The following is a 144179-nucleotide window of genomic DNA, read 5'->3' on the forward strand; positions in this document are numbered from 1 at the left end:
CGCCCATACTATGCCCACGTGATGGTTAGTGCTATCAAGCCAAAGGCCCCTCGGATCAAATATCCAAATCGTAGTGGATTAGGAACGCGCGATAACAAGCAGAGACTCACGATCGATGTGACCCCGTCGCCCCGTCTCGAGTACTTGCGGCAAGGGCTAAGAATGCCCGGCCACGCCTCGTAAGTATCTCGCGGGCACCTTCTAGGTCAACCCGACTCCACATCACTCGCTATTAAGCTCGCGCGGGTACCCCTTAGGGTCGACCCGTCTTTAGTAACATGGCTCAGTGTAAAGTCATAGTAACCATAGTAACTGTGTGTCTAACACCAAAGGGAAAACCCGAGGAATCACCCCCGGAGAATTCCACTCGATGTTATCATCAAGGTGAACATAAGAGGATCCACCCTCGAGGTTCACACTTGAGGGGTTGCACAACAGAGCCGTAACGGAAGTGGTTAAGGAGGAAATCACCCTCGATGACCTCGACCGTATAGCTACACTACAGAGATCTCATCAGGAGTGATGTAAGAGGTTCCACCCTCGGCACTCGATGGCAACTCTGCAAAGTTATACAACTATGGGGGTGATGTGCGGTGTCGGGGCCTGGACGTCGATCACGTTGATCGAGTCATCGAACATAAAGCGAGGCAACTGGGACAAGATGAGGGTCACTGATGGATCTCTAACCAACCTATACTAAGCAGTTTAGGATAAGCAGGTAAGGTATGAAAGCAGGTAACAAAAACAGGCTATGCATCAGAGTAGGATCATACATAAATCAGTAGCAGTTCTAATGCAAGCATGAGAGGGAAAGAAATGGGCGATATCGGAATGCTCAAGGGGGGGGGTTTGCTTGCCTGGTTGCTCGGGCGAGAAGAAGGGGTCGTCGTCGACGTAGTCGATCACTGGGGCAACATCGGTCTCGGGGTCTACAGGAGAGAAGAGGGGGAAGAAACAGTAAATATAAAGCAACATAGCAGCACAAAGCATAACATGGCAATAAGATGTGCCGGGTGTGACCTAACGCGGTAGGAGGTGATACCGGCGAAGGGGGGGAAACATCCGGGAAAGTATCCCCAATGTTTCGCGTTTTCGGACAAATGAACCGGAGGGGGAAACTTGCGTGTTCGCTATGCTAGGGATGCATGGCGGATGAACGGGTTGCGTATCCAGATTTGTCTCGTCGTTCTGAGCAACTTTCATGTACAAAGTTTTTCCATCTAAGCTATGGTTTATTTTATATGAATTTCCAAAGTTTAAACAATATTCTGAAATTATTAGTAATTCGAAAAAGGTGAAATTGCTATGTGCACCCAGCAGAGTGCACACAGCAGGGCCACCAAAGGCTGACAGTGGGCCCCTGATGAGTTGACCCAGTCAACGTTGGACTGGTCAAAGGGGGAATAGTGCAAGGTAGGACCTAGCTGTCATTGTCCAAATTTTAGTTAGATAATTTTAACCATTTTAGTTAGACAATGCGGCCCGATCGTCATTGACAGAAGGTTAATTAAAAGAGGCCAGTTTAATTAACTAATTATTTTAATTAGTGGGGGGGGGGTTAGCGCTAATCTTAGCATGGGGGCCTACTGGACAGGGGCGTTGGCCAGTGCAGGGGCCATGCAGGCGCACTTTCAGCAGGTGACGACGAGGCCATGATCGAGCGGCAGACGAGGGTGGGCGAAGCCGACGTGGGGCAGGGGGCGGCCGCCGGTGAGCGTGGCAGGGAGTGAGCAGCCGCAGCGGACGGCTGTGGTGCGGCGCCGCGGGCCTGTGCGGCAACAACAGCAGCGCGGAGCAGTGTAGGGGCGACAACAGGGGCCGACGACAGCGGCAGGAGGCGCAGACGGTGCGAGCGGCCGCGGACATAGTTAGGCGCGGTGACACGCGTGAGGTGCGAGCGACGACGACCACGATGTCTCGGGACGAGGGGGAACAGGGGAAGCGGGGCGCGTGAGCTCACCCCCGGTGTCGGGGAACGATGCGGCGAGGCCTGGGGAGGTCCGGCAAGGCGGAACGACGGCGGGGCGAGGTGGCGGCGACGGCGAACGGCGTTGGCGTCGGGGCGTCGTTGGGGAGGAGGTCCAGGACGGGGAGGCACTTGGCGGGGAGGCGGTCCGGCGAGGGGGGGGGGGTTCCGAGCGGCGGCAGGGCAGTCCGGCGAGTGGCGGCGTCGTCAGGTTAGGGTAGCGCCGGCGACGGGTGGTGTTGGGGCGCCGGCGTCGGGTGGCGGCGACGGCGGAGCCGCTCCCCTCCCGATCCACGCAGGATCGAGCAGATGAGAGTTGGGGGAGAGGGGGTCGGCGATGAGGGGAAACGAACGGGGCAGCGTCATCGCCGCATCGGGGAGGAAGGGTCCCGATCCAGATCAGGATCGGGTGAGGAGGAGAGTGGGGAAACGGGGGAGTGGGATAGGATTTATGGTTGGGTAGTGGGGGTTATGGGGAAGCAGGGAGAGGTGGGCCGGCCTGGTTCGGGAGGCCAGCTGGGCCGATTGGCCCCCATTGGGCCAGGGGGTTGCTCTCTCTCTCTCTCTCTCTCTCTCTCTCTCCCTTTTCCTTTTCTTTTAGTTTTCCTTTTTTTCAGAAGCTTTTGCATTTTCTTTTTAGCCAATAATGACTTTGAAAAATTGTGCCACTGGCCAAAACAATTTCAAAGAATTAAAGTGCACTGCCACAAAAAGGTTGGGAGGCATTTGGAATAGTTGCCAATTTTATAACTTAAAAAGGGCATTTAATTTATTGCTTAGGTCACTGTTTTAAGTAGTTTAGGCCACTCAAACCCTTTGCAAAAATGTTGGTTCACCACCAATATTAGTTGTGGAATATTTGGCACATGATGAACATTTTTGTTTTCATGTTTGAGAAATTTGAATTTTTGACATTAATGTGAAAAAGAGATTTGGACTGGAATAGAATCAAAGTGAGATTAGCAATAGTAACCATGATGACAAGGCATCATTTAAAGGTGATTACTGTAGCATGATTCTCGGGGTGTTACAATGGCAGTGATTGAAGAACTCTGTTAATGACACTATCATCAGGAAGATTAACTCCCAGTTGAGTCAAGTGGTTGTGGTACCCAGATATTCTAAGTATATGTTCACTGACAGAACTATTCTCCTCCATCTTGTAGCTGTAGAACTTATTGGAGACTTCATATCTCTCAATCCGGGCATTTGCTTGAAATATTAACTTCAACTCCTGGAACATCTCATATGCTCCATGTGAAGGAAATATGCCCTAGAGGCAATAATAAAGTTATTATTTATTTCCTTATTTCATGATAAATGTTTATTATTCATGCTAGAATTGTATTAACCGGAAACATAATACATGTGTGAATACATAGACAAACATAGTGTCACTAGTATGCCTCTACTTGACTAGCTCGTTAATCAAAGATGGTTAAGTTTCCTAACCATAGACATAAGTTGTCATTTGATTTACGAGATCACATCATTAGGAGAATGATGTGATTGACTTGACCCGTTCCGTTAGCTTAGCACTTGATCGTTTAGTATGTTGCTATTGCTTTCTTCATGACTTATACATGTTCCTATGACTATGAGATTATGCAACTCCCGTTTATCGGAGGAACACTTTGTGTGCTACCAAACGTCACAACGTAACTGGGTGATTATAAAGGTTCTCTACAAGTGTCTCTGAAGGTACTTGTTGGGTTGGCGTATTTCGAGATTAGGATTTGTCACTCCGATTGTCGGAGAGGTATCTCTCGGCCCACTCGGTAATACACATCACTCAAGCCTTGCAAGCATAGTAACTAATGAGTTAGTTGTAGGATGATGTATTACGAAACGAGTAAAGAGACCTGCCGGTAACGAGATTGAACTCGGTATTGAGATACCGACAATCGAATGTCGGGCAAGTAACATACCGATGACAAAGGGAACAACGTATGTTATTATTCAGTTTGACCGATGAAGATCTTCGTAGAATATGTAGGAGCCAATATGAGCATCCAGGTTCCGCTATTGGTTATTGACCCGAGACGTGTCTCGGTCATGTCTACATAGTTCTCGAACCCGTAGGGTCCGCACGCTTAAAGTTCGATGACGGTTATATTATGAGTTTATGTGTTTTGATGTACCGAAGGTAGTTTGGAGTCCCGGATGTGATCACAGACATGATGAGGAGTCTCGAAATGGTCGATACATGAAGATTGATATATTGGACGACTATATTCGGACACCAGAATTGTTCCGGGGGTTATCGAATATATACCGGAGTACCAGGGGGTTACCTGTAATGCCCACGATGTGGCTATATCTCCCACGTGTGGGAGCACGACTTAGAGGCATAACCGCATTGTAAGCAATGTCGCAAGAGGGGTAATTATTACACATCCCATGTACTGAATAAGGAAAGAGGTACATAGTTGGCTTACAATCGCCATGTCACACAATGCATAAATAACATTACATTCATCCAGATACAATCAAGGTCCGACTACGGAACCAAAATAAAGATAACCCCAAAAGCAACAAAGTCCCCGATCGCCCCAACTGGGCTCCACTACTGATCGTCTGGAAAAGAAACGTAGTAACGTCCTGAGTCCTCATCGAACTCCCACTTGAGCTCAGTTGAATCTCCTGGAGCGGTATCATCGGTCCCTACATCTGGTTTTGAAGGAATCTGTGAGTCACGGGGACTCAACAATCTCACACCCTCACGATCAAGACTATTTAAGCTTATAGGTAGGGTAAAGGTATGAGGTGGAGCTGCAGCAAGCACTAGCATATATGGTGGCTAACTTACGCAAATGAGAGCGAGAAGAGAAGGCAAAGGCACGATCGATAAACTATGATCAAGAAGTGATCCTAGAACAACCTACTTTCAAGCATAACACGAGGCCGTGTTCTCTTCCCGGACTCCGCCGAAAAGAGACCATCACAGTCACACACTCTGTTGATTCATTTTAATTAAGTTAAGTTTCAGGTTTTCTACAATCGGACATTAACAAATTCCCATCTGCCCATAACCGCGGGCACGGCTTTCGAAAGTTCAAATCCCTCCAGGGGTGTCCCAACTTAGCCCATCACAAGCTCTCACGATCAACGAAGGATATTCCTTCTCCCAGGACAACCCGATCAGACTCGGAATCCCGGTTACAAGACATCTCGACAATGGTAAAACTAAACCAGCAAAACCGCCCGAATGTGCCGACAAATCCCGATCGGAGCTGCACATATCTCGTTCTCAGGGCACACTCGGATGAGACATCCTACGAGTAAAACCAACCCTCAAGTTGCCCCGAGGTGGCCCCGCAGTCTATTCAGTTCGGACCAACACTCAAAGAAGCACTGGCCCAGGGGGTTTAAAATAAAGATGACCCTCGAGTCCGCGGAACCCAAGGGAAAAGAGGCTAGGTGGCGAATGGTAAAACCAAGGTTGGGCTTTGCTGGGGGAGTTTTAGTCAAGGCGAACTGTCAAGGGGTTCCCATTATAACCCAACCGTGTAAGGAACGCAAAATCAAGGAACATAACACCAGTATGATGGAAACTAGGGTGGCAAGAGTGGAACAAAACACCAGGCATAAGGCCGAGCCTTCCACCCTTTACCAACTGTATATATGCATTAAAATAGAGAAGATATAAAAATGATATCCCAACAAATAAACATGTTCCAACAAGGAACAAACTCCAATCTTCACCTACAACTAACAACGCTATAAGAGGGGCTGAGCAAAGCGGTAACATAGCCAAACAACGGTTTGGTAGGACAAGGTGGGTTAGAGGTTTGACATGGCAATATGGGAGGCATGATAAGCAAGTGGTAGGTATCATAGCATAGGCATAGCAAAAGAGCGAGCATCTAGCAAGCAAAGATAGAAGTGATTTCGAGGGTATGGTCATCTTACCTGCAAAGTTCTCCGAGTTGACGTTAGCTTGATCCTCGTAAGCGTACTCAACTGGTTCCTCGATCATGTACTCGTCTCCTGGCTCTACCCAAGCAAGAACACAAGCAAAGGGAGACACAATCAACCACGGTGCAATGCACAAGCAACATGATGCAAAACATGGCATGATATGCGGGATGTGATATGTGATGCATATGCATGATTCGGAAAGGAAAGATTGAACCTGGCCTCAACTTAGAAAAGCAAGAGTGCCACTGGACAATTGAGTTGATTTCGTTCGAAATCGATATAAAGATCACCGGAATCGGATGCACGGTTTGCAAATGGCAAGCAAAACAATAATGGCACAAAGCTGCGATTAACAGCACAAGGCCATCTAAATGTATCAAGAACGACAAGCTACTGCACTCTAACCTAACAAAAAATCACATGGAAGTGATCCACTCAAGATGCTTGACAAAAGATGAACACTGAGCTACGGCTAATTCACTCAATAGCAGGTTCAAACAAGCATGGAAAAAGTGCAAAAGATATCAGGTTACAGACTTAGTGAAAATAACAACATGCTGGGAATTTAATATCAGGGAGCAATGTTTAGAGCAAGATAACAACATTCTACAGGAACATATCATGGCAAAGCAAGGCATGGCATGAAGCTACTCAAAGCATACAACAAAAGTCCATTACTGGCCATAAGCCAAAAGGGATCAGAAACTACAATGACAACCATGTGAACATAGCAACTTTCGTTAACAGATTCAGACTTAGTAGAAAACATGAACATGGCAAAACAGATTCACGTAGGCATGTTTACAAGCTCGATGCACTCACCACAAAGCATGGCATGACAAACTAAGCATACACCCAGCAAGTAAACATGTCATAGAAGCTAAACATGGCAAGAACAACCTCATAGCATGCAATGATCAACTACAACAACCTCGGCAAAATTGCTTAACATGTAAACAATCTGCCAGGAACATTTTATAGCAAAAGTAGAGCTCGATTGAGTCAAGCTAGGGTGCTCCATAAATGCAAACAAAGACATGGATGGATAGAGCACAACAACATCTACAAAACATCCTTACTAAACATGCTCAAAATAGGCATGGATAAGTCTGTAGCAACATGAATACATGGCATAAAAATATAATCAGGGAAAAGACTTAGAAGATTTCTAAGTCCCTGAAATCAGCTACATTACGAGAGCTACTTTGCATGCTTGTGCTAGTCACCACAAAGATCACAAAAATACATGGCATACACCCCTGTAAATATGGCATGGCATACATCAAAACACATGTAGGGCTCAAGTTCATAGGAGGCACACATTAATCATGGCAAAAATGATAAATGTCCAATCTCTGCTAAGAATCTGAAACTAACATTACATAGCACTCTTGCAACAACATTTAGGGCATTAAGATGAACTCAAATGAACATGGTGCAATGGGATGAAATGAAGTACTCATCGAGACGAACAATTTGATATGCTACACGCCCAAAACAGAGCCACGGATGCAGAGTTATGATGCGATGAAGAATGCAAAAAAATACCTGACCTAGGGCAAAATGTCAACCGGCTAGGGTTTTCCAGATCTGGATCGCACGCAATCCGAGGATGGCCGGGGCTTCGCCGGAGACGGGGCGATGGCGGCCGAAGTCATTGAAGCGGTGGACGAACTTGGGGATGGCCGGATCCGGCCGGGAGGTGGAGGACGGAGAGGCCGGCGAGGTCGGCGGCGGTGAGGCGATGTGGCGGCGGGGCGGCGAGGTGCGTGCGGCGACCGCCGGCGACGAGATGGAGCGGGGCGGCACGGGGCGGCGGTCGCCGACGCCGGCGAGGAGGAGGCGGGCGACGCGGCGAGGGAGGAAGGCGCGGGCGGCGCGCAGGCTCGGAGGTCCGGGCGCGGGCTCTCCGGGCCGCGACGGGTGGCGGCGGCGCTTGACACATGTCAGATCAAGAGTGGGCGCGCGGCGGCGGCGGACTTGTCCATTGGCGGGTTTTTGTCCGGCGGCGGAGAGGGAGCGGGGCTAGGGTTAGGGATCCGGAATTTCGGGGAGGAGATGCCTTTTTATAGGTAGAGGGAGCTAGGAGGCTCCAAATTGAGCACGGTTTACGGCCACGCGATCGTGATCGAACGACCGAGATGATGGAAGGGGTTTAGGTGGGTTTTGGGCCACTTTGGAGAGGTGTTGGGCTGCAACACACACGAGGCCTTTTCGGTCCCTCAGTTAACCGTTGGAGTATCAAACGAAGTCCAAATGTGACGAAACTTGACAGGCAGTCTACCGGTAGTAAACCAAGGCCGCTTGGCAAGTCTCGGTCCAATCCGAGAACGTTTAACACCCGCACGCGAAAAGAGGTAAAAGGGGACACTGGAGGACATAGGAGCACCGGAATGCAAAACGGACAACGGGGAAAATGCTCGGATGCATGAGACGAACACATATGCAAATGCAATGCACATGATGACATGATATGAGATGCATGACAAAGACAAAAGCAACACGAAGACAAAACCCGACAATGAGGAAATATCATAACTTAGTGCCGGAAATGGCAAGAGTTGGAATACAAATATGGTAGGTTACATACGGGGCGTTACAACACTCCACCACTACGAAAGGATCTCGTCCCCAGATCTAGGACTGGAAAAACTCCGGATATTCAGAATGGAGGTGGTCCTCGCGTTCCCAGGTGGCTTCACGGTCAGAATGATGTGACCACTTGACTTTCAGGAATTTGATAGACTTGTTGCGAGTGTTGCGCTCAGTTTCTTCAAGAATAGCAACGGGATGCTCATGATAAGACAGGTCTTCTCAGAGATCAATCTCTTCAAAGTTGATGGTGCGGTCAGGAGTCTTGAAACACTTGCGGAGTTGAGACACGTGAAACATGTCGTGCATGTTTGCAAAGTTGGATGGAAGCTCAAGTTGATAGGCGAGATCGCCTCTTTTGCCAATGATCTTGAAAGGACCCACGTATCTAGGGGCAAGCTTCCCTTTGATACTGAAGCGATGAGTACCTTTCATTGGAGAGACGTGGAGGTAGACATGGTCTCCGATCTCGAAAGCCAAGTCACGATGCTTGCTATCATAGTAACTCTTCTGGTGCGATTGCGCGGCTTTGAGATTTTCACGAATGACTTTGCACATTTCTTCAGCCTTTATGATCAAGTCATTGCCAAGAAGTTGGCGTTCACCAGTCTCTGACCAGTTAAGAGGAGTACGGCACTTCCTGCCATAGAGAATCTCGAATGGGGCCTTGCCTGCACTCGCTTGGAAGCTATTGTTGTAGGAGAACTCGACATATGGAAGACAATCTTCCCATTTCATACCGAAAGAAATGACACAAAGGCCTGAGCATATCTTCAAGAATTTGATTGACCCTCTCGACTTGGCCACTAGTTTGAGGATGAAAGGCTGTGCTGAAGCGAATGTTGGTGCCCATGGCCTTTTGAAAAGAATCCCAGAACTTAGAGGTAAAGATGCTACCACGATCTGGAGATATCAACCGCGGAATGCCATGCAGAGAGACAATCCTGGAGGTATATAGCTCTGCCAACTGAGCTGTTGTGGTAGATTCTTTAATAGGAAGAAAATGAGCCACTTTGGTGAGCTTGTCAATGACAACAAAGATAGCATCATTGCCACGCTTGGACTTGGGAAATCCAGTCACGAAGTCCATCTCAATATGGTCAAACTTCCATTCTGGAATGGCAAGAGGTTGGAGGATACCAGCTGGTCATTGGTGTTCTGCTTTCACTCTTCTGCAGACATCACATTCATTCACGAACTGAGCAATCTCGTGCTTCATTCGAGTCCACCAATACGACTGCTTGAGGTCATGGTACATCTTTGTACTTCCAGGGTGAATAGAGAGGAGTGAATAGTGAGCTTCGTTCATAATGACTTTACAAAGGTCACCTTTAGGAACAACAATGCGATCCTCAAAGAAAAGAGTATCCTTGTCATCAAGACGATATCACTTGTACTTGGGTTGACTCTTGGCAATCCCAATTTTCACCTTCCTCACCATAGCATCAAGAAGTTGAGCCACACGAATCTGATCTTCCAAAGTAGGAGAGACTTGAGGTTGGCAAGGAATCCTTGAGGAACAACTTGGAGATTAAGTTTGCGGAAAGCTTCACAAAGCTGTGGTTGGTAGGGCTTGATAATCAGACTGTTGTAGTAAGCCTTCCTGCTCAATGCGTCAGCAATTACATTGGTCTTGCCTGGAGTATATTCAATACTCGGATTATACTCTTGAATCATTTCGACCCAACGAGTCTGCCTGAGGTTGAGGTTGGGCTGAGTGAAGATGTACTTGAGACTCTTATGATTAGTGAAGATGTCCACTTTTCTTCCCAATAAGAGATGTCTCCATGTTAAAAGAGCATGAACAACTGCCGCCAACTCGAGGTCATGAGTGGGGTAGTTCTTTTCGTTGGGCTTCAACTGGCGAGAGGTATAGGCCACAACTTTCTTCTCTTGCATCAACACTGCACCGAGACCTTGAAGGGAAGCATCACAGAAGACCTCGAACAGTTTGGATTCATCAGGAGGAGTCAGAACTGGAGCAGTGACTAACTTCTCTTTCAGGGTGTTGAAAGCGATGTCACATTCAGGCGACCAGACATACTTCACATGCTTGTGGAGAAGGTTGGATAGAGGCTTCGTGATCTTTGAGAAGTTCTCAACGAACCTTCGACAATAGCTTGCGAGCCCAAGGAAGCTGCGGAGTTGCTTCACATTCTGAGGTGGTTCCCAATTCACAATTGCAGACACCTTCTCAGGATTAACAGCTATGCCCTTGGCGGAGATGATATGCCCAAGGTAGAGAACCTCATCGAGCCAAAACTCGGACATTGAAAACTTCGCATAGAACTGATGTTCTCTGAGTTTGTCCAGCACCAATCTCAAGTGCTTGGCATGATCCTCCTTGTTCTTGGAAAAGACCAAAATTTCATCGAGGTAGACCAAGACGAAGTCATTTGTGTAGGCGTTGAAGATGAAATTCATCATGCGAGAGAAAGTTGGAGGGGCGTTGACAAGGCCGAAAGACATGACAGTGTATTCATATGAACCATAGCTTGTTCTGAATGTTGTCTTGGGGATATCTTCTTCACGAATGCGAATCTGATGATAACCCATATGGAGGTCAAGCTTGGAGAATACTTGAGCACCTTTGAGTTGTTCGAAAAGCTCATTGATGTTGGGAACTGGGTACTTGTTCTTTATAGTCTTCTTGTTCAATGGATGGTAGTCGACACAAAGTCGGTCCGTTCCATCCTTTTTCTTGACAAAAAGAACACCACAACCCCATGGAGAAGAACTTGGTCGGATGAGACCCATACGCTCTTGAATATCGAGTTGCTTCTTCAGCTCCTTCAACTCTTCAGGTCCAAGCTTGTAAGGACGTTTGCACACAGGTTCCGTGCCAGGCTCAAGATCGATGACGAATTCAACTAGCCGGTGAGGAGGCATTCCTGGAAGCTCTTCTGGAAAGACGTCTTGATATTCGCAAATGACTGGAATCTGAGAGATGGCATCCAACTCGCCCTTCTCGTTTAGAGAAAACAGTCGGATGGTATCATCACGAGCGGCAAAGACGATTATGTAACACCCCGGATGTGATTTACCTAATATGTAATCCAACTCTTGCCGTTTCCGGCGTTAAGTTATTTTATTTTCTCGGATTCGGGTTTGTTTCTTCGTGTGTTGTTATCGTTGTCATGCATCTCATATCATGTCATTATGTGCATTGCATTTGCATACGTGTTCGTCTCATGCATTCGAGCATTTTCCCCGTTGTCCGTTTTGCATTCCGGCGCTCTGTTCTCCTCCGGTGGTCATTTCTACCTTTCTTTCGTGTGTGGGGGTTAAACATTTCCGGATTGGACCGAGACTTGCCAAGCGGCCTTGGTTTGCTACCGGTAGACCGCCTGTCAAGTTTCGTACCATTTGGACTTCGTTTGATGCTCCAACGGTTAACCGAGGGACCGAAAAGGCCTCGTGTGTGTTGCAGCCCAACACCCCTCCAATTTGGCCCAAAACCCACCAAAACCCTCTCCATCATCTAGAGCGTTCGATCACGATCGCGTGGCCGAAAACTGCACCTCATTTGGACTCTCCTAGCTCCTCCTATGCCTATTTAAAGACCCCTCCGAAATTCTTCTTCTTCTTCCCCCCGAAACCCTAGAAAACCAGATCCGCCGCCACCGGACATGTCCGCCGCGCCAGACATTTCGTCCGCCACCGCCCCCGGCCACTAGCAGCGTGCCACGTGTCCGCCGTCACCTGCCGCTGCCGCGGCCCGCGCGGCCCACGGGGAGCCCGCCCCGGGCCAGATCGGGCCCGAGCGCCCCGCGCGCCTAGCGCCGCCCGCGCGCCTTCGCCCCGCCGCCTCCTTCCTCCGGGCCGGCGGCCGCCGCCCGCGCGCTGCCTCATCACCGGCCGCCGCCACCAGACCTCGCCACCGCCACAGGAGCTCGCCGGAGCCGCCTCCCCGCGCCTCCTCGCCTCCCCGCCGCAGGATCCGGTCGGGAGAGGCCCGATCTACCTCTCCCTCGCCACCCCGCCGCTCCACCGAGCTCGCCGGAGCCGCTGTGAGCTCGCCGGACTTGCCTCGGGCCGCGTGCACACCGAACCCTAGATCTGGATCCAATCCATTCGGTTGACTTTTCCCTCTCTCCCCTAATTATTTTGCTATGTTCGTCGCATCGTAACTCCGCATCCGTAGCTCCGTTTTGGGCATATAGCATATCAAAATGTTCGTCTGAGAGAGCACATCATTTCATCTCATTGCATCATTTTCATTTGAGTTCATCTTGATGCCCTAAATGCTGTTGGAAGAATGCTATTTGAGATAATTGTCAGATCTACTGCTCCAATTAGATATTTGTCATTTTTGCCATGATTATTGTGTGCATGATATGCCCCTGAGCTCTACATGTGTTTTGTTATATGTTTTGCCATCTATCCAGAGGTGCAACCCATGTATTTTTATGATGTGTGTGGTGACTAGCACAAGCTTGCAAAGTGGTGCATTCGTTAATGCTGTTTTCAGGGACTTAGAAATTCCACTAAGTCCTTGATCTGTTTATCTCAATATGCCATATGTTCATGTTATTTCCTAGTGATCCGTGCCTCTTTTGAGGATGATCAGTAAGGATGTTTTGTTAATCTTGTAGTGCTCTATCCATCCATGTCTTTGTTTGAAATTATGGAGCACCCTAGCTTGAGTCAATCGAACTCTACTTTTGCTATTTCGTGAATCTGGGCAGATTGTCTACTTGTTAGCGATTTTGCCGAGGATGTTGTAGTTGATCCGTGCATGCTATGCTATTATTTTTGCCATGTCTAGCTTGTATAATGTGTATTCTTGATGGGTGTATGCTTAGATTGTCATGACATGCTCTGTAGTGAGTGCATCGAGCTCGTAAACATGCCTACTTGATATCTGATTTTGCATGCTCCAGTTTTTCACTAAGTCTGTGATCTGATTATGTTTTTGCCATGTTCACATGCTTGCAAATGTATTTTCTGATCCCTTTTGGCTCAAGGTCACTAAGGGACTTTTGTTAATCTCTTTGAGTAGCTCCATGCCATGATTTACCTTGCCATGTTCAGTACCTGTAGCATATAGTTTTCATGCTCCAAAGTGTGCTACCTGATCTGAAATTCCAGACAAGTGTTAATTTCACTAAGTCTGAATCTGTTTACCAAATGCATTTTTTCCATGCTTGTTTGAACCTGTTAATGGATGAATTGGCCGTAGCTCAGTGTTCATCTTTTGTTTAGCATCATGAATGGATCCCTGCCATATTTTTTTTGCCATGTTTGGGTGCTGTAGCATGTTCATCTTGTTGCATTTAGATGGCTACTTGCTGTATATCGCAGACCGGTGCCATATTTGAATTGCTTGCCATTTCCAAACCGTGACTCCGATTCCGGAGTTCTTTATATTGTTTTCAAGCGATATCATCCCAGCTTTCCAGTGGCACACTTGGATTTCCATGTTGAGGCCAGGTTCATTCAGTCCTTGTCAAATCTTGCATATGCATCACATATCGCATCCCGCATAGCATACCATGTTTGCATCCTGTTGTTTGAGCTTTGCACGTGGTTGATTGTGTCCTTGTTGCTTTTTTGTCTTTTTTGGGTAGAGCCGGGAGACGAGTTCGCTAATGAGGAGCCCGTTGAGTTTGCTTTCGAGGATCCAGTCAACTCTGACAACTTTGCAGGCAAGATGATCATACCCTCGAAATCACTTCTATCTTTGCTTTGCTAGATGCTCTCTCTTTTGCTATGCCTATGCTACGATGCCTACCACTTGCTTATCATGCCTCCCAAATTGCCATGTCAAACCTCTAACCCACCATGTCCTAGCAAACCGTTGATTGGCTATGTTACCGCTTTGCTCAGCCCCTCTTATAGCGTTGCTAGTTGTAGGTGAAGATTGGAGACCGTTCCTTGTTGGAACATTATTTACTTGTTGGGATATCATGATATTATCTTGTTATCTTAATGCATCTATACACTTGGTAAAGGGTGGAAGGCTCGGCCTCTCGCCTAGTGTTTTGTTCCACTCTTGCCGCCCTAGTTTCCGTCATATCGGTGTTATGTTCCCGGATTTTTGCGTTCCTTACGCGGTTGGGTGATAATGGGAACCCCTTGATAGTTCGCCTTGATTAAAGCTTTTCCAGCAATGCCCAATCTTGGTTTTACCATTTGCCACCTAGCCTCTTTTTCCCTCGGGTTTCCGGAGCTCGAGGGTCATCTTATTTAAACCCCCCCGGGCTAGTGCTCCTCTGAGTGTTGGTCCGACTGAGCTGCCTGCGGGGCCACTCGGGGCAACTTGTGGGTTGGTTTTACTCGTAGCTAGTCTCATCTGAGTGTGCCCTGAGAATGAGATATGTGCAGCTCCTATCGGGATTTGTCGGCACATTCGGGCGGTGTTGCTGGATTTGTTTTAACTTGTCGAAGTGTCTTGTAGAACTGGGATACCGAGTCTGATCGGAATGTCTCGGGAGAAGGTCTATTCCTTCGTTGACCGTGAGAGCTTGTCATGGGCTAAGTTGGGACTCCCCTGCAAGGATTTGAACTTTCGAAAGCCGTGCCCGCGGTTATGGAAGATGGGAATTTGTTAATGTCCGGTTGTAGATAACTTGAACCTTAACTTAATTAAAATGAATCAACTGTGTGAGTTACCGTGATGGTCTCTTCTCGGCGGAGTCCGGGAAGTGAACACGGTGTTGGAGTAATGCTTGCCGCAGGTTGCTCTCTAGTTACTCGTTCGCGCTTTGCCTTTCTCTTCTCGCTCTCTTTTGCGAATAGGTTAGCCACCATATATGCTAGTCGCTTGCTGCAGCTCCACATATTTACCTTGCCTTACCTATAAGCTTAAATAGTCTTGATCGCGAGGGTGCGAGATTGCTGAGTCCCTGTGGCTCACAGATTACTTCCAAACCAAATGCAGGGCCTGATGACTCCGTTCCAGATGACGCGCTTGAGCTCAAGTGGGAGTTCGACGAGGACTCACGCCGTTACTATGTGTCTTTCCCTGATGATCAGTAGTGCTGCCCAGTTGGGGCGATCGGGACCGTGTCGCATGTTGGGTTGTTCTTTTATTTTGGCGCCGTAGTCGGGCCATGAGTGTTTGAATGATGTAATGCTATTTATGTACTTTGATTGACGTGGCGAGTGTAAGCCAACTATGTATCTCCCCTTTTATTATCTATATTACATGGGATGTTGTGAAGATTGCCTAACTTGCGACATTGCTTTCAATGCGGTTATGCCTCTAAGTCGTGCCTGGACACGTAGGAGATATAGCCGCATCGAGGGCGTTACAGATTACATCCTCAGACGAATGTGTCAATTGAATCTGCCTGGCAGCACAATCAAGGTGAGCCTTGTTCTTAGAAAGCCAGTCCATTCCGAGAATAAGATCAATATTTGAGTTACCAAGGACCACTGGAGAGGACAGAAACTTATAGTCGCCCAACGTGATAGATACATCGGGAGCAACCAAACTAGAAGTCATAAGCTTTCCGAGAGAAACAACTTGCATGACTTTAGGCAAAACCTCTGTGTCAACATTGTGCTTCGATGCAAAAGGGAATGACAAGAAAGAACGCGATGCACCAGTATCAAAAAGAACTCTTGCAGGAATATCGTTAACAGGAAGGTTACCCATGATCACATCTGACGAGTCCTCTTCCTGAGCTGCGTTCATCATGTTGACCTTTGCAAACTTGGGATTATGCTTGACCACTGCAGTGCTAGCTGATCTCACAGGAGGGGGAGGAGGAAGATGCCTCTGATTGAAGCATTTGTTGGCATAGTGACCCTTCTGCTGACACTTGTTGCACGTGACCTCTGAAAGCGGATGGTGATACGAAGCACTTGATCTTGGAGCATGAGACGAAGTCTTGTTCTGAAAGCCTGGGTTGGGTGGGTGGGAAGATCCATTGCCACCTTTGCTCTTCTGCTGATAAGGCTGACGGAATGGAGGAGGAGGAGGCAACCAATACTTTTGCTACTTAGTTACCACTTGAGTTGAGGAAGAAGGAGTTGCATCCCTGACTCTCTTCTTGGAAGCATCGCACTTGAGTTGAGCAGTCTCTTGTTTCAGTGCCATGTTGTAAAACTCATCATACTTCTACGGCTCAAAAAGCACGAGAGCTAGTTGAAGATCTTCTCTGAGGCCACCTCTGAACTAATAAATCATGCTCTTCTCGTCAGGGACGTCTTGCTTAGCGAAACGAGTGAGCTTCTGGAACATGATGTTATACTGGTAAACAGACAAGCTGCCTTGCTTCAGATTGCAGAACTCCTCACGCTTGCTCTCAACAACACTCTGAGGAATGTGGTGAGCTTTGAAGTCTTGACGGAATTCATCCCAGGTAATCACACGACCTCCTCTGGAATCTTTGTACTGCTGATACCACTCTGCAGCTTGGTCTTTGAGTTGGAATGAGGCAAACTTGACAAAGTCCTCAGGCCTGACGTTGCTGCACTCGAAATGGTTGCAGATATCCACGAGCCAATCATTAGTGTCTGTTGCCTCGACACAGTTACTGAAGGTCTTTGGCTGATTTGCGAGGAACTGGTTGAGTGTAGCAAACTGATTCTGATTGTTGCCATGGCCTTGGTTCCCTTGGTTGCGCTCTTGCAAGAGTTGCATAAGCATCTGCATGTTGGCATTGGTCGCAGCCATTACAACTTGCCATGCCTCCGGAGGTGGAGGTGGTGGCGGCGGTTCAGGATTCTGACGCGTTGGAGGAGCCATCCTGAAGAGGGTGACATCCGTTAGCATCATGACAGCCATATATTCAAGCTGAATCAAATGGATCAAAATTGCAACATATAGTCTTAACATTCGAACAAGAATGAACGAATGCATTCCAATTGAAATGGTCACACTTCCATAAATTGAGAAGCCACTTTGATAGAGGTAGATGAATAAAACAACAAGGTACGGACAAGACCAAATACTTGGTGAGGATTACCCAATCAAAAACCAAATATTCGCGGAAGAAATACTAGAGCTACATGAATTCCCACCTATGAAACTCCCAAAATTTTCCCGGTTATGCAATCAGGTGTTGGGGATACAGGGGAAGCATAATATCTCACCCAAAGCTAGCAAATCCTATATCCAGCTGTATCCATCCTTCAACACATAACCAAGAAACCTTCAGAAATCATTTACCTCAACCTTCGAAAAGCATCCGTTATACGAGTTATGGCAATACTCCCGAACTCCCGCCCCAGTACTGGGTGGCGTCGAGGTTATCTCACCAACAACTGCATAAAAGAGATTTTCGATGTCGGCGGAACTCAGGTATTCCAGAATTGCAATGATAAAATTGTGACGACAACACCTCGGAGCTCAACTCCCCGGGACACTGCCACAACCCCTAAATGTCAGGAGGCACCAAGAACAATGTTCTCGTCACAAATCCATCGGAACGATTCCAAGAAACCCGCATGATCCTAAAATTTTTTAGTGAAATTTGAGAAGAGAAGAGTCAAAACTCTACGTCAGGATGCCTCACCAGAGCGACAAAGGGATTGAGGAGTAAAAAGAATCCTACTCTCCGATATATATAATCCTAAATGACTCAAAACATTTTTCTAGACTCAACAACGCCAGCGATTCGATCAAGCAGGGGGCTCCTAAGTCGGGGAAGGCTCTGATACCAACTTGTAACGCCCATGATGCGGCTATATCTTCCACGTGTCGGAGCATGACTTAGAGGCATAACCGCATTGTAAGCAATGTCATAAGAGGGGTAATCATTACACATCCCATGTACTGAATAAGGAAAGAGGTACATAGTTGGCTTACAATCGCCACGTCACACAATGCATAAAAAACATTACATTCATCCAGATACAATCAAGGTCTGACTACGGAACCAAAATAAAGATAACCCCAAAAGCAACAAAGTCCCCGATCGCCCCAACTGGGCTCCACTACTGATCGTCTGGAAAAGAAACGTAGTAACGTCCTGAGTCCTCATCAAACTCCCACTTGAGCTCAGTGAATCTCTTGGAGCGGTATCATCGGTCCCTGCATCTGGTTTTGAAGGAATCTGCGAGTCACGGGGACTCAGCAATCTCACACCCTTGCGATCAAGACTATTTAAGCTTATAGGTAGGGTAAAGGTATGAGGTGGAGCTGCAGCAAGCACTAGCATATATGGTGGCTAACTTACGCAAATGAGAGCGAGAAGAGAAGGCAAAGGCACGATCGATAAACTATGATCAAGAAGTGATCCTAGAACAACCTACGTTCAAGCATAACACGAGGTCGTGTTCTCTTCCCGGACTCTGCCGAAAAGAGACCATCACGGTCACACAGTCTGTTGATTCATTTTAATTAAGTTAATTTTCAGGTTTTCTACAACCAGACATTAACAAATTCCCATCTGCCCATAACCGCGGGCACGTCTTTCGAAAGTTCAAATCCCTACAGGGGTGTCCCAACTTAGCCCATCACAAGCTCTCATGGTCAATGGAGGATATTCCTTCTCCCAGGACAACCCGATCAGACTCGGAATCCCAGTTACAAGACATCTCGACAATGGTAAAACTAAACCAGCAAAACCGCCCGAATGTGCCGACAAATCCCGATCGGAGCTGCACATATCTCGTTCTCAGGGCACACTCGGATGAGACATCCTACGAGTAAAACCAATCCTCAAGTTGCCCCGAGGTGGCCCCGCAGTCTACTCGGTTCGGACCAACACTCAGAGGAGCACTGGCCCAGGGGGGTTTAAAATAAAGATGACCCTCGAGTCCGCGGAACCCAAGGGAAAAGAGGCTAGGTGGCGAATGGTAAAACCAAGGTTGGGCTTTGCTGGGGGAGTTTTAGTCAAGGCGAACTGTCAAGGGGTTCCCATTATAACCCAACCGTGTAAGGAACGCAAAATCAAGGAACATAACACCGGTATGACGGAAACTAGGGTGGCAAGAGTGGAACAAAACACCAGGCATAAGGCCGAGCCTTCCACTCTTTACCAACTGTATATATGCATTAAAATAGACAAGATATAAAAATGATATCCCAACAAATAAACATGTTCCAACAAGGAACAAACTCCAATCTTCACCTGCAACTAACAACGCTATAAGAGGGGCTGAGAAAAGCGGTAACATAGCCAAACAACGGTTTGGTAGGACAAGGTGGGTTAGAGGTTTGACATGGCAATATGGGAGGCATGATAAGCAAGTGGTAGGTATCATAGCATAGGCATAGCAAAAGAGCGAGCATCTAGCAAGCAAAGATAGAAGTGATTTCGAGGGTATGGTCATCTTGCCTGCAAAGTTCTCCGAGTTGACGTTAGCTTGATCCTCGTAAGCGTACTCAACTGGTTCCTCGATCATGTACTCATCTCCCGGCTCTACCCAAGCAAGAACACAAGCAAAGGGAGACACAATCAACCACGGTGCAATGCACAAGCAACATGATGCAAAACATGGCATGATATGCGGGATGTGATATGTGATGCATATGCATGATTCGGAAAGGAAAGATTGAACCTGGCCTCAACTTAGAAAACCAAGAGTGCCACTGGACAGATGAGTTTATTTCGGTCGAAATCGATATAAAGATCACCGGAATCGGATGCACGGTTTGCAAATGGCAAGCAAAACAATAATGGCACAAAGCTGTGATTAACATCACGAGGCCATCTAAATGCATCAAGAACAACAAGCTACTGCACTCTAACCTAACAACAAATCACATGGCAGTGATCCACTCAAGATGCTTGACAAAAGATGAACACTGAGCTACGGCTAATTCACTCAATAGAAGGTTCAAACAAGCATGGCAAAAGTGCAAAAGATATTAGGTTACAGACTTAGTGAAAATAACAACATGCCGGGAATTTAACATCAGGGAGCAATGTTTAGAGAAAGATAACAACATGCTACAGGAACATATCATGGCAAAGCAAGGCATGGCATGAAGCTACTCAAAGCATACAACAAAAGTCCCTTACTGACCATAAGCCAAAAGGGATTAGAAACTACAATGACAACCATGTGAACATAGCAACTTTCGTTAACAGATTCAGACTTTGTAGAAAGCTGGAACATGGCATAACAGATTCACATAGGCATGTTTACGAGCTCGATGCACTCACCACAAAGCATGGCATGACAAACTAAGCATGCGCCCAGCAAGTAAACATGGCAAGAACAGCCTCATAGCATGCAAGGATCAACTACAACAACCTAGGCAAAATTGCTTAACATGTAAACAATCTGCCAGGAACATTTTATAGCAAAAGTAGAGCTCGATTGAGTCAAGCTAGGGTGCTCCATAAATGTAAACAAAGACATGGATGGATAGAGCACAACAACATCTACAAAACATCCTTACTGAACATGCTCAAAAGAGGCATGGATAAGTCTGTAGCAACATGAATACATGGCATAAAAATATAATCAGGGAAAAGACTTAGAAGATTTCTAAGTCCCTGAAATCAGCTACATTACGAGAGCTACTTTGCATGCTTGTGCTAGTCACCACAAAGATCACAAAAATACATGGCATACACCCCTGTAAATATGGCATGGCATACATCAAAACACATGTAGGGCTCAAGTTCATAGGAGGCACACATTAATCATGGCAAAAATGATAAATGTCCAATCTCTGCTAAGAATCTGAAACTAACATTACATAGCACTCTTGCAACAACATTTAGGGCATTAAGATGAACTCAAATGAACATGGTGCAATGGGATGAAATGAAGTACTCGTCGAGACGAACAATTTGATATGCTACACGCCCAAAACGGAGCCACGGATGCAGAGTTATGATGCGATGAAGAATGCAAAAAAATACCTGACCTAGGGCAAAACGTCAACCGGCTAGGGTTTTCCAGATCTGGATCACACGCAATCCGAGGATGGCCGGGGCTTTGCCGGAGACGGGGCGACGGCGGCCGGACTTGGGGATGGCCGGATCCGGCCGGGAGGTGGAGGACGGAGAGGCCGGCGAGGTCGGGCGGCGGCGAGGCGATGTGGCGGCAGGAAGGCGAGGTGCGTGCGGCGACCGCCGGCGACGAGGCGGAGCGGGGCGGCGTTCGCCGACGTCGGCGAGGAGGAGGCGGGCGGCGCGGCGAGGGAGGAAGGCGCGGGCGGCGTGCGGGCTCGGAGGGCCGGACGCGGGCTCTCCAGGCCGCGGCGGGTGGCAGCGGCGCTTGACACGTGTCAGCGCAGGAGTGGGCACGCGGCGGCGGCGGACATGTCCGTCAGTGGGTTTTCGTCCAACGGCGGAGAGGGAGCGGGGCTAGGGTTAGGGATCCGGAATTTCGGGGAGGAGATGCCTTTTTATAGGTAGAGGGAGCTAGGAGGCTCCAAATTGAGCACGGTTTGAGGCCACGCGATCGTGATCGAACGAATGAGATGATGGAAGGGGTTTAGGTGGGTTTTGGGCCATTTTGGAGAGGTGTTGGGCTGCAACACACACGAGGCCTTTTCGGTCCCTTGGTTAACCGTTGGAGTATCAAACGAAGTCCAAATGGCACGAAACTTGACAGGCGGTCTACCGGTAGTAAACCAAGGCCGCTTGGCAAGTCTCGGTCCAATCCGAGAACGTTTAACACCCGCACGCGAAAAGAGGTAAAAGGGGACACCGGAGGACATAGGAGCGCCGGAATGCAAAACGGACAACGGGGAAAATGCTCGGATGCATGAGACCAACACGTATGCAAATGCGATGCACATGATGATATGATATGAGATGCATGACAAAGACAAAAGCAACACAAAGACAAAACCTGACAACGAGGAAATATCATAACTTAGTGCCGGAAATGGCAAGAGTTGGAATACAAACATGGTAGGTTACATACGGGGCGTTACATTACCGGAATCCCCCGGGGGTTATTGGGCCTCATGGGCCCAAGTAGTGGAAAAGGAGAGGCGGCAGGAGGTGGCGCACGGCCCCCCTTGCCCCAATCCGAATTGGGAAAGGGAAGGGGGCGGCGGCCCCCCTTCTCCTTCCTTCTCTCCACCTCCTCCTTTCCCCCTTCTCCTAGTTGGAATAGGAAAGGGGGGCAAAACCTACTTGGAGTAGGATTGCCCCCCCTTGGGCGCACCTCCTCCCCTTGGCCGGCCCCTCCTCCTATCCCCTTTATATACAGAGGAGGGGGGCACCCCATAGGGACAACAATTGATCTCTTGGATCTTTTAGCCATGTGCGGTGCCCCCCTCCACCATAATCCACCTCGGTCATATCATAGCGGTGCTTAGGCAAAGCCCTGCGTCGGTAGAACATCATCATCGTCACCACGCCATCGTGCTGATGGATCTCTCCCTCAAAGCTCGGCTAGATCAGAGTTCGAGGGACATCATCGAGTTGAACGTGTGCAGAACTTGGAGGTACCGTGTGTTCGGTGCTTGATCGGTCGGATCGTGAAGACGTACAACTACATCAACCGCGTTGTGCTAACGCTTCCGCTTTCGGTCTATGAGGGTACGTGGACACTCTCTCCCCTCTCGTTGCTATGCATCACCATGATCTTGCATGTGCGTAGGATTTTTTTTGAAATTACTACGTTCCCCAATAGTGGTATCCGATCCAGGTTTTATGCGTTGATGTTATATGCACGAGTAGAACACAAGTGAGTTGTGGGCGATACAAGTCATACTGCTTACCAGCATGTCATACTTTGGTTCGGCGGTATTGTTGGATGAAGTGGCCCGGACCGACATTACGCATACGCTTACGCGAGACTGGTTCTACCGACGTGCTTTGCACATAGGTGGCTGGCGGGTGTCAGTTTCTCCAACTTTAGTTGAACTGAGTGTGGCTACGCCCGGTCCTTGAGAAGGTTAAAACATCACTAACTTGACGAACTATTGTTGTGGTTTTGATGTGTAGGTAAGAACGGTTCCTGCTCAGCCCGTAGCAGCCACGTAAAACTTGCAACAACAAAGTAGAGGACGCCTAACTTGTTTTTGCAGGGCATGTTGTGATGTGATATGGTCAAGGCATGATGCTATATTTTATTGTATGAGATGATCATGTTTTTTAACCGAGTTATCGGCAACTGGCAGGAGCCATATGGTTGTCGCTTTATTGTATGCAATGCAATCGCCATGTAATGCTTTACTTTATCACTAAGCGGTAGCGATAGTCGTAGAAGCATAAATTGGCGAGATGACAATGATGCTACGATGGAGATCAAAGTGTCGCGCCGGTGACAATGGTGTTCATGATGTGCTTCGGAGATGAAGATCACAAGCACTAAGATAATGATGGCCATATCATATCACTTATATTGATTGCATGTGATGTTTATATTTTATGCATCTTATCTTGATTGATTGACGGTAGCATTATAAGATGATCTCTCACTAAATTATCAAGGTATAAGTGTTCTCCTTGAGTATGCACCATTGTGAAAGTTCTTCGTGCTGAGACACCACGTGATGATCGGGTGTGATAGGCTCTATGTTCAAATACAACGGGTGCAAAACAGTTGCACACGCGGAATACTCAGGTTAAACTTGACGAGCCTAGCATATGAAGATATGGCCTCGGAACACTGAGACCGAAAGGTCGAGCGTGAATCATATAGTAGATATGATCAACATAGTGATGTTCACCATTGAAACTACTCCATCTCACGTGATGATCGGACATGGTTTAGTTGATTTGGATCACGTGATCACTCAGATGATTAGAGGGATGTATATCTAAGTGGGAGTTCTTAACTAATATGATTAATTGAACTTTAATTTATCATGAACTTAGTCATGATAGTATTAGTATATCTATGTTGTAGATCAATAGCTCGCGTTTAGCTGCCCTGTTTTATTTTTGATATGTTCCTAGAGAAAACTAAGTTGAAAAATGTTAGTAGCAATGATGCGGATTGGATCCGTGATCTGAGGATTATCCTCATTGATGCACAGAAGAATTATGTCCTTGATGCACCGCTAGGTGACAGACCTATTGCAGGAGCAGATGCAGACGTCATGAACGTTTAGCTAGCTCAATATGATGACTACTTGATAGTTTAGTGCACCATGCTTAACAGCTTAGAATCGGGACTTCAAAGACGTTTTGAACGTAATGGATCATATGAGATGTTCTAGGAGTTGAAGTTAATATTTCAAGCAAATACCCGAGTTGAGAGATATGAAGTCGCCAACAAGTTCTATAGCTAAAAGATGGAGGAGAATAGCTCAAGCAGTGAGCATGTGCTCAGATTGTCTGGGTACTTGTAACGCCCCGAGACCGATGTGCCAGGTGTCTTCCAGTTATTCGCTGTTGTTGCCTTGTCTTTTTCTTGCGTGTCATGCATTTCATATCATGTCATCATGTGCATCGCATTTGCATACATGTTTATCTCATGCATCCGAGAATTTTCCCCGTTGTCCATTTTGCATTCCGGCGCTCCTATGTCCTCCGGTGTCTCCTTTCGCCTCTTTTCGTGTGCGGGTGTTAAACGTTCTTGGATTGGACCGAGACTTGCCAAGCGGACTTGGCTTACTACCGGTAGACCGCCTGTCAAGTTTCATGCCATTTGGACTTCGTTTGATACTCCAACGGTTAACCGAGGAACCGTAAAGGCCTCGTGTGTGTTGCAGCCCAACACCCCTCCAAAGTGGCCCAAAACCCACCTAAACCCCCTCCATCATCTCGGTCATTCGATCACGATCGTGTGGCCGAAAACCGCACCTCATTTGGACTCTCCTAGCTCCCTCTACCTATAAATATGTGCTCTCCTCCGAAATTTTTGTGCAGATGAAACCCTAGCTCCTTCCACCTCGCGCCACCGGACAAAATTTCCCACGCTGGACATGTCCGTGCCGCCGCGCCGGACCAATCCCACCTCGCCACGTCATCGCCGCCGGCGTCTCTCTCCTCCCCTCCGCGCCAGGCCCGCCGGGCCCAGATCGGGCCCGCGGGGCCCATCCCGTCGACGCCGCACCCACGCGCCACCCGAGGCACGCGCCGCCCGGCCACCACATCGCCGCTCCGCCACGGAGGCGCTGCTCCGGCCTCGCCTCCACCGCCGCCCTTCACCGGCGCAGGCTCGCCAAGCCGCCCGGCTGGCCGACGTCCGCCTCGCCGCTCCGCCAGGCGCTCCGCCGGCGCCGCGCCGCCCGTCCCCATCGCGCGCCTCGCCGGCGCACCCTGCTCCTCCCACCGGAGACCCTCGTCACCAGAGTTGCGCCGCTCGCCGGAGTTGTCATCGCCGGATCTCGGCAAGGTGGATCAGATCCACCGGGAGCTCAACCAAACACCTCCCTCCGTCCCGGATCTCGTCATCCCGGTCCGCTCCGTCCCGTTGACTTTCTCGGAGAGGTTGATTTTCCCCAAGTCCCAGTAATTTTGAGCATACTTCATCGCATCATAACTTTGCACCCGTGGCTCCATTTTGGGCGTGTAGCATATCAAATTGTTCGCCTCGACGAGCACTTCATTTCATTCCATTGCACCATGTTCTTTTGAGTTCATCTTGATGCCCTAAATGCTATTGCAAGAGTGCTATGTGATGTTAGTTTTAGATTCTTATCAGTAATTGGACATTTGTCATTTTTGCCATGTTTAATGTGTGCCTCCTATGGACTTGAGGCCTACATGAGTTTTGAAGTATGCCATGCCATCTTTACAGGGGTGTACGCCATGTATTTTTGTGATCTATGTGGTGACTAGCACAAGCATGCAAAGTAGCTCTCGTAATGTTGCTGATTTCAGGGACTTAGAAATCTTCTAAGTCTTTGCCCTGTCAATATTTTTATTGCCATGTCTTCATGTTGCTACAGAGTGATACATGCCTCTTTTGAGCATGATCATTAAGGATGTTTTGTAGATATTGTTATGCTCTATCCATCCATGTCTTTGTTTACAATTATGGAGCTCCCTAGCTTGACTCAATCGAGCTCTACTTTTGCTATAAAATGTTCCTGGCAGAATGTTTACGTGTTAAGCATTTTTGCCGAGGTTGTTGTAGTTGGTCCATGCATGCTATGTTGTTGTTCTTGCCATGTTTAGCTTCTATGCCATGTCTACTTGCTGGGTGTATGTTTAGTTTGTCATATAATGCCTTGTGGTGAGTGCATCGAGCTCGTAAACATGCCTACTTAATATCTGTTTTGCCATGTTCCAGTTTTCTACTAAGTCTGAACCTCTTAACGTTAATTGCTATGTTCACATGGTTGCCATTGTATTTTCTGATCCCTTTTGGCTTATGGTTAGTAAGGGACTTTTGTTATATGCTTTGAGTAGTTTCATGCCATGCCTTGCTTTGCCATGATATGTTCCTGTAACATGTTGTAATCTTGCTCTAAACATTGCTTCCTGATGTTAAATTCCTGACATGTGGTTATTCTCGCAAAGTCTGTGAACCTGATATCTTTTGCACTTTTGCCATGCTTGTTTGAACCTGCTATTGATTGAATTAGCCGTAGCTCAGTGTTCATCTTTTGTCAAGCATCTTAAGTGGATCACTGCCATGTGCTTTGTTGCTATGTTAGAGTGTAGTAGCTTGTTGTTCTTGATGCATCTAGATGGCCTCGTGCTGTTAATCGCAGCTTTGTGCCATTATTGTTTTGCTTGCCATTCGCAAACCGTGCATCCGATTCCGGTGATCTTTATATCGATTTCGACCAAAATCAACTCATCTTTCAAGCGACACTCTTGGTTTTTCCAAGTTGAGGTCAGGTTCAATCTTTCCCTTTCGAAGCAAGCATATGCATTGCATATCACATCCCGCATATCATGCCATGTTTTGCATCATGTTGTTTGTGCATTGCACGTGGTTGATTGTGGTTCCCTTTGTTTGTGTTCTTGCTTTGGGTAGAGCTAGGAGACGAGTTCGTGTTCGAGGTACCCGTTGAGTTCGCCTACGAGGTACAAGCTTTCGTCTTCTCGGAGAACTTTGCAGGCAAGATGACCATACCCTCGAAATCACTTCTATTTTTGCTTGCTAGTTGCTCTCTCTATTGCTATGCCTATGCTGCGATACCTACCACTTTCTATATCATGCCTCCCATATTTCCATGAGCCTCTAACCCACCTTATCCTAGCAAACCGTTGTTTGGCTATGTTACCGCTTTGCTCAACCCCTCTTATAGCGTTGTTAGTTGCAGGAGAAGATTGGGGTTTGTTCCATGTTGCAACATGGATATTTGTTGGGATATCACAATATCTCTTATTTAATTAATGCATCTATATACTTGGTAAAGGGTGGAAGCTCGGCCTTATACCTGGTGTTTTGTTCCACTCTTGCCGCCCTAGTTTTCGTCATACCGTTGTTATGTTCCTTGATTTTGTGTTCCTTACACAGCCGGGTTATAATGGGAACCCCTTGATAGTTCGCCTTGAATAAAACTCCTCCAGCAAGTCCCAACCTTGGTTTTACCATTTGCACTAACAACCTAGCCTTTTCCCTTGGGTTTCCGGAGCCCGAGGGTCATGTTTATTTAACCCCCCCGGGGCCAGTGTTCCTCTGAGTGTTGGTCCGAACTGAGCTGCCCGCGGGGCCACCTCAGGGAAACTTGAGGGTTGGTTTTACTCGTAGCTAGTCTCATCCGAGTGTGCCCTAAGAACGATATATGTGCAGCTCATATCGGGATTTGTCGGCACATTCGGGCGGCTTTGCTGGTCTAGTTTTACCATTGTCGAGATGTCTTGTAACCTGGATTCCGAGTCTAATCGGGTCTTCCTGGGAGAAGGAATATCCTTCGTTGACCGTGAGAGCTTGTGATGGGCTAAGTTGGGACACCCCTACAGGGATTTGAACTTTCTTAATCCGTGCCCGCGGTTATGGGCAGATGGGAATTTGTTAATGTCCGGTTGTAGAGAACTTGACACTTAACTTAATTAAAATGCATCAACCGCGTGTGTAGCCGTGATGGTCTCTTTCCGGCGGAGTTCGGGAAGTGAACATGGTGTTGGAGTTGTGCTTGAACGTAAGTATTCTAGGATCACTTCTTGATCATAGATTCTCGATCGTGCTTTGCCTTCTCTCCTCGCTCTCATTTGCGTATGTTAGCCACCATATATGCTAGTGCTTGCTGCAGCTCCACCTCATACCTTTTTCCCTACCCATAAGCTTAAATAGTCTTGATCGCGAGGGTGTGAGATTGCTGAGTCCCTGTGACTCACAGATTACTTCCAAAACCAATTTGCAGGTGCCGTTGATACCATGCAGGTGACGCAACCGAGCTCAAGGAGGAGCTCGATGAAGATCATGTTCATTATGTTGTTTCCGTTTCCAGTTGATCAGTAGTGGAGCCCAGTTGGGGCAATCAGGGATCTGTAGCATTAGGGGTGGTCTTCTTTTATTTTGGTTCCGTAGTCGGACCCTGATTGTATCTGGATGATGTAATGCTTTATTTATGTTATTGTGTGAAGTGGCGATTGTAAGCCAACTATGTACCTCTTTCTTATTCAGTACATGGGATGTGTAAAGATTACCCCTCTTGCGACATTTTCTTCAATGCGGTTATGCCTCTAAGTTGTGCTTCGACACGTGGGAGATATAGCCGCATCGAGGGTGTTACAAGTTGGTATCAGAGCCTTCCCCGACTTAGGAGCCCCCTGCTTGATCGAATCGTTGGCATTGTTGAGTTTAGAACAAAATCTTTTGAGTCTTATAGGATTATATATATCGGAGAGTAGGATTCTTTTTACTCCTCAGTACCTTCATCGCTCTTGGGAGGCATCCTGACGTAGAGTTTTGACTATTGTCTTCTCAAATTTCACAAAAAAAAATTAGGATCACGCGGGTATCTTGGAATCGTTCTGATGGTTTTGTGACAAGAACATTGTTCTTGGTGCCTCCTGACATTTAGGGGTTGTGGCAGTGTCCCAGGGAGTTGAGCTCTGAGGTGTTGTCGTCACAATTTTATCGTTGCAGTTCTGGAATACCTGAGTTTCGCCGACATCGAAAATCTTTTTTATGCAGTTGTTGGTGAGATAACCTCGACGCCACCCAGTACTGGGGCGGGAGTTCGGGAGTATTGCCATAACTCGTATAACGGATGCTTTTCGAAGGTTGAGGTAAATGATTTCCGAAGGTTTCTTGGCTATGTGTTGAAGGATGGATACAACTGGATGTAGGATTTGTTAGCTTTTGGTTAGATATTATGCTTCCCCTGTATCCCCAACACCTGATTGCATAACTGGAAAGTTTCAGGAGTTTATAAGTGGGAATTCAAGTAGCTCCTAGGATATCTTTCCGACAGAGGTATGATATGGAATTGGGGTTCAACGTCTAGTGGTTCGCCTATCCACGGTTGGTTTTATAGTGGTGTCGTTGTGTCTTAAAGAGTCCTTGGCTATGCTGACTCAGGGATGCTTCGTATGTCATGTACACTGCCTTGTACATGATGGTGCTGTACGATCGAGCCCGTGTGGGCCCCACCACGAAAACTTCAGACGAAATCTCTATCATATGTTTCTTCCGGCTTATTCTGCAAGCCAATCCTTTGTTTTGCTTTTCAGTTGTGGTATTCGAGTTGCTTCGAAGTAAAATGTTGATTCCATACCTTTCCCAAGCAGTGTTCTCATATATCTATGTGGATGCTAATCCTTCTTGATCATCGAGATTGTCATGTCAATCCTTTTCAACCGGCGTTTTTCCCTTCAAGCGGATCCGATCTTTTTCAACATCCGCAAGATCAACTCAAGTTCTTCTCAACGTTGTTTGTTTCATCCGTCCTAAGTTGTCTTTGTTTTCCCGTCCTCCCACCCTTTTTCTTCAAGGACTCGGATTTCTTAATCAAGTATCCTTTTTATTCATGTGAAGTCTCTTCATCCTTTTCTTCCAAGTTTCGATCCGGTGTTTTGTCATGAAGATACTAACGGAGCTTCTAGTTATCATTCTTCTTTCTCTTTTCTTCTCCGGTGGATCCAATTCAAGCTTTGTTGATCATATCCTTTTTCCTCGTTTCAAATACCTTCTTATGCCGGTGCACCTCATATTCATTCATTTCTCGCTATTCAAATGTTCTGGAGTGCTCAAGGTATCTCAGAAGATGCAAGTTTCCATTCTCAATTCGCTCAAATTCTTTTGAGGAGGTTATATCATTCAAGCCGTTTAATTCAACCGGTGCAATCTCTCTTTTAAAGTGTTCAACGGTGTTTCTCTTGAGTGGGCACCTAACCCATAGGTCTTTTTCTAGGATCTTACCTAACTCTTCTATTTTTCCTGGAGCTATCCTAAATTCTTTTCAAAGTTTGACGTAAGAATGAATTTTTCATCAGTCAAATGCTTTTCTCCAAGATCTGTCAAATTCTTTTCACCGTTGGCTCAACCTTTCTATTCATTCTCCCGGAGTGTCTCATCAATTGTCATGGTGGTTCTCATCGTCATTCTAAACATTGGAAGACCAAAGAAGAGTTTCTCTTAAATCTTGCTCCATTCTCTTCAAGATTCGTGATTCTAGCTTGATGCCATACTCTCATAATTGTGTTGATTGTGAGAATTCTTTTCATCTTTCCGGAGCAATTCATGAGTCTTTTCAGTTTGATTCTCCGAAGCCCATCATCTCAGATTTATTCATTCTCGACTTTCAGCTATCATTCTCCAAATCTTATCGGTGCTTCATTCAAGTTTTCTCTAATCATCTCGGAATCTCTTCGTTCACTGGCATCTAAATTCTCTCAAGTATCTTCATTCGTTTTCCAATTATTCCCTGAGATTTGTGCCTTTGCTACTTTCATTTTTAATTCTTACGGTGGTTCGTTCAAGAGTTCTCTTCATTCCTTATCATATCAATTCATTCGTTCTTTCAATCCTACCGGTGGTTCGTTGAAGACTTTCTCAAGTTTGCGTTATATCTCTCTCAATCTTTTCTACGAGAATAAGTTGTATGCCAAATCCGTTGTTTGTCATCAATTTAATTGGTGAAGGATACACATAATGTAATTCTTATTCTTGTGTCATTCTTATGTTAATCCCTTCTTCTGGAGTTTGTTCACGATGGTTAAATTCTCGGTTCGAGATGCTTTATATTTTCTTCCCGGAGTTCCAAGCTCTCTCAATTATATTATCACGGAGATCCATCTAAATCATTACAAGGTTTCACCTTGTGTTTTCAACTTCTCTTTCCTTTCATGTGATCATCCTTTTGTTACCGGAGTTCTTCATGAAGGTTCTACATGATGGTTCATCAAGGATTTAATTCATTCTCGAAGTGTTCATTGAGATTCTTTTTAGAGGAGCTCAAGCATTCTTCATCTTGTAATTCGGAGTGCAATTCTTTCTTCCGAATAATTGGAGGAGGTATTATGTCATTCTTGATGATTTCCCTTCGTGCTTCGTGATTCACAAGTTATCAAGAATGAGATATTTTAAACCCATCAACCTCTTCGTTGGAGTTATCTTGTGTCATGTTTCACCTAAAGCCTTCCCTAAGGATTGTTGCTATCTATGGTGCTCATAAATGATCCAAGATCTTCATTTATCCTTCCGGTGAAATAAGTTTCTCGTCTTCTTGTTTATATCAATCCAATCTATCGTTTCTGTTAGTGGCAGAATTTCACCTCATAGTTTTGAGATGTTTTCCTTAAGCCCACAACAAGCTTATCCTTTTTCGTTGTTGTTAATCCAACAACTCCGTTCTAGCATTTGTTGTAAGCATGCTCTCTCAAGATCTCGTTCCCCTCCGTCCATTCCATTCCATTCTTTCATTTCTCCCGGAGACTTTGTGATGTTGCTCTTTTCAGTCATCATCTCGAATTGTGAAGATCATGATCTTTTCTTGGTTTATCCATTTAACCAGAGTGTTGTGTCCTCTGCTCAAGTTGTTTCATCTTATCAAGTCTTGCATCTCTTTTCAACCGGAGTGCTACATGAATTGGTCCTTCCTTGTTCCTCTTTACTAATGGGGTGTTTTCAACTTCGTTCATCTTCGTTGTATTCTTTTCTCAAAGTTGTCCAACCTTCCAAGGTTCCTTGGTTTCACTCGTTTGCCAAAGAAGAAACTTAGTTATACCTCTTCTCTTTCTCCTCTGTTTTTTCCTCCGGTGTCATTCTAGATCTCGGGACGAGATCCTCTCGTAGTGGTGGAGTGTTGTAACGCCCCGATACCGATGTGCCAGGTGTCTTCCAGTTATTCGTTGTTGTTGCCTTGTCTTTTGCTTGCGTGTCATGCATTTCATATCATGTCATCATGTGCATCGCATTTGCATACATGTTCGTCTCATGCATCCGAGCATTTTCCCCGTTGTCCGTTTTGCATTCCGGCGCTCCTATGTCCTCCGGCGTCTCCTTTTGCCTCTTTTCGTGTGTGTGTGTTAAACGTTATTGGATTGGACCGAGACTTGCCAAGCGGACTTGGTTTACTACCGGTAGACCGCCTGTCAAGTTTCGTGCCATTTGGACTTCGTTTGATACTCCAACGGTTAACCGAGGAACCGTAAAGGCCTCGTGTGTGTTGCAGCCCAACACCCCTCCAAAGTGGCCCAAAACCCACCTAAACCCCCTCCATCATCTCGGTCGTTCGATCACGACCGCGTGGCCGAAAACCGCACCTCATTTGGACTCTCCTAGCTCCCTCGACCTATAAATATGTGCTCTCCTCCGAAATTTCCGTGCAGATGAAACCCTAGCTCCTTCCACCTCGCGCCACCGGACAAAATTTCCCACGCCGGACATGTCCGCGCCGCCGCGCCGGACCAATCCCACCTCGCCACATCACCGCCGCCGGCGTCTCTCTCCTCCCCTCCGCGCCAGGCCCGCCGGGCCCGGATCGGGCCCGCGAGGCCCATCCCGTCGACGCTGCGCCCGCGCGCCATGATGACCCACAAGTATAGGGGATCTATCATAGTCCTTTCGATAAGTAAGAGTGTCGAACCCAACGAGGAGCAGAAGGAAATGATAAGCGGTTTTTAGCAAGGTATTCTCTGCAAGTACTGAAATAAGTGGTAATAGATAGTTTTGTAATAAGGTAAATTGTAACGAGCAACAAGTGACAAAAGTAAATAAAGTGCAGCAAGGTGGCCCAATCCTTTTTGTAGCAAAGGACAAGCCGGAACAAACTCTTATAATAGGAAAAGCGCTCCTGAGGACACATGGGAATATCGTCAAGCTAGTTTTCATCACGTTCATATGATTCACGTTTGATACTTTGATAATTTGATATGTGGGTGGACCGGTGCTTGGGTGCTGTTCTTACTTGAACAAGCATCCCACTTATGATTAACCTCTATTGCAAGCATCCGCAACTACAACAAAAGTATTAAGGTAAACCTAACCATAGCATGAAACATATGGATCCAAATCAGCCCCTTACGAAGCAACGCATAAACTAGGGTTTAAGCTTCTATCACTCTAGCAACCCATCATCTACTTATTACTTCCCAATGCCTTCCTCTAGGCCCAAATAGTGGTGAAGTGTTATGTAGTCGACGTTCACATAACACCACTAGAGGCTAGACAACATACATCTTATCAAAATATCAAACGAATACCAAACTCACATGACTACTAATAGCAAGACTTCTCCCTTGTCCCCGGGAAAGAACGTAATTACTCACAAAGCATATTCATGTTCATAATCAGAGGGGTAATAATATGCATATAGGATCTGAACATATGATCTTCCACCAATTAAACCAACTAGTATCAACTACAAGGAGTAATCAACACTACTAGCAACCTACTAGCACCAATCCCGGACTTTGAGACAAGAATTGGATGCAAGAGATGAACTAGGGTTAGGAGATGAGATGGTGCTGGTGAAGATGTTGATGGACATTGCCCTCTCCCGATGAGAGGAGCGTTGGTGATGACTATGGTGATGATTTCCCCCTCTCGGAGGGAAGTTTCCCCGGCAGAACAGCTCTGCCGGAGCTCTAGATTGGTTCTGCCTCGTGGCGGCGGAGTCTCGTCCCGAAAGGTTGCTTCCTATTTTTTTTCTCATCGAAAGACTTCATATAGGAGAATATGGACATCGGAGACCCACCAGGGGGCCCACGAGGTAGGGGGGCGCGCCCTAGGGGGGGCGCCCCCACCCTCGTGAGCAGGGTGTGGGCCCCTTGGCCTTCATCTTTGGCGAGGACTTTTCTTTATTTATTTTAAGACGTTCCATGGAGTTTCAGGACTTTTGGAGTTGCACAGAATAGGTCTCTAATATTTGCTCCTTTTCCATCCCAGAATTCCAGCTGCCGGCATTCTCCCTCTTTATGTAAACCTTGTAAAATAAGAGAGAATAGCCATAAGTATTGTGACATAAAGTGAAATAACAGTCCATAATGCGACAAATATCGATATAAAAGCATGATGCAAAATGGACGTATCAACTCCCCCAAGCTTAGACCTCGCTTGTCCTCAACCGAAAAGCCGATAACAATAAATATGTCCTCATGTTTAGAGGTAGAGGCGTTGATAAAAATAAAATACGGACATGAAGGCATCATGATTATTCTCGTAACAACAACATATATAGATTTTGTCATATGATTACTTATATTCAAGTGATGATCTATTCACAATGCAAAATTATAAATCATAAACCTTATTGGGCTCCGACAAACTATAATCTCAGTCATTGAAGCAATTGCAATTTATCATAACATCGGAAAGAGTCTATGTCAAAGCTAAAAAGCAAGTCCACATACTCAACTATCATCTAGTCCTTCATGATTGCTAACACTCACGCAATACTTGTGGTTACGGAGTTTTAGTCGGACACAGAGAAAGATAGGGGCTTATAGTTTTTCCCCACAACCTTTTACCTCAAGGGCAATGTCAACAATAATGGTTCATGCTCCCCTACATCCAATTAGATATATATATATATATATATATATATATATATCATGTTCTTTCCAACATGCTGAGCTTGCCAAAGGATAAAATGAAAAAGAAAAGGTGAAGATCACCATGACTCTTGCATAAGGTAGAAGATAATAATAAAGGATAGGCCCTTCGCAGAGGGAAGCAGAGGTTGCCATGCGCTTTTATGGTTGGATGCACAAAATCTCAATGCGAAAGAACGTCACTTTATATTGCCCCTTGTGATGTGAACCTTTATTATGCAGTCTGTCGCTTTTATTACTTTCACATCACAAGATCGTATAAAGCTTATTTCTCCCACACCAATCAATCATACATATTTAGAGAAATTTTTATTGCTTTGCACCGATGACAACTTACTTGAAGGATCTTACTCAATCCATAGGTAGATATGGTGGACTCTCATGGCAAAACTGGTTTAAGGGTATTTGGAAGCACAAGTAGTATCTCTACTTAGTGCTGAGAATTTGGCTAGCATGAGGGGGAAAGGCAAGCTCAACAAGTTAGAGGATCCATGACAACATACTTTATCTCAGATATAAGAAAGACATAACTCATTACGTTGTCTTCCTTGTCCAACATCAACTCTTTAGCATGTCATATTTTAATGAGTTCTTCCAATCATAAAAGATGTCAATGATAATATATCTATATGTGAAACCTCTCTTTCCTTATTACTTCCTATTAATTGCAACAATGACCAAAGCTATGTCTGCCAACTCCCAACAACTTTAATCATCATACTCTTTCTATGTGAAGTCATTACTCTCAATAAGATCAATATGAACTTGTTGTTTCTTTTTATTCTTTTTCTCTTTTCTCTTATTCACCCAAGATCATGGCAAAATAATCAGGCCCTTAACTCAACACTAATCTTTATTATATATAGCTCACGGACTCGATTACAAAGAGATATCATAAAGCAAAACTCAAAACTAGATCATGCCATAAACTTTATTCTACTAGATCTAGATACTACTAATAGGATCGAACTAAGAAAAACGGTAAAGATAGGAGATGTGATTGTGATATGATACCAAGGCACCTCCCCCAAGCTTGGCAGTTGCCAAGGGGAGTGCCCATACCCATGTGATTATATCTCCTTGGTCGGTGAAGAAGGTGGTGGTGATGGATAATCGCACATCGAGCGTAAGAGGTCCTCCAGTTTGCGGATAATGCCCTTGAGTGCGACAATATGATCCTTCAAAAAAATATTTTCTTGTGTGAGATACTTATTCTGTATACGAGCTAACTCAATCATCTTGAAAGCTTCGATCTCAGTTGGGGTAAGAAGGTTATGATCAAGTTGAAGGATGTCTTTTGCTGCCGGAGCTTGATCCTCCATGGCCTTCTTGATCCTTTCATCCTTGTTGACCTTCGTGGGTTCTTCCCCCTTCAGATCTATCCTCATTAGCCAAGCATCCTTGTCACCATTGTTGGAGGAGGGGGACGACATGATGCGTGGCCTTGAAAACCCTGACAGAAAACAGCTCGAAACAAGAACATAGGAGATTTGCGTGATACGGGAGTCAAAGCCTTCGGGAGAATATATAATGAATTTTTACCAACCAAAATACGTATCGTACAAGAAAACAAAGTCCGGAAGGCACACGAGGTGCTCACGAGGTAGGGGGGCACGCCCAGAGGGGTAGGGCGCGCCCACCACCCTCGTGTCCTTCCCGGACTGCTACTTATTTTTCTATTTTTCTAAATATTCCAAAACGGAGAAATATTGCCTTAGAAATTGTTTTGGAGTCGGTTTACTTACTGTACCACATACCTATTCCCTTTCAGAGTCTGAAACGTTCCGGAAAGTGTCCCTTATGTATTCCTCCGGGGTTACGGTTTCAATAATATTGGTTTCAGCATTTATGGGATTACCTGAGATATAATGTTTGATTCTTTGACCGTTTACCACCTTCGGATTTGTGCCTTCGAAGTTGTTGATTTTTATTGCACCGAAACGATAGACCTCCTCGATAACATAGGGGCCTTCCCATTTAGAGAGAAGTTTTCCTGCAAAAAATCTTAATCGAGAGTTGTATAGCAATACATAATCACCTACATACACGCTTTTGTATCCTTTTGTCATGCCATCTTTTAACTTTTTCTTTAAATAACTTGGCATTTTCATATGCTTGGGTTCTCCATTCATCAAGTGAGCTAATATCAAATAACCTCTTCTCACCGGCAAGTTTGAAATCATAGTTGAGCTCCTTAATAGCCCAATATGCCTTATGTTCTAGTTCGAGAGGTAAGTGACATGCTTTTCCATATACCATTTTATATGGAGACATACCCATAGGATTTTTGTATGCAGTTCTATATGCCCATAATGCATCATCAAGTTTCTTGGACCAATTCTTTCTAGACCTATTAACAGTCTTTTGCAAAATTAATTTGAGCTCTCTATTGCTCAACTCTACTTGACCACTAGACTGTGGGTGATAAGGAGATGCAATTCTATGATTAACATCATATTTAGCAAGCATTTTACGGAAAGCACCATGAATAAAGTGTGAACCACCATCAGTCATTAAATATCTAGGGACACCAAACCTCGGAAAAATAACTTCCTTAAGCATTTTGATAGAAGTGTTATGATCAGCACTACTAGTTGGAATAGCTTCTACCCACTTAGTAACGTAATCAACAGCAACTAAAATATGTGTATATCCATTAGAGGCAGGAAAAGGTCCCATATAATCAAAGCCCCAAACATCAAACGGTTCAATAACAAGAGAATAATTCATAGGCATTTCTTGACATCTACTAATATTACCAATTCTTTGACATTCATCACATGACAAGACAAACTTACGGGCATCCTTGAAGAGAGTAGGCCAATAAAAACCAGATTGCAATACCTTATGTGCAGTTCTATCTCTAGCGTGGTGTCCTCTATAAGACTCGGAATGACACTTGCGTAGGATCTGTTCCTGTTCATGCTCAGGTACACAACGTCTAATAACACCATCTACTCCTTCTTTATAAAGATGTGGGTCATCCCAAAAGTAATGTCTCAAGTCATAGAAGAATTTTTTCTTTTGCTGGTATGTGAAGCTAGGTGGTATAAACTTAGCAACAATATAATTAGCATAGTCAGCATACCATGGAGTACTACGAGAAGTACTTATAACATTTAATTATTCATCAGGAAAGTCATCACTAATAGGTAGTGGGTCATCAAGAATATTTTCTAACCTAGATAAGTTGTCTGCAACGGGGTTCTCAGCTCCCTTTTTATCAACAATATGCAAATCAAATTCTTGTAACAAGAGAACCCATCTAATAAGTCTAGGTTTAGCATCTTTCTTTTCCATAAGGTATTTAATAGCAGCATGATCAGTGTGAATAGTTACTTTAGAATCAACAATATAAGGTCTGAACTTATCACAAGCAAATACAACTGCTAAAAGCTCTTTTTCAGTAGTAGCATAATTTCTTTGAGCATTGTCTAGAGTCTTACTAGCATAATGAATAACATTTAATTTCTTATCAACTCTTTGCCCTAGAACAGCACCTACAGCATAATCACTAGCATCACACATAATTTCAAAGGGTAAATTCCAATCAGGTGGCTGAACAATAGGTGCAGAGACTAATGCTTTCTTAAGTATTTCAAATGCTTCTACACAATCATCATCAAAGACAAATGGTATATATTTTTGCAATAAATTAGTCAGAGGCCGAGAAATTTTTGAGAAGTCCTTAATGAACCACCTATAAAATCCGGCGTGACCAAGGAAACTTCTTATACCTTTGATGTCCTTGGGACATGGCATCTTTTCAATAGCATCAACCTTGGCTTTATCAACTTCAATACCTCTTTCAGAAACTTTGTGCCCCAAAACAATACCTTCATTAACCATAAAGTGGCACTTTTCCCAATTCAGGGCAAGATTAGTTTCTTCACATCTCTGCAATAGTCGATCAAGATTGCTCAAGCAATCATCAAAAGAGGAACCATAGACGGAAAAGTCGTCCATGAAAACCTCGCAAATCTTTTCACAAAAGTCAGAGAAAATAGCCATCATGCATCTTTGAAAGGTAGCAGGTGCATTACATAGACCAAAAGGCATACGTCTATAAGCAAAAGTACCAAAAGGGCAAGTAAAAGTAGTCTTTGATTGATCTTTAGTCGACACAGGTATTTGAGAGAAACCAGAATAACCATCTAGAAAGCAATAATGTGTGTGTTTGCATAATCTTTCTAGCATTTGATCAATAAAAGGTAAGGGGTAATGATCTTTCTTAGTAGCTTTATTTAATTTGCGGAAATCAATTACCATCCTATAACCTATGATAATTCTTTGTGGAATCAATTCATCTTTATCATTAGGAACAACAGTAATACCTCCCTTCTTAGGGACACAATGGACAGGACTTACCCACTCACTATGAGCAACGGGATAAATTATACCTGCCTCCAGAAGCTTGAGTATTTCTTTTCTTACCACTTCTTTCATTTTAGGATTCAGACGTCGTTGAGGATCACGTACTGGTTTGGCATCTGCTTCCAAAGTTATTTTATGTTGACATAGAGTGGGACTAATGCCCTTAAGATCATCAAGAGTATATCCAATAGCAGCACGATGCTTCTTCAGAGTTTTCAATAATCTTTCTTCTTCATGCTCTGAAAGGTTAGCACTAATAATAACACGATATATCTTCTTTTCATCAAGATAAGCATATTTAAGATTATCAGGAAAAGGTTTAAGCTCAAACACGGGATCACCCTTGGGTGGAGGAGGATCCCCTAAGATTTCAACAGGCAAGTTGTGATGCAGAATAGGTTCCTGTTTAAAGAATACATCATCTATTTCCCTTCTTTCATTCATGAACATATCATTTTCATGGTCTAGCAAATAGTGTTCTAAAGGATCACTAGGAGGTACGACAATAGAAGCAAGACCAATAATTTCATCCTTACTAGGTAATTCTTCCTCACAATGTTGTTTACTAAATTTAGAGAAATTAAACTCATGAACCATATCATCCAAACCAACAGTAACAATATTCTTAGTGCAGTCTATGGTAGCATTGACAGTATTTAAGAAGGGTCTACCAAATATAATGGGACAAAAGCTATCTTGTGGAGAAGTAAGAACAAGAAAATCAGCAGGATATTAAGTTTTCCCACACAAGACTTCAACATCTCTAACAATTCCAATTGGTGCAATAGTATCTCTATTAGCAAGTTTAATAGTAACATCAATATCTTCTAACTCAACAGGTGCAATTTCATTCTTAATTTCTTTGTATAAGTCATGAGGTATAACACTAGCACTAGCACCCATATCACATAAGCCATGATAACAATGATCTCCTATTTTAACAAAATAACAGGCATGCCTACCACAAGTCTATGTTTATCTTTATCACATGGTTTAGCAATTCTAGCAGTTTCACCTTCGAACTAAATAACATGCCCATCAATATTATCAGACAAGAGATCTTTAACAATAGCAATATTAGGTTCTACTTTAACTTGCTCAGGAGGTGTATAAGTTCTAATATTGCTTTTACGAACAACAGTTGAAGCTTTAGCATGATCCTTTATTCTAACAGGGAAAGGTGGTTTCTCAATATAAGAAGTAGGAACAATAGGATCATTATAAGTGACATTCTTTTCTTCAACTTTAATAGGTGCAGCTACTTTTACTTCTATGGTAGGATGATATTTAAACCACTTCTCCTTAGGGAGATCAACATAGGTAGCAAAAGATTCACAGAAAGAAGCTACTATCTCAGAGTCAAGTCCATATTTAGTGCTAAACTTACGGAAAATATCGGTATCCATAAAAGATTTAACACAATCAAACTTAGGTGTCATACCTGACTCCTTACCTTCATCGAGGTCCCAATCTTCAGAGTTCGTTTAATTCTATCCAATAAATTCCATCTGAATTCAATAGTCTTCATCATAAAAGAGCCAGCACAAGAAGTATCGAGCATGTTGTGATTGTTTTCAGAAAGCCGAGCATAAAAACTTTGCATAATTATTTCTCTCCGGAGCTCATGATTGGGGCATGAATATAACATTGTTTTAAGCCTCCCCCAAGCTTGAGCGATGCTTTCTCCTTCGCGAGGCCAGAAATTATATATATAATTTCGATCACGATGAACGAGATGCATAGGGTAATACTTTTGATGAAATTCCAGCTTCAATCTTTTATAGTCCCACGATCTCATATAATCACATAGCCTATACCATATCAATGCGTCTCCCTTCAAAGATAAAGGGAAGACCTTCTTCTTAGCAACATCATCGGGTATACCTGCAAGCTTAAATAATCCACAAACTTCATCCACATATATTAAGTGCTCATCAGGATGTTTTGTTCCATCTCCTGTAGAAGGATTAGCTAGCAGTTTTTCCATCATAGCCATAGGAAATTCAAAAGGAGTTTCATTAATAGGTTCAGTAGGTTGAGGAGAAACTCTTTGCTCTACTGGACAGGGTGAAGATACCCCGAACAAGCCCCTCAGAGAATTACTTTCCATAGTAACAAGTGACAGTAAATTTCAGCACACTATATAAATTTTTCCTTACCAAATTCCACTTACCAAAGGCGCTACACTCCCCGGAAACGGCGCCAGAAAAGAGTCTTGATGACCCACAAGTATAGGGGATCTATCTTAGTCCTTTCGATAAGTAAGAGTGTCGAACCCAATGAGGAGCAGAAGGAAATGATAAGCGGTTTTCAGCAAGGTATTCTCTGCAAGTACTGAAATAAGTGGTAACAGATAGTTTTGTAATAAGGTAAATTGTAATCAGCAACAAGTGACAAAAGTAAATAAAGTGCAGCAAGGTGGCCCAATCCTTTTTGTAGCAAAGGACAAGCCGGAACAAACTCTTATAATAGGAAAAGCGCTCCCGAGGACACATGGGAATATCGTCAAGCTAGTTTTCATCACGTTCATATGATTCGCGTTCGATACTTTGATAATTTGATATGTGGGTGGACCGGTGCTTGGGTGATGTTCTTACTTGAACAAGCATCCCACTTATGATTAACCTCTATTGCAAGCATCTGCAACTACAACAAAAGTATTAAGGTAAACCTAACCATAGCATGAAACATATGGATCCAAATCAGCCCCTTACGAAGCAACGCATAAACTAGGGTTTAAGCTTCTGTCACTCTAGCAACCCATCATCTACTTATTACTTCCCAATGCCTTCCTCTAGGCCCAAATAGTGGTGAAGTGTTATGTAGTCGACGTTCACATAACACCACTAGAGGCTAGACAACATACATCTTATCAAAATATCAAACGAATACCAAATTCACATGACTACTAATAGCAAGACTTCTCCCTTGTCCTAAGGAACGAACGTAATTACTCACAAAGCATATTCATGTTCATAATCAGAGGGGTAATAATATGCATATAGGATCTGAACATATGATCTTCCACCAATTAAACCAACTAGTATCAACTACAAGGAGTAATCAACACTACTAGCAACCTACTAGCACCAATCCCGGACTTTGAGACAAGAATTGGATGCAAGAGATGAACTAGGGTTAGGAGATGAGATGGTGCTGGTGAAGATGTTGATGGACATTGCCCTCTCCCGATGAGAGGAGCGTTGGTGATGACGGTGGTGATGATTTCCCCCTCCCGGAGGGAAGTTTCCCCGGCAGAACAGCTCTGCCGGAGCTGTAGATTGGTTCCGCCTCGGTTCCGCCTCGTGGCGGCGGAGTCTCGTCCCGAAAGGTTGCTTCTTATTTTTTCTCATCGAAAGACTTCATATAGGAGAAGATGGATTTCGGAGACCCACTAGGGGGCCCATGAGGTAGGGGGGCGCGCCCTAGGGGGGGAGCCCCCCACCCTCGTGAGTAGGGTGTGGGCCCCCTGGCCTTCATCTTTGGCGAGGATTTTTCTTTATTTATTTTAAGATGTTCCGTGGAGTTTCAGGACTTTTGGAGTTGCACAGAATAGGTATCTAATATTTGCTCCTTTTCCAGCCCAGAATTCCAGTTGCCGGCATTCTCCCTCTTTATGTAAACCTTGTAAAATAAGAGAGAATAGCCATAAGTATTGTGACATAAAGTGAAATAACAGTCCATAATGCGATAAATATCGATATAAAAGCATGATGCAAAATGGACGTATCACACCACCCGAGGCACGCGCCGCCCGGCCGCAACATCGCCGTCCACCGCGGAGGCGCTGCTCCGGCCTCGCCTCCACCGCCGCCCTTCGCCGGCGCAGGCTCGCAGCGTTGCCCGGCCGGCCGATGTCTGCCTCGCCGTTCCGCCAGGTGCTCCGCCGGCGCCATGCTGCCCGTCCCTGTCGCGCGCCTCGCCGGCGCGCCCCGCTCCTCCCGCCGGAGACCCTCATCATCGGAGTTGCGCCGCTCGCCGGAGTTGTCATCGCCGGATGCCTCATCGCCGGATCTCGGCAAGCTGGATCAGATCCACGGGAGCTCAACCAAACACCTCCCTCCGTCCCGGATCTTGTCATCCCGCACCGCTCCGTCCCGTTGACTTTCTCGAAGAGGTTGATTTTCCCTAAGTCCCGGTAATTTTGAGCATACTTCATCACATCATAACTTTGCACCCGTGGCTCCGTTTTGGGCGTGTAGCATATCAAATTGTTCGCCTCGACGAGCACTTCATTTCATTCCATTGCACCATGTTCTTTTGAGTTCATCTTGATTCCCTAAATGCTGTTGCAAGAGTGCTATGTGATGTTAGTTTTAGATTCTTATCAGTAATTGGACATTTGTCATTTTTGCCATGTTTAATGTGTGCCTCCTATGGACTTGAGCCCTACATGAGTTTTGAAGTATGCCATGCCATCTTTACAGGGGTGTATGCCATGTATTTTTGTGATCTATGTGGTGACTAGCACAAGCATGCAAGGTAGCTCTCGTAATGTTGCTGATTTCAGGGACTTAGAAATCTTCTAAGTCTTTGCCCTGTCAATATATTTATTGCCATGTCTTCATGTTGCTACATAGTGATCCATGCCTCTTTTGAGCATGATCAATAAGTATCTTGTGTAGATATTGTTATGCTCTATCCATCCATGTCTTTGTTTGCAATTATGGAGCTCCCTAGCTTGACTCAATCGAGCTCTACTTTTGCTATAAAATGTTCCTGGCAGAATGTTTACGTGTTAAGCATTTTTGCCGAGGTTGTTGTAGTTGGTCCATGCATGCTATGTTGTTGTTCTTGCCATGTTTAGCTTCTATGCCATGTCTACTTGCTGGGTGTATGTTTAGTTTGTCATGTAATGCCTTGTGGTGATTGCATCGAGCTCGTAAACATGCCTACTTAATATCTGTTTTGCCATTTTCCAGTTTTCTACTAAGTCTGAATCCGTTAACGTTAATTGCTATGTTCACATGGTTGCCATTGTATTTTCTGATCCCTTTTGGTTTATGGTCAGTAAGGGACTTTTGTTATATTCTTTGAGTAGTTTCATGCCATGCCTTGATTTTCCATGATATGTTCCTGTAGCATGTTGTAATCTTGCTCTAAACATTGCTTCCTGATGTTAAATTCCTGACATGTGGTTATTCTCACAAAGTCTGTGAACCTGATATCTTTTGCACTTTTGCCATGCTTGTTTGAACCTGCTATTGATTGAATTAGCCGTAGCTTAGTGTTCATCTTTTGTCAAGCATCTTGAGTGGATCATTGCCATGTGCTTTGTTGCTATGTTAGAGTGCAGTAGCTTGTTGTTCTTGATGCATCTAAATGGCCTCGTGCTGTTAATCGCAGCTTTGCGCCATTATTGTTTTGCTTGCCATTCGCAAACCGTGCATCCGATTCCGGTGATCTTTATATCGATTTCGACCAAAATCAACTCATCTTTCTAGCGGCACTCTTGGTTTTTCCAAGTTGAGGCCAGGTTCAATCTTTCCCTTTCGAAGCATGCATATGCATTGCATATCACATCCCGCATATCATGCCATGTTTTGCATCATGTTGTTTGTGCATTGCACGTGGTTGATTGTGGTTCCCTTTGTTTGTGTTCTTGATTTGGGTAGAGCCGGGAGATGAGTTCGTGTTCGAGGTACCCGTTGAGTTCGCCTACAAGGTACAAGCTTTCGTCTTCTCGGAGAACTTTGCAGGCAAGATGACCATACCCTCAAAATCACTTCTATCTTTGCTTGCTAGTTGCTCGCTCTATTGCTATGCCTATGCTGCGATACCTACCACTTGCTATATCATTCCTCACATATTGCCATGAGCCTCTAACCCACCTTATCCTAGCAAACCGTTGTTTGGCTATGTTACCGCTTTGCTCAGCCCCTCTTATAGCGTTGTTAGTTGCATGTGAAGATTGGAGTTTGTTCCATGTTGGAACATGGATATTTGTTGGGATATCACAATATCTCTTATTTAATTAATGCATCTATATAGTTTGTAAAGGGTGGAAGGCTCGTCCTTATGCCTGGTGTTTTGTTCCACTCTTGTCGCCCTAGTTTCCGTCATACCGGTGTTATGTTCCTTGATTTTGCATTCCTTACACAGTCGGGTTATAATGGGAACCCCTTGACAGTTCACCTTGAATAAAACTCCTCCAGCAAGGCCCAACCTTGGTTTTACCATTTGCACTAACAACCTAGCCTTTTCCCTTGGGTTTCGGGAGCCCGAGGGTCATCTTTATTTAACCCCCAGACCAATGCTCCTCTGAGTGTTGGTCTGAACTGAGCTGCCTGCGGGGCCACCTCAGGGAAACTTGAGGGTTGGTTTTACTCGTAGCTAGTCTCATCCGAGTGTGCCCTGAGAACGAGATATGTGCAGCTCTTATCAGGATTTGTCAGCACATTCGGGCGGCTTTGCTGGTTTAGTTTTACCATTGTCGAGATGTCTTGTAACCTGGATTCCGAGTCTGATCGGGTCTTCCTGGGAGAAGGAATATCCTTCGTTGACCGTGAGAGCTTGTGATGGGCTAAGTTGGGACACCCCTGCAGGGATTTGAACTTTCGAAAGCCGTGCACGCGGTTATGGGCGGATGGGAATTGGTTAATGTCTGGTTGTAGAGAACTTGACACTTAACTGAATTAAAATGCATTAGCCGCGTGTGTAGCCGTGATGGTCTCTTTCTGGCGGAGTTCGGGAAGTGAACACGGTGTTGGAGTTGTGCTTGAACGTAAGTAGTCTAGGATCACTTCTTGATCATAGATTCTCGACCGTGCTTTGCCTTCTCTCCTCGCTCTCATTTGCGTATGTTAGCCACCATATATGCTAGTGCTTGCTGCAGCTCCACCTCATACCTTTTTCCCTACCCATAAGCTTAAATAGTCTTGATCGCGAGGGTGTGAGATTGCTGAGTCCCCGTGACTCACAGATTACTTCCAAAACCAGTTTGCAGATGCCGTTGATACCATGCAGGGGACGCAACCGAGCTCAAGGAGGAGCTCGATGAAGATCGTGTTTGTTATGTTGTTTCCGTTTCTAGTTGATCAGTAGTGGAGCCCAGTTGGGGCGATCAGGGATCTGTAGCATTAGGGGTGGTCTTCTTTTATTTTGGTTCCATAGTCGGACCCTGATTGTATATGGATGATGTAATGCTTTATTTATGTTATTGTGTGAAGTGGCGATTGTAAGCCAACTATGTACCTCTTTCTTATTCAGTACATGGGATGTGTAAAGATTACCCCTCTTGCGACATTGCCTTCAATGCGGTTATGCCTCTAAGTCGTGCTTCGACACGTGGGAGATATAGCTGCATCGAGGGTGTTACAGTACTACAATTGCTTGAATCAAGTGGGAGTTAATCTTCCAGATAAGATAGTAATTGACAAAATTCTCTAGTCACTATCACCAAGTTACTAGAAATTTGTGATGAAGTATAATATGCAAGGGATAACGGAAACGATTCCCATGCTCTTCGTGATGCTGAAATCAATGAAGGTAGAAATCAAGAAAAGCATCAAGTGTTGATGGTTGAGAAGACCACTAGTTTCAAGAAAAGGGCAAAGGGAAGAAGGGGAACTTCAAGAAGAATGGCAAGCAAGTTGCTTCTCATGAGAAGAAGCCCAAGTCTAGGCCTAAGCCTAAGACTAAGTGCTTCTACTGCAAAGGAAATGGTCACTGGAAGTGGAACTGCCCTAGATACTTGGCAGATAAGAAGGATGGAAAAGTACACAAAGGTATATTGGATATACATGTTATTGATGTGTACTTTACTAGTGTTTATAGCAACCCCTCGGTATTTGATACTAGTTCAGTTGCTAAGAGTAGTAACTTGAAACGGGAGTTACAGAATAAACAGAGACTAGTTGAGGGTGAAGTGACGATGTGTGTTGGAAGTGGTTCCAAGATTGATATGATCATCATCGCACACTCCCTATACTTTCGGGATTAGTGTTGAACCTAAATAAGTGTTATTTGGTGTTTGCGTTGAGCATGAATATGATTTAATCATGTTTATTGCAATACGGTTATCCATTTAAGTTAGAGAATAATTGTTGTTCTGTTTACATGAATAAAACCTTCTATGGTCATACACCCAATGAAAATGGTTTGTTGGATCTCGATCGTAGTGACACACATATTCATAATATTGAAGCCAAAAGATGCAAAGTTAATAATGCTAGTGCAACTTATTTGTGGCACTGCCGTTTAGGTCATATTGGTGTAAAGCGCATGAAGAAACTCCATGATACGTCTCCGTCGTATCTACTTTTCCAAACACTTTTGCCCTTGTTTTGGACTCTAACTTGTATGATTTGAATGGAACTATCCCGGACTGACGCTGTTTTCAGCAGAATTACCATGGTGTTGTTTTATGTGCAGAAAACAAATATTCTCGGAATAACCTAAAACTCCACGGGAGGTCTTATAAAAAATAATAAAAAATCCTCGCCAAATATGAAGACTAGGGGGCCCACACCCTTCTCATGAGGGTGGGCCCCCCCTAGGGCGCACCCCCTACCTCGTGGGCCCCTTGGAGACCCTCCGACACCAACTCCAACTCTATATATTTGCTTTCGGAGAGAAAAAATCAGGGAGAAGAAATCATCGCGTTTTACGATACGGAGCCGCCGCCAAGCCCTAAAACCTCTCTGGAGTCCGTTCGGGGCTCCGGAGAGGGGGATTCGTCGCCGTCGTCATCATCAACCATCCTCCCATCACCAATTTCATGATGCTCACTGCCGTGCGTGAGTAATTCCGTCGTAGGCTTGCTGGACGGTGATGGGTTGGATGAGATTTATCATGTAATTGAGTTAGTTTTGTTAGGGTTTGATCCCTAGTGCCCACTATGTTCTGAGATTGATGTTGCTATGACTTTGCTATGCTTAATGCTTGTCACTAGGGCCTGAGTGCCATGATTTCAGATCTGAACCTATTATGTTTTCATGAATATATGTGAGTTCTTGATCCTATCTTGCAAGTCTATAGTCACCGACTATGTGTTATGATCCGGCAACCCCGAAGTGACAATAATCGGGACCACTCCCGGTGATGACCGTAGTTTGAGGAGTTCATGTATTCACTATGTGCTAATGCTTTATTCCGGTTCTCTATTAAAAGGAGGCCTTAATATCCCTAAGTTTCCAATAGGACCCCGTTGCCACGGGAGGGTAGGACAAAAGATGTCATGCAAGTTCTTTTCCATAAGCACGTATGACTATATACGAAATACATGCCTACATTTCATTGATGAATTGGAGCTAGTTCTATGTCACCCTATGTTATGACTGTTACATGATGAACCGCATCCGGCATAATTATCCATCACTGATCCGGTGCCTACGAGTTTTCCATATACTGGTTTACGCTTATTTACTTTCTCGCTGCTACTGTTACAATCAATACAAAATACCAAAAATATTACTTTTGCTGTCTTTACTTTTATTGCCACTACCACCACTATCATATTACTTTGCTACTAAACACTTTGCTGCAGATACTAAGTTTCCAGGTGTGGTTGAATTGACAACTCAGCTGCTAATACTTGAGAATATTCTTTGGCTCCCCTTGTGTCGAATCAATAAATTTGGGTTGAATACTCTACCCTCGAAAGATGTTGCGATCCCCTATACTTGTGGGTTATCAAGACAAATTTCTGGTGCCATTGCCGGGGAGCATAGCTCTATGCTTTGAGTCACTTGGGATTTATATCTGCTGGACACTATGAAGAACTTGAGAGATCCAAAAACCAAGATCTATCCCTCAACTACGAGGGGAGGTAAGGAACTGCCATCTAGCTCTGCACTTGATTCACCTTCTGTTATGAGTAAGTTTGCGACACCTACACCTGCTTCTGCTATTCGTTCTGATATGTCGCATGTTATTGATGATGCCACTTCTGCTATGCATGATACTTTTGATGAAACTGCTTCTATGCCTGATACTACTGTGCCCCTTAGTGAATTTCTTGATGAACAAATTGCTAGGGCTAGAGAAAAAGAAATTATTGAATCTGAATACGATGATGATAGTGATGATGAAAACATGCCTGTTATTCCTAAAGGTTATCTTTTCGATAAGGAATCTTCTGTTGCTATTTTCGCTTGCAAGGATAGATATGAGCTTAAGAGGTTATTAATTAAATGGAACAAAGAATCACTTAGAGATAGAATGAGACCTGACCCTGCTTTTGCTACTTCACCTATATGTGTTCCTGATAAAAATTATGAATTCTCTGTTGATCTTGATATAATTACTTTGGTTGAATCTGATCCGTTTTATGGCTATGAATCTCAAACTATTGTGGCACATCTTACTAAGTTAAGTGATATAGCTGCCCTGTTCACTAATAATGAGAGATCACGTTACCTCTATTTACTCAAAATATTTCCGTTCTCATTAAAGGGTGATGCTAAGATATGGTTTAATTCTCTTGATCCTGGTTGTGTGCGTAGTCCCCAGGATATGATTTATTACTTCTCTGCTAAATATTTCCCTGCTCATAAGAAACAAGGTGCTTTGAGGGAAATATACAACTTTGTGCAAATTAAAGAAGAGAGTCTCCCACAAGCTTGGGGGAGGCTTCTCAAGTTACTTAATGCTTTGCCTGATCATCCTCTTAAGAAACCTGAAATACTTGATATTCTTTTATAATGGACTAACCGATGCTTCCAGAGATTACCTGGATAGTTGTGCTGGTTCTCTTTTCAGGGAAAGAACACCAGATGAAGCTGAAATTCTATTGAATAATATGTTGACAAATGAAAATAATTGGGCACCTCCTGAGCCATCTCCTGAGCCAGCTCCCGAGCCAGCTCTTGCTCCAATTACTGAGCCTATTCCTAAACCAACTCCGAAGAAGAGAGGTATTCTATTTCTCAGTCCCGAAGATATGCAAGAGGCAAAGAAATCTATGAAAGAGAAAGATATTAAAGCTGAAGATGTTAAGAATTTACCTCCTATTCAAGAAATACATGGTCTTAATATACCACCTGTTGAAGAAACTTATGATCTCAATTATTTATTTGTCGAAGAACCTCCTGATCCCGATATCCCGACACAGGTAGTAAAGGTAAATTCTCTCTATAGATATGATAAAGCTGAAGTTCCTCCTACTAAAATTGCGAGTCAGTGCTTGGATGAGTTTGATAACTTTATGTTTAAGTAAGACGACTTCAATGCTTATTTTGGTAGACAATTAAAAGAAAATGCTTATATGATTAGACGCTTGGGTGATTATATGGCTGATATTAAAGGTGAACTTAAACTTATTAGCAAACATGCTTCTATGGTTACCACTCAAGTAGAACAAGTACTTAAAGCTCAAAAAGAAGTGCTTGATGAAATGAATAGTAAGAAAAATGATTATGCTGTTAGAGTGGCTACTGGAACTGGTAGAATGACTCAGGAACCTTTGTATCCTGAAGGCCACCCTAAGAGAATCGAGCAAGATTCTCAGAGAAATAATATTGATGTTCCTAGTTCTTCTAAAAAGAAGAAAAAGAAAAATGATAGAACTGTGCAAATTTCTAGTGAACCTATTGTTGAACCACCTGATAATCCAAATGATATATCTATGTCTCATGCTGAAACACAATCTGGTAATGAACATGAACCTAGTGAAAATATTAATGCTGATGTTCATGATGATGCTCAACCTAGTAATGGCAATGATGTAGAAATTGAACCTGCTGTTGATCTTGATAACCCACAATCAAAGAATCAACGTTATGATAGAAGAGACTTTGTTGCTAGGAAGCATGGTAAAGAAAGAGAACCTTGGGTTCAGAAACCCATGCCTTTTCCTCCTAAACCATCCAAGAAAAAGGATGATGAGGATTTTGAGCGCTTTGCTGAAATGATTAGGCCTATCTTTTTGCGTATGCGATTAACTGATGTGCTCAAAACAAATCCTTATGCTAAATATATGAAGGATATCATTACTAATAAAAGAAAGATACCGGAAGCTGAGATTTCCACAATGCTTGCTAATTATACTTTTAAGGGTGGAATACCAAAGAAACTTGGAGATCCCGGAGTACCTACTATACCTTGCTCCATTAAAAGAAATTATATTAAAACTGCTTTATGTGATCTTGGAGCCGGTGTTAGTGTTATGCCTCTCTCTTTATATCGTAGACTTCTTTATGCTGACACCTACTGAAATATCTTTGCAAATGGCTGATATATCAACTTCTATACCTGTCGGTATTTGTGAGGATGTGCCTGTTGTAGTTGCAAACATTACTATTTTAACGGACTTTGTTATTCTTGATATTCCCGAGGATGATAGTATGTCTATTATTCTTGGAAGACCTTTTCTTAATACTGCAGGGGCTGCTATTGATTGCAACAAAGGCAATGTCACTTTTCATGTTAATGGTAATGAGCATACGGTACACTTTCTGAGGAAACAACCTCAAGTTCATAGTATCAACTCCATTGGAAAATTACATCGATTATAATTGGAGGTTTTGAATTTCCTCTTCCTACTGTCAAGAAGAAATATGATATACTTATTATAGGGGATGTGCATATCCCCGTTGAGGTAACTTAGTGTTATTCGAAATTTCTCCGGTTTCATGATTATCGGAATGAGTTTGTTAACAAGACTTGATCAACCTTGTCAGTGGATTCTTTTTGATGAGCATGAGATGGATGAAACTAGAAGCACAAACTTCTGTACCCTCTTTATATTTTCTGTTATTTATATTAAATAAAGTAAAAATAGTATTTTTCTGTCTGTTATCTGATTATCCATGCAATATAAAAATATCCCAAAAATAAAAGTCCTCAGAATGCCATGCCAATTTAATATGATTTTTTCGGGAATATTTGAGGATTTACTGTGCAAAAATCACCGCGGGAGGAGCTGCCACCTGGCCACAAGGGTGGTGGGCGCGCCTCCCCTATAGGGCGCGCCCCCTGCCTCGTGGGCCCATGGTGGCCCTCCTCCACTTATCCCAGCACCCATCTTCTTCCTCTATCTCACACAAACCCAAAAAACCAACTCAAGCACGAGTTCCAACCACTTTTTCTGTGATTTTCGATCTCCTTGCTCAAAGCACCTCTTGCAAAACTGCTTGGGGAGATTGTTCCTTGGTATGTGACTCCTCCATTGGTCCAATTAGTTTTTGTTCTAGTGCTTTATTCTTTGCAAATTTGTGCTGCATAGGTGACCATGTTCTTGAGCTTGCATGTCAAATTTATATGGTTCCAAGTAGTTCTAATGCTTGATTTAGGCTCTAGGCACTTGTAGGTGTAGTTGCTATAAGTTTTATTGAAGTTGGTTTACTTTTATTTTGAAGTTACTAAAAATTTCAGAATTTGTTCAGAGATAAACAATATGTTTAGGAAGATGCTCCATGGTGGTTCCTCCAAGAAGCAAGGACCCAGGATTGCTATGCGCGATGCTGACGAGGATCCACCAAGAGACGCTCCGGTATGGCCTTGCGAATGGCCGTCAGAAAAATTTATGGACCGTGCGGGAATTAAAGAAGAATTCAAATCATATTTGCGCAATGCCGGTCTTGAGGATTTTGAGGTTGACAAATGCCCCCAGTATCATGATCTCACAAGTTCATTTGTGAGGAGGTTTGAGTATTCATCTTCGCGTAATTCTCCTTCAGTCATGTTTGATCTTTATGACAAATCTTATACCATGGACTTAGAGGATTTCACTTCTGCTTGTAAACTTCCATCATGGGGTAGTGTTAGGGATCCCCCTAAATCTGAATTTAGAAACTTTCTTGCTAGTATAACTGTGGGGGAATCTAGAGATATAACCCAGGCTACCATAGGGAGCATTCACTTTCCTGCTATACATTATTTTGCTCTCTTCATCGGTAGATGCATAAATGCTAAGGATGAAGCATGTCACATGTGTGTCCCTGATCTTAGCATTCTTAGGAGTGCTGTGTTAGGAGACCAATCTTATCATATGGGAGCCATTGTAGCTCGTAGGTTGCATCATAATAGACATAATGGAGATTTCTTTGGTGGAATTTTTGCAACCCGCTTAGCTCATTTTCTTGAGATAGACATTCGTGAGGGTGATACGGAGTTGCCTCCTACATATTTAGATTATGACTCTATGGCTTCACACCAGTTTGTCGAGAGGTCTGAATCACCTCTCTTATACCGCTTAATTTTTGATAAACGACGTGTTTTCTGTATTACTCTCCCTGCTCCTGCCTTCTTTGATTCACAGGCAAAAGGAAGATATGTTATTACCAGAGAGGAGGCAGAAGAGTACGAGAGGAGAGCGGAGGCAGCTCGACTCCACGCTGCAGCTCAGCAGGCGATAACCGCTGCACATCAGTATGATTCCAACTATTCCTCCTCATCACAGTACGACCCCAACAACTATTATTATGGATATCCGCCAGGCCAGCCGTGGCCATAGACCAACTTAGGCCAAAAGCCTAAGCTTGGGGGAGTACGTATTTCTCACCGACATTACATTTATGTTCACACGCACTCATTGCTAGATGTCGGTGCTCATACTTTTTCACTGTAATGTCCATTCTAGTTTATTTTCTTTTTCCTGCTTTCTTCTTGTGTGTTTAATAAACCTTAAGAAAAACCAAAAAAATTAGTAGTAGTTTATTGTTCTACTGTAGTAGTAATAATTAAAAAGAAAACCTAAAAGTATTTCCCGTTCTTGTTTTGCTTGTTGGGAGCTTTCCCGTGTAAATAGTTTTATTTCTTTTCTTTTCTTTGGGGGTCAGTAGGAGAAGACCATAATTAAATTGTTGAAGTGGCTCTTATATGCATTATTATTGAATTAACCAAAGAGCCCGTATTGCCTTGTCTTCTCCTGTTTATTGAATGCTCGCAGATTCCAGCTTAGTCCAATGCACATACACTCTTATTATTATTCGTACCGTTCGGTCGTGCAAGTGAAATGCAATTATGATGATATATGATGGACTGACTGAGATGAGAAAAGGTGGTATGAACTCGACCTCTTTTGTTTTTTAAATATGATGAGTCCCATGTTCTTGATTTAGCTTATTATGAATAAACATGTTTGCAATGACAATTAGAGATCAGAGTTACTTGTGCCATGCTTGATTAGCTATGAGTTATAATGATTTACCTTTTGTGCCAACATGCTATTGAGATGGTTATGATGTGGTATGATGGGGTGGTATCCTCCTTTGAATGATTTAAGTGACTTGACTTGGCACATGTTCACGCATGTAGTTGAAAACAAATCAACATAGCCTTCACGATATTTATGTTCATGGTGGATTATATCCTACTCATGCTTGCATCCAATATTTATTAATTTTAATGCATGTACATGGCTGTTGTCGCTCTCTAGTTGGTCGCTTCCCAGTCTTTTGCTAGCCTTCACCTGTACTAAGCGGGAATACTGCTTGTGCATCCAATCCCTTAAACCCCAAAGTTATTCCAGATGAGTCCACTATACCTTCCTATATGCGGTATCTACCTGCCGTTCCAAGTAAATTTGTATGTGCCAAACTCTAAACCTTCAAATAAACATTCTGTTTTGTATGCTCGAATAGCTCATGTATCAACAAAGGCTGTCCTTATCTTCCGTGTTAGGCGGGTTATTCTCAAGAGGAGTGGACTCCGCTCCTCACTCACGAGAAAATGGCTGGTCACCGGGATGCCCAGTCCTATGCTTTATGCAAACTAAATCAAAATTAATTGCTAACAAAACTCCCCCTGGGACCTGATGTATGTTGGAGGCACTCGTTGTTTCGAGCAAGCCATGGATTGATGCTTGTTGGTGGAGGGGGAGTATAAACTTTACCATTCTGTTTGGGAACCGCCTATAATGTGTTTAGCATGGAATATATCGCCATCTCTTAGTTGTTACGTTGACAATGAAAGTATACCACTCAAAATTCAATTTATCTCTATTTCAAAACCGATCTCTGGCACCTCTACAAATCCCTGCTTCCCTCTGCGAAGGGCCTATCCATTTACTTTTATGTTGAGTCATCACCCTCTTATTAAAAAGCACTAGCTGGAGAGCACAGCTGTCATTTGCATTCATCACTATTAATCTATGTTGGGTGTGATTATGATTGGATCTCTTTTACCATGAATTACAATGTCTAGTCAGTCCTTGATCTTTAAAGGTGCTCTGCATTTATGTTTTGTGGTCTCAGAAAGGGCTAGCGAGATACCATCTTGTTATATCATATTATGATTGTTTTGAGAAAGTGTTGTCATCCGAGATTTATTATTATGACTTGCTAGTTGATTATGCTATTGATATGAGTAATTATGAGACCTGAGAATTATTGCAAATGTGGTTAGTTATGATTTATGCTGAAAACTTGAATGCTGGCTTGACATAGTTACAACAACAAGAGCAAACAGAGTTTGTAAAAGTTTTTCTTTCTTTCTTTCAGTTTGTCAACTGAATTGCTTGAGGACAAGCAAGGGTTTAAGCTTGGGGGAGTTGATACATCTCCATCGTATCCACTTTTCCAAACACTTTTGCCCTTGTTTTGGACTCTAACTTGTATGGTTTGAATGGAACTAACCCGGACCGACGCTGTTTTCAGCAGAATTACCATGGTGTTGTTTTATGTGCAGAAAACAAATATTCTCGGAATGACCTGAAACTCCACGGGAGATCTTATAAAAAATAATAATAAATCCTCGCCAAATATGTAGACCAGGGGGCCCACAACCTTCTCACGAGGGTGGGGGGCGCCCCCCCTAGGGCGTGCCCCCTACCTCATGGGCCCCCTGGAGACCCTCCGACGCCAACTCCAACTCTATATATTTGCTTTCGGAGAGAAAAAAAATCAGGGAGAAGAAATCATCACGTATTACGATACGGAGCCGCCGCCAAGCCCTAAAACCTCTCGGGAGGGCTGATCTGGAGTCCGTACGGGGCTCCGGAGAGGGGGATTCGTCGTCACCGTCGTCATCATCAACCATCCTCCATCACCAATTTCATGATGCTCACCGCCGTGCGTGAGTAATTCCATCGTAGGCTTGCTGGACGGTGATGGGTTGGATGAGATTTATCATGTAATCGAGTTAGTTTTGTTAGGGTTTGATCCCTAGTGTCCACTATGTTCTGAGATTGATGTTGCTATGACTTTGCTATGCTTAATGCTTGTCACTAGGGCCCGAGTGCCATGATTTCAGATCTGAACCTATTATGTTTTCATGAATATATGCGAGTTCTTGATCCTATCTTGCAAGTCTATAGTCACCTACTATGTGTTATGATCCGGCATCCCCGAAGTGACAATAATCGGGACCACTCCCGGTGATGACTGTAGTTTGAGGAGTTCATGTATTCACTATGTGCTAATGCTTTGTTCCGGTTCTCTATTAAAAGGAGGCCTTAATATCCCTAAGTTTCCAATAGGACCCCGCTGCCACGGGAGGGTAGGACAAAACATGTCATGCAAGTTCTTTTCCATAAGCACGTATGACTATATACGGAATACATGCCTACATTTCATTGATGAATTGGAGCTAGTTCTGTGTCACCCTATGTTATGACTGTTACATGATGAACCGCATCCGGCATAATTATCCATCACTGATCCGGTGCCTACGAGTTTTCCATATACTGGTTTACGCTTATTTACTTTCTTGCTGCTACTGTTACAATCAATACAAAATACCAAAAATATTACTTTTGCTGTCTTTACTTTTGTTTCTGCTACCACCACTATCATATTACTTTGCTACTAAACACTTTGCTGTAGATACTAAGTTTCCAGGTGTGGTTGAATTGACAACTCAGCTGCTAATACTTGAGAATATTCTTTGGCTCCCCTTGTGTCGAACCAATAAATTTGGGTTGAATACTCTACCCTCGAAAGCTGTTGCGATCCCCTATACTTGTGGGTTATCACTCCATGTTGATGGGCTTTTGGAATCACTTGATTATGAATCATTTTGATGCTTGCGAACCATGCATCATGGGCAAGATGACTAAGACTCCGGAACAATGGAGCGAGCAACTGACTTATTGGAAATAATACATACTGATATATGCAGTCCGATGAGTGTTGAGGCTCGCGGCGGGTATCGTTATTTTCTGACCTTCACAGATGATTTGAGCAGATATGGGTATATCTACTTGATGAAAGATAAGTCTAAAACATTTGAAAAGTTCAAAGAAGTGAAGTGGAAAATCATCATGACAAGAAAATAAAGTTTCTATGATCTGATCGTAGAGACAAATATTTGAGTTACGAGTTTGGCCTTCAATTAAAACAATGTGGAATAGTTTCACAAAATCGTGCCACCTGGAACACCACAACATAATGGTGTGTCCGGACGTCATAACCGTACTATTATTGGATATAGTGCAATCTATGATGTTTCTTACCGATTAACCACTATAGTTTTGGGGTTATGCATTAGAGACAGCTGCATTCACGTTAAAAAGGGCACCATCTAAATCCATCGAGACGACACCGTATGAACTGTAGTTTGGCAAGAAACCAAAGTTGTCATTTCTTAAAGTTTGGGGTTGCGATGCTTATAAGAAAAAACTTCAACCTGATAAGCTCGAACCCAAACTGGAGAAATGCGTCTTCATAGGATACCCAAAGGAAACTATTGGGTACACCTTCTATCACAGATTTGAAGGCAAAACGTTTGTTGCTAAATTTGGATCCTTCCTAGAGAAGGAGTTTCTCCCGAAAGAAGTGAGTGGGAGGAAAGTAGAACTTGATGAGGTAACTGTACCTGCTCCCTTATTGGAAAGTAGTTCATCACAGAAACCGGTTCCTATGACACCTACACCAATTAGTGAGGAAGTTAATGATGATGATCATGAAACTTCAGATCAAGTTGTTACTGAATCTCGTAGGTCAACCAGAGTGAGATCCGCACCATAGTGGTACGACAATCCTATTCTGGAGGTTATGTTGCTAGACCATGATGAACCTACAAACTATGAAGAAGCGACGGTGAGCCCAGATTCCGCAAAATGGCTTGAGGCCGTGAAATCTGAGATGGGATGCATGTATGAGAACAAAATGTGGACTTTGGTTGACTTGCCCGATGATCGATAAGCCATTGAAAATAAATGGATCTTCAAGAGGAAGACAGACACTATTAGTAGTGTTACTATCTACAAAGCTAAAATTGTCGCAAAAGGTTTTTGACAAGTTCAAGGTATTGATTACGATGAGGGTTTGTCACTCGTATCTATGCTTAAGTCTGTCCGAGTCATGTTAGCAATTGCCGCATTTTATGAAATATGGCAAATGGATGTCAAAACTACATTCCTTAATGGATCTCTTAAAGAAGAGTTGTATATGATGCAACCAAAAGGTTTTGTCAATCCTAAAGGTGCTAACAAAATATGCAAGCTCCAGCGATCCATCTATGGACTGGTGCAAGCATCTCGGAGTTGGAATATACGCTTTGATAAGTTGATCAAAGCATATAGTTTTATACAGACTTGCGGTGAAGCCTGTATTTACAAGAGAGTGAGTGGGAGCACTACAACATTTCTGATAAATATATGTGAATGGCATATTGTTGATCGGAAATAATTTAGAATTATTCTGCAAAGCATAAAGGAGTGTTTGAAAGGAGTTTTTCAAAGAAAGACCTCGGTGAAGCTGCTTACATATTGAGCATCAAGATCTATAGAGATAGATCAAGACACTTGATAAATTTTTTCAATGAGTACATACCTTGACAAGATATTGAAGTAGTTCAAAATGCAACAGTCAAAGAAAGAGTTCTTGCCTGTGTTACAAGGTGTGAAATTGAGTAAGACTAAAAACCCGACCACAACAGAAGATAGAAAGAGAATGAAAGTCATTCCTTATGCCTCAGCCATAGGTTCTATAAAGTATGCCATGCTGTATACCAGATCTATTGTATACCCTACACTGAGTTTGGCAATGAAGTACAATAGTGATCTAGGAGTAGATCACTGAACAGCGGTCAAAATTATCCTTAGTGGAATAAGGATATGTTTCTCGATTATGGAGGTGACAAAAGGTATTTCGTAAAGGGTTACGTCGATGCAAATTTTGACACTGATCCAGATGACTCTAAGTCTCAATCTGGATACATTTTGAAAGTGGGAGCAATTAGCTAGAGTAGCTCCGTGCAGAGCATTGTTGACATAGAAATTTGCAAAATACATACGGATCTGAATGTGGCAGACCCGTAGACTAAACTTCTCTCACAAGCAAAACATGATCACACCTTAGTACTCTTTGGGTGTTAATCACATAGCGATGTGAACTAGATTATTGACTCTAGTAAACCCTTTGGGTGTTGATCACATGGTGATGTGAACTATTGATGTTAAATCACATGACGATGTGAACTAGATTATTGACTCTAGTGCAAGTGGGAGACTGAAGGAAATATGCCCTAGAGGCAATAATAAAGTTATTATTTATTTCCTTATTTCATGATAAATGTTTATTATTCATGCTAGAATTGTATTAACCGGAAACATAATACATGTGTGAATACATAGACAAACATAGTGTCACTAGTATGCCTCTACTTGACTAGCTTGTTAATCAAAGATGGTTAAGTTTCCTAACCATAGACACGAGTTGTCATTTGATTAACGGGATCACATCATTAGGAGAATGATGTGATTGACTTGACCCGTTCCGTTAGCTTAGCACTTGATTGTTTAGTATGTTGCTATTGCTTTCTTCATGACTTATAGATGTTCCTATGACTATGAGATTATGCAACTCCCGTTTACCGAAGGAACACTTTGTGTGCTACCAAACGTCACAACATAACTGGGTGATTATAAAGGTGCTCTACAGGTGTCTCCGAAGGTACTTGTTGGGTTGGCGTATTTCGAGATTAGGATTTGTCACTCTGATTGTCGGAGCGGTATCTCTGGGCCCACTCGGTAATACACATCACTCAAGCCTTGCAAGCATAGTAACTAATGAGTTAGTTGCAGGATGATGTATTACAAAACGAGTAAAGAGACCTGCCGGTAACGAGATTGAACTAGGTATTGAGATATCGACGATCGAATCTCAGGCAAGTAACATACCAATGACAAAGGGAACAACGTATGTTTTTATGCGGTTTGACCCATAAAGATCTTCGTAGAATATGTAGGAGCCAATATGAGCATCCAGGTTTCTCTATTGGTTATTGACCGGAGACGTGTCTCGGTCATGTCTACATAGTTCTCGAACCCGTAGGGTCTGCACGCTTAAAGTTCAATGACGGTTATATTATGAGTTTATGTGTTTTGATGTACCGAAGGTAGTTCGGAGTCCCGGATGTGATCACGGACATGACGAGGAGTCTCGAAATGGTCGAGACATGAAGATTGACATATTGGACGACTATATTCGGACACTGGAATGGTTTTGGGGGTTATCGGATATATACCGGAGTACCCGGGGGTTACCGGAACCCCCGGGGGTTATCGGGCCTCATGGGCCCAAGTAGTGGAAGAGGAGAGGCGGCAGGAGGTGGCGCGTGGGTCCCCTTGCCCCAATCCGAATTGGGAAAGGGAAGGGGGCGGCGGCCCCCTTCTCCTTCCTTCTCTCCACCTCCTCCTTTCCCCCTTCTCCTAGTTGGAATAGGAAAGGGGGGCAAAACCTACTTGGAGTAGGATTGCCCCCCTTGGGCGCGCCTCCTCCCCTTGGCCGCCCCCTCCTCCTCTCCCCCTTTATATACGGAGGAGGGGGGCACCCCGTAGGGACAACAATTGATCTCTTGGATCTTTTAGCCGTGTGCGGTGCCCCCCTCCACCATAATCCACCTTGGTCATATCGTAGCGGTGCTTAGGTGAAGCCATGCGTTGGTAGAATATCATCATCGTCACCACGACGTCGTGCTGACGGAACTCTCCCTCAAAGCTCGGCTGGATCGGAGTTCGAGGGACGTCATCGAGTTGAACGTGTGCAGAACTCGGAGGTACCGTGCGTTCGGTGCTTGATCGGTCGGATCATGAAGATGTACAACTACATCAACCGCGTTGTGCTAACGCTTCCACTTTCGGTCTACGAGGGTACGTGGACACTCTCTCCCCTCTCGTTGCTATGCATCACCATGATCTTGCATGTGCGTAGGAATTTTTTTTGAAATTACTATGTTCCCCAACACCATGACGTTCAAAATGTCATTGAAGTACCGGTTCTAAGCTGTAAAGCATGGCACACTGAACTATCAAGTAGTCATCAGCTTTGCTCTACCAGGTGTTCATAACATCTGGCATTGCTCCTGCAGCGGGTTTGTCACCTAGCGGTGCTTCCAAGACGTAATTCTTCTATGCAGCAATGAGGATAATACTCAAGTTACGGACCCAGTCCGTGTAGTTGCTACCATCATCTTTGAACTTAGCTTTCTCTAGGAACGCATTAAAATTCAACGGAACAACAACACGGGCCATCTATCTACAACAACATAGACATGCAAAATACTATCAGGTACTAAGTTCATGATAAATTAAAGTTCAATTAATCAAATTACTTAAGAACTCTCACTTAGATAGACATCTCTCTAATCATCTAAGTGATCATGTGATCCATATCAACTAAATCATGTCCGATCATCACGTGAGATGGAGTAGTTTTCAATGGTGAACATCACTATGTTGATCATATCTATTATATGATTCACGCTCGACCTTCCGGTCTCCAGTGTTCCGAGGCCATATCTGCATATGCTAGGCTCGTCAAGTTTAACCCGAGTATTCTGTGTGTGCAAAACTGGCTTGCACCCGTTGTATGTGAATGTAGAGCTTATCACACCTAATCATCACGTGGTGTCTCGGCACGACGAACTGTAGCAACGGTGCATACTCAGGGAGAACACTTATACCTTGAAATTTAGTGAGAGATCATCTTATAATGCTACCGCCGAACTAAGCAAAATAAGATGCATAAAGGATAAACATCACATGCAATCAATATAAGTGATATGATATGGCCATCATCATCTTGTGCCTTTGATATCCATCTCCAAAGCACTGTCATGATCACCATCGTCACCGACTTGACACCTTGATCTCCATCGAAGCATCATTGTCGTCTCGCCAACTATTGCCTCTACGACTATCGCTACCACTTAGTGATAAAGTAAAGCAATTACATGGCGATTGCATTTCATACAATAAAGTGACAACCATATGGCTCCTGCCAGTTGCCGATAACTGTGTTACAAAACATGATCATCTCATACAATAAAATTTAGCATCATGTCTTGACCATATCACATCACAACATGCCCTGCAAAAACAAGTTAGACGTCCTCTACTTTGTTGTTGCAAGTTTTACGTGGCTGCTACGGGCTGAGCAAGAACCGTTCTTACCTACGCATCAAAAACCACAACGCGGTATAGTGATTGCTTTTAATCTTCAAAAAGAACCCTGTTCATTGAATCCGATTCAACTAAAGCTGGAGAAACAGACACCCACTAGCCACCTGTGTGCAAAGCACGTCGGTAGAACTAGTCTCGCGTAAGCGTACGCGTAATGTCGGTCTGGGCCACTTCATCCAACAATGCCGCTGAATCAAGAATCAACTAGTGACGGCAAGTAATATGTATATACCCACGCCCACAACTTCTTTGTGTTCTACTCGTGCATATAACATCTACGCATAAACCTGGCTCAGATGCCACAGTTGGGGAACGCAGTAATTTCAAAAAAAAATCCTATGCACACGCAAGATCATGGTGATGCATAGCAACGAGAGGGGACAATATCATATACGTACCCTCGTAGACTGTAAGCGAAAGTGTTATGACAACGCGGTTGATGTAGTCGTACTTCTTCACGATCGACCGATCTAGCACCGAAGGTACGACACATCCGCGATTTGCACACGTTCGACTCGGTGACGTCCCACGAACTCACGATCTAGTAGAGCTTCGAGGGAAAGTTTCGTCAGTACGACGGCGTGATGACGGTGATGATGTTGCTACCGGAACAGGGCTTCGCCTAAGCACCGCTATGATATAACCGAGGTGGATTATGGTGGAGGGGGCACCGCACACGGCTAAAATATCAATGATCAACTTGTGTGTCTATGGGGTGCCCCCTCCCCCGTATATAAAGGAGTGGAGGAGGGGGAGGGCAGGCCCTCTCTATGGCGCTCCCTAGGGGAGTCCTACTCCCTCCGGGAGTAGGATTTCCTCCCTTCCAAGTAGGAGTAGGAGAGGAAGGAAGGAGGAGAGAGGGAGGAAGGAAAGGGGGCCCGGCCCCCTTCCCAAATCGGATTGGGCATGGGGGTGCGCCTCCCTCTTTTCCCTTCCCTCTCCTCTATTCCACTAAGGCCCAATAAGGCCCATATACTCCCCGGGGGGTTCCGGTAACCTTCCGGTACTCCGAAAAAAATGCCCAAACCACTTGGAACCGTTCCGATGTCCAAATATAGGCTTCCAATATATCGATATTTACGTCTCGACCATTCCGAGACTCCTCGTCATGTCCGTGATCAAATCCGGGACTCCGAACTACCTTTGGTACATCAAAACACATAAACATATAATACCGGTCGTCATCGAACGTTAAGCGTGCGGACCCTACGGGTTCGAGAACTATGTAGACATGACCGAGACATGTCTCCGGTCAATAACCAATAGCGGAACCTGGATGCTCATATTGGCTCCTACATATTCTACGAAGATCTTTATCAGTCAAACCACATAACGGTATACGTTGTTCCCTTTGTCATCGGTATGTTACTTGCCCGAGATTTGATTGTCGGTATCTCAATACCTAGTTCAATCTCGTTACCGGCAAGTCTCTTTACTCGTTCCGTAATGCTACATCCCGTAACTAACTCATTAGATACATTGCTTGCAAGGCTTATTGTGATGTACATTACCGAGAGGGCCCAGAGATACCTCTCCGATAATCGGAGTGACAAATCCTAATCTTGATCCATGCCAACTCAACAAACACCATCGGAGACACCTGTAGAGCAACTTTATAATCACCCAGTTACGTTGTGACATTTGGTAGGACACAAAGTGTTCCTTTGGTATTCGGGAGTTGCATGATCTCATAGTCATAGGAACATGTATAGTTATGGAGAAAGCAATAGCAACAAACTAAACGATCATCGTGCTAAGCTAACGGATGGGTCAAATCGATCACATCATTCTCTAATGATGTGATCCCATTAATCAAATGACAACTCATGTCTATGGTTAGGAAACATAACCATCATTGATTCAAGGAGCTAGTCAAGTAGAGGCGAACTAGTGACACTTTGTTTGTCTATGTATTCACACATGTACTAAGTTTCCGGTTAATACAATTCGAGCATGTATAATAAACATTTATCATGATATAAGGAAATATAAATAACAACTTTATTATTGCTTCTATGGCATATTTCCTTCAGAAAGTTGTTTCCTTTTCACTTCATTGCTACATTATCAATGCCATCTTCCTGTTAATTCAACCATGTTCTCTTTTATGTGTAGTTGGATGAAGCCTGTTGCACTACAAGGATACCCATTATAAAGCAACACACATTATACAACATTTTTACTAGACGTTGTAAAATTCATAATAGATACGCACATTAAAGGTTGGAGATATGCATTGTAGATTTGCAGCTCTTGATCCCACCGTGGGACAAGTATGCAAAAAAAGAAAAAGAAAAACAGGAAAGGAAAGAGGGATGCGCGAGAAACAGAGCCCCCGATGCCCCTCGTCTCTCCCAAATTGCCGCCACCAACTGCCTTGTCACCTTCCTCCCACTTCACCGCCGGCCCTCCCCTCCGCTCCTCCCACATCGCAGCTATGGAGGCTACCGGATCCGCCTCATCCCCCACCAACCCATCCCTCTCACATCCCCTCTCTCTATGGATGCAGCTCCTCGTTGCGCCACCTGCGGCGGCTAATTCAGGCGACGTCCGGTGAATCCGGCCATCACGAAGCACAGCCCGAGGCCCCCTCACACCATGGCGCCCTCCCATGTGGCTAGATCTGGCGCTCATGGCTACCAAAGCCCAGCCGCGACCTTCCCCCGATGGCTAGGGTTTCGGGCGTCGGCTCTGGCGCCAGTGGCCATGTCGTTCTTCTCGCCGGTGAGTGAATCCCCTCCCTGGATTGTCCTCTCTCTGTTCCCCTTCCTCTAACCTCGATTCTTCTCTTCTCCTGTAAGTACACGTCTAGGTATGTACCCCCGATTCTATTGCAGCTAATCTCTGTCAAAAAAGTTTGGCCCTTATGCGACGAACACTTGATAGGCATGTAGACTGACTTCCGATCTTTGTTGATTTACATCCATGCACTGATTGCTATTCTATTAAATTAGTAATTATTAGATATCAATGGAGCATCAAAATTTTAAAAAATTCTTATATACACTGCTAACTCATCAATCCTTGATAGATGAGTCCGTAATCCTTTCAATTTTTTGATGTTGATAAGAACTACTTCATATATGCAGACCCCATATTAAATAGTCCGCAAGATTTACAATATTTAAGGAGTGATCCACTCTTAATAAGTCACTGTACATCAGTTTTGATGAGTTACTAATCGAAGTTTTTTGTTGCAATTTCATAGTTTTCAGGAATCTGATGGTCAGGTTATTTGCTAATGGTGGAGGTAGTAGTTTGCTAATGGTGGCTTTCACGTCCATCTCAAATACTAGAGGACGTGGACCTGTTGGGGAAAGCACGTACACCTTTGTTTTAGTGAGAAGGTGAATTAATAATCCACATTGTTTCTTCTATGATGTTGCTTTGATGCTGTTGATATGATTCATAACACTGATAAATACTTCTCTCCATGCCTGTTAATGTACTGATTGTTGTATGCTCTTACTATTCTACACAATTTGGATTACTAGCTAAATACCTGTGCATTGTTACGGGATAACAAACATTCAATTTCATGAACATGTCAAATGCGATGGACTATTTTTTGTAGTATGTGATACACTGTTACCACTGGCAGAGCTTTGTGAGGGCAAAAGTGTGCCATGGCCCGCCCAGCCCCTGGGGTAAAAATACATGTAGTAGTACAGATATACGAGCAGCCCAGGTCACAACTGCCTTGCTTGCATGTAGCATCGCGTCTTCATGATTCTTTCTTGGCATCCGAGCTCTATTGCTCGATTCCTCTTCCTATCCAGCAGAGTAGCAGACTGACGATAGGGCACGAGCCACATGTACAACTGCAGGGAGGGCCAGAGAGAGGTGGCGCGGACCCGAGGAGCTCGAGTCACTGGTCACACCGCCATAGCAAAATTAGCAGCACCGAGCGACGGAGGCCCAAGGGCGACCCATGCAGCGGCGGCCAGCCGGGCGAGTAGCAACCTAGACGATGAGCACTGCTGCACAAGCACATACGCACCCCCAAACTCTCCTCTCTCGGACAATACTAATTTTCGTATAAAATATAGGTTATAAAACTCTGAAATTCAATCATTTGATAATACACATCTTAATTTAGTACTAGATATTTGTCATGAACAGCAAGGCTAATCCACGAGGAATTGATTTGGTTTTCAATAGAAAAAGAGATGTAAAGTTGTAGCGACCCGACCCGAATGGATCAAGTCTACTGTGCTCGGGTGTCATCCCTGGATCAGTAATGCTGACACCACACAGTACATCGAAGGATTTATAGCAGAGTGGCAATCACACACTTATTACATCGTTGTCTCAAAGAGAACTTATTACAATAAATATGGCTTAAGGCCATCTAATAATGATAACAGCGGAAGACTCGGAAGATAAATGGGTCCATCAACTCCAACAGCATCACTGAGTATAGAACCACGACCTAAAAGCACCTTACTCGTCGTCTGAAAAGTCTGCAACATGAGAAGTTGCAGCCCAAAAACGGGTCAGCACATGAATATGCTGGCAATGTAACACATAGAGAGTAATGGAATGAAACAGCTATACTATATGCATATATGGCTGGTGGAAAGCTCTATGGTTACAGTTTTTGCGTAAAGCCAGTTTTTCCCTACTGCAAAGGAATAAATTTGTTTAACTATCATGGTGGTTGTGAAACATCGAGAATGGTTGACAGCATTCCGATCCCAATTAAGTGAACAATTAAAACCCAACAACATTAATTAGAAGTAACATGTTGAGATTCACATGATATTCAAGTACTAGATACTCAAGATGTCCATGACCGGGGACACGGCTAATCATGATTAGTTTGTATACTCTGCAGAGGTTTGCGCACTTTTCCCCACAAGACTCGATCGCCTCCGTTTGGTTTCTCGCACTACATGGTGTTTGAGAAGACGGATGACCGAGACATAGCCTTTCAGAAGCGCTAGCACCTTACGATCGGGTAGACCGGTACACCTACATCCCCTACATCTGCTAGTCTACCACTGTAAGAGTTCGCACAACTTAGTCAACTATGCCAGAGCCCATAATGGCTTGTGGCTGCACACGGAAGTTTCTAGCATGAAAGATCTTATGATCCCTTTGAGCCTGGGTGGCGGTCCAAAATAAAATAGGCAAGTCCTGATAGACATCAGGTGCCTCAATCCACCCAGATGTGTGTTTAAGTTGCCACCTTAGATAAACCATTAAAATTATCAACTCACATCTGTCATGGAATATCACTCACCCAATCCACGTCTACTAGCATAGCATGGCATAATAAGCAAACGTAGAAGTAACTCCCAAAGGTTTCATAATAATACAGGTGATAGGTACTACCTCATCTACTTCCCATCCCACAATTTAATTAGATCCTAATCATGCAATGTGAGAGGATTGATCTAATGCAATAAAACATGGGTTGTAGAAAAGGTATGATCAAAGTGTTACCTGCCTTGCTGATGATCCGCGAGACCTAGGGAATCGAAGTAACAAGCGGCGAAATCCGGATGATCTATCGCAGACAAACAACAAGCATACAATAAGTACTCATCTAATGCACAGGTAAAACTCGAACAAGAGAACGAACCAGAGAGTTCAACTTAAGAACTCCGGTTGCAAAGAAAGAACGAACCGAACAAAGAAACGAAAAACAAACGGCGGAAGAAAACAACTTGGTTCTAGCAAGTTGAAACTAGGTCAAATTTTACCGGGGCAAAAACTTGTTTAAGTTGATTAGACAGAACGACGGTTTTGAAACGAAACTCCAGGCGCTTGAATCACCTGATTCCGATAAACGAGCGAGAAGAAAGACTAGAACGAAGATCGGATCTGAGATCACGGTCGCGGAATAAATCCGACGAAAAGAAAACGAAGAACGGTTAAACGAACGGACGTTGTTAACCGAGAAAAATCGGTGATCACGTTCGTTGAGACGAACGGTCCGAAAGAAGAACGAAAACCGATCTAGGGTTTTTCAGAAAAGAAACCGAAGAAGAAACGGAAAACCGATCTAGGGTTTCGGAAGAAAACCAAAACAAAAACCGGAAGAAAAAGAAAAGAATCAGAGAGAAAACGGAACGGTTCTTTTAGGAAAAACCGGACCGGGGAAGAAAAAGAGAGGCGCGGCTACCTCGACGAGGCTCCGGCGAGGGGCTCCGGCGGCGGCGGGGTGCAAAGGCGGCGGCGGCGGCTAGGCGGCGCGGCGGCTAGGCGGCGGCGCGGGGCTAAGGGCGGCTTGGGGCTGCGCGCTGCTGCTTGCTGCGGCTTAGGAGGAGAGAGGCTTGGGTTTTTGATGTGAGGAGAGGGGGGGGTAGAGGGGTATTTATATTGGTGAGGGGATGGGGTTTCTTGGGGTAGGGGACAAGAAATAGAGTAGGAATAGGAAAGAAAAAGAGGAAACGGAGTAGGACTAAAGTCCTACTAGGACTCCAAAAAGGGGCGGCGGCGGCGGCCTCCTGGCGCCTGGCGCGCGGCGCGGGCGATGGCCTGGCCGGCCGGCTGCTGGCTGGGCCTTGGCCCAGGGCGCTGCAAGATTTTTTTTAAATCGGTTTCGCGTGCAGAGAAACAAAAGAAAAACTATCTAGACGAACTCCGAAAAATCTAAAGTAAATTTTCCCCGACTCCTAAAAATGAGTCGAACAAAATGAACTTTACTCCGGACCTAAAATGCAATTTTCGAAAACGCGCATTTTTCCCTATCCAAATGAAATGCAAATAAACTCCGGCAAAACCAAAATTTGACTTATTCATTAAACTTTCATTTTTCCTAAATTTGGGAAAGTCATATTATTCCCTCTCTTATATTTTTTTAATATCGGAAAAATAATTGAAGATGAAATAAATAAATCAAATGATCCTCTTTTCAAATTTGAGAAAACTCTCAAATATGAAAATAACGAAATCTCCAACTCTCTCCGAAGGTCCTTGAGTTGCGTGAAATTTCTAGGATCGACCAAAATGCAAGAAAATATGATATGCATGATGATCTAATGCATAACATTCCAAATTGAAAATTTGGGATGTTACAAAAGTTGAGAAAGATTTATCAGCAGTAGCTCTTCATTCATCGCTTGAGTTGAAATATTTGTGTTTCTTTGAATTTGGCCCGCCCAGGTTTTTCTGTGTAGCTCCGCCACTGACTGTTATTTTCCAATTGTATTTCCATACACACGTCCTTCTCTTCCTTCGGTGTGAAAAGCTATCTACTAATCTAAAAAACTCACCCCATATACACCGGATATTCCCTGTTACTGTATAGATTTTCCTTGTCATGTTGTTATGTGATTGTACTCTCATAGCATGTAGTTATTATATATGGACTTGGGTCAAGTCAATGCAGAGGATTCATCTATATCAAGTACTTATCTACTAATCTAAAAAGGTACTTATCTACTGCCGATGTACATCATAGTGAAAATAAAGCTGAATCCCAATACCCCACTTAGATGCAACCTACACCTGAGATTTATGCATGTTCACGTGCAAACATGCATATACTAAAGCTTGTAGCAAGCACGCGTACATATACAACGACAACGGCTCACTGTTAATCATCTTGTTTGTCATTCGTTAAGTAGAGGCTCACTGTTTGTTTATGCGCAGGTTTCCAAAGAAAGAAATACTCAATGCCATTGGATGGTTTCCAATATAATGTGCCAGTCTCTACATTCATAGTACATCACTGTGTTTTACCTTGAACTAAGATTATTTCCATTGTGGTGATTATTTATTTATTCCTTTATTGCTTAGGTTAGCTCTAACCATTTTTCAGCCTCCTTTTCGGCTCTTTTTTAACTATGTATGTACTCCTACCTTGCCAATGATGTACCTATTGTTGTGTGTAATTTAATGTGAGGCGCTGCACTCATCCGTTCTAGCACTATCGAGATGGAGGCCAACACCATGGACGGCTGGAGCTGCGACTATATTTGTCCAAGAGACGGCAATGTTCGTAGTCATGGTTCTAGTAACTGTTATGATCTCCATATCTTAACTGTTTGTGAAGACGGAAATGCAAGTAATGTTCTTCTTAGATGCTCTTGCCCTTTTGATTCGTACATTGCTAATCTGATCACTGAGCTCTCACCACTTTGATTAATAAAAATTGTTGGATTACCCTCATGAACTCTTGCTGTCACAGTTCGTAAATTGCTGAATTTCCAATTATGTCGCTTGCACTGTTCCATATGAGCAGTGTCTATTGTGCTTTTAACCCGTCAAGTAAGTAGGTACTATGTTATTAGTGGCTTGCTTATAGGCCACAAGCACATCTATTTATTTTTCTCTGAGTCTTTTTATGTTTATTATGTGACTTGAAGTAGTATATTGAGTTGGAAGGGAATACTTTCAGGTCAAAACTTTTCTTTGTAATAGTCGCAATCTAGCCGGGCAACTAATGTTTCGGAAGTAATGACACTTTGTAAGAAGTAATGTTTTTTGTTTGTTGTGCAACCCATCACTATTTGCATCATGTCTATGCATTGTGTATTAACAGTTCATTTTGTTATTTTCTTTTTAGATTCAAAAGATATATGGACGATTATATGGGTGCGTGGCAAGTATACTGCAATTAAATGATGATGTTACAATTCACGATGATGATGGTGATGTTCTGGCTCATGATGGTGAAGATGATGTTCCTGCTCACGATGATGACGACGACGTCTGTTTTCGGTTTTAGTTATGACGGCTGTTTTAAGTTTTAGTTAAGTTATAGGGATGTTGTTCCTGTTGGATGATGTTCCTCGGTTAAGTTTTAGTTAAGTTATAGGGGTGTTGATAGATAATGTCAGTATAACTTTTGCTGTCAAGAGAATATTTAGATTATGCATCACATTTGGATGTTATTCCTCTTGTAATATCAACTATTGTAATCCTACGATTTTTCTCAATATATAATTTCTTCCTCTCGTGACTATATTTTGTCTTTTGACTATGTGGAGCATTAATTTAATTGCTGGCAATATAAAAAATATTATTTGCATTTAATATGTAAAACACCCGAAGCGTTGCAAATTCTTTGTTGCTAAGCAATTAGATTTTAATTCTTGTACATTGACCACCAACGTATATGAGTGTTGTAAAAGTCGGTTTTATGTGTTGCATTCTTGGAACGAATCCTTTTACAAACGGAAGTATAACCTTGCATTATGCGCTAGCAACACAGGATAAGGCAACACATCCCAAACCGTAGGTAAAGACCCTAGCAACGCATATATGGACTTTTAGATACGAAAAAATGCGTTGCTATAGGTGGGGTCCTGTTGTAGTGTTGTAGGAAATCTGGAGGTATTGGTGGTTGTATGCTCGCACTTTCTGTATGGAGCTGGGAGCGATTGCCGGTTGGACGACCGAAGACCGTGAAGTACGAGGATTGGGACGACAATGACAACCCACTACGGCTGCTCAGTTGGGCTTACAAGTGGGATGTGATAAATGAGACGACGGATGATCCCTCTGTCATGTACAAGTTGTACACAAGCGAGGTGGACATGATTGCGGCTGAGCATGTAACTCGACATTGTATAAGTGATTCTCATGCTTCTATCGTAACTCGAAATCAATTTTTCATTCTATGCTGTGTTGCAGGTGGAATGGGAGCCATATGGAAGAGGGCATAGTTTTGGTAACCCTAGAGAGTTCGTGCTGAATCCGATGTGCACTAGGGATAGGGATCTTTGGCATATGTGGTGCCTACTCATATGCAACTGGGGGTTGAGCTTCACCTTCCACATTGGGTGTACCGCCAGTTTGGTTTGTTCCAGCCACACCCACCGGAGTGGGAGGTCACGGACAAGTTGCTACACTTGTAAGATATAATTAACCTTGAGCACTTAGCAGCTTCTCAGCGGTTTCGATGGTGCTAATTTTCTGTTTCTAACTTGCAGGTTGGATAGGATAAAGCAGCGGAAGGTCAAGGATTGGGACAGGCATCACAGGAAGTATATCATACAGTTCACGCTTAGTGTGGAGCAAGCTAAGGTCGGAAAGCAAGCCCAGCTTCGTGAGCACTGCCAACAAGGTGCCCTTGTATTGTCCGGTCAAGAACGTGCCATCAATGGCGATGAACGGCCTACTGTGTTCGAAAGCCCCCACGCATTGCTCGAACGCCTAGAATGCACAGCCAAATACTCAGATTTTTCTTCCATCATGAACCGTTGTTTTTCCCCATGAGGCTTGACCACATGAACCATGCCCGGCTTTTTGGCGGCCATGGATAACAACAGCCTAGGGATTCAGATGTATGCTTCCTCCCAACTACCATACAACATCTTAAATGCGGCTTGCTTCGCCTTCCATGCCTTGCCGTATTTCACCTTGTAATGAAAGATGGCTTTCACAAGGTCAATGACATATTGGATGCTCATTGTTGGAAGTGTGGATATTGAGTTGGAGAGCCTATAAGCGATGATCTTGGACGTGAGTTGTCTGTGGTCTTGGGACACAACCTTGCCATCCACCCTTTTGCCTTGGCACATGTGAGTTGGCACACAACTCATTACGTGCCAAGTGGGACCTCCTTTCCATGGTCTTGCACGTACAATCCACGTACATTCCTCATCTTCACATGCACATGCAACCGTGTAGGGCACATTGGCGTTCGAGTTCACCACCTTGTGTGGACGATAATGCGTAACCAAGTAGTTTTCGAGACACATCTTCAATTCCAAAAAGGTTTCGAACTTAGACCCTTTAGCAATCCCATTCTTGTCGTCTTCCAAATCACGGTGAGATCTTGGCCTAACCCCAAGAGATATACATTGGCCACCATCTACCATGGCTTCATCCGCGAGACTAACATCCTTGAACAATGTAGTCCGATGATCCCGCCCGAATACCTTCTCGAAAGCTTCGGCCTCCTTCACCGTGAACCCCTCCTCATCAACTTGTTCATCGAGACCTTCTTCATCCAAATCCGATGCATAGCCACGGGAATAAGGGGTGGAATGGTCCATTGTCTCTTGCAAATGATATTTGTCTAGATCACTCACATTGTTTTCATGGATATCAACTTCATTGTCATCGTCCGCATACTCATCATTCTCCTCTTGCAAAGCTTCATTTTAGTTGTTTGGAAACAGGCTCAGTGTTAGCCTCACTTGTTGGGTCAAAAGAGGTTCAACAATTTCATCTCGGTTCAAGGGTGGGAGGCTACTAGCAACCAAAGGGGAGGGGTTCTGGTTCAAGTCCAAATGCAAACTTGAATCAACCTTCTTCGTTGCAAATAACTCAAGGGCCTTGTCTAGTGATTCGGCCACTGTCTCCTTGTATGCAACCCAACGTTGCTCCGAGTTGACACGCATTGTCTTCCAACGGATGTGCATTCCAAAACCAACATTATGCCTTCCCTCAAACTCAACGATATCACTAGGGTCCATGCAATTCAAATTTTTCCTCACTTGTTGCAAGAGCTCCGCATAGCTAGGACTATTATCAAACACCATGTCAAGCTCATCCGGGTCCGGTTCAATATTACCTTTCAAGAAGGCGTCTTTGTCCCCATGATTAACAAACACACATGTTCTTCCCATCCCTATAAGCATTCAAACAACACAACATAACATTCTTCCATGAGTACTAATCCAAGGATTAACATGGAATACAGACCCTAACATATATATGAAACAACAACCCTAACCCTAATCCTAACCCTTGCCCCAACATAACAACACCCATAACCTTAACCCTAACATACTAATAAGCCTAGCCCTAGAACCAACATAAGAACACCTATAAGAATAACCCTAACATACTAACAAGCCTAATCATAGGAAATTGGCAAACAAACATCTCACATCTCCATGCAAATCTCTAGATCCATACAAAACTAGGTTTCCCCAAACTAGCAACTTGTTAACATTACTTGGATCAAAATAAGGGGATCGGAGAAGATTACCTTGAGGGAAGGTTTGAGTTCAAAATCCACGGACAAAATCTTCAAATTTGGAAAATTTGGGGAAGGATTTGAGAGGGGGAGAGAGGGGAGAGAGGGGGCAAATCTCGGGTGGGGATGCTTTGGGAGTTGGGGTGTGTGTGGTGGGAGGGGGGAGAGGGGCCAACCAGCCAACTAGTAACAGACAGTGCAGCACCTAAGGGCTAACGCCCTAGAGCTAGGCACTACACCATGGGGTGGGGTACCTGCGTGTCGAGCGCCACTCAAAAAGATCAGCCGAGTAAAATAGTTTTAGGGGTAGTTCATTTCTTGAATTGATTGCGTCCACATGTCAAAATTGTCAAATTTGCCGCCTTCCCACACACACACCTTTGACAGCACTGGCTTTGGCCTGTACCTGTGATCCATGTGAGGGTGATAAAGAAGGGACTTTCATGAAGGGAAATGAGGGAGGATTTATAGGAGGAGTATAAAACATGGCCAGTCTTTTGGGACGCGGAGTTTTTGCTTCCGGCCTAATTTGCATCCGCGCTAAAAAAATCAAAACAAACACTAAAGAATTTCAAAAAATGCAAAAATATATGTGGTAGATAATTTGATGCGTGAGGTCTGGTTCAAATGTCAACTCATTTGGACATCTAAGCAGCTCTTGAGAAAAAAGACAAAATCAAGGTCTGTAAAAAAGTTTACTGTTCACACACGGTTTTGGTCATATTTGTCATTTTTGCCGAGAGCTGCTCAGATGTTCAAATGAGTTGAAATTTGGAGTGGACTTCACGCATAAAATTATCTACCACACATAAAAATGGTTTTTTAAAAAAATTTCTAGTATTTGTTTTGATTTTTTTTTCTGAGAGGGAGCAGATGAGCCGGGGCACCTAGTTGGATTTTTGAGTCTTTTGATGTTTCTTTACCCTTCGTTGCTTTTTTTTGTTTCGTTCATGGTTGATCTCCCGTATAGACAAACATGATTTCTCTTTTGATTTCTAGTGTTTGCTACTAAAGAAACATCTATGGTTAAGGCCAACCCCACTGCACAATTCTAAATGGACGTCTGTTTTATTCGAATTTTGTTCGTTTGAGGGTGCCAATGAGATCGTGCCCGTCCGAATTTGGATTTGCGTCGACCCAGCATGTAACACAACAAACTCATCTCAAATATTGTCTGGCTCGGTCATTTCTTCAAACACATGAAGGGCCGCTCGCCAGGCCGACAGCGGACCGCCCGCGCGCCGTGCTCGCCCACCAGTGACACACCACACGCGCGTCATAGCTCGACCGCCCGCTGCTCTCCATGCTCTCGCCCCATCTCACGCCCGTCGCCGCTTGACCGGCCGCCGCTTGCCGTGCCGCCCGCCGCGCTCACTGCTCGCCGCCCGTAGGAGCCCGCACGCGCACACGGCGACAGCAGATAGCTAGCTAGCCCGCACGCGGAACGCGCACACGGCCGCAGCGGCTAGCTAGCGAGCAAGCCCGCCGGCATGCACGCATGCTTGCATGCCTGAAGCTTGCTAGCTAGCCCGCAGGCACGCACGCTCACCTGTCAGATCCGTGTCGGCCGCACTCGCACACACCACATGCTCTCGTCGCGGCGCCTTGCTTGGCCGCCGCGCCCCACTCGTCGCTGTGACCTTGCCACGTCCGCTCGCTCGCCCTACCTCGTGATGTGCGTGTCCCCCCCCCCCCCCCCCCCCCGCGACCACGCCACGCCCGCTCGCCGCGCCCGCGCCTTCCGATGTGCCGTGCCCACGCGTGCTACGCCTTGAGCTGCCCGTCGCGCCCTGCTGCCGCGTTGCAGTCTACCGCCGCCACTCGCGTTCGCCTGCAGCCACGCGCGCCCGCGCCCTGCCGCCGCGCTGTAGTCCGCCGCCGCCACTCGCGCTCGCCTGCGGCCGCGCGCGCTCGCTTCCGCGTCTTCGTCCCCGCGTGCCTTCTGCCACCGCGCCCGCTCGCAGTTGCCCGCGCACCCCACACCCCCGTCTGTGCCTGCTCGCCGGCCGCAGCAGCGGGGCCTCAACGACGGTGAGGCGAGGCCGGCTGGCGGGACTGCCACCGCGCCACACGCTCCTCTGTGCCCGGCTGTTCTGCCGTGGTGTGTGTGTGGTGGGCCAGGGAAAGAAAAGGAGAGAGAGGGGTGGGTGGGCGTGTGTGGGCCAATGACAGGTGGACCAGGGTCACATGCAAAAGGACACGACCCGGACAAGGACGACGCAAAGAGCATCCACTTGTGTCCGTTTCAAACGCAAAACCAGCCCAACTTTGGTCCCAAGATGGGGCAAAGCGGACAAAAAGCGAACATTTTTTTAGGATAGGGTCGCACGCTGGGTCGTCTGGTATGTCCATTTTACCCCAAACGGACATACCCGGACAGAATGGGGTCGCGCGATGGAGTTGGCCCAATAGTTATTTTTTTATGACAAACTTCATGTGCAACGCCACGTTACACGTTATCACATGCACACAATGGTACCATGTTTCACTATATTAGATCATCTGTCGCGTCATTTGCGCAAAGAGCAAATTTAGCCAAGAAATAGGTAAGCTATGGCGGCTGTGCACTGGATTTGTTTTATGAATTATCCCCAAATGGCATTATCAAGAAATGCAACCAAAAGGGTGGATGAACAATTTATAGAAGTCCTTTTTCAAAATCATCCACAAAATAGGATGCCAATGACTATTGTCATGTTGTGCCATTTCTCACTCATCCTTTTCTAGGGTAGCTGGTTAAGATCCTAGACTTGTCCCTTCTCCGCATCCAGCCACTCAAGACCACTCACCGCACCCTAGTGTGTGCATAAAGTAATGACTGTGGATGGCGTGAACAGGACGGTACAACCCGCCGGTCACAAGCGTACGCAACGAGTGGACGTCACACCTGCAATGTTATAGGATGTGACGATCAGCAAGGCTCTTCCCGCCGCATGTGCATTCATAAGTCGCTTCGCTTCCTATCACTTGAAGACCAATTGCAACCATGAAGCAAAGCAACGATGTGGCCGGATGTGCTCCAACCACAACGTTAGCCTATGTGACGATATGCCGAATGAACATTACGCTGTGGCATACCATCTAGCAGTATCCTGTACTAGGGGGTACTCAGGACGTCGGCTGCTACTTATGGGTCGGGCCAAGGACCCCTAGACCATCGAAGAATGGGACATGTTTACTATCACACCCACAATGCGGCAATATCTCCCACGTGTCGGGGCACGACTTAGAGGCATAGACGCATGGTAGGTTTGTCGCAATAGGGGTAATCTTCACACAATCCCATGTACTGAATAAGAAAGGGATAAAGAGTTGGCTTACAATCGCCACTTCACACAAATACAAGTTAACATACACCATCCAGAGTATAATCAAGGTCTGACTACGGAACCAAAATAAAAGAAGACAACCCCAAATGCTAGATCCCCGATCGTCCCAACTGGGCTCCACTACTGATCATCCGGAAAAGACACATAACAACGACCAAGATCTTCATCGAGCTCCCACTTGAGCTCGGTTGCGTCACTTGCACTGGTATCAATGGCACCTGCAACTGTTTGGAAGTATCTGTGAGTCACGAGGACTCAGCAATCTCACACCCGCGAGATCAAGACTATTTAAGCTTATGGGTGGGAGAAGGTAGTGAGGTGGATCTGCATCAAGCACTAAGCATATATGGTGGCTAACATACGCAAATAAGAGCGAGAAGAGAAGCAACGCAACGATCGAGAAGCTAGAAGTGATCAAGAAGTGATCCTGAAACTACTTACGTTCAAGCATAACACAAGAACTGTGTTCATTTCCCGGACTCCGCCGAAAAGAGACCATCACGGCTACACATGCGGTTGATGTATTTTAATTAAATTAAGTGTCAAGTTCTCTACAACCGTATATTAAAAAATTCCCATCTGCCACATAACCGCGGGCACGGCTCTCGAAAGTTTATACCCTGCAGGGGTGTCCCAACTTAGCCCATCACAAGCTCTCACGGTCAACGAAGGATATTCCTTCTCCCGGGAAGACCCGATCAGTCTCAGAATCCCAGTTACAAGACATTTCACAATGGTAAAACAAGACCAGCAAAGCCGCCCGATGTGCCGACAAATCCCGATAGGAGTCGCTCGTATCTTGTTCTCAGGGCAACACCGGATGAGACATCCTACGAGTAAAACCAACCCTCAAGTTTCCCCGAGGTGGCCCCGCAGTCTACTCGGTTCGGACCAACACTAAGAGGAGCACTGGCCCGGGGGATTTAAAAGAAATATGACCCTCGGTCTCGCGAAAACCCAAGGGAAGGTTATAGGTTGTTAGGAAAATGTAAAACCAAGGTTGGGCCTTGCTGGAGGAGTTTTATTCAAAGCAAACTGTCAAGGGGTTCCCATAACACCCAACCGCGTAAGGAACGCAAAATCAAGGAACATAACACCGGTATGACGGAAAGGGCGGCAAGAGTGGAACAAAACACCGGGCATAAGGCCAAGCCTTCCACCCTTTACCAAGTACATAGATGCATTAATTAAATAAGATATATTGTGATATCCCAACATGTCCATGTTCCAACATGGAACAAACTTCAGCTTCACCTTCAACTAGCAACGCTATAAGAGGGGATGAGCAAAAACGGTAACATAGCCAAACAACGGTTTGCTAGGAAGGTGGGTTAGAGGCTTGACATGGCAATATGGGAGGCATGATATATCAAGTGGTAGGTAGAGCGACATAGCGATAGAATGAACAACTAGCAAGCAAAGATAGAAGTGATTTCGAGGGTATGGTCATCTTGCCTGAGATCCCGCAAGGAAGAAGAACGCGTCCATGAAGAAGACAAATGAACGTAGTCGAACGGATCTTCACAACTTCGGAACGAAACCGAAGCTAACGAGAGAAGCAAACCGGAAAGAAGCAAGCAGCAAAGTAGACAACCATCACACAAACATGGCATGATGCACAATCAAGTATGATGCATGTCCGGTTTAATTATGCATGGCATGGCAAAGTGCACAAACAACACTACAAGTTAAATGGAGCTCAATATGCATCGGGATGCATATTGGTAAAACTCCACATCAAATATTTAGTTCTCTCTCGTTTAGGTTCTCAACAAAATTAAACGCTGGTTAACATGGCAAGAGGTGAAACATGAGTAAAATACACAACTAGGCATTTTAAATGAGGCCGAAAACATCAAACAACAATTCCGGTAAATCCTCATGTGCATTAGCAATTTAATGCAACAACAATTTGAACATTTTAAAAGTTGTTACCATGATGCGTATGACGTGCAAGTTTTATGCAAGTTTTATGAAAATGTTGATAAGAGCATGTTATGAAGCATTTGTCATCATGGCGGAAACGAAAGGGGTGCCACGACAATGAATCCGAAAATGATGTCATGGCAACATATCGGTTCCGATAGCTCATGGAGATACCGGCGCGAAGGAAGTGTGGCGGGAGTGTGCAAAAGATGGTGGGGTGATCCCGGTTACCGGGTTCCCACGGGTCGACGATGGTGCCAAGCGAGGGAAACAACTAACGTTCACGGGAGGATACAACATCCAAACATGCATCTCATACAACACATCACAAGCATTCGTTCATGGGTGGTCGTCTCGGCGGTTATACCTTGGAAGCGTCCATTTTCGGAGCGGATTGGGTTCGATAGTAGCGGAAGTAGTGGTTCACGTTCGTTCAGAGAGGTACTTGATGACTCCAACATCTTCGGGGTGACGGTAGTGGTACACACGATGTCGGGGTGCTTGTCGGTCCGGTCTTGACAGAGTAGTTGTACACGTTATCGGGTACTTGTCACATCACCGGGCATATTCGTACATGTTCAGAGGGGAACTTGGCATATCCATGTACTTGGCGTTCCGGTGTGGTACTTGGCGAATCCAACACATAGGGGTACACTTGTTGAAGCGGAACTTGACAAAATCCATATGGAGGTAGCCGTCCGTGGTCGTGCTCATGTTGACGTGCAACACGATGGTCTTGGCAACTTCAAAACTGCCAGTGGCATGCCACAGCCAAGGTAGTGCAACAAGACACCGATGAAAGGGGAGAATCGGGCGCCCGACGACTGTGGCAGTGGCTTGCCAGCGGAGTTCAAGGGTGCTGGTCGCGGGGAAGGAGAGGCCAACGCGGAGCTCCTGCGACGAATGTGAGGCGGATCCACCGGGAACGGCGCGGGGCAGCGGAACCTGGACGATGAGGCGACCGGTGGTGGAGCTTGGGCGGGCGGCAGGCATCACGGAAGGAACAGGGGAGAGGCGGAGGCGAACTCGGTGGCCTGGACGTGCCGGTCGGAGCGGCGGCGGGGTCACCGGGTGGCGCAGGGACGAAGCAGCAGGGTGGCACCGGTACCAAACGGCGAGGGCGAGGGGGATCCAGCGGGGCTCCCAGTGAGAAGGACGAACGTGGAGGAGGAGACCCGGGCGCGGGGCTGACGGAGGAGGAGGTCGGGCGTAGAGGGAGAGCAGGAGATCGAGCGCTTGGCTTTCCCCTGGCAGTGCGATCGGGAGGAGGACGAGGGAGGCTGGCGGCGCTGTGGGAGAGAACGACAGGAGAGCGTCGGGGGCCTAGGGTTAGACGGGGGATCTAGGCCTAGGTGGGATAGTGGGGAAGCAGGCCGGCCTGGCGCTGAGGCCCAAGTGGCCAGTCGGGCTTCTCTCTCTCCCTCATATTTCTTTAGCAGAATAGAAAATAAAGAGAGGAAACGAAAGAGAGGGTTAGGAAAAGATTTTGGGCATGGGGATAATTTTCCCGAACACACAAAAATATGCTTGTTCCGAGAAAATAGAAAAGGCGAAGATTGAAAGATGTAAAATTCAAACTCATTTGAATTTAATTCAAATGGGTTTGAACTAGGACTTGGTTTTAGAAGTGTCCAAAAATGTTGAGAATTTAGGTGGAGCTCCGGAAAATAAAGAAAGGATATACGGCAAAGTTAGAGGCCAAGAGTTGTGACAACAAAGGCATTGGGATTTTTGCAAGTGTGTTATGGTGAATTCCAAAATAAAGGAATATTTAATATAGCCCCCTAATATTGGGAGGATATGTTATAAAGAGGGTCACCATGTGAATTCCCTCGGTTTAAATAGACCAACGATCTATGCAATTTATTTAGGTGAGTTTTAGTTAGCTTTGAGAAAATGATGGCAAGATGACATGATGGACTGCAAAATATGCAAAGAGGAATGCAACAAGCAAAACAAATCACATGACGAAACTCGGAAAACAAGGAAGGCAACTGAAGCTCCGGTCTTGGGGCGTCACAACAGTCCACCACTACGAGAGGATCTCGTCCCGAGATCTAGGATGGCACCGGAGAGAAGCGAAAGAGGAAGGAGAAGAGGTACAACTAAGTTTCTTCTTCGACAAATGAGTGAAACCACGAACCTTGAGAGGTTGAAAAGTTGAAAGAAAGAACACAACGGAGTTGAACACAATTGAGAGCACTGCGGTAGAAAATAGAAACAAGGAACACCATGTGAACCTTAGATATTGCAAAGCTATGAAGGATGAGTACGATGGACAAGAAGGAATTGAAACCACTCTGGTTGAAATGAGTTAAACAAGGAACAAGGAAGAACAAATTCGAGCAACACTTTGGTTAAAACAAGATAGAGAAGGAATAAGAATGCTATAATTTGTACAGCACTCCGACTGTAAATGGAAGGAATTGAACATGAACTTGACAAGATGAGAGGATACTTGATGAAATCAACAACACACTGCCTCCGGAACTATTGAAAAATTGGCACAAGGGGTAAGAAAGATTTTAGACAGCACTCCGGTTGAGAAGGGAGGCAAAACTTGATAAGATAAAAAGAACTTGAGCAGAGGACACAACACTCCGATTAAATGGGTAAGCACGAAAAGAACACGGTCCTCACAATTCAAGATGATGAGTGAAGAGAGCAACATCACAAAGCCTCCGGGAGAAAGAATATAAGATCGATCATTGGAATAAGAATGGAGAAGAAAAAGCCAACTTCTGCCACAAATGATCTTGGAAGCACTCTTCCAACAAGGTTAAAACAGAGTTGTTGAAAAAACCAACGACAAAACGAATAAACTTCTAGTGGGCTTATGGAAAACATCCCAAAACTTGGGGTGAAATTCTGCCACTAACGAAAACAATGATTGATTGATATCAACAAGGAGATGAGAAACTTATTTCACCGGAAGGATGAATGAAGAACTTGGGTCATTTATAAGCACCATAAATAGCAACAATCCTTAGGGAAAGCTTTAGGTGAAATATAACCCAAGATAACTCCAATGAGGAGATTGATTGGTTGAGAAGAGCACATGCTCGAATACATTGATGGGTTTAACTATCTCATTCTTGACAACTGTTGAATCATGACACACGAAGGGAAATTGTCAAGAGTGACATAACACCACCTCGAAAGATAAAGTAGAACGAATTGCATTTCGGAATGCAAGATGAAGAATGCTTGAACTCCTCAAAACAAGACATGTGTTGAACACCATGTTTATTTGAGAGTATAGCTTGGCAGATCATAACTTCAATAGAAATCTTAAAGAACGAATGAAGCATGAAAGAAATCCTTGATGAGCCACCATGTTGAGCCTCCATGAAGAACTCCAGTAATAAAAGAATTATCAAATGAAAGGAAAGAGAAGTTAAAAACACAAGGTGAAACCTTGCAATGATTTAGCTGGAGCTTTGCGACAATATAACTGAGAGAGCTTGGAACTCCGGGAAAAAATATGAAGCACTTGAACCGAGAATTTCTTCCTCATGAACAAACTCCGGAAGAAGGAATTGAACACTTGGATGAAACAAGAATAAGAATTACATTATGCGTATCCTTCATCAATTAAATTGATGACACACAATGGATTTGGCATACTACTCATTCTCATTGGAAAGGATTAAGATAGATATAGCGCAAACTTGAGAAGGTCTTCGACGAACCACCGGAAGGATTGAAAATGAAAGTAGCAAAGGCACAATTAATCGGGAAGAATTGGAAAATGAAAGATGATACTTGAGGGAATTTGATACAAGAGAACGAAGAGATGACGAGCTGATTAGAGAATACCCGAATGAAGCACTGGTAAGATTTGGAGAATGAGAGCTGAAAGCTGAGAACGAATAAACCCAAAATGATGATCTTCGGAGAATCAAACTGAAAAGACTCCTGAATTACTCCGGATGGGTGAAAAAAATTCTCACAATCGAAAACAATTATGAGAGGATGGCATGAAGCTTCAACCACACATCTCTGAGAGAATGGATACGATTTGGAGGAAAAACTCTTCTTCGGTCTTCAAATGTTGAGAATGACGATGAGAAACACCACCATGAATTGTTGAGGCACTCCGGAATGAAAATTAGAAAGGTTGAACCAACGATCAAAGAATTTGAAAGATGTTTGGAGAAAGACATTTGACTGATGACAAATCATTCTTACGTCAAACTTAGAAATGAATTTGAGAATAACTCCAGGAAAATTAGAAGAGTTAGGTAAGTGATGTCTACTACACAACCTTCTTCTTCTAGACGTTGTTGGGCCTCCAAGTGCAGAGGTTTGTAGGACAGTGGCAAATTTCCCTCAAGTGGATGACCTAAGGTTTATCAATCCATAGGAGGCGTAGGATGAAGATGGTCTCTCTCGGCAACCCTGCAACCAAGTAACAAAGAGTCTCTTGTGTCCCCAACGCACCCAATACAATGGTAAATTGTATAGGTGCACTAGTTCGGCGAAGAGATGGTGACACAAGTGCAATATGGATGGTAAATAAAGGCTTTTGTAATCTGAAATTATAAAAACAGCAAGGTAACTAATGGTAAAAGTGAGCATAAACGGTATTGCAATGCTAGGAAACAAGGCCTAGGGTTCATACTTTCACTAGTGTAAGTCCTCTCAACAATACTAACATTATTGGATCATAAAACTATCCCTCAACATGCAACAAATAGTCACTCCAAAGTCACTAATAGCGGAGAACGAACGAAGAGATTATGGTAGGGTACGAAACCACCTCAAAGTTATTCTTTCCAATCAATCCGTTGGGCTATTCCTATAAGTGTCACAAACAGCCCTAGAGTTCGTACTAGAATAACACCTTAAGACACAAATCAACCAAAACCCTAATGTCACCTGGATACTCCAATGTCACCTCAAGTATCCGTGGGTATGATTATACGATATGCGTGACACAATCTCAGATTCATCTAGTCAACCAACACAAAGGACCTCAAAGAGTGCCCGAAAGTTTCTACCGGAGAATCACGACGAAAACGTGTGCCAACCCCTATGCATAGGTTCATGGGCGGAACCCGCAAGTTGATCACCAAAACATACATCAAGTGAATCACGTGATATCCCATTGTCACCACAGATCTCCACGGCAAGACATACATCAAGTGTTCTCAAATCTTTAAAGACTCAATCCGATAATATAACTTCAAAGGGGAAATTCAATTCATTAGAAGAGAGAAGTGGGGGAGGAGAAACATAAGATCCAACTATAATAGCAAAGCTCGCGATACATCAAGATCGTATCACCTCAAGAACACGAGAGAGAGAGAGATCAAACACATAGCTACTGGTACATACCCTCAGCCCCGAGGGAGAACTACTCCCTCCTCGTCATGGAGAGCACCGGATGATGAAGATGGCCATCGGAGAGGGATTGCCCTCTCCGGCAGGGTGCCAAAACGGGTCTAGATTGGCTTTCGGTGGCTACGGAGGCTTCTGGCAGCGGAACTCCCGATCTATTGTCTGTTCTAGAAGTTTTAGGTTACATAGGTATATATGGGTGCGGGAAGTACGTCGGAGGAGCCACGGGGGCTCCACGAGGCAGGGGGCGCGCCCCCCACCCTCGTGAGCACCTCCCGTATCTCCTGACGTGGAGTCCAAGTCTATCTGGTGGCTTTCGTTCCAAAAATAACTTCTCTAGTTGATTTCGTTCCGTTTCGACTCCGTTTGATATTCCTTTTCTTCGAAACACTGAAATAGGCATAAAACAGCAAATCTGGGCTGGGCCTCTGGTTAATAGGTTAGTCCCAAAAGTAACATAAAAGTGGATAATAAATCCCAATATTGCCCAAAACAGTAAATAATATAGCATGGAGCAATAAAAAATTATAGATACGTTGGAGACGTATCAAGCATCCCCAAGCTTAATTCCCGCTCGTCCTCGAGTAGGTAAATGATAAAAAAGAATTTTTGATGCAGAGTGCTACTTGGCATAATTTCAATGTAATTCTTCTTAATTGTGGTATGAATATTCAGATCCATAAGATTCAAGACAAAAGTTTAATATTGACATAAAAACAATAATACTTCAAGCATACTAACTAAGCAATCATGTCTTCTCAAAATAACATGGCCAAAGAAAGTTATCCCTGCAAAATCATATAGTCTGGCTATGCTCCATCTTCACCACACAAAATATTTAAATCATGCACAACCCCGATGACAAGCCAAGCAATTGTTTCATACTTTTGATGTTCTCAAACTTTTTCAACCTTCACGCAATATATGAGCGTGAGCCATGGACATAGCACTATAGGTGGAATAGAATGGTGGTTGTGGAGAAGACAAAAAGGAGAAGATAGTCTCACATCAACTAGGCATATCAATGGGCTATGGAGATGCCCATCAGTAGATATCAATGTGAGTGAGTAGGGATTGCCATGCAATAGATGCACTAGAGCTATAAATGTATGAAAGCTCAACAAAAGAAACTAGTGGGTGTGCATCCAACTTGCTTGCTCACGAAGACTTAGGGCACTTGAGGAGGCCCATTGTTGGAATATACAGGCCAAGTTCTATAATGAAAAATTCCCACTAGTATATGAAAGTGACAACATAGGAGACTCTCTATCATAAAGATCATGGTGCTACTTTGAAGCACAAGTGTGGTAGAAGGATAGTAGCATTGCCCCTTATTATTTTTTTATTTGGCCTTTCTTTTTTATGGCCTTTCTCTTCTTTTTTATTTGGCCTTTTTTATGGCCTTTCTCTTTTTTTGGGACAATGCTCTATTGAATGATGATCATCACACTTCTATTTATTTACAACTCAATGATTACAACTCAATACTAGAACAAAGTATGACTCTATATGAATGCCTCCGGCGGTGTACCGGGATGTGCAATGATGCATGAGTGACATGTATGAAAGAATTATGAACGGTGGCTTTGCCACAAATACGATGTCGACTACATGATCATGCAAAGCAATATGACAATGATGGAGTGTGTCAACGGAACGGTGGAAAGTTGCATGGAAATATATCTCGGAATGGCTATGGAAATGCCATAATAGGTAGGTATGGTGGCTGTTTTGAGGAAGGTATATGGTGGGTTTATGGTACCGGTGAAAGTTGCGCGGTACTAGAGAGGCTAGCAATGGTGGAAGGGTGAGAGTGCGTATAATCCATGGACTCAACATTAGTCATAAAGAACTCATATACTTATTGCAAAAATCTATTAGTTATCGAAACAAAGTACTACACGCATGCTCCTAGGGGGATAGATTGGTAGGAAAAGACCATCGCTCGTCCCCGACCGCCACTCATAAGGAATAAAATCAATAAATAAATCATGCTCCGACTTCATCACATAACGGTTCACCATACGTGCATGCTACGGGAATCACAAACTTCAACACAAGTATTTCTCAAATTCATAAGCACTCAACTAGCATGACTCTAATATCACCATCTCCATATCTCAAAACAATTATCAAGTATCAAACTTCTCATAGTATTCAACACACTCATAAGAGAATTTTATTATTGTTGAATACCTAGCATATTAGGATTTTAAGCAAATTACCATGCTATTAAGACTCTCAAAATAATATAAGTGAAGCATGAGAGTTCATCTATTTCTTCAAAATAAAACTACCACCATGCTCTAAAAGGATATAAGTGAAGCACTAGAGCAACAACAAACTACTCCGAAAGATATAAGTGAAGATCAATGAGTAGTCGAATAATTATGCAACTATGTGAAGACTCTCTAACATTTAATAATTTCAGATGTTGGTATTTTATTCAAACAGCAAGCAAAGCAAAATAAAATTACACTCTAAGAATGGCAAACATCATGTGAAGAAGCAAAAACTTAGGATCAACCGAAACTAACCGATAGTTGTTGAATAAGAAAGGTGGGATGCCAACCGGGGCATCCCCAAGCTTAGATGCTTGAGACTTCTTGAAATATTATCTTGGGGTGCCTTGGGCATCCCCAAGCTTGAGATTTTGTGTCTCCTTAATTCCTCTCATATCACGGTCTCCCTAAATCTCAAAAGCTTCATCCACACAAAACTCAACAAGGACTCGTGAGATAAGTTAGTATAAACCATTGCCAAAACCTTATCATACTCTACTGTAGCAAATCACTAAAATTATTATTCAACATTGCATACTAAATGCCTCTGAATATTTAATAGTCCTATCCTCAAATAGAATCATTAAAGAAGCAAACATATGCAAACAATGCAAACAAAACAGCAATCTGCCTAAACAGGATAGTCTGTAAAGAATGCTGCAACATCCATACTTAACTAGCTCCAAAAATTATGAAATAAAATTCCCACTGTATTAAATTTATCAGATCTTAATATGCAAAAGGTTTCAGCATTTTATCACATTCTGACTTTTCTAGGGAATTATTGCAACAGCGGTAAACTTTCTGTTTTCAAACAGCAACATGTATACTTGTAACGTAGGCATAAAAGGTTATCGATGCCACTTCTATTGAAATAAAAGATTCAAAACATTGTTCTAAATAACAGAAATCAAATCCTAACAAAATAAATTGACGCTCCAAGCTTACCACATATCATGTGGTAAATAAAAATATAGCTCCAAGTAAAGTTACCGATGAACGAAGACGAAAGAGGGGATGCCTTCCGGGGCATCCCCAAGCTTAGGCTTTTGGCTATCCTTGAATATTACCTTGGGGTGCCTCGGGCATCCCCAGGCTTAGGCTCTTGCCACTCCTTGTTCCATAGTCCATCGAATCCTTACCCAAAACTTGAAAACTTCACAACACAAAACTTAACAGAAAACTCGTAAGCTCCGTTAGTATAAGAAAATAAATCACCACTTCAAGGTACTGTAATGAACTCATTATTTATTTATATTGGTGTTAAACCTACTGTATTCCAACTTCTCTATGGTTTATAAACTATTTTACTAGCCATAGATTCATCAAAATAAGTAAACAACACATGAAAAACAGAATCTGTCAAAAACAGAACAGTCTGTAGTAATCTGAATAAAACGTATACTTCTGGAACTCATAAAATTCTCAAATAAATTTCTGGACCTGAGGAATTTATCTATTAATCATATGCAAAAATAATTAACTAAATAACACTCTCCAAATAAAAATGGAAGCAATTCTCGTGAGCGCTAACGTTTCTGTTTTTTTACAGCATGATCAACAAAACTTTCCCCAAGTCTTCCCAAAGGTTCTACTTGGCACAAACACTAATTAAAAGCATAAAACCACATATAAACAGAGGCTAGATGAATTATTTATTACTTAAAAGGAGCAAAAAGCAAGGAACAAAAATAAAGTTGGGTTGCCTCCCAACAAGCGCTATCGTTTAACACCCCTAGCTAGGCATGATGATTTCAATGATGCTCACATAAAAGATAAGAATTGTAACATAAAGAGAGCATCATGAAGAATATGACTAGCACATTTAAGTCTAACATGCTTCCTATGCATAGGGATTTTGTGAGCAAACAACTTATGGGAACAATAATCAACTTGCATAGGAAGGTAAAACAAGCATAACTTCAAAATTTTAAGCACATAGAGAGGAAACTTGATATTATTGCAATTCCTACAAGCATATGTTCCTCTCTCATAATAATTTTCAGTAGCATCATGAATGAATTCAACAATATAACCAGCACCTAAAGAATTCTTTTCATGATCTACTAGTGTAAGTGCATCTAGTGCCACCCCTAGTTGGTTTTGGAGTATTGACGACAAACCTAGTTGAGGGACTAATGTGTTTGTGAGAATTGCAGGATAACACAGGTAGAAGTCCCTCATTGATTCGGTTTTCCTACCAGAGATGACCCCTAAAAATGTATGAAGACATTGATGTCAAAGGTGGTATATGAAGATATTCTCATTGAAGACTATGACAAGAGAAGACATCGCATGAAGCCTATGGAGCTCGAAGACTCAGATCTTTCGTAGTTCTTTTTCTTCTTTATTGAGTCATAGGAACCACCGTACTGTTAAGTGGGGTCCAAGAGAACCAGTCAGAATGACTGAAGTGATGCTTAACCAAAACCTATGTCTTCGAGTGAAGACTATGAGAGCGAATCTTGTCCAGAGTCGGACAAGTCAGCTTTGCTTGTAGCCCAAGTAAAGTTGCCGTGTGTGTTTGAAATCTGACTGTTGGAACACGTGTCATTTCGGACAAATCAGGTCGGGTTGCCTAGTGGCTATAAATAGCCCACCCCCTACAACCATAAATGGTTGGCTGCTCAGAGTTAGAGTACGGCTTTTGTCGTTTGAGAGCAACCCACCTCAAAGCCTTTGAGAGAGAATTCCTTGCGAGGATAAAGCCCTAACCACCCAGAGCCAAAGAGTGTTAGGCATCACTTAAGTCTTCTTGTCTGTGTGATCTGAAGACTTATTACACTTGAGGACTGTGAATCCTCCAGCCGGTTAGGTGTCACGTTCTGAGCATCCAAGAGTCATTGTGGATTGCCGGTGAACAAAGTCTGTGAAGGTTTGGGAGTCTACCTTGAAGACTTACCAGAGTGATTGGGCGAGGTCTGTGTGACCTTAGCTCAAGGGGAATACGGTGAGGACTGGGTGTCCTGAGCTGCGTGTTCAGGACTGGGTGTCCGGGACTGTGTGTCCTCAGGTTTAAATACCTAGCCGCCCTAACCAGACGTACAGTTGTCACAGCAACTGGAACTGGTCCAACAAATCATTGTCTTCAACGAGTCACTGGTTTCATCCTTCCCTTCCCTTTACTTATTGTTGGTCCTTGTGAAGTCATCGTATGATTGCACTATCTTTTGTCTTCACTGAGTGACTGCTTGTTCTGATTGGCTTCTTAATATCTTCCTACCTGATCCTCACTACCTAGCTGCTATTAGTCATTGTGCTTTCACTTCATTGAATACTTGACTATGGTTTGCCTAGTGTAGTCTACCTTCCGCTGCATGGTAATAGGTTTATTTCTATCGTTTGTCTTCGAAACTTCCGTGTTTTGAAGACTTCCATAAAAATTGCCTATTCACCCCCCTCTAGTCGATATAACGCACTTTCAATTGGTATCAGAGCAAGGTACTCCCTTGTTCTGTGTGATTCGGTTTAACCACCTGGAGTTTTAGCTATGTCGACTGCAGGGATAATTAAAGTCTCCGCTGCGTGCCCCGTCTTTGATGGAACTGAATATCCCTATTGGAAGAATAAGATGCGCATGCATCTTGAAGCCATTGATGTTGACCTATGGTATGTCGTCAAGAACGGCGTTCCCAAGGCTGGAGAAGGTGTCACTGCTGCTGACGTCAAGAAGTTTGTTCAACTGGACTCTACTGCCAAGAATATCATCTGTGGTCATCTTACCAAAGGACAGTATGGCCGCGTGAGTGCTTTGGAAACATCTAAGCTAGTCTGGGACTGGCTCTCCAAGGTTAACGAAGGTGTCTCAACCCAGAGAGATCAGAGAATCAGTGTCCTTCGCAACCTCTTCAACCGCTTCAAGATAAATGACAATGAGAATGTCTAGCTCACGTTTGATCGACTCACTGACATCACAAATCAGCTTCAAGCTCTCGACGCCACTGAGATCACCAAGCATGAAGTCGTCAAGACACTCCTGAGATCACTTAACAGCTCATTTGACACCCTAACCCTGATGATTCAAGAACGTCCGGACTTCAAGACACTCGATCCGTCTGACATACTTGAGAGGCTCAACACACACGAGTTTCAGCTTTCTGAGAAAAGAGACATCTACGGTCCCAACTATGGGTGAACTCGTGCCTTGAAGGCAAAAGCTGTCTCCACATCTGAAGAAGAATCTGACAGGAGTTCTGATGATCCTGAAGACATTGGAAAGGAGCTCGCTATGCTTGTGAAGAAGTTCCAAAAATTCACCAAGAAGAAAGGCTTCAGAAAGTCTTCACGATCAAGCTCAAGGAATGATGAAGCTTCTGCTCATGACTACAAGAAAAGATCATGCCACAAGTGGAAGAAACCTGGCCACTACATCACTGAGTGTTCGCAGTGGGACAATGAGAACAACAAGAAGAAGAAGAGCAAGGAGTATGACTCCGATGACAAGAAGAAGAAGAAATACTAAAAGTCTTCTTCCAAGTCTTCCTCCAAGTCTTCATCACACAAGAAGAGCTCGTCTGGCAAGGCACGTGCATTTGTTGGCAAGGAAATGGATTCAGAGGAGGAGTCCGCTTCTGAGGAGGCGGAGGTGGAGTCTGAGGAGGAGTCCGATTCTGGCATTGCGAGTCTGGCTACATCATATGTTGCCAAGTCCATCTTCAATACTGAAGACAATGACTCCATCACCGACACCGATGCAAATGACAAGGACTACTCCGCTCGTACCTACTGCTTCATGGCACGCGGTGCCAAGGTAAACACACGCACTACTCACTATCAAACATCTAGTGACGATGACTCTGATTATGGTTCCAAACCCAACTACAAAACACTCGCTAAAATTGCAACTGAACAATAGAAAACCATGGAACACATTCAAAAACCGTTAGACAAAAGCGATGATCTGTTAGACGCTGAAATGACTCGATCTCAGTCCTTAATTGAAGACATAAAAAATCTTCACGTTAAGTATGAGGAACTTGAAAGTCGTCATGAAACGCTCTCAACAGCTCATGAAAGGCTTTCCTATGATTATCTTCAAAGGAAGCAAGATCTTGAGAAATTGAGAGCGGCTCATGAAGATCTTCAAAAAGAAAATGAGTCGCTTCGCGCCAAACAGATCAGTTCAGCTCAGGAAGGATTTGAACCACCATGTCTTAAATGCATTGAGCGTGATAATGCTACTTCTGTTGCTGAATGTTCTACTGCTGTTACTGTTGCAATATCTTCAACTGTTGATGTGGGAACTAACCCCTCTGCTGAGGATACCACTGCTATTGCTGATGAGAATGCTAGGTTGAAGACATTGCTTGAAACAGGGATGTACAAAAGTCTCAAAGGGAATCAGACACTATGTGATGTCCTCAAAAGGCAGATCCTGAACCGAAACCCTAGGAAAGAGGGTGTTGGGTTCGAAAGGAAAATGAATGCTGATGGCTCTTACTGGAAACCTGAGCAGTACCCCAAAACCACATGGGTTGCTGCAAAGGAACCTTCAGCAGATCCATCCAGTCTATCTGGCTTCACTTGTGCTAACCCCATTGTTATTGATGAATCCTTTGATGCAAACTACAAACTGTTTAAGAATCAGAATGGTGAAGTGTTTGCCAGGTATATTGGTACTAACTGCAGGAATGGACCGCCTATGAAGAAGATCTGGGTGCCGAAAAGGTGTTTGGAGAATCTTCCTGTGAATGTCATCATGACACCACAGGTGAAGAAGACAAACCCCAGACCACAGTCTTCATACGGTCCAAAGGCTTCATACAGACATAGGACTCACCTGAGTCGCACTAACGCAAATGTTTTGCAGGGAAGCCATACTCAGGCCTATGAATATGAGCGCGGTTCATCAAACCGCCATGTTCATAAGACCAAGAACTATTCTGCTTATTCTTATGAGTACTATTGTCCTCCTGCAAGACTTTTTGCTAGGGCTCCAAAGCCAAAGTTCTCAGATGCTGCACTTAGACTTATTGCTTCTAAGCCACCCTTGAAGATGTGGGTGGCTAAGAAAGCTTAACTCTCTTTTGCAGGGAAGGGCCTCCAGCAGAAAACCAAAATCGTCTGATGCTATTGCTGGGGACCTTAAACATCTTGTAGGGTGCAAGATCAAATGCCCAAATGGTCTTATTATGTACTTCGTTCCTGAATCGCTTGCTACTCGCCCTATCAGTCCTAATCTCGATCTAAGCTTTCATAACCCACTGGTTCATCAAATGTTTTTGCTTCACAATTCTCTTCGTGAAGCCTATCCCCCTAACTGCACTGTAGGGTATGACACCATCTGCTTCAGAATGGATTATTGATAGTGGGTGTACCAATCACATGACTGGCAAAAGAAGCCTTCTTATGGACTCAACCTTACGTCCATCCGACAAGAGTCACATCACATTTGCTGACACTAGTAAAAGTAAGGTATTTGGTCTAGGTAGAGTTGCAATCTCAAAGGATCAACACATGCATAAAGTCATGCTTGTTGAATCCCTTGGTTTCAACTTAATGTCTTTCTCAATGCTTTGTGATTTAAACATGATCGTGATGTTTGGAAAATATCGTTGCCTTGTTATAATGGAATCTGACAAGTCTCTAGTGTTTGAAGGGTATCGGAAAGATGATTTGTACGTGGTAGATTTCTCAGCAGGACCACAGCTTGCCGTATGTCTTCTAGCAAAAGCTTCAGAATGCTGGCTCTGGCATTGGAGGCTAGGGCATGCTGGCATGAGGAACCTCCACACCCTTGCAAAGAAGAATCATGTCATAGGCATCGAGGGCGTCAAGTTCAAGAAAGATCACTTATGCGGTGCCTGTGAAGCAGGAAAGATGACGAGGGCCAAGCATCCCTCGAAGACAATCATGACAACAACTCGACCCTTTGAACTGCTCCACATGGATCTCTTCGGTCCCACTCATTACTCAACTCTTACTACTACTGCTTGTCTCTATGGCTTTGTCATTGTTGATGATTATTCTAGATATACTTGGGTGCACATAATCCTCTACAAGACTGAAGTGCAAGATGTCTTCAGACGGTTCGCCAATCGAGCAATGAACAACTATGGCGCCAAGATAAAGCATATCAGAAGTGACAATGGCACTGAATTCAAGAACACTGGCCTTGATACATATCTTGATACTTCGGGCATCACACATGAATTCTCAACTCCGTACACGCCACAGCAGAATGGCATCATCGAACGCAAGAACAGAACACTCATTGAGATGGCCCGAACGATGCTAGATGAATACAAGACTCCAAGAAAATTCTGGCCTGAAGCCATTGATACTGCATGCCATACAATCAACCGTGTTTATCTTCATAAGCTTATGAACAAGACATCTTATGAGCTCCTTACTGGCAAGAAGCCAAATGTCAGTTACTTCGGAGTATTTGGCGCCAGGTGCTGGATCAAGGGTCCACATCACACTTCAAAATTTGCACCAAAAGCACATGAGGGTTTTATGCTTGGATATGGAAAGGATTCGCACTCCTACAGAGTCTTCAATCTCTTTCATTATAAAGTGGTTGAAACAGTGGATGTGCGGTTCGATGAGACTAACGGTTCACAAAGAGAGCACCTGCCAAATGTGCTAAATGAAGTTCCATCCAGTGAATCAATCAAACTTATGGGAACTGGAGAAATCATACCCTCTGAAGCTCAACCTGAGGAGGAACTTATCATCTCCGCACCTGATCAACCTGAAGACAATGCTCAGCCTGAAGACAATCCTTCTAATAATGACAATGATCAGCAAGAGCAAAATCTTTGCCCTGTACATCCTCGTGTTGCCAATGAAGTGCAGATTGAGAGAATAATTGATAGCATCAATGCACCCGATCCGCTCACTCGTTCAAGGGCAACACAGCTAGCAAATTTCTGTGGGCACTTCACATTCGTCTCAATAACAGAACCCAAGAAAGTTGAAGAAGCCTTCATGGAACCTGAATGGATTCAAGCTATGCAAGAAGAGCTTCAACAGTTTGAGTTGAATAATGTATGGGAACTGGTTAAGCGTCCTGATCCTCGGAAGCACAATATAATAGGCACCAAATGGATATACCGCAACAAGCAAGATGAGCATGGTCAAGTTGTCAGAAACAAAGCTCGTCTCGTTTCTCAAGGATATACTCAAGTGGAAGGGATTGACTTCGATGAAACATTTGCTCCTGTGGATCGACTTGAAGCCATACGCATACTGCTGGCCTATGCAAATCATCATAACATACTTCTATATCAAATGGATGTGAAGATCGCGTTTCTCAATGGCAAGATTGAAGAAGAAGTGTATGTTGCACAACTGCCTGGCTTTGAAGATCCAAAACATCCTGACATGGGTATACAAGCTCAACAAGGCACTGTATGGCCTCAAACAAGCCCCTCGGGCTTGGTATGACACACTCAAATACTTCCTGAAGAGCAAAGCCTTCACACCTGGCTCCCTCGACCCCACTCTCTTCACGAAGACATATGATGGTGAACTGTTTGTGTGCCAAATATATGTGGATGACATTATCTTCGGCTGCACCAATCAGAAATACAGTGAAGAGTTTGGATATATGATGCAAGAGCAATATTAGATATCCATGATGTGAGAGCTGAAGTTCTTCCTCGGTCTTCAAATACGACAGCAACGCAACGGCATCTTCATATCTCAAGAGAAGTATCTCAAAGATTGCCTGAAGAAGTTCGGTATGCAAGACTGCAAAGGCTTCACAACGCCAATGCCAGCCAAACATCATCTGGGTCCCGACGACAATGGTAAAGAGTTCGATCAAAAGGTATATCGCTCCATGATTGGTTCTTTACTTTATCTATGTGCATCTAGGCCAGATATTATGCTTAGTGTTTGCATGTGTGCTCGATTCCAAGTGGCACCAAAGGAATCGCATCACTTAGCTGTGAAGCGAATTCTTCGATATTTGGCTCACACCCCAACTCTAGGATTATGGTATCCAAAGGGCTCAGAGTTTGATCTGGTTGGATTCTCGGATGCTGATTATGCTGGTGACAAGGTGGATCGCAAGTCTACATCAGGCACATGTCATTTTCTGGGACGATCACTTGTATGTTGGTCTTCAAAGAAGCAGAACTGTGTATCTCTCTCCACTGCCGAATCTGAATACATTGCTGCTGGATCTTGCTACACTCAGCTTCTATGGATGAAGCAAACACTCAAAGACTATGGCATTCATCTGAAGCAAGTGCCACTCTACTGCGACAACGAAAGCGCCATCAAGATTGCCAACAACCCAGTTCAGCACTCGAAGACAAAGCACATTGAGATTCGTCATCACTTTCTCAGAGATCATGTTGTGAAGGAAGACATTGATATCATACACGTCAACATTGAAGAGCAATTGGCAGATATCTTCACCAAGCCCTTGGATGAGAAGAGATTTTGCAAGTTACGGTGTGAGCTAAATATCTTGGAATCCTCAAATGTCCTGTGATCAGGCACACATCCTAACACTTATGCATATTGATGACTTAGATGTGCAACACACGAAGTAAAGTATATCTTCAATCAATGAAGACATACATTCTAAGTGTGAATACAGTAATGTGGAATTTGACTTCAGAGCGCCACGATAATTGTGTGCTGTGTCTGGGTCTAATACTTCCTATACGGTGGGTAACGCCACCACCAAATGTTCTGTTCGAAGTGTTTCACTCATGGCATTACATTTGCTATGTCTTCACATTTGGTTTGGCTTGAATCTCACCATGTCTTCATGATTATCTTCACTAAGTTGATTATATATATATACTAGTGTTCTGTCCTCTACAGCATTCACTTATAGCTACGTCTTCTTGTTGAATCTTTTGAACTAAGTGAATGTGATCGGACCCTAACCTCTCTATGCTTTCTATCTCAAACTCTATCTCTCCAAATCATATGCATTCTTTTGAAACTGTCAAATGTCTTCTCTGCGTCCTTGTCAGTAGAAGATACAGAGACAAACATTAAGTCCGCTCTCAATGCTAATTCCTTCACCTGAAACCCGGAGAAGTGGGAACGGCCACCCGACAATCCAGGCGTGCGTGGGACGTGGAACAACCTCCGATATGCTGCATGATGGCCACGTGTTCCTCAGATGTGAATCGCCAGGGGCACCTGTGTAATAACACTGAGCCTCCCCTGTCCCTATAAATACACGCCACACCACAGTCATTATCTCTTCTTTCACTCTCGCACAAACCCTAGCGCCACCGCTAGCCCTCGACGACGCCGATGACGAAGCGTTTAGCTGCCGCAACCTCTCCGACGCCGTCTTCACACTGACCGCGGACATCGTCTTCTCCGCTGTCACCGTAGGTGTCCTCAGTCTCCAAGTTAGGGCACGGACGATCGGACTGCTCGGCCTCCTCTTCCACTCCGTCTAGCAGTTCTTCGTGTGGTAAATAAAACTTCCTTTTTACGGCCCCTTTGATCCTATAGATTCGTCACTTTCTACCACAAGCAGTTTCTGTTCACACAAGTTGGATCTATTTCATACTGCATCTCATAATATGCCTAGTATATTCACTTATGCTTCACAAAGTAGTTAGATTCCTCACTTGTACTGATCCATGGATTCATACAAATCTGGAACCAACTCCTTATCTATGAGTGAATGTCTTCGCACGATGAGGTCAATGTCTTCTAAACTGATTTATCTTCAAAATCTTCTGAGAATGCATATGACCTCTTCCCCTTCCCTCGCACCTTAATGCTGTCACAGGTACATGTCCGTGGGAGAATCCCTTGGTTCTCATAGTCTGCATTCATTTGCAGAATTCTTACAGTATCACATAAATTCTCCCGAAGCCAGTTCCTGTTTGTCCAGCAAGCGAAAGCCTTTGAAGCCTTTGAACGTATTGAAGCCATTCAGTTTAAAGTTCATGGCTTTAGAGAAATCAGCAAGGAAGGGTGGCAGAAAGCATCAAGGAGAAACATCAAGAGATCTACCCGATGACCTCTCAGAGTTGTACAAGACAGATCCTGAAGAGGATTATAATCAGCGCAAGACACGAATCCAATGGATTCAACGATATTGGGCAGAACAGTGGTTCAAGTACAGATTTGTGACAAAGGAATATGCTGAAAAGAATGCCATCAAGCGACCATGGGGAGACATCCTCTACAAAAATCTTCAACCCAGGTCCAGAGATGAAGCCATTGAACAAGGCTTCTATCCCTGCATGGTCCGTGGACCACAGCCTGCGGATGCTGACCCATCTTCACTGCTATGGTGTCGTGACGACAATCTGTTCAAGCGCAACTTCCAGTTTGCCCAGAATTCGGCAAAGCAGAACAAGAAGTCTTTGGGATTAGACTTCAACCCTGGTCCCTCTGCTCCTCGTGCCGATGGCACCCGCAAAGCTGAACCCAATCTTCTTGGGCCCTTCTACAACTTGGAAGGTCTCATCACTCATTTCGTGGTTCAAGGGACAGCCGTGAATGAGCCTGCAGATGACGCTGAATCAGATGAAGCGCCTGCAACGCCGAAGCCAAAGAAGTTGAAGCAGCCTAAAGCTTCAAAGCCTGCCTCTGCACCAAAAACCTCACGGGCGAAGCCACTGGCTACTGCACCTCCTGAAGACAGTGTGCAGTCTGAAGATTTGTCATGCATCTCCAAGCCCCAGAAAGTCAACATGCCTCTGCCACACACCGGCCAAGAATTGACAGCTGCTGCTATTCTGCGCAACGATGCCATCGATCTGTCCAGTGATGAAGATCTTGCAGATGACGCTCTAGAGCAACTGATCAAGAGCAAAGAAGAAGCAGAAATCTTCAATGATCTGCCTCTCTTTGACGTGGCAATCATTCACAACTTCATTGATGAGTGGTTTGACACGCCCAACCTCAGCTTCGAAGATCTGCAACTTCCAATTGGCCTCAGTGTCGCCTTCCATGGCGCCATTGCTTCAGAGCTAACTCTAGCTCAGCGCATCGTCAAACTGAAGCAAAAGATTGACTTTGAGAAAGCTTAGTTCAAGAAGCATATGGCCAAGCTCAGCGTGCAAGAGGTGAAAAACTTCAAGATTATGCTGCACGAGCTCAAAGAAGCCTTTCTCAAGAAATGTGCAGAAGCTCAGGGTTCTCGTGAGCGCATGAAGAGCCTGGCTGACAAGTGTGTGCAAGGCTACAACGAGGCTGAGAAGCGCAAGGCCCTTGGGCGTCCGGGCATTGATCCCAGGATGGCTGCTAAGAAGAAGAAGAAGCCCACTGTGGCCGAACCCAACGCACCAAGGCAGGAAGCAGATCCCATTGTCTTCCCAACTAGCAGGACTGGCTCGTAGCCAAAGGCCAGGTCAACCGCTTCAGAACTGAAGAAGACGAGGACTGCTGAGGCTGAAGCCAGAAAGAGGAAACATTCTGAAGCCTCTCATGCTGCTCCCTCCAAGAAGAAGCGGAAGACCAAGAAGGAACGGGCTGCTCCCACAGAGCCCTTAATTGTTGAACCCATCTCCATGGTTCGTCCTGACGCTGAACGTCAAGAGCGCTAACTGACTGTCCATGAGCCTGCTTCCACAGAGGCTCATGAAGTCGAAGACTTTCCAGCAGCTGATCCCACCGCTGCTGAAGACATTGGTCACCATGACCATGTTGAAGATGATGCACTTCTTCCTCAGATCGAGCACCAACAGGTATCATCGCCTATGCTTACGCACAGCGAACTCATCAGCATTGGTCGTCCTCTGACGCCAATTGCTCAGGATGCACCATGGGCTGATCACCCACAAGCACAAGAGGAAGATGACTTTGAGGCCCAGCCAACTCCAACTCCACAGGCGTCGCCAGCGTTACGCAGGATTCGCAAAGGACCAAGGCCTCCGGTCTTCGAGTCTGAAGCTAAAGCTGCTGAAGACATTCCGGCTGCATCAGCCGATGAAGAAGAAACCCCAAGAGTTGCTACACCCCCGTCTCACCAAGAAGCTGTTCTCGAGGAGAACATGACTGTGACCGACCCTCCAGCTCATCAAGTGGAGGTTGAGAATCTTGAGGCTGCCACCACCAAAACAAATGAAGCCACTGATGCTGTCATGGCTGAAGCAAATGTGGAGCCTTCACCAACCCAAGCACCAGAAGTCAGCGAAGCCAATGATGCTACTGCTTCTATTCCTGCGCCTGCTGCTGGTCCTCAGTTTGACTATCATGTTGAGCACATGCCTCAGGTACAGAAGCCAATCCCAAGATTGCCTAGGTTTCCAGGTCCTACATCTGCACCTGGATCCTTCAATGTCAACGGCTTCAAAGCAGATAACACTTTCTTCAATAGCTCCAAGAACCCCTACTCAAGGGAAAGAATATCTTCTGATCGGTTCTGGAGCTATCCGCAGCGAAGCTATTACTCCTGCATTCTGTACAATCAAGGTCGCATATTTCCACATAAGCGTCTTGACACCGAAGCAATAGCTGGTCTGCCCTGTCTGGAAGAAGCTCTGGATTGCTTCAAAGAGGTTGGATTGTTGCCATTTGTCACCGACCAAGAGCACTGGAATGAAGAGTTGCTACTCCAATTATATGCCACACTTCACATCCGTGGGTACAACAGAGATCCGAAGACTTGGGTCCTGGAGTGGATGACAGGAAATATTCACCACGAAGCCAAAGCCTTTGATATCATTGAGCTCACTGGTCTGCCCACTCCTGGCGATCTCTACGAACCTGGCTGTCAGCTTCACAGTGAAGCTATGGAGAGCATCTTTCAAAAGCCTGAACCAAACATGAGTCAGATGCTTAGTATGATGAAGCCCTTGCCACAAGATGCTGCATATCCTAAGGAGTTCTTCATTGAAGACCTTGAGTATCTGCCAAGGACTATTTATCACATCATAAGGCGAACTCTCTGGCCCATCAAAGGACATTCTCCACATGCCAAGCTGGAAGGTGCAATGAAGACTTTGGTCTTCTATATTCTTCATGGCAAATGCTTCAATGCACAGGACTTCTTCATCCGCCAACTTGCTGCATCAGGCTCTGATCTTTTTGGCTTGAAGTTCTACGCTCCATGGATAATGCGGCTGATTAAACTCCACTCCGCTATCTCATATCAGCCATCTGCTCGCAATCATCAGATCTTTCTGCCTGATGTGGATATGTCCGTTGAAGCCATTTATCCTGAGCCTGCCAAGGAGCCTCTTAGTCTTCAGAATGCGGAGCATCAAAGTTTCTCTCAGAACATTGAAGGAGTTAAAGCAGTCACTCGTGTTTATCCTCTGGCTGGAACTACACGTGCACCTCATCGTGCCCTTACTGAAGCCACCGAAAGCACTATTGCCCAACGACCCAAGAAGCGATCTCATGTTCTCAATGACCGAGAGCTTCTGGTGACTCTTCATCAAAAACAGGATAGGCATCATGACTGGCTGAAGCGCCAAATGCAAAGCCTCTTGGTGGATGTTAACCGCATTCGCAATCTTGCCACCAAGAATGCCTTTGTTGCCCATGAAACCTCTCGACGCACATGGAAAGGGCTGACGCTTATGTGCTCTGAAGATGATCTTCACGAGGATGGTTTCTCTGAACGCTTCAAGTTTGACTCCACACCTCCTCGAAGGGCAGTGCTGCGACGAACTCCATCTCTTGAAGACTCTGAGTTCTCTTCCTCTGCGGCAACTGTGAATGCCAGAGTGATCGAGGACGAAGACGATGCTACTTCGCCACCCCCTCCTTCAGCACGCTTCGACACTGCTCCAAGTTCTTCTGCACCGCCGAACACCACCGATGACCCTGCTGCTTCACCTACTCTTCATGGGAACGAGTAGATGCTCTATGTCTTCAAACCTTTTTGGTCCTTACTGACATAAGGGGGAGAAGCATATGAGTTTGATAGTCTTCAAACGGGTCCACATGGGCGGTTGCTTTATATTTTCCCTCGTGTTTACAATTCTCATTTTGATACATTTGGTTCTTTGAGTTGTAACACTTAAACTCGATGGTCGTCTACTACTTATTTGCTACTTTGTGATGCAATGATAAATTCCGCATGTGCGACGATAAATTCCGCACTTAGATCATTTTGCAGACGTCCATTTTCCATTATGCATGTCATTATCTTCACATACCTTCACATGCATAATGAATTGTCATCATAAGTTGAAGAGGATCTCCACGAGTACAACCTGCCATCTGCATTTGCATTCCAAAAGCAAATTACTTATATGCACATCTTCAGGGGGAGCCCTTGCAACTTATGAAGACAATTCCTTATCCTTTACAATTTCACATATTATATTCCCCGTTGAAAACTTCAACTAGTTTGTCATCAATCACCAAAAAGGGGGAGATTGTAAGTGCATCTAGTGCCACCCCTAGTTGGTTTTGGAGTATTGACGACAAACCTAGTTGAGGGACTAATGTGTTTGTGAGAATTGCAGAATAACACAGGTAGAAGTCCCTCATTGATTCGGTTTTCCTACCAGAGATGACCCCTAAAAATGTATGAAGACATTGATGTCAAAGGTGGTATATGAAGATATTCTCATTGAAGACTATGACAAGAGAAGACATCGCATGAAGCCTATGGAGCTCGAAGACTCAGATCTTTCGTAGTTCTTTTTCTTCTTTATTGAGTCATAGGAACCACCATACTGTTAAGTGGGGTCCAAGAGAACCAGTCAGAATGACTGAAGTGATGCTTAACCAAAACCTATGTCTTCGAGTGAAGACTATGAGAGCGAATCTTGTCCAGAGTCGGACAAGTCAGCTTTGCTTGTAGCCCAAGTAAAGTTGCCGTGTGTGTTTGAAATCTGACCGTTGGAACACGTGTCAGTTCCTTAGTGACCTAGGGTCATTTCGGACAAATCAGGTCGGGTTGCCTAGTGGCTATAAATAGCCCACCCCCTACAGCCATAAATGGTTGGCTGCTCAGAGTTAGAGTACGGCTTTTGTCGTTTGAGAGCAACCCACCTCGAAGCCTTTGAGAGAGAATTCCTTGCGAGGATAAAGCCCTAACCACCCAGAGCCAAAGAGTGTTAGGAATCACTTAAGTCTTCTTGTCTGTGTGATCTGAAGACTTATTACACTTGAGGACTGTGAATCCTCCAGCCGGTTAGGTCTCACGTTCTGAGCATCCAAGAGTCATTGTGGATTGCCGGTGAACAAAGTCTGTGAAGGTTTGGGAGTCTACCTTGAAGACTTACCAGAGTGATTGGGCGAGGTCTGTGTGACCTTAGCTCAAGGGGAATACGGTGAGGACTGGGTGTCCTGAGCTGCGTGTTCAGGACTGGGTGTCCGGGACTGTGTGTCCTCAGGTTTAAATACCTAGCCGCCCTAACCAGACGTACAGTTGTCACAGCCACTGGAACTGGTCCAACAAATCATTGCCTTCAACGAGTCACTGGTTTCATCCTTCCCTTCCCTTTACTTACTGTTGGTCCTTGTGAAGTCATCGTATGATTGCACTATCTTTTGTCTTCACTGAGTGACTGCTTGTTCTGATTGGCTTCTTAATATCTTCCTACCTGATCCTCACTACCTAGCTGCTATTAGTCATTGTGCTTTCACTTCATTCAATACTTGACTATGGTTTGCCTAGTGTAGTCTACCTTCCGCTGCATGGTAATAGGTTTATTTCTATCGTTTGTCTTCGAAACTTCCATGTTTTGAAGACTTTCATAAAAATCGCCTATTCACCCCCCCTCTAGTCGATATAACGCACTTTCAACTAGCATAGAAAATTTCATGGTTATCATTATTCTTTAAAGCATACGTGTCATCACAATAATCATCATATATAGGAGGCATGCTTTCATCATAATAAATTTGCTCATCAAAACTTTGGGGACAAAAAATATCATCTTCATCAAACATAGCTTCCCCAAGCTTGTGGCTTTGCATATCATTAGCATCATGGATATTCAAGGAATTCGTACTAACAACATTGCAATCATGCTCATCATTCAAATATTTAGTGCCAAACATTTTATAGATTTTTATTCTAGCACTTGAGCACAATTATCCTTTCCATCATACTCACGAAAGATATTAAAAAGGTGAAGTGTATGAGACAAACTCAATTCCATTTTTTTTACAGTTTTCTTTTATAAACTAAACTAGTGATAAAACAAGAAACTAAAAGACTCGATTGCAAGATCTAAAGATATACCTTCAAGCACTAACCTCCCCGGCAACGGCACCAGAAAAGAGCTTGATGTCTACTACACAACCTTCTTCTTGTAGACGTTGTTGGGCCTCCAAGTACAGAGGTTTGTAGGACAGTAGCAAATTTCCCTCAAGTGGATGACCTAAGGTTTATCAATCCGTAGGAGGCGTAGGATGAAGATGGTCTCTCTCGAGCAACCCTGCAACCAAGTAACAAAGAGTCTCTTGTGTCCCCAACACACCCAATACAATGGTAAATTGTATAGGTGCACTAGTTCGACGAAGAGATGGTGACACAAGTGCAATATGGATGGTTGATAAAGGTTTTTGTAATCTGAAATTATAAAAACAGCAAGGTAACTAATGGTAAAAGTGAGCGTAACCGGTATTGCAATGCTAGGAAACAAGGCCTAGGGTTCATACTTTCACTAGTGTAAGTCCTCTCAACAATACTAACATTATTGGATCATAAAACTATCCCTCAACATGCAACAAAGAGTCACTCCAAAGTCACTAATAGTAGAGAACGAACGAAGAGATTATGGTAGGGTACGAAACCACCTCAAAGTTATTCTTTCCAATCAATCCGTTGGGCTATTCCTATAAGTGTCACAAACAGCCCTAGAGTTCGTACTAGAATAACACCTTAAGACACAAATCAACCAAAACCCTAATGTCACCTAGATACTCCAATGTCACCTCAAGTATCCGTGGGTATGATTATACGATATGCGTCACACAATCTCAGATTCATCCAGTCAACCAACACAAAGGACCTCAAAGAGTGCCCCAAAGTTTCTACCGGAGAATCACGACGAAGACGTGTGCCAACCCCTATGCATAGGTTCATGGGCGGAACCCACAAGTTGATCACCAAAACATACATCAAGTGAATCACGTGATATCCCATTGTCACCACAGATATCCACGGCAAGACATACATCAAGTGTTCTCAAATCTTTAAAGACTCAATCCAATAATATAACTTCAAAGGGGAAACTCAATTCATTACAAGAGAGAAGAGGGGGAGGACAAACATAAGATCCAACTATAATAGCAAAGCTCGCGATACATCAAGATCGTATCACCTCAAGAACACAAGAGAGAGAGAGAGAGATCAAACACATAGCTACTGGTACATACCCTCAGCCCCGAGGGAGAACTACTCCCTCCTTGTCATGGAGAGCACCGGATGATGAAGATGGCCACCGGAGAGGGATTGCCCCCTCCGGCAGGGTGCCGGAACGGGTCTAGATTGGCTTTCGGTGGCTATGGAGGCTTCTGGCAGCGGAACTCCCGATCTATTGTCTGTTCTAGAAGTTTTAGGTTACATAGGTATATATGGGTGCAGGAAGTACGTCGGAGGAGCCACGGGGGCCCCACAAGGCAGGGGGCGCGCCCCCGACCCTCGTGAGCACCTCCTGTATCTCCTGACGTGGAGTCCAAGTCTATCTGGTGGCTTTCGTTCCAAAAATAACTTCTCCAGTTGATTTCGTTCCGTTTCGACTCCGTTTGATATTCCTTTTCTTCGAAACACTGAAATAGGCATAAGACAACAAATCTGGGCTGGGCCTCCGGTTAATAGGTTAGTCCCAAAAGTAATATAAAAGTGGATAATAAAGCCCAATATTGCCCAAAATAGTAGTTACTATAGCATGGAGCAATCAAAAATTATAGATACGTTGGAGACGTATCAGTAAGATCCTGGGAAAAGACCCGTGGGTTAGGGCCCACTCAAAGATACACCGTTGAATGATTTAAAAGAGAGATTGCACCGGTTGAATTAACTATCTTGCATGAGATAACAACCTTGAAATAGCTTGAACGGATCAAGAATGTAACCGTGAATCTTCTGAGATATCTTCAGCACTCCGGAACAATTGAATGATGAGAAGTGAAAGATTAAGAGGTGCACCGGCATGAGAAAGCATTTGAACCAAGGAAAGGATATGATCAACAAGGATTGACTTGAATCCACTGTAGAAGAAAGAGAATGAATAATGATGAACTTGAGGCTCCGTTAGTATCTTCCTGAGAATCACCGGATACGAACATTGACGGAAAGAATGGAGAAACTTCATGTGAATAAAATGGATAGTTGATTTGAATATCTCTGAGTCCTTGAAGAAAAAGGGTGGGAGGGCAGGAAAACAAAGGAAACTTGGGGACGGATGAAACAAACACCATTGAGAAAACCTAGAGTTGATCTTGCGGATGTTGAAAACGATCGGATCCACTAGAAGCGGAGCACATCGGTTGAGAAGAAATTGAGATGACAAACTCAATGATCAAGAAGGATTAGTATTCCCATAGAAATATGAGAACACCGTTTAGAAAAGGTATGGAACCAACACTTGACGTTGAAGCAACTCAAATACCACAACTCAAAAAAAAACAAAGGATTGACTTGCAAAATAAGCCGGAACAAACATATGATAGACCCCATATCGTATCATGTGTCTGTTGGAAAGATATTCTAGGAGCTACTTGAATTCCCACTTATAAACTCTCGAAACTTTCTGGTTATGCAATCAAGTGTTGGGGATACAGGGGAAGCATAATATCTCACCCAAACTAACAATTCCTACATCCAGCTGTATCCATCCTTCAACACATAACCAAGAAACCTTCGGAAATTGTGTACCTCAACCTTTGAAAAGCATCCGTTATATGATTTATGGAAATACTCCCGAACTCCCACCCCAGTACTGGGTGGCGTCGAGGTTATCTCACCAACAACTGCATTAAAGAGATTTTCGATGTCGGCGAACTCAGGTATTCCAGAACTGCAACGATAAAATTGTGACGACAACACCTCGGAGCTCAACTCCCCGGGACACAGCCACAACCCTAAATGTCAGGAGGCACCAAGAACAATGTTCTCGTCACAAGACTACCTAAACAATTCCAAGATACCCGCATGATCCTAAAAAAATTCGTGAAATTTGAGGAGAGGAGAGTCAAAACTTCTACGTCAGGAGGCCTCACTAGAGCGACAAAGGGACAGAGGAGTAAAAAGAATCCTACTCTCCGATATATATAATCCTAAGACTCAAAACATTTTGGTCTAGACTCAACAACGTTAGCGATTCGATCAAGCAGGGGGCTCCTAAGTCGGGGATGGCTCTGATACCAACTTTTCACACCCACAATGCGGCTATATCTCCCACGTGTCGCTGCACGACTTAGAGGCATAGCCGCATGGTAGGTTTGTCGCAAGAGGGGTAATCTTCACATAATCCCATGTACTGAATAAGAAAGGGATAAAGAGTTGGCTTACAATCGCCACTTCACACAAATACAAGTTAACATACACCATCCATAGTACAATCAAGGACCGACTATGGAACCAAAATAAAAGAAGACAACCCCAAATGCTAGATCCCCGATCGTCCCAACTGGGCTCCAGTACTGATCATCCGGAAAAGACACATAACAACGACCAAGATCTTCATCGAGCTCCCACTTGAGCTCGGTTGCATCACCTGCACTGGTATCAATGACACCTGCAATTGTTTGGAAGTATCTGTGAGTCACGAGGACTCAGCAATCTCACACCCACAAGATCAAGACTATTTAAGCTTATGGGTGGGAGAAGGTAGTGAGGTGGAGCTGCATCAAGCACAAAGCATATATGGTGGCTAACATACGCAAATAAGAGCGAGAAGAGAAGCAACACAACGATCGAGAACCTAGAAGTGATCAAGAAGTGATCCTGAAACTACTTACGTTCAAGCATAACACAAGAACCGTGTTCACTTCCCGGACTCTGCCGAAAAGAGACCATCACGGCCACACACGCGGTTAATGTATTTTAATTAAATAAAGTGTCAAGTTCTCTACAAACGGATACTAACAAATTCCCATATGCCACATAACCGCGGGCACGGCTCTCGAAAGTTTATACCCTGCAGGGGTGTCCCAACTTAGCCCATCACAAGCTCTCATGGTCAACGAAGGATATTCCTTCTCCCGGGAAGACCCGATCAGTCTCGGAATCCCGATTACAAGACATTTCGACAATGGTAAAACAAGACCAGCAAAGCCGCCTGATGTGCCGACAAATCCCGATAGGAGTCGCACGTATCTTGTTCTCAGGGCAACACCGGATGAGACATCCTACGAGTAAAACCAACCCTCAAGTTTCCCCGAGGTGGCCCCGCAGTCTACTCGGTTCGGACCAACACTCAGAGGAGCACTGGCTCGGGGGGGGGGGGGGTTAAAATAAAGATAACCCTCGGGCTCGTGAAAACCCAAGGGAAGGTTATATGTTGTTAGGCAAATGTAAAACCAAGGTTGGGCCTTGCTGGAGGAGTTTTATTCAAAGCGAACTATCAAGGGGTTCCCATAACACCCAACCGCGTAAGGAACGCAAAATCAAGGAACATAACACTGGTATGACGGAAAGGGCGGCAAGAGTGGAACAAAACACCAGACATAAGGCCGAGCCTTCCACCCTTTACCTAGTATATAGATGCATTAATTAAATAAGATATATTGTGATATCCCAACATGTCCATGTTCCAACATGGAACAAACTTCAGCTTCACCTGCAACTAGCAACGCTATAAGAGGGGCTGAGCAAAAGCGGTAACATAGCCAAACAACGGTTTGCTAGGAAGGTGGGTTAGAGGCTTGACATGGCAATATGGGAGGCATGATATAACAAGTGGTAGGTAGCACGACATAGCAATAGAACGAACAACTAGCAAGCAACGATAGAAATGATTTCGATGGTATGGTCATCTTGCCTGAGATCCCGCAAGGAAGAAGAACGAGTCCATGAAGAAGACAAACGAACATAGTCGAACGGATCCTCACAACTCCGGAATGAAACCGAAGCTAATGAGAGAAGTAACCCAGAAATAAGCAAGCAACAAAGTAAACAACCATCACATAAACATGGCATGATGCACAATCAAGTATGATGCATATCCGGTTTAATTATGCATGGCATGGCAAAGTGCACAAACAACACTACAAGTTAAATGGAGCTCAATATGCATCGGGATGCATATTGATAAAACTCCACATCAAATATTTAGTTCTCTCTCGTTTAGGTTCTCAACAAAATTAAACGTTGGATAACATGGCAAGAGGTGAAACATGAGTAAAATACACAAATAGGCATTTTAAATGAGGCCGGAAACATCAAACAACAATTCCGGTAAATCCTCATGTGCATTAGCAATTTAATGCAACAACAATTTGAACATTTTAAAAGTTTTTATCATGATGTAGATGACATGTGCAAGTTTTATGAAAATGTTGATAAGAGCATGTTATGAAGCATTTGTCATCGTGGAGGAAATGAAAGGGGTGCCACGGCAACGAATCCGAAAATGATGCCATGGCTACATATCGGTTCCGGTAGCTCATGGAGATACCGGTGCAAAGGAAGTGTGGCGGGAGCATGCAAAAGATGGTGGGGTGATCCCGGTTACCGGGTTCCCACAGGTCGACGACGGTGCCAAGCGAGGGAAACAACTAACGTTCACGGGAGGATACAACATCCAAACATGCATCTCATACAACACATCACAAGCATTAGTTCACGGGCGGTCGTCTCGGTGGTTATACCTTCGAAGCGTTCATTTTCAAAGCGGATTGGGTTCGATAGTAGCGGAAGTAGCGGCTCACGTTCGTTCAGAGAGGTACTTGATGACTCCAACGTCTTCGAGGTGACGGTAGTGGTACACACGACGTCGGGGTGCTTGTCGGTCTGGTCTTGACAGAGTAGTTGTACACGTTATCGGGGTACTTGTCGCATCACGGGCGTATTCGTACATGTTCGGAGGGGAACTTGGCATATCCATGTACTTGGCGTTCCGGTGCGGTACTTGGAGAATCCAACACATAGGGGTACACTTGTTGAAGCGGAACTTGACGAAATCCATATGGAGGTAGCCATCCGTGGTCGTGCTCATGTTGACGTGCAACACGATGGTCTTGGCAATATCAAAACTGCCAGCAGCATGCCACAACCAAGGTAGTGCAACAAGACACCGATGAAAGGGGAGAATCGGGCGCCCGACGACTGTGGCGGTGGCTTGCCAGCGGAGTTCAAGGGTGCTGGTCACGGGGAAGGAGAGGCCAACGCGGAGCTCCTATGACGAACTTGAGGCGGATCCACCGGGAAAGGCGTAGGGCAGTGGAACCTGGACGATGAGGCGACCGGTGGTGGAGCTTGGGCGGGCGGCAGGCATCACGGAAGGAACAGGGGAAAGGCGGAGGCGAGCTCGGCGGCCTGGACGTGCCGGTCGGAGCAGCGGCAGGGTCACTGGGTGGCGCGAGGATGAAGCAGTAGGGCGGCGCCGGTGTCAAATGGCGAGGGCGGGGGGGATCCAGCGGGTCTCCCATCAAGAAGGACGAACGTGGAGGAGGAGACCCGGGCGCAGGGCTGACGGAGGAGGAGGTCGGGCGTAGAGAGGGAGAGCAGGAGATTGAGCTCTCGGCTTTCCCCTGGCAGTGAGATCGGGAGGAGGATGAGGGAGGCTGGCGGCGCTGTGGGAGAGAACGACATGAGAGCGTCGGGGGCCTAGGGTTAGACAGGGGTGCTGGGCCTAGGTGGGATAGTGGGCAAGCAGGCCGGCCTGGCTCTGAGGCCCAAGTGGTGAGCCGGGCTTCTCTCTCTCCCTCATATTTCTTTAGAAGAAAAGAAAATAAAGAGAGGAAAAGAATGAGAGGGTTAGGAAAAGATTTTGGGCATGGGGATAATTTTCTCGAACACACAAAAATATGCTTGTCCCGAGAAAATAGAAAATGCGAAGATTGAAAGATGTAAAATTCAAACTCATTTGAATTTAATTCAAATGGGTTTGAACTAGGACTTGGTTTTAGAAGTGTCCAAAATTTTTGAGAATTTAGTTGGAGCTCCAGAAAATGAAGAAAGGATATACGGCAAAGTTAGAGGCCAAGATTTGTGATAACAAAGGCATTGGGATTTTTGCAAGTGTGTTATGGTGAATTCCAAAATAAAGGAATATTTAATATACCCCCTAATATTGGGAGGATATGTTATAAAGAGGATCACCATGTGAATTCCCTCGGTTTAAATAGATCAACGATCTATGCAATTTATTTAGGTGAGTTTTAGTTAGCTTTGAGAAAATGATGGCATGATGACATGATGCAATGCAAAATATGCAAAGAGGAATGCAACAAGCAAAACAAATCACATGATGAAACTCGGAAAACAAGGAAGGCAACTGAAGCTCCGGTCTTGGGGCGTCACATTTACCATGACTGCCAGCATACTCAAGATGGAATCCTTCGAAGACTTGGCGCACACTTCAAGACATGTTCAAATCATAGGAAATCTTATCCCTAGATGTAACCGACCTACATGTAACCCTGGGTACCCCCAGTCCCTATATAAGCCGAGTGGTTTAGTCCATAGGGTAGAGAAGTTAGATACATACACATACGATCTCGAGGTAGATCTCCATGTACTTTGTACCCCCATCACAACAATATAATCAAAACATGACGTATGGTTTTATCTTCGAGAGTGCCTGAACCTGGGTAAACATCGTGTCCCTCTTTTGTCATGTTACCATCAAGCTAAGATTCACAGCTCGGGACCCCCTACCCGAGATCCGCCGGATTTAAACCTGATGATGGTTGCCCATGCAAGTCCCGTTGTGTGTTCAAGGTAGCTCGATGGCTCATCTTCGGATTGACGACAATATTGGCTATGGGAAGACCTTCTTTCCCGGACATCTTTTGGTCTTTGGCAGCGTCACGCTCTATGCGATCCGACTGGCCACCTCGACCAGATCGAGAATTTCACTCCAGGCCAGGCCATCAGGTTTGGGAACATGGAATACATGACGGATGCCCATGGAGAACTCGCGTTCTTGGGCTGGGTGTTAGACTAGTCCGAGGACATCACCGATCCGTCATGCCTATCTCGGATTCAATCTCGGATCAGGACCACGACACATATCACACTTTGGATCTGGCTTCAAGCTCAGACCCAAACACTGCCTCGTCGGATCAGATGTCAAGTTCGACCGACAAAATCCTCGAGGCCATGTCGGATGGAACCTCGGGCAAGATTCAGCTAAGTCCAGTCCTCGGTCAGGATATGGGCGAGGCCGACAAGGCGCTTTCGGACGAGATGTTATATCGGATTCAGATACTCACATTTTGGATGATCGGGCTTCGGTCTACAATCAGATCCAGGAGAAATCTAGAGAAACTAGAGTTTCAACTCACCCTCCACCCACCTAGTCACTATCGTTGAAGACTTAAGCGATGTTGTAGCATACGCCTCAGAGGAGGCAACGACATGGATGAAGAAGTCGATGAGATGTCGGGCACTACCTTGGCGCCTACCATCACTAATACCGGCAAGTGGGAAACTACCTCCACCTACGATGCATGTCTACATGGTGGATACCCCTAAGGACGGAGGAGGAAGCGCAAAACTGCCCAAGCGCTAACATAGGGGCCGCTTAACGGAGACACCGACAATGGCGGAGCAAGCAATGGTGGCACCGGAAATGGCAATGCCGCTTGGGAGGGCAACAACGACTAAAACGTTGCCAATGATGCTGGTGCCAGCAACAACAATGATGACAATCCAATCAAAGTGGACGATGACGACCTCGAGGATGTCGATTATTATCCGGAGGCCGAGGAGGACAGAAGCCTCGGTCCCGATGAATTTGATGTTATTGAGGAGCCCATTGAGGCGCCTCAACTAAAACTTTCTATAGGCGATTGGCCAGCACGGCGAAGAGAATTAAAGATAAAAACAAGCAGCTTAAATCCGAGCAGGACGAGCTTAACAATAGATGGATCAAGCTCCTCAGGGTTGAACAAGATCTTGAGGACAAGCTTGGAAAAACCGGGGCCAATAGATTTTACCCTTGAAGGAATTTGCTCCTAGAGCTTGATGAGGAGGGTGAAGACAGCGTGTTATCTAAGCATGAGTGGGCCGAGCAGGACGACCGCCCACCTCGGGGCTGAGATTGGCCTCCCACGGAGAGAAGAATATCCATGAAGCCCCTTGGCGTCGAGGTGGAATAGATCCACCACGGCCCCTGAAGAAATACGATCTGAGGGAGAAGCTACCTTCAAGGCCAGCGGGTCCAACTCAGTCGATATACAAATCTAGGGAAGACCCACCTGCTGGACAGGCGGGATACCTAGCTTGGTTGGCCAAGAACGGTCATATACGCAATTACACCTGCGGTCGAAACATAACCATGTCCTATGTTCATCACGCTACCACCACGGTCTGAGGGGCTGCCCATCCCATGTGCTTCACAGACGAGGTGATGTAGCACCAGTTCCCAAAAGTGTTTAGAGCCATAAATATTGAGCAATATGGCGGAACAACAGACCCCCGTCGTATGGATTCAGTATATCCTCATGAGCGTACACATGGACGGTGGCGATGATCTCCATGCCATAAAATGTCTGCCCTTGAAGCTCAAAGGATTTGCTCGGCATTGGCTTAACACCCCCCGAGGACTCTATCGGTACTTGGGAGGACCTCAAAGATGCATTCCGAGAAAACTTCCAAGGTACTTATGGTTGACCCCCAGACCCCGACGACCTTGCTGATGTCATGCAAAAGCTGAGGGGGTTAGCCCGAAAATTCTAGAATCAATTCTTAACTAAGAAAAAATATATAGTGGATGGTTCGGACACCGAGGCGATAGCCGTATTCAAGAACACCATTCATAAAGAATGGCTGGCCAAAGAGTTCGGACAAGAAAAGCCACAAACAATGGCAGCCCTCACGCATCTTATGACTCGGTTTTGCATTGGTGAGAACAACTGGTTGGCAGAGAAGAGAAATCATAGTAGCGACCCCGGCACCTCCGAAGTGCATGACGGGAACGGAAAACCTTGGCGCAACAGGAATAATAAGCGCTGATGTCTACTACAGAACTTATTCTTGTAGACTCGTGTTGGGCCTCCAAGTGCAGTGTTTTGTAGGACAGTAGCAAATTTTCCTCAAGTGGATGACCTAAGGTTTATCAATCCATGGGAGGCGTAGGTTGAAGATGGTCTCTCTCAAACAACCCTGCAACCAAATAATAAAAAGTCTCTTGTGTCCCCAACACACCAAATACAATGGTAAATTGTATAGGTGCACTAGTTTGGCGAAGAGATGGTGATACAAGTGTAATATGGATAGTAGATGTTGGATTTTATAATCTGAAATTATAAAAACAGCAAGGTAACCAATAGTAAACGGGCACAAAAATGGTATTAAAATGCTTAGAAACAAGGCCTAGGGTCTGTACTTTCACTAGTGCAATATCTCGAGAATGCTAATATAATTGGATCATATAACCATCCCTCAACGTGCGATGAAGAATCACTCCAAAGTTCTTATCTAGCGGAGAACATAAGAAGAAATTGTTTGTAGGGTACGAAACCACCTCAAAGCTATTCTTTCCAATCAATCTATCCTAGAGTTCGTACTAAAATAACACCAAGCTATTCTTTCCCATCGATCTATCCAAGAGTTCGTACTAAAATAACACCATATGATACACATCAACCAACTCTAATGTCACCTAGATACTCCAATGTCACCGCGAGTATCCGTGAGTTGATTATACAATATGCATCAAACAATTTTAGATTCATAATACTCAATCCAACACAAAGAACCTCAAAAAGTGCCCCAATATTTCTACCAGAGAAACAAAGACAAGAACGTGCATCAACCCCTATGCATAGATTACCCCAATGTCACATAGGGAATCCGCGAGTTGAGGGCCAAAACACATATCAAGTGAACCAATATGATACCCCATTGTAACCACGGGTATTCATAGCAAGAAATACATCAAGTGTTCTCAAATCAATAGACGTATTCAATCCGATAAGAGCGCTTCTCAAAGGAAAACTCAATTCACAACAAGATAGAGAGGGGAAAACACCATATGATCCAACTATATTAAGAAAGCCCACGATACATAAAGATCGTGACATCTCAAGAACACAAGAGAAATAGAGAGAGAGAGAGATTAAACACATAGCTACTGGTACAAACCCTCAACCCTAAGGGTGGACTACTCCCTCCTCATCATGCTGGACGCCGAGATGATGAAGATGGCCACCGGTGATGGTTTCCCCCTCCGGCAGGGTGCAGAACGGGGTCTAGATTGGTTTTTCGTGGCTACAGAGGCTTGCGGCGTGAAACTTCTGATCTATCGACTCCCTTAGGGTTTTTGGAATATTTGGGGATCTATAGGGCGAAGAGGCGCTACGGGAGGCCACCGAGGCGGGCACAACCCACCTAGGCGTGCCTGGGCCCCCACGCGCGCCCTGGTGGGTTGTGCTCCCCTCGGAGCCCCCTTTGGTACTTCTTTGGCCCATCAGGTGTCTTCTGGTTTGGAAAAATTCTCCAAAAAGTTTTGCTGCATTTGGACTCCGTTTGGTATTGATTTTCTGCAATGTAAAAAACAAGCAAACAACAACAACTGGCATTGGAAACTATGTCAATAGGTTAGTCCCAAAAAATAATATAAAGTTGCTATAAAATGGTTGTAAAACATCCAAGAATGATAATATAATAGCATGGAACAATAAAAAATTATAGATACGTTGGAGACGTATCAGCATCCCCAAGCTTAATTCCTGCTCATCCTCGAGTAGGTAAATGATAAAAACAGATTTTTTGATGCGGAATGTTGCCTAACATGTTCATCACATATTCTTTTCTTTTGTAGCATGGACATTTGAACTTTTATATGGTTCAAAGAAATAGTCTAGTTTTGACATGAAGATTTCAATACTCAAGCATATCAACAAGCATCTGTGTCTTTCAAAATATCAACACTAAAGAAAGTTATCACTAGCGCATCATGCTGAATCATTTTATCCATTCATGAAACACACTCACATATTAGCTACATCCAATGCTCAAGTATGATCATAATGCTCCCTAGTTGGTGCTTTGTAAGAGAAGATGGAGACTCAAGTAAAAATAAAAATTGCATAAAGTAAATAGATAGACCCTTCGCAGAGGGAAGTAGGGATTTGTAGAGGTGCCAGAGCTAAAAGCTTAAATTGAGAGTTAAAATTTTTGAGAGGCATACTTTTCCTATCAATGAAAACGATCGAGTAATTCCCAACACTTTCCATATGCTAGATATATCATAGGCGGTTCCCAAACATAAAATAAAGTTTATTCCTTTTCCCACCATACTTTCACACTCCACGGCTAGCCGTATCCACAGGTACCGTCCATACCAACACTTTTCAAGGAATTTATTATTTGACAGCATAAAGTAAATTTCTTTTTCACTTCGGGACTGGGCAGCCCTATTACCGTCGTACTCTCATGCAATGACTAGTGAATAAACACTCGTCTTCAGAATAACACATCTAGCATGGAAAATATTAGCCACCCCCTGCCGTTTCATGAGCGGTACGAGCACACAAAAAGGAAATTTATTTTGAAAATTACAGATGGCAAATACAAATTTACTTAGAACAACATAGAAATACTGCATATAGGTAGGTATGGCGGACTCATGTGGCAAAATTGGGTTTAAGGATTTGGGTTGCACAAGTAGTATTTCCACTTAGTACACATGGAGGCTAGCAAATAGATTGAGAAGCAACCAACCAAGAAACGAAAATTCACATAAACGAGCATTGAGCATAACTAACAACGAATAATGCACCATAAGTAGGATGCAATTTCATTGCATAACTATTGAATTTCATGCTTGCATAGGGAATCACAAACCTTAACACCAATATTCTTACTAAAGCATAATTACTCATGTCGTGGGAAAACACGACCACCTATGGGGCCATCGGCCCCTTGTGGTTCGGCAAGGGGGAAGAGCACATTGCACAAAGAGCGGAGGGTGCTGAGGGAGTCCTGGATTAGGGGGTCTCCGGACAGCCGGACTATATCCTTTGGCCGAACTATTGGACTATGAAGATACAAGATTGAAGACTTCGTCTCGTGTCCGGATGGGACTTTACTTGGCGTAGAAGGCAAGCTAGGCAATACGGATATGCATATCTATAATTTGTATCTCCTCCTTTGTAACCGACCTTGTGTAACCCTAGCCCCCTCTGGTGTCTATATAAACCGGAGGGTTTTAGTCTGTAGGACAATATACAATCATAGCATAGGCTAGCTTCTAGGGTTTAGCCTCTCTGATCTCGTGGTAGATCAACTCTTGTAATAATCATATCATCAAGAACAATCAAGCAGGACGTAGGGTTTTACCTCCATCAAGAGGGCCCGAACCTGGGTAAACATCGTGTCCCCTGCCTCCTGTTACCATCCGTGTTAGACGCATAGTTCGGGACCCCCTACCCGAGATCCACCGGTTTTGACACCGACATTGGTGCTTTCATTGAGAGTTCCACTGTCGTGTCATCATAAGGAAGATGGCTCGCCTCGTTGTCAAGGACAACATCACCACTGGGGGAGCCCTGGCTGTAGGCCAAACTCTCCGACTAGGCGGCTTCGTCATGACCGCCCGTTCGGCCGCTGCACCGACGATGACCTCTCGGGTCATCGAAAATAGCCTCCACATCGACTCAAAATTTCTCGAGCAGATGGATCCAATGGAGCTCTCCTCTTTGAACGAGCTCTTGGATCGCATTGCTGCTCTGTGAGTCACTACGGACTACGATCGGATCGGGCTTAAACCCGACCAAAGGGAGATTAACTCTCTGCCGGTCACCCATCAGATAGCGATGGTGGAGGAGCAATGTGGCGATTCTCCCTCTATCCTGAGGACGAACTATGTCCGGATTCCCGAGCTCTCCGAACAGGATACTCGCTCACGGGAGGACGCCGCCCTAACCCTGAATCCAGAATCAGGCCGCATACCGAACCCCCAGGGCAACATCCCGGAGCCCGAACTTCCAAGATCGGAAACTCCCCTGCCCTGGGATCGTAGATTGGGTCAAGGTCTGGACTTAAATCCACCCACCCACCCAGATACAAACTATCTTTCCCACATTAGGCAAGCGCCCCAAGAGACAATACATCACTATTGGGCCAGATTCCTCCTTGTAATGAACAAGGTCAAGGACTGCCGCGAGGAAGATGCAATTTTGTTCTTTTGCAACAATTGCACGGACAAGGGAGTCCTCAATGCCATAAGTCGCCGTGACGCAGGACACTTTGCTGACTTGGCGGACATAGTACGGAAATACTGTGCGATGGAAAGTGCCTGGAAAACCCAAACGCAATTTTGGGATAATCCGGCTCTGACAAAACTCCCAGTCCGAACTAAAAGGGCGCACTCTTATAAGTCGCCCGACTCAATTACAAAGAAGCAAAAGCCCAATATAGGGCATGGAACCGTATTGGAGGGATGGCTCAACGGGCCCTGCAAAATCCATAGTACATCGGATACCATATCAACACACAACCTTAGAGCATGTTGGGTACTCCGGCAGGTGGCCAAAAGCGGTGATGATCTTCTCACCCAAAATGCCTCAGGGCACCTTCCCACAGATAAAAGCACAATATTAACGGTCTTCGAGACCTTCACCTCAAATAATAGGCGTAAGCGAGCACTCCGCGGCCTTGCCGAAGTCTGCCACGTGGCAGCAATAAATCCATGGAGCGGCACGGCTATCACCGTCAATGCCAGTGACGAACCTAAATTCCGAACAGCCTGAGCACCAGCCGCTTTGGTCCTCAGTCCAATTGTGGACGGCTTTCGGCTCACTAAGGTGCTCATGGATGGCGGCGGCGGATTAAACCTCATCTATGAGGAAACTCTCCAAAAAATGGACATAGACAGCAACCGTATTGAGCAAAGCAGTACGACCTTCCGAGGAATCATCCCTAGTCGGGAGGCACGTTGCGCTGGGAAAATCACACTTGATGTGGTATTCGGCACTCCGGAGAATTACAGGTCCGAAGAAAATACATTCCAAGTGGCCCCGTTCAGTAGCGGATACCACGCCCTTCTAGGGCGGGAGGCATTCACGATTTTTCAAGCCATACCCCATTACGGGTACATGAAGCTCAAAATGCCTGGACCCAAGGGAATTATCACTCTAGCTAGTGATCCGGACATAGAACTCCGCACCGAGAACAAAACAGCCGCACTAGCCCTCGAGGCATTATCCGAAGCCCTTGTGGCGGAGGAGTTAACCGCGCTGCACTCCATGGTGGAGAGGGACGACGTGATACTAGAAAAAAGATCCAAGTCCACCTCCTTTAAACCAGCGGACGAAATAGTTAAATTCCAAGTCCATCCAACGGACCCTACAAAAACAGCATCCATTGGGGCACAGTTAGACCCTGCTGTAGACGCCGCACTACGGGAGTTTCTATGCGAGAATTGGGATATATTCGCCTGGCATCCTTCAGACATGCCAGGAATCCCATGCAGATTTGCCGAGCATAGCCTTAATATTCTAAAAGGATTCAAGACGGTCAAGCAGACTCTTCGGCGTTTCTCTGAACCTAAGCGACAAGCCATGGAAGAGGAGCTGGCCAAGCTACTGGAAGCCGGATTCATTAAAGAAATAAAACATCCGGATTGGCTAGCAAACCTGGTGATGGTACCAAAGAAGGACAAATCCGGGCGCCTATGTGTCAACTTCAAAGACCTTAACAAGGCTTGCCCAAAGGATCCCTTCCCACTCCCTCGCATCGATCAAATCATCGACGCTACCGCAGGACACGGATCATTGTGCTTCCTCGACGCATACTCCAGTTACTACTAGATTAAGATGGCGGAGTCTAATTAAGCCGCAACGGCATTTATAACACCATACGACCCCTTCTGCTTTAACACAATGCCCTTTGGGCTCAAAAATGCCGGCGCAACATATCAGCGCATGATCCAGACATGTCTGGAAAAGCAGATCGGTAAGACTATGGAGGCATATGTAGAAGATGCGGTCACTAAAACCAGACACATCAACTCTTTAATAGACGACTTGAGGCTCATGTTCACCAATCTCCGAACATAAGACATTAAGCTCAATCTGGAAAAATGCGTTTTCGGCATTCCCGCCGGAAAGCTCCTGGGCTTCATCGTCTCCAGTAGAGGAATTGAAGCAAATCCGGCTAAAATCCGAGCTCTGTCACACTTGGCTATCCCAACTAACCTCAAGCAAATCCAGAAATTGACTGGATGCGTGGCGGCTTTAAGCCGCTTTATCTCCCGATTAGGAGAAAAGGCACTTCCCCTTTATCGCCTTCTTCGGCGCACCGAACACTTCGAGTGGACGGACGCAGCCACGGCCGGACTGGAAGAAATAAAAGCCATCCTGGCCGCCAACCCAATCCTGGCTGCGCCAACTGTTGGCGAACCAATGCTATTATATATAGCGGCAACTCACCATGTCGTAAGCGCAGTGCTCGTCGTCGAACGAGAGATGGACGGACATAAATTCCCACTTCAAAAGCCGGTATATTATGTATCCACCGTCCTCACTCCATGCAAATCACGGTAACCACATTACCAAAAGATAGCATATGCGGTATTTATGGCATCCCGGAAATTACGACACTACTTTCAAGAGTGTTCGATTACGGTGGCATTCGAAGTACCATTCTATGACATAATAAACAACCGTGATGCCACGGGCCAGATTGCCAAATGGGCCATCGAGCTCCTCCCGTTCGACATAACATATAAGCCACGATGAGCCATTAAGTCGCAAGTACTGGCCGATTTCATAGCCGAATGGACATAAGCCGAACTCCCTAAAGAGTACGGCGCATACTCCAATTGGATCATGCACTTCGACGGCTCTAAAATGCTGACTGGTCTAGGGGCCGGCGTCGTCCTGACGTCCCCCACTGGAGACACGGTGCAATACGTGCTCCAAATACTATACACGGACTCCAATAACGCAGCCGAATACGAGGCCCTATTACACAGCCTCCGGATGGCAGTCTCCATGGGCATCCAACGCCTAGAGGTGCGTGGGGACTCGAACCTCGCAATATCCCAAATAAATGGAGACTTCGATGCCAAGGATCCGAAAATGGCGGCATATCACAACACTGTCCTCAAAATGTTAGCCCAGTTCGAGGGGCTGGAATTCCACCATGTGGCTCGAGAAAACAACTAGGCAGCGGACATCCTAGCACGCATCGGCGCTAAACGCGACCCTGTCCCACCAAACATCTTCCTGGAAAGACTGTTTAAACCATCTGTGGTATGGGAAGGGGACACCGGCAAAAATAGTCCGGACCCGGCCACAACCCCAGATACCGAATACTCTGACACAATCGGAGGCTCTGCCACCGAAATAGCACCTTCATCCCACGTGATAATGGCCGTCATCGCCCCATGGACAGAACCATTCCTGGCGTACCTAACTAGACAGGAATTACACGAGGACCAAAATGAGGCTCACTGCATAGTGCAGCGATCTAAAGCCTACAAGGTCCATGAGGGAGAGCTCTATAAGAAAAGCACAACCAGAGTCCTTCAAAGGTGCATCTCCGAAGAGGAAGGGTGGAAGCTTTTGGCAGAAATCCATGCCGGACTCAGCGGCCACCACGTAGCAGCCCGGGCCCTTGTAAGTAAGGCCTTCCGTACATGTTTTTATTGGCCGACGGCCCGGGCAGATGCACAACATCTGGTTCAACATTGTGTTGGTTGCCAGCTTTTTGCAAACCAAAGCCACATGCCACCTACCGCCCTCCAAACAATCCCCATTACTTGGCCCTTTACGGTCTGGAGGCTCGATATGGTCGGACCCCTCAAAGGGGGAACCCATAAGAGAAAATACTTACTGGTCATGGTGGACAAATTCACCAAATGGATAGAAGCCAAACCTGTCAAAACGGCTGAATCCAGACCGGTGATAGACTTCATATCCGGGGTTGTACACCGTTATGGCGTCCCCCACAGCATCATCACTGACAACGGCACGGACTTTACAGCCGACGAGGTGAAACTTTGGTCCAGCAACATGGGCATCAAGTTCGATTATGCTTCTGTCTATCATCCGCAAACTAATGGTTAAGTCGAACGAGCGAATGGTCTTATCATGAGTGGTATTAAACCCAGATTAGTCCGGTCCTTAAAGGAATCAGAAACCCATTGGGTAGAGGATCTCAACTCCGTACTATGGGGGCTGCGGACCATGCCGAATCACACTACCAGATACACACCGTTTTTTATGGTGTACGGCGCTGAGGCGGTGTTGCCTTGCGACATAATTCATGACTCACCTCGAGTGCGCATGTACGAAGAAAGAGAGGCCGAGCTCGATCGGCAGGACAATTTGGATGCCCTGGAGGAGGAGCGCGACGTAGCAAAATCCCGTTCCGCATTCTATCAACAACAGGCTCAAAAGTATCAAAGCAGAGAAGTGCGGGCCAAAACCTATAACGTTGGTGAACTAGTTCCGCGCCTGCCGGAGAAGAAAAAGAACATGCTCAAACCCAAATGGGAAGGTCCCTTCATTATCGACCAGGTTCTGACCGGTGGAGCGTACCATCTGCGGGATGCATCGAATAATCGACTCGAGCTAAACCCATGGAACGCAGCCAGACTCCGAAGATTCTACGCCTAGCGCCGGACTCTATGTTCCTCTCCTTACCTCCATGAATTTTTTGCACATCTGTTTTCTCTCTCTTTCTTTCTCTCTTTTTTCTTCAAAGCCCTAAAGGGCTAAACCTGTGTCTTGGTTACACAATCTTGACGCGCTAACCGCGCTCAATATACCTGTGGGCTTCCTATACAGAAGCTTAATCTAATTATTTTTTCAGGCTTCATGCCCCGCACATGTGTTATTCTTCCGTATGTACCTTTTTTGCCATTATATGCATCAATATGACTTAAGTTTTGGCCAAGCTGGGTTGCCTGGCTCTTGTGTTTATGCCCTACGTTCCCGTTAATTCGACTAGGGCATAAGGGGAGCACCTCTGCGATTGTTACTGCCAGGTCAGCTGGATGTGTACCTCAGACTGGGTGAAGCCGAAAGCTAGCATTCTTAAGGGAATATTCGGTCGGTGAACAAAAGATGACTTTCATTTAAATTACTACACGCCCCCAGATGTTTTTAGACTGCGTCTCGCAGTTCGGACATGCACATTAGGGCATGCGTACCCAGGGAAAGGAACCCTTAACGGAACTATTCTCCCTGGAAGATGTTTCTTACTATCCATGTAGTATAACATAGCTAGTTGGGTACTTGTCTGTTCAAGCACTTATGACCCCTACGCCTGGTTTCCATGCATACCCCGGTTTTTTTATAACCGAGTGGGTATTCGGATACACTCTGGACTATCGGGTCCAGAGGTCGAAGCGAAAAGGTCCACCATGACAAATGATTTACAATCCGGCTAGGGACATTACATATGTCACTTGAAGTACATAGTCACTAAGACTGATTAAATTCTTCTTCTATACCATCCAACAGGCTGTCTAACCTACAATCCTGTTGGGAATACTTTGTGGCTAATTCTACTTGATCATACACTAAACTGACGGGGATCTCTTTCCCATCGGGCCCCACAGGTCCGACCTCGGCCATGTGGTTTGGGTCAGCCTTGGTATATCGTGTCTTCACCATAGCCTAGGCTTCCCGTGCACCTTGTCGGCAGGCTGATATCTTCCATAATCGGAAGCGCCACCGCGCTCCCTTAAGCTTCTCTATAAGCTCCCCCATGCCTCCTAGCGGGGACGCGGACGGCCACAAGGCTTGGGCAATACTCTGCATCACCTGCCGAACTTGTTTGTGCAGTTGTGAGAGCTCTGGCAGAAGATCACCAGAGGACCCGGGCATCTCCTCCGTGGGACGACCCGTCAGCATACCTGCAGACAAAACGCTGTTAGCAGGCTTCTTCGTCGAACTCCTTTAAAAGTTCGTTCAAGCACTTACTAAAAATGCCGCGCTGAAGCCATTTATTCTCCTTCACGGAGTCCGCAAGCTGGGCTCGGACATCCTTCAGTTCCATGCCCAACCGGATATTGGCATCTTGGAGATCATTTTTCTCCTGCCTGACTTGCGTCAGCATGCGCTCGCCAGCACTTCGCTGTCGATCATCACGTACCGTATCCACCTCCATGGCCTCCGGATTCACTTCGGGGCCACCTGCAACATCTATTGTTAGGTGTGCATATACGCCACATACTACCTGGTACTGATATTCTTTGCAATAGACAAAAGAGTTACCAAGGGGACCCTTCTTGGACTCCTTCAATGCGGCAACAACGGCTTCCAGCTGGGCCTTGCACTCGTCCAGCTCTTGAGACAGTTGGGAATTCTTCTCCGTAAGAACCTGCACAAATAATGATCCTTAAATTAGTTGCGTCAACTGTTTCAAGTCTCAGGGGCTACTGATACATATAATTGTCAGATTTTCTTACCCGTACATCCCTTACATACTGGTCCGTGGCTCTGGCTAGACCATTTTGAGCAGCACGGAGGTACGCGTCTCCAGAATTGAAGGCATCAAATGCCTCTGGTGAGAAGCAAGCGTCACTGAGTACGGCCCGGCGACGCCTATGATCCATGGTGCTCTCCACTTCTGAATTTATAGCGGACAGTCTATCTGCATCCTCTATAGGAGGAGTATCCGGCATCCGCCCCATGTCAACTTCCGCCTCGATATCCGGCCCTGGAGCCTGACTGGTGGAAGCGTGATCGGCAGCCTCTCCGGACATATTCTGGCGAGCGTTTTTTCTATTAAAGAAACATGGACGTCATTACATTTTGAGAAAGACGACAACCACGGAGCGGGGTTTTTTTGACATACCTCTGCGCCGGCGTCTCCGTCCTGACCGCCTTCCTTTTTGGCCTACCCGGCCTCGGTGCCTCTTGTTGGCGAGTTGCTACGGGTTCGGCACGGCGTCCTGAATGCCTTCCCTGTAAAACACCATATGTATATGGTAGGTGAAGTATCTAAAAAGGGGATCCTAGTTTTTGGAGTTGGGATTTTGTTTTTTCTTATGTGCGACGCAGGGAGCAGTCCGGGATAGTCGGCCGTAATGGCCACCATGGCGTCATCACAACTCAATTGATAGAACTGCCTGTCTATCAGCTCCACGAATATGTCCGGATCTTCTTCGAGTCCGAGACCGAGGGCCCGGTCAGGGTCGTCTGGTTGTGGAGATGGGTTGTTGACCTGCCTTACAGCTTTTCCCAGTTCCTGCCATAAAATGGCAAGGTGAGTACCTACGACAAAGAATGCGGGAAGAATGGGAGTAAGGACATATAACTCACTTAGCTTGGAGGGTTGTACATGGAGAATCCATCCCGTGGCTTGATGCGGATGAACTCCTCTTCCTCTCCCTTGAACAACTCGGACATAATTTTTGCTAAAGCAGCAGCGGAGTCCGGTTCCTTACGCCCGCAACTGGTGGCATCATCTTCCCCGTTAAAACACCACATGGGGTGCCCTCGATATTGAAGTGGATGCACTCCCCGCATTATGCATATTGACATAACCTCGATTACTGTCAATCCTGATTGAGCCAGCGCTTTAATCCGGTTTATCAGGTAAAGGAATTCTCCGTTTTCTTCCTCCTGGGGGCTCCGTGGGCGCCAGCTTTGGCGTTTCTTCAGAGGAGCATTGTTGAACTCAGGAAGACCCTGCCGAATAGGGTCCGGAAGGGGGACGTCCTCCATATAAAACCATTCCGAAGGCCAGTCTTCGGACGTCTTCTTCGGAGTACCGGACAGGTATCCGGTTTCGGCGATGCGCCATATTTCGGCTCCGCCCAGTTGATAAAGTGACCCCTTCTGTGTGCGGGGGACGAGGCAAAATAACGTTTTCCACAGCTCGAAATGAGCCTCGTAGCCCAGGAATAACTCGCAAAGGGCAACGTAGCCGGCGATGTGTAATATGGAAGCAGGGGTGAAATTATGGAGTTGGAGGCCGTAAAACTGCAGGAGCCCGCGGAGGAACGGATGAATTGGAAATCCGAGTCCCCTTAATAAGTAAGGAACAAGGCACACCCGCTCCCCTGTAAAGGGGCTGGGGAAGCTCTCCGCTTGCTCCCCGCCATTATAGGTGGCGAGCCCGGCTCGGACGGGAACCATATACGCTGGAGGGAGAAATCCCTGAGTCTACAGTTCGACCAATAGACCGTGTGGGACAGAACACCTCCCAATCACCGGGCTTAGGCCTACGGGGGCGAGAGGAGGAGCTGCGGTGGTCGGCCATGTTGGAGTGGATTTTTCCGAAGCGCGTTCTGATGGATTCTCGCTATGGGAGGATGGTATGGATTGGATCTAAGAATCCCCATCCCTTTAATAGACAATTTATTTATCTAGCTAGGGGGGCGAATGTAAAAACGCCCTAGCTCCTCATATTCATTCAACGCGTGGAAGATAGCCGTTATTGGGCGCGGAAGCCAAGAAGTCCAACATTTATGGGGCCGGACACTACTTGACAAACATTCAAAATTTGGAGAAGAACCCGCCTTGCAATGCCGAAGACAATACTGCGTGTCGGACTTGACGTCATTGAAGCCTGGTTTGGGGGCTACTGAGGGAGTCCTAGATTAGGGGGTCTCCGGACAGCCGGACTATATCCTTTGGCCGGACTGTTGGACTATGAAGATACGAGATTAAAGACTTCGTCTCATGTCCGGATGGGACTTTACTTGGCATAGAAGGCAAGCTAGGCAATACGGATATGTATATCTCCTCCTTTGTAACCAACCTTGTGTAACCCTAGCCCCCTCCGGTGTCTATATAAACCAGAGGGTTTTAGTCCGTAGGACAATATACAATCATACCATAGGCTAGCTTCTAGGGTTTAGCCTCTCTGATCTTGTGGTAGATCAACTCTTTTAATACTCATATCATCAAGAACAATCAATCAGGATGTAGGGTTTTACCTCCATCAAGAGGGCCCGAACCTAGGTAAACATTGTGTCCCCTGCCTCCTGTTACCATCTGCCTTAGACGCACAGTTCGGGCCCCCCTACCCGAGATCCGACGGTTTTGACACCGATAGGTGCAGAGTAGCACGACTGCGATCACACAGGCAGTTTTTACCTAGGTTCGGGCCACCGTGAGGCGTAAAACCCTACTCCTGCTTTGGTGGATTGATGAGAGGATCGGAGTAGAGAGTGGCGCTCTTGCTTGGCAAGGTTGCCTCAGGGCGAGAGAAGCTACGCGCGTATGAGTGTACAAGGGTCCGAATCCTTTCTAAGGTTGCCACGACCCTCCTTTTATAGGTCAAGGGGTCACCACAATGGCAAATCAGTCATTGTGTACTGATTAGATAGCAAACAATGCTATCATACCTAACTCTGCAGACACGACAAGGTGCATTAAATGCACCGCTTAGTGTCACATCATAGCATAGCCCGGCAAGCCTTGCTGTGCTGTTCGGCCACCTTCTCTCCTGCCTGCATGACATGTCCCTGGACGGGTGTCATTTGGAGGCGATCTCCTTCGGAAGTGGCTGCCACGTGCCAAATAACAGCACTCAGTCACTTGGGGGCTCGACACTGCACCGATCGGTTACTTGCGTTGCTATGAGGTGGAGCGGTGGAGCCTTAGCGGGGTAATCCGCCCTCGGCGTCCCCGACAAGCTTGCCAGGGTGGTCTTGGGACTTGTGTTCGGGGCAATGATGTCGCTTGAAGCTACATCGGTATTTCCCCAAAGAGGAAGGGATGATGCAGCACAGCGGCGGTAGGTATTTCCCTCAGATGTGAAACCAAGGTTATCGAAACAGTAGGAGAACCAAGCAACAAAACGTAAACATCACCTGCACACAAATAACAACTTCTCACAACCCGATGTGTTAAAGGGGTTGTCAATCCCTTCGGGGGTACGACGCCTCAAGATAGGCAAACAGATGTGAGATAAATTATAGTATATTGATAGATTGAACGCCAAATAAAATAAATAAGAATAAATTGCTGAAAGGTATTTTTGGGTTTTTGGTTTAATAGATCTGAAAATAAAAGCAAAGGAAAATATATCGCAAAGGCAAATAATATTAGAAGAAGACCCGGTGTCGGTGTCAGAAACGGCGGATCTCGGGTAGGGGGTCCCGAACTGTGCGTCTAGGCCGGATGGTAACAGGAGGCAAGGGACACGAAGTTTTACCCAGGTTCGGGCCCTCTCGATGGAGGCAAAACCCTACGTCCTGCTGGATTAATATTGATGATATGGGTAGTACAAGAGTAGATCTACCACGAGATCGGAGAGGCTAAACCCTAGAAGCTAGCCTATGGTATGATTGTTGTTCTGTATGTCGTCCTATGGACTAAAACCCTCCGGTTTATATAGACACCAGATAGGGTTAGGGTTACCCAAAGTCGGTTACAATGGTAGGAGATCTACATATCCGTATCGCCAAGCTTGCCTTCCACGCCAAGGAAAGTCCCTTCCGGACATGGGACGAAGTCTTCAATCTTTTATCTTCATAATCCAGGAGTCCGGCTGAAGGTATAGTCCGGCCATCCGGACACCCCCTAATCCAGGACTCCCTCAGTAGCCCTCGAACCAGGCTTCAATGACGATGAGTCCGGCGCGTAGATTGTCTTCGGCATTGCAAGGCGGGTTCTCCTCCAAATTCCGTGTACCTGTTGAATAAAGTCCGGTTTCTTGTAAATGTTGCGCTCCTCGGCTTCTATGCCCAATAATGGCCGTCTCCCACGTGTCAAACGAATATGAAAAGTCTGAGTGTTTTTACATCCACACCCCTAGCCGCGTAAATGAGCCGCCCATTTAAGGGGACGAGGATTTAGATCCAAACCACACCTTCTCCCCTTCGCGAGTGTTCATCAGAGCGCATCCAACAAAGGTCCATACCACCATGGCCAGCCGTCGCAACTCCTCCTCTCGCCCTTCCAGCCCTCAGCCTGGATATTGGGAGAGATGCTCCATCCCGCATAGCGAGCTAGTGATGCTCCAGACCAAGGGATTTCTCCCCCGGCCTATATGGTCTCGGTTCGAGCCGGTCTTGCCATCTATAATGGCGGAGAGCAAGTGGAGAGTGCCCCTAATCCCTCCAAAGGAGAGCGGGTGTGCCTCGTCCCTTATTTAATAAGAGGGCTCAGATTTCCGATCCATCCATTTCTCCGGGGGCTCCTGGAGTTCTATGGCCTCCAGCTACATAATCTCACGCCTGCCTCCGTATTGCATATCGCGGGCTTCGTAGCCCTCTGCGAGGTGTTCTTGGGTGTTGAGGCTCATTTCGGGCTGTGGAAAGAGCTATTCTGCCTCATGCCCCGTTCTAAGAAGGGGTCAATATATCAAGTGGGCGGAGCCGAAGAGTGGCGCATCGCCGGGACCGGATATCTATCCGAAACCCCAAAGAAGGCATCCGAGGACTGGCCTTCGGAATGGTTTTACATAGAGGACGTCCCGCTGCCGGATCCTGTCCGGATCGGCCTCCCTGAGTTCGACGGTGCCCCACTAAAGAAGCGCCTAAGTTGGCGTCCACGGAGCCCTCAGAGGGAAAGTGACAAGGACATTATTTACCTGATGGGCCGGATAAGATTGTTAGCTCATTCCGGACTGACCATGATCGGGGTCATGGCCGCATGCATCATGCGAGGGGTGCAGCCGCTACAGTATAGAGGCCACCCCATGTGGGACTTCAACGGGGAGGACGACGCCACCCGCTACGGCCGTAAGGGGACGTATTCGGCTGCGGCTCTAGCAAAGACCTTGTCCGCTTTGTACAAGGGAGAAGAGGAGGATTTTCTCCGCGTCGACCCGAAGGGTGGATTTTCTATGTACAATCCTCCAAGCTGGGTAAGTGGTCGCATCTTGCCCATCCATTCTATATCCCCATCGTTAAATATTCAGTCTAGCGACTTCAACGCAGGAACTGCGCCAGGCTGTTAAAAGAAATATACAGCCCTCCTCCACAACCCGAGGACCCAGGACGGTCCCTCGACCCGGCCTCTCAAGAGGATCCGGACGTATTTGTGGAGCTGATTGATGGAGTGTTCCATCAATTGAGCAAGGACAACGCCTTGGTGGCCATTACGGTCGATTACCCAGGGCTAATCCCGGCCTCCCAGGTAACTGAGATCGAAGTCCCAGTACCGCGAATAGGGGTCCGCCCTCTCGTGTTTTCAGTTTCCTGATTACAAGCGAACTTTGCAGGGGAGGTTTCTGAGACGGGAGGCCGAACCTGCGGCGACAAGCTGACGAGGGGTCGCAGGGCCCCGTGGGCAGAAAAGAGGTGCAGTCCGGACCGAGGCGTCAGTGCAAAGGTATGGCGCGCCTCCTTATCCCAGGTGTTATACCTTTAATGAATATTAACACTCGTGCTCTCTTCAGGACAAAGAGACCTTGCCGGACTATATTCGGAGAGGCTGCCAATCGTGCCTCCACCAGCCAGGCTCCAAAGCCTGGTCCGGAGGCGGAGGCGAACACAAGGCGCGCACCGGACGCTCCTCCGACGGAGGATGTGGACAGGTTGTCTGCCACCAACTCTGAGGTGGAGAGTGCCATGAACCACAGGCATCGCCGGACAATTTTTCCTGACGCTTGTTTCTCCCAAGAGGCATTAGATGCCTTCAAGTCGGGAGATGCGTACCTCCGTGCCGCTCAAAATGGTCTAACCAGAGCCACGGAGCAATATATAAAAGACATACGGGTAAGAAAATTTTGGTAATTATATATATATATATATATATATATAGACCAGTAGCCCCCAAGACTTGAAACAGTTAGAATAACTGATTTAAGGATCATATGTTATGCAGGTTCTTAAAGAAAAGAATTCCCTACTGTCCCAGGAGCTGGAAGAGTGCAAAGCCCAACTTGAGGCCACACTAGCCGTGGCAGGGGAGCCCAAGGAGACCCCCTCTGGTAATATACACTTTGAAAGATAAGTATTTTGCGAAGCACGGCATGGGTGCGAATTTGATAAATGAAATTGCAGTTGGCGCCGGATTGAATCCAGAAAGGCAACACCTCCTATGCCAGCTGAAGGCTGGTGAGAAGGTGCTGACAAAGGTGAGGCGGGAGAAGAATGATCTCCAAGATGCCAACACCAAGCTGGGCGTCGAGCTGAAAGATGTTCGTGCCCAGCTGTCAGACTCCGTTAAGGAGAATCAGCGGCTTCAGTGCGGCATATTTAGTAAGTTCTTGAACGAACCTTTGGAGAAAAAGAAGTTCGGCAGGGAAGTCGACTAACAGAGTAATGTCTGTAGGTGTGCTAACAGGTCGTCCTGCAGAGGAGATGCCCGGTTCTATGGGTGACCTTCTTCCCGAGCTCTCGCAACTGCTCGAGCGAGTTCGGAAGGCGATGCGAGGCGTTGCCCAGGCCCTGTGGCCATCCATCTCTGTGCCCGAAGGTCTTGGAGAGTTTGCGGAGAAGCTAAAGGGAGCACGGCGGCGCTTCCGATTGTGGAAGATATCGGCCTGCCGTCAAGGCGCTAGGGAGGCCTGGGCCATGGTGAAGACGCGGTACACAAAGGCTAACCCCAACCACATGGCCGAGGTCGGTCCTGTGGGGCCTGATGGGAAGGAGATCCCTGTAAGCTTAGTATACGGCCAAGTAGAATTGGCCGCAAAGTATTCCCAGCAGGACTGTAAATTAGACAGCCTGTTGGATGGTATTGAAGAGGAATACAATCGGTCAGAATGACTATGTAATTTAATTGACATTTATAATGCCTTCTAGCTAGATTGTAGATCGTTTGTCATGGCCGACCTTTTCGCTTCAGCCTCGGGACCTGACGGTCCGGAGTGTGTCTGAATTCCCATGCGGTTATATCAGAACCGGGGAATGCATGGAGACCAGGCGTAGGGGTCATTAGTGCGTGAACAGACAAGTTCCCGACTAGTTATGTTATATTACATGGTTAGTAAGAAACATCTTCCAGGGAGAATAGTTCCGTTAGGGGTTCCTTTCCCTAGGAGGCATGCCCTAAAGTGCATGCCCATTCTACGAAAAAGACGCACAAAAAAGCATCTGGGGGCGCATAAATAAATAAGTAAAAAGATCATCTTTTAGGTCACCGACCGAATATTCCCTTAAGAACGCTAGCTTTCGGCTTCACCCAGTCTGAGGTACACATCCGGCTGATCCGGCAGTAACAATCGCAGAGGTGCTCCCTTTACCGCCTAGCCGAATAATCGGGAACGTAGGGGTAAGCACAGGAGCCAGGCAACCCAGCTTGGCCAAAACTTAAGTCATATCGATGCATATAATGGTTAAATAAAAGGTACATGCGGAAGTGTCACACATGTGTTGGGCATGAAGCCCGTATAATTAAGCTTCTGGTAAAAGAAGCCCCCAGGTTTAATGAGTGTGAATAGCACGTCATTTGATGAGCCTTTAAAGGCTATAAGAGAAAGGAAGGGGAGAAGGAGAGAAGTGTAAGGCAGACAGTATATAAAAAATGGATAGAGGAAGGAGACGAACACAGAGTCCGGGCTAGGCATAGAATCTTCGGAGACGGGCTGCGTTCCATGGGTTCGTCTTGAGTCGGTTATCCGATGCATCTCGCAGGCGGTACGCTCCACCAGTCAGGACTTGGTTAATTATGAAGGGACCTTCCCACTTGGGCTTGAGTTTGTCCTTTTTCTTGTCCGGCAGGCGTAGAACTAATTCGCCAACATTGTAATTTTTGGCCCGTACTTCTCTGCTTTGGTATCTTCGAGCCCACTGTTGATAGAATGCGGAACGGGCTTTTGCCATGTCATGCTCCTCCTCCAATGCGTCCAAACTGTCCTGCCGATCGAGTTCGGCTTCTCTTTCTTCGTACATGCGCACTCGAGGTGAGAAATGAATTATCTCACAAGGCAGAACTGCCTCTGCGCCGTACACCATAAAGAATGGTGTGTATCCGGTGGTGCGTTTCGGCGTGGTCCGCAGCCCCCAGAGTACGGAGTCGAGCTCCTCTACCCAGTGTGTGTTAGATTCCTTGAGGGACCGCACTAATCTGGGCTTGATGCCGCTCATGATAAGACCATTTGCACGTTTGACCTGACCGTTAGTTTGTGGGTGATAGACGGAAGCATAATCGAGCTTGATGCCCATGTTTTTGCACCAGAGTTTTACCTCATCAGCCGTAAAGTTCGTGCCATTATCAGTGATGATGCTGTGGGGGACGCTGTAGCGGTGTACAACCCCGGATATAAAGTCTATCACCGGTCCGGATTTGGCCGTCCTAATAGGTTTGGCTTCTATCCATTTGGTGAACTTATCCACCATGACCAGTAAGTATTTTTGCTTGTGGGTTCCGCCTTTAAGGGGTCCAACCATGTCAAGCCCCCAGACCACGAAGGGCCAAGTGATGGGGATAGTTCGGAGGGCGGTGGGTGGCATATGGCTTTGGTTTGCAAAGAGCTGGCAACCGGCGCATCGTTGGACTAGGTCCTGGGCGTCTGCCCGGGCCGTCGGCCAATAAAAGCCTGTGCGGAAGGCCTTGCTTACAAGGGACTGAGCTGCAACGTGATGACCGCTGAGTCCGGCATGAATTTCAGCCAGGAGGTTCCGCCCTTTCTCTTCGGAGATGCACCTTTGAAGGACTCCGGTAGTGCTTTTCTTATAAAGCTCTCCCTCGTGAACTTTGTAGGCTTTGGATCGCCGCACTATGCAGCGTGCCTCGTTTTGGTCCTCGAGGAGTTCCTGCCTAGTAAGGTAGACGAGGAATGGTTCTGTCCACGGGGCGATGGCGACCATTATTACGTGGGCTGAAGGTGTTATTTCATTGGCAGAGCCTCTGATTGTGTCAGAATGTTCGGTGTCGGGCAGTGCGGTTGGGTCTGGGCTGTTATTGTTTGGCTCCCCTTCCCATACTACGGATGCCTTGAACAGCCTTTCCAAGAAGATGTTGGGGGGACTACGTCGCGTTTTGCGCCAATGCATGCCAGGACATCTGCCGCCTGATTATTTTCCCGGGCTATATGGTGGAATTCAAGCCCTTCGAACCGAGCTGACATTTTTAGGACGGCGTTGCGGTAAGCTACCATTTTTGGATCCTTTGCATCGAAGTCTCCATTTATTTGGGATATTGCGAGGTTCGAGTCCCCGCGCACCTCTAGGCGTTGAATGCCCATGGATACTGCCATCCGAAGACCATGTAAAAGGGCCTCATATTCGACTGCATTGTTGGAGTCTGTGTACATAATCTGGAGTACGTATTAGACTGTGTCTCCTGTGGGGGACGTCAAAACGACGCCAGCCCCTAGTCCGGCCAACATCTTGGAGCCGTCGAAATGCATGATCCAATTTGAATATGTGTCGTACTCTTTAAGGAGTTCGGCCTCCGTCCATTCTGCGACGAAGTCGGCCAAAACTTGCGACTTGATGGCTCGCCGTGGCTTATAAGTTATGTCGAACGGGAGGAGCTCAATGGCCCATTTTGCAATCCGGCCCATTGCGTCACGGTTGTTTATAATATCATTAAGTGGTAATTCCGAGGCTACTGTTATTGAACACTCTTGAAAGTAGTGTCGTAGCTTCCGGGATGCCATGAATACCGCGTAAGCAATCTTTTGATAATGTGGGTACTGTGATTTGCATGGAGTGAGGACAGTGGACACATAATAGACCGGCTTTTGAAGGGGTAATTTGTGTCCGTCCGTTTCTCGTTCAACGACGAGCACTGCGCTTACAACCTGATGTGTTGCTGCAATGTACAATAGCATTGGTTCGCCAATGTTTGGTGCGGCCAGGACTGGGTTTGTTGCCAATATGGCTTTTATTTCGTCGAGTCCGGCCATGGCTGCATCCGTCCATTCGAAGTGTTCGGTGCGCCGAAGGAGGCGGTAAAGGGGGAGGGCCTTTTCTCCCAAGCGGGAGATAAAGCGGCTTAGAGCCGCCACGCATCCGGTTAACTTTTGTATTTATTTGAGGTCTATTGGGATATCCAATTGTGACAGAGCTCGGATCTTGGCTGGATTTGCTTCAATTCCTCTACCAGATACAATGAAGCCCAAGAGCTTTCCGGTTGGAACGCCGAAAACACATTTTTCCGGGTTGAGCTTGATGTCGTATGTTCGGAGGTTATCAAATGTGAGCCTCAAGTCATCTACTAGAGATTCGACATGTCTTGTTTTGACGACCACATCATCTACATATGCCTCTACTGTTTTGCCGATCTGGTTTGCCAGACATGTCTGAATCATGCGCTGATATGTTGCGCCAGCGTTTTTGAGCCCGAAGGGCATTGTGTTGAAGCAGAATGGGCCGTATGGTGTGATAAATGCCGTTGCGGCATGGTCTGATTCTGCCATCTTGATTTGATGGTAGCTGGAATATGCATCGAGGAAACACAATGAATCGTGTCCTGCGGTAGTGTCGATAATTTGATCGATGCGGGGGAGGGGGAAGGGATCCTTTGGGCAAGCCTTGTTAAGGTCTTTAAAATCAACGCACAGGCGCCAGGATTTGTCCTTCTTTGGTACCATCACCAGGTTTGCTAGCCAGTCCGGATGTTTTATATCTCTGATGAATCTGGCCTCCAATAGCTTTGCTAGCTCCTCTCCCATGGCCTGTCTCTTTGGTTCGGAAAAATGCCGAAGAGCTTGTTTGACATGTTTGAATCCTTTTAGGATATTTAAGCTGTGCTCGGCCAGCCTGCGTGGGATTCCTGGCATGTCTGAAGGGTGCCAGGCGAAAATTTCCCAGTTCTCTCATAGGAACTCTCGCAGTGCGGTGTCTACATCGGGGTTTAACTGTGCCCCAATGGAAAATGTTTTATTGGGGTCCGTTGGATGGACCTGGAATTTGACTATTTTGTCCGCCGGTTTAAAGGAGGTGGACTTGGATCTTTTGTCGAGTACCACATCGTCCCTATTCACCGTGGAGCGCAGCGCAGTCAGTTCCTCAGCTGCTAGGGCTTCGGATAGTGCCTCAAGGGCCAGTGCGGCTGTCTTGTTTTCGGCGCGGAGTGCTATGTCCGGATCACTAGCGAGAGTGATGATCCCGTTAGGCCCGGGCATCTTGAGCTTGATGTACCCGTAATGGGGTATTGCTTGGAAGATTGTAAAGGCTTCCCGCCCTAGCAGAGCATGATAACCGCTGCTGAACGGAGCCACATGGAACGTGACCTCTTCGGATCTATAATTATCCGGCGTTCTGAACACCACATCTAGTTTGATTTTTCCTGTACAGCGCACTTCCCGACTGGGGATTATTCCTCTAAAGGTTGTGCTGCTATGCTCAATGCGGTTCCAGTCTATTTCCATTTTTTGAAGGGTTTCCTCGTAAATGAGGTTCAGTCCGCTGCCGCCGTCCCTGAGTATCTTGGTAAGACGAAAGCCGTCCACTATTGGACTGAGGACCAATGCGGCTGGTGCTCAGGCTATTCGGAATTTAGGTTCATCACTGGCGTTAAAGGTAATAGCCGTGTCACTCCATGGGTTTATTGTTGCTACTTGGTAGACTTCGGCAAGGCTGCGGAGTGTCCTTTTTCGCATATTATTTGATGCGAAAGTCTCGAAGACTGTTAATACCGTATTGGTGTCTCTGGGGTGGCTTTCTGTGGCCTCCGAAATTAGGAGATCTTCGCCAATTTTGGCCACCTGCCGGAGTATCCAAAATGCTCTAAGGTTGTGAGTTGGTGTGGCGTCCTCTGTACTGTGAATTTTACAGGGTCCAGTAAGCCATCCTTCCAGTACGGTTCCATGCCCTGTAGAGGGTTTTTGCTTTTTGGTGTTTGACCCGGGTGTCTGGCGATGATACACCCTTTTATTTCGGACTGGGTTTGTACTCAGGGCCGGATCGTCCCAAAATTTTATTTTGGTTTTCCAGGCACTTTCCATCGCACAGTACTTTCATACAATGGACGCTAAGTCAGCGAAGCGTGTAATATCACGGCGACTTATGGCGTTGAGGATTCCCTTGTCCGTGCAATTATTGCAGAAGATTGAGATTGCGTCTTCCTCGCGACAGTCCCTTATCCTGTTCCTAACCAGGAGGAATCTGGCCCAGTAATGATGTACTGTTTCTTCGGGCTCTTTCATGATTTGGGATAGATCGCGTGTGTTCAGGTGGGTGGGTGGAATTAAATCCGAAGCCTCACCCAATCTGAGGCTCAGAGGCCGAGGAGTTTCCGAAGTCGAAAATTTGGATTCCTGGATGTTGTCCAATGAATCCAGCCCGTCGCCTGACTCTAAGTTCAGGTCTTGAGTGATATCCTCCCCTCCGCGGGTATCCGGCTTGGAGGGATCGGGAATCCGGACGTAGCTAGTCATTAAGATAGATGAAGGGTCGCTGCAAGGTCCCTCTACCACGGCAACGTGATGGGTGACTTGGGGAGAGTTAATCTCTCTCAGATCGGGTTTAGGCCCAATCTGGTCGTAATCCGTAGCAACTCCCAGGGCGGCGATGCGATCCAAGAGCTCGTTTATGGAGGAGAGCTCCATTGGATCTAACTGCTCGGCAAGTTCCGAGCTGACATGAAGATTGTTTTCGATGGCTCGAGAGGTCATCGTCGGCGTAGAAGCCGAACAGGCGGTCATAAGAAAACCACCTAGCCGGAGGGTTTGGCCGACAGCCAAAGCTCCCTTAGCAACGGTGCCGTCTTTAAAGACGGGGCGAGGCATCCTTCCTGATGGCGACAACACAGAGGAACTCTCAATGAAAGCACCAATGTCGGTGTCAAAACCGGCGGATCTCGGGTAGGGGGTCCCGAACTGTGCGTCTAGGCCGGATGGTAATAGGAGGCAAGGGACACGAATTTTTACCCAGGTTCGGGCCCTCTCGATGGAGGTAAAACCCTACGTCCTGCTGGATTAATATTGATGATATGGGTAGTACAAGAGTAGATCTACCACGAGATCGGAGAGGCTAAACCCCATAAGCTAGCCTATGGTATGATTGTTGTTCTATATGTCGTCCTACGGACTAAAACCCTCCGGTTTATATAGACACCGGATAGGGTTAGGGTTACACAAAGTCGGTTACAATGGTACGAGATCTACATATCCGTATCGCCAAGCTTGCCTTCCACGCCAAGGAAAGTCCCTTCCGGACACGGGACGAAGTCTTCAATCTTGTATCTTCATAATCCAGGAGTCCGGCTGAAGGTATAGACCGGCCATCCGGACACCCCCTAATCCAGGACTCCCTCACCCGGGGGCCGTAGATTTCACTATGGCTTCTCTCGAGAAAAATAGCAAACAGTGGGTGAACAAATTACTTTTGGGCAATTGACAAAACTTCAAATACTCATGACAATATCCAGGCAATGATCATTACATAGGCATCACGTCCAAGATTAGTAGACCGACTCCTGCCTGCATCTATTACTATTACTCCACACATCGACCGCTATCCAGCATGATCTAGTGTATTAAGTTCATGGAGAAACTGAGTAATGCAATAAGAACGATGACATGATGTAGACAAGATCTATCTATGTAGATATAGACCCCATCGTTTTATCCTTAGTAGCAACGATACATATGTGTCGGTTCCCCTTTTGTCACTGGGATCAAGCACCGTAAGATCGAACCCACTACAAAGCACCTATTCCCATTGCAAGATAAATAGATCAAGTTGGCCAAACGAAACCCAAATATCGGGGAAGAAATACGAGGCTATAAGCAATCATGCATAAAAGAGATCAAATGAACTCAAATACTTTCGTGGATATAAAAAGATAGATCTGATCATAAACTCAAAGTTCATCAATCCCAACAAACACAATGCAAAAAGAGTTACATCATATGGATCTCCAAGAGACCATTGTATTGAGAATCAAGAGAGAGAGAGAGAGACAGGAAGCCATCTAGCTACTAACTATGGACCCGAAGGTCTACAAAGAACTACTCACGCATCATCGGAGAGGCACCAATGGAGGTGGTGAACCCCATCCGAGATGGTGTCTAGATTGGATCTGGTGGTTCTGGACTCTGCGGCGGATAGATCAATATTTCGTCGACTCCCCTAGGGTTTCTGGAATATTGGGGTATTTATAGAGCAAAGAGGCGGTCCGGGGGGCACCCGAAGTGGGAACAACCCACCAGGGCGTCCCTGGGCCTCCTGGCATGCCCTGGTGGGTTGTGCTCTCCTCAGAGCACCCCCTAGGCGCAGCCAGGGTCCATTATGTTCCTTCTGGTCCATAAAAAATCCCCGTAAAGTTTTGTGGCATTTGGACTCCTTTTGGTATTGATTTTCTGTGATGTAAAAAACATGAAAAAGAACAGCAACTGACACTTGGCACTATGTCAATAGGTTAGTACCAAAAAATGATATAAAATGACTATAAAATGATTATAAAACATCCAAGATTGATAATATAACAGCATGGAACAATAAAAAAATTATAGATATGGTGGAGACGTATATGGCAACCTCGACCCCGCTAGGCTTGCCTGCCTGGTGCTACTTCTTGAGCTTCGTTGGTTTTTCCCTTGAAGAGGAAAGTGTGATGCAACAAAGTAGAGTAAGTATTTCCCTCTGTTTTGAGAACCAAGGTATCAATCCAGTAGGAGACTGTCGGATCACGGGTTCTGGCAAAACCCTTAAGGTTCGAACACTGGGGGTGCGCGCGAAGACCTCCCCCTTATCAATCCGCATCCTAACTTAGCCTAGATCTCACGAACTAGCTCGACGAACTCGCAGCACAAAGGACACAAGATTTATACTGGTTCGGGCCACTGTTGTGGTGTAATACCCTACTCCAGTGTGGTGGTGGATTGCCTCTTGGGCTGAGGACGAACAGTACAAGGGGAAGAACAACCTCCTCAAGTTGAGGTGTTCTTGTGCTTGGTGTACTTGTGTGGCTGAGGATGATCTTGGTCCTCCCCCCAAATATTGAGCGGGAAGGGAGCCAACAATGGCCAATTTGAAAGGGGACATCTAGTACAAGCTATGCTGACAAAATGTGGTCTTTGCCTGCCAAAGGTTCTGGTGGTGACGTCGTCCTGGGTTCCATGGTGACCTCCGTCTTGCCATCCATCTGGTCTTGGTCTCGTTGCACCATATGGAATCCTTTGCTTGATGCCTTGGTACTCTGCACTTGCGCTTTCCCCCTTAGCACCAAAGAGGAAACAAGGACGCTATGTGCGCTAGCGCCCGCCTGGTCTCGATCGTCATGGCTTACGTCACGGGGACCTCGCGAGGTTTGCCCGACCTTGAACTCTCCACCCCTCACGAGCCGGCCTGATGAGGCTGCTCCTGAGGAGTTCTTGTGTCGTCCGCCTCACGAGGCTTGGCCCCTCGCGAGGGTCTTGATTCCTTGTTGATGAGGATGGGCTGTACAGGCCTACCAGCAAATCCACGCCGTGGGCCGCAGGCAGGCAAGTCTGGGGACCCCCGTTCCCAGAACGCCGACAGAGACAACACACCAGTCACCGAATACATGCACAAACAAACACCAACTTGCACCCAACGCGATAAAGGATTTGTCAATTCCTTCATAGTTATTTGCAAAGTGAGATCTGATATGGATAAACGGTAAAGTAATATTTTTGGTTTATGGAACAGAAAGTAAAAGATTGTAAAGGAAGCAAATAGGAAACTAAAATAGTAGATCGAAAACTTATATGAGGGAAAGTAGACCCGGGGCCATAGGTTTAACTAGAGGCTTCCCTCAAGATAGAAAATATTATGGTGGGTGAACAAATTACTGCCGAGCAATTGATAGAAAAGGACAAAGTTATGACAATATCTAAGGCAATGATCATGAATATAGGCATCATGTCCGTATCAAGTAGACCGATTCCTGCCTGCATCTACTACTATTGCTCCACACATCGACCGACTCCTGCCTGCATCTAGAGAATTAAGTTCATGAAGAATAGAGTAACACATTAAGTAAGATGACATGATGTAGCGGGATAAACTCAAGCAAGATGATGAAAACCCCATCTTTTTATCCTCGATGGCAACAATACAATACGTGTCGGTTCCCATTCTGTCACTGGGATCGAGCACCGCCAGATTGAACCCAAAGCTAAGCACTTCTCCCATTGCAAGAAAAACCAATCTAGTTGGCCAAACCAAATCGATAGTTTGAAGAGACTTGCAAAGATATCAAATCATGCATATAAGAATTCAGAGGAGATTCAAATAATAGTGATAGATAATCTGACCTTAAATCCACAATTCATCGGATCTCGGCAAACACACCGCAAAAAGGTATTACATCGAATAGATCTCCAAGAACATCAAGGAAGACATGGTATTGAGAATCAAATAGAGAGAAGAAGCCATCTAGCTACTAGCTATGGACCCGTAGGTCTGTGGTAAACTACTCACGCTTCATCGGAGAGGCAATGGTGTTGATGTAGAAGCCCTCCATGATCGAATCCCCCTCTGGCAGGACGCCGGAAAAGTCCCCTAGATGGGATACATAAGGTTGCGGCTGTGGAAAAGTGTTTTTGTGGATCTCCTGATTGGTTTTGCAATATTTGAGAATATATATAGGCGGAAGAAATAGGTCAGTGGAGTCACGAGGGCCCACAAGGGTGGGGGGCATGCCCTACCCCCTGGGCGCGCCCTCCGTGCTTGTGGTTGCCTCGTGGCTTTCCTGACGTGTACTCCAAGTCCTCTGGATGTCTTCTAGTCCAAGAAAAATCATCGCGAAAGTTTCATTCCGTTTGGACTCCGTTTGCTATTCCTTTTCCGTGAAACTCGAAAACAAGGAAAAAACAGGAACTATCAATGGGCTCTAGGTTAATAGGTTAGTACCAAAAATAATATGAAATAGCATAGTAGTGCATATAAAAAATCCAAAATAAATAATATAATAACATGGAACAATAAAAAATTATAGATACGGTGGAGACATATCACCTGACAAGGGATGTTTTTCCTTAGTGGTATCTTGCTCCTTTAGCTTGACTTGGTCTTCTTGATCCGCCCTTTGATTCCTCAAAGAGCTATCTCTCCGGCTTGGCCTTGTCTTGGATGCTCGAGTGTTGCTGGACCGGTGGTTTTGCTGTCCGTGCACAAGTCAGGGGAAAACATACACCCCTGTCTATGTACCCCGACAGAAGCCCCCGGGCCTGAGACGTATGTGTCGCTGGGCACATTGGGTTAGGCCCCAAACAGTGTAGGGACATGTGGCGAGAGAATGCTGCGCGTGCAGCGGTTTGTCATGATGACCAGTCGACCAACGTCCACTTCCTGTAATTACCGCGAATCATGGGGTTGTAGCAGTTAATGTAAAACGGTAACTTTCTAAAGAGTCGTGCCCTCCCCCACGTCTTTTCCCTTAAAGGAGAAAACACGAAGGGGCACTGCTCATTCATCGTCCGCCTCATCCCTCCATCATCTTCTTTCGCAAGCCAAGCAACTTCTCTCCCTCCTCACCCACATCCGCTTGTGATCCCCATCCAGTTTCCTCCCCCCATCCCCACTGCAGTTTGAGAAGATGGGGAAGAAAACCGTCGGCCCCAAGGGGAAGCGGCCAACCGCTGTGAAGGAGGTGGCCGCAGAGGGGAGCAAGAAGAGAGCGGCAGAGCTGGACAATAAGCGAAGGGGAGACGTGGTCTTCTTCCCATTGAATCTAGACGACACCGTATTGAAAGCAAGGTATGGATATATGTGGGGGAGGGAGGTTCTAAAGGGGCATGGCGTACCCAAGGTTCTGGCGGAGGGGAAAGAGGACCCGCCGGATTTGTTTCGATTCTTTTGCGCATACTTCATCTGCGGCCTCGATCCTCCCTTCTCGGATTTCTTCGAAGCAACGATGGTGATCTATGGACTCCACCTCCTGGACTTCACGCCAAATGCAATGGCGTGCATGGCTATTTTCGCCCATTTGTGCGAGAACTTTGTTGGGGTCGTCCCCAATGTGGATCTATTCAGGCACTATTTTGTCCCGTGGGTGGAGAACAAAGCCCACCGTTCCGGAACATAAGCTGGATGCCTCGGGTGGCGAGGGAAAATTGGGACTACCTCCCTGGTCAGCAACGCAACAGATGGGGAGAGTGGAGGGCAGACTGGTGCTGGATCCAGGATGAGGAGGCCCCAGAATTCTGCCAGGCACGAATAGAGTGCATTGTGCATGGCAGCGAATGGAGGGAATTCGGCCTTACCAACGACAGGCTCTGCCCGGCAATAAACAGGATCACCTGTCTAAAGGTTGCCGGGCTAACCCTTGGGCATGTGGGGGCCGACTTCCTCCGACGTTGCATTGCACCACTTCAGAAGAGCGATAGGTTCGCTTGGCAGCACGGAGATGCTGCAGACATGATGAGATTGTACCCCGGCCTGACCAACAACCGGTCGGTGTATAGTCATGCTTGGCTGTGGAACAACTGTTTGGCAGCCTTGGGGCGTTCAAGTTGCCGACAAGCGTAATCCTGCTGAACATCAACTACGCCCGGGGCCAAATCCTGAAATGGATGCTAGATTGCAACACACATGGGGTTGCGGGTGACTGGCAGTTACCGAAGCTTAGCGAAGAGCTTGCGTGGGCCTCCAGCCTGGTGGAAAGGGCTACTAGGGTGGAGACCAATATGTTCAAGTGCACCTCCAAGGTGGAGGAGGCGTTCATCAAGAGGCGGATCGAGGAGCACAAGGCACTCCAGGCCGCCGCGAAGGCGAAGGCCGGGAAAGTGGAGGAGGAGGAGGAGGATGAGGACGAAGGCTCCTCTCATAGCAGAAGTGAGGCGCATGCGATAGAGGAGGTTG

The sequence above is a fragment of the Triticum urartu genome, chromosome 4A, assembly GCF_056163025.1.
Source record: "Triticum urartu cultivar PI428250 chromosome 4A, HENAU_Tu73, whole genome shotgun sequence".
NCBI classification, from domain to species: domain Eukaryota; kingdom Viridiplantae; phylum Streptophyta; class Magnoliopsida; order Poales; family Poaceae; genus Triticum; species Triticum urartu.